General features: G+C 39.4%; 2 protein-coding genes and 1 long non-coding RNA gene across 4 annotated transcripts in view; 2 read left to right on the forward strand and 1 right to left on the reverse strand.

The window, feature by feature from the left end:
- Positions 1-30,869: 30,869 nt before the first annotated feature.
- LOC140238326 (uncharacterized) lies at positions 30,870-76,432 on the forward strand. The gene is made up of 3 exons (XM_072318291.1): positions 30,870-31,247; positions 69,263-69,525; positions 76,375-76,432. The coding sequence occupies exons 1-3, from the start codon at positions 30,885-30,887 to the stop codon at positions 76,430-76,432; spliced, it is 684 nt and encodes a 227-aa protein (XP_072174392.1). The 5' UTR covers positions 30,870-30,884.
- A 47,677-nt stretch (positions 76,433-124,109) lies between these two features.
- Positions 124,110-144,179, forward strand: part of LOC140236271 (uncharacterized) — a 51,715-nt gene continuing 31,645 nt past the window's right edge. The window contains exons 1-2 of the mRNA XM_072316231.1: positions 124,110-124,217; positions 136,958-137,162. Coding sequence (XP_072172332.1) covers positions 124,129-124,217; positions 136,958-137,162 — 294 coding nt within the window. The 5' untranslated portion in view covers positions 124,110-124,128. The remainder of the gene's footprint in view (positions 124,218-136,957; positions 137,163-144,179) is intronic.
- Positions 127,318-132,109, reverse strand: LOC140236280 (uncharacterized). 2 transcript variants are annotated; one of them, XR_011901768.1, is made up of 4 exons: positions 132,033-132,109; positions 128,907-129,174; positions 128,363-128,586; positions 127,318-127,846 (listed from the first exon to the last, which is right to left on the reverse strand). It is a non-coding gene; the product is annotated as an uncharacterized lncRNA (long non-coding RNA). The 2 variants fall into 2 exon arrangements; XR_011901769.1 differs by lacking the exon at positions 132,033-132,109 and adding an exon at positions 131,211-131,428.

Below are 144,179 nucleotides of genomic sequence, written 5' to 3' on the forward strand. Positions count from 1 at the left end.
GAGATGTTGCTTCATCTAATTTTCTCTCTTAATCTCTTTCTTGCTTTTACTTGCTCTTACTTGGTGTCCCCCACCTCCCCTCTATTTCTCCCTTTCAGATAATGGTAATCTTCCTCTCTTCGTTGTTGTTTTTTATTTTCTTTTTGTTCTACACATCCATTCTACATTGATAATCTCATTCTTCTTCAAATGAACCTTTTGTGTATAGTATCTAGTGATTGCATCTGGTTGATCATGAGGGCCATTGACATTGACAATAGCTGCAATTTCACACACTTCTTGGAAAAAAAAATTCCAAACTACAAATGAAGTTTAAAGGGATGGTACAGTATTGGTGGAGATGAAAAATTGGGCTTTAAATTTTTTGCGAGATACGAAGAAAACACTTATGAAATAGTATAGAGCATGCCATTTTAAGAGGAATTCAAGGTTTATTTGATGAAAATCGGGATTGGAATAGCTGAAACATCCAAAAACAATGTAAAAGAAAATGATCGTAATAAAATGTGGGTCCCACACTTTATTAGGATCACTCTCGTATGGATATCTCAGCCATTTCAAAATCAATTTTCATCAAATAAACGTTGAAATCCTCATGGAATTCCATGCTCTTTCATATTTCATAAGAGGTTTCTCACTATCTCACCAAAAAATGATGAAAACCTGAAGTTAAGTCTCAACCAAAACTATACGATCCCTTTAATGTGACAATTTTATGAAGAAAGCTTACCACTGAAGTAGCATGACATTTGCCCATAACCTCCATGCATACTCCCCTTGGCATGAAATGTGTAGCTACAGAGACAGGTTATTGCTACTTAATGATTCTAGTGGTATGCAGCAGACCATTGAACAAACTGTATGCACATTGCAGTTTGGAAAAAAAATTCTTTGTGAATAGATATATCAAACTTTTTTTTTTCATCTTGTGCTTCTGATGAAAGAGAGTGGGCCCCCTCACTAGACCATTTTAAGGCACTTAATTATTAACATTGAAATTTCAAGCCACTGTTTGTGTACATGCCTTGTGTCATCAAATAAGACCTCACAGGACGTCATACTCAAGTTTGTCGCATTTGTGCAGGAGGGAAAACAGTTACCAGATTTGGTTTCATGGTTACTTCCCCTGTACGTCTCTTTCTTGTCTTGCTGCTCCTACTCTGTGCTCGCTACCCCCCCCCCCCCTATCTCTCTGTCTGTCTGTCTGTCTGTCTCTTTCTCTTCTCGTCTTCCCTCTTCTAGTCTCTCTCTACATTTGTGTCCCCATCCTCAGCTCTTCCGCTTTCTCGTGCCCCATGCCCAAAATTCATGAGCACACGTTTACCGCCCTGGGCTAAAACATTGTCAAAACCAAACCAAAATAAGTGATGTTTTTCTTTCGTGCGTCCCTCCAGGAATTAATGAAAACTTAGATCTCTCTCCTTATGCTGTCTCCCTCTCTCTACCTCTCTCTCTCCCTCTCTGCCTCGCTCTCTCTGTCTCTGTCTCGCTCTTTCTCTCCCCGCCTTGCCCCGAAAGTTTTATGTCAATGACCACAACAAGCTCGTCAGCTGTTAGCCTGCAGCAAACTCTTTAATGAGGGTCCTAGCCAGACAGCTAGCTAAAGAGTTTCTGTGTGGTAGAAGGAAGAAAAGAGGTAACTAGCTAGCCTTAGTGTTTTTAGAGGCATGAAGGAGAAAGGGTAATCAAGCTAGAGAATGGGGTGACAGGAGGAAGGTGAAACTGATGTGGGTGAAACCTCGGCACAAAGAGGAAGGTTAAAGACCCTATCGGCCATTATGATGGCTCAATTTTAGAAAAATTATCAAACTTATTGCAGAGATATGATTGATGAATTTTTGTGTATGATAACTGTGTTTATGTATGTTTTACTGTATTTGCATTTTTGTGTGTTTGGAAATATGAATGAATGAATGAATGAATGAATGAATGAATGAATGAATGAATGAATGAATGAATGAATGGACGAATGAATGATGAATGAATGAATGAATGAATGAATTGATGGATGGATGGATGGATAAATGAATGAATGAATGGATGGTTGAATGAATGAATGAATGAATGCATGGATGAATGAATGAATGATTAAATGATTGAGTGAATGAATGAATGAAGGAATGGATGGAGGGATGGATGAATGAGTGAATGAATGAGTAAATGGATATATTAAGACATTCAAATGTGTTTTTTATGCCTAATGATATCAAAAACATATAGGCAACAAGCATTACACCAGTCATACAAGTATGTATATTTCAATGGTGTGCTTATAATAGCAAATTTACTGTAATATGACAATGTTTAGCTCATAACTACTGCAAGTGTGTCTTATCACCAGTTGCACTTATTGAGTATGATGAGTCCAGTCAAAATGGGTGAAGGAATACTCAAGCATATAATAACAGTTATGAAAATCATGGTGTCACTATCATGATGGAAAGGGACAACAACAACAACTTTGCTTTAGAATGTATGCACCACACCTTTTTGTTGTGTTTGTGGGGGTTTTTCGGGGGGGGGGGGGGGGGGTCAAGAGCACTCTCTACTGTATTGGGACATTAACTGTGTCAAGAGAGGTATTCAAGCAAACTTTAGACCAAATATCAACAATTCAAGTTATGAAAATACCAATACTGCATTCACTTTAGCTGTACAATGTGAAACTGAAAGTAGAGATTTGTGGATCTATCATAGTCGGCTGATTGAAGCACTCAAAAGTATGATGAAATGTGATCAGTTCGTGTTATCCTTTTCAAACATAGCCTTCTACATTTTTTGATCCACTTCCTGATGGAAGTTTTGCAGTGATGATAGACATACTGAAAGCAATAAATTCCTAATGTCATACAAATGGGAATAAAGGAGAGAGGGGGTGGAGAGAGAGATAAACAGAGGAAGAAAAGTTTTGGAGGGGATAGATCCCCTTGACTGTATGTCATATAGACTGTAGAGGGCGCTACACTATATCACCGTAACTCTCAATCAGAGTTTGACCCCACTTCAGTGTAGTAACCTGAGTAGCATCAGGGTCTCACCTCCCTGGTAGCATCCAGCTTCACTACTGATGCCTTTTGTCCTCATAAAGACAGCATAAATGAAACCTTGAGCACACTTTCCCTCCCACATTTTTCAGGAAACTATTGTCATGATTGTAATCTGTGATAGCAGATGTTTCTGACTGATCCCCAAAAGAAACACATCATATGGGGAATAAAACACATAATTACTGTCTCACTGAAATGTAAGTGACGTGATTGCCATTTCCTGTTGTATGAAGCCAATGACTGATTTTTGCAAGGATGTGATTCATGATATCATTCATTCACTTTTCTGCCTACTTCCATGTGGATTGTTGGTACACGTGTACTTGTATGAAGCAATTCATTATCAAACTCTTATGTTTTGTATGCAAATCTTGGGATATAGGAAGAGATTGTCACAATGACAGAATATATGAAGCCATGGATGAATTGTGTCAAGTTTCAGGAACTTTCCTTACAGGGGAAACATAATGAAGGGAATAAAGGAAACCAAAAAAAAAAAAAAACAAAACTTGAAACAAAATATCAAAATGATTATTTCTGTTATTAGAATTGTTATGCCATTATTCGTAGTGTGTCAGGAAAAACTTTACATGAATTTGCAGTAGTTTTATGAAGGAGATTTATGAATTGCATTTAATTTAGAATCAAAAGTACTGCCTTGTCTATTAGTTTATTATGTCATCTAAATCCTTCAGTCAGCTTTTGTAAGAAGAAAACCAAAAAGCAAAAAATGTCCAGTCATAACTGATATACAGCTATGTTTCCAGTCTTAGGCAATTATGTTTGATTATCTAAAATGTGATTTTTTTTTTGTCTTAAGAAACAACTTATATATAATGAATAGAAAGATTGCCCTATACATTGATGGGAAAGAGAAAGAAAATGAGAGAAAGATTTATGCAACATGTAACTCTAGACAAGAATCAACAATATTGGAGACTGAGCAGCACCTTAAAGCCTTTCATGATCTGGCCATGTGAGGGCGACATTCATCTTTCCAGTGTGTCTAGCACCATCTGTGTAATGAAAGCCATGCAACCCCACCAGAGATCCTTGTGTGTCTGCATTGAACGCCTTGCTGCCAGCCTGCCTGCCTGCCTGCCTGCCTCGTTGGTTTGATTAATACGCATTTGGGAGATGGGAGAAATTAATTCACCGTGTCTGTCGGGCGCTGTTTACTCATTAATCGAGAAATGACTGGCTAGAAATAATTTGACAGGACCACAAAATGATAAATCTTGAGAGCATTTGGAAGGAAAGTGGGAAGATGGTTGGGGGGGGGGAGGGATGAGGGAAGGAGGTAGTTTTTGCTGACTAAGCCTAATCAAGTGATGTATATTCTTAAGAGAGTGCCAAGAAGAAATGATGACACTAAAATGAGTGACATTGAACCTATGATAATTGCAGATTTTGAGATTTGCTTCTCAACGATGGTACATACAGTTCTTTGTTCAAGTCGTAGCAATGAATCATAAAATCTCACATGTCAGGATGTAAAAAATGAAATGAATTTGAAGCAAAAGCAAAAATCTTAAGTTGTTAAAGAGATGGTATAGTTTTGGATGAGACGGCGAATTCATATTTTATCTATTTTTTGCGAGATAATTAGAAACCACATATAAGATTATAGAGCATACAACTCAAAGATGAATTCAAAGTATATTTGATTAAAATCTGTTTTGAGATGGCTGAGATATCCAAAACAAAGTAAAACAAAGTTGTCCTAATCAGAGGTGGATCTCTCCTTTTATTATTCTTTGTGTTTGGAAATCTTAGCCATTTCAAAACCAATTTTTGTGAACTAAACTTTGAATTGCTCTTAGAATTGTATTCTCTTTCATATTTCATAAGAGGTTTCTCACTTCCTCACCAAAAGGTTAAAAACCTGAGATGAGGCCCCATCTCCACCAAAACTATACCATCCCTTTAAATCTTGTTTGAAGTGAGAGTCAGTATACCATATGTTACATGCTGTCTAAGTGTTTAATCCGCAAGTTTAGCAAGTACGTCATGGTGTCATCTAAACTGAGTGCACGTATGTTTTGAAAGTCACAACTCTTCACAAGTGTGATAAATCAACCTGTTTAGTTTGGCATATTCAGGGCAAGTCCAAGATATCGCGCACCTTACGTATGGGACATTCAGAGATTTCAAACCTCTGAAAAGTAATGAAGGAGCACTTGGATTTTATTGTTTATCATCAGGAGGACTGGTATCCCTGAGAAGAATATTGTGTTTAAGTTTGATGTCATTTGACCTTGGGTTAATGGTTTTATTAAGAAAAATATGCCAACTTACGTATGGGACCAGAGAAAAACTGGATTTTTCAAAATAAAGTTTGAACTGAAAATTCTCTGAAAGTACCTTACTGATCAAGTTCTGTTTGGAAGTGAAGAAAGGTACAATACTGAAGTATCTTTCAGCAAAGTTTCACTGCAAAAGAATAAAGCATATTTTCATGAAGTTGGTTTAATTAACGAAAGTACACCTTACGTATGGGACATGGCTCAACTTACGTATGGGACATTTGTCTTTAGTGCACAAATGCATTCATGGGAATGACTTTAAATTTCCCCATAGTGTCATATTCAGTTCCACAAATCATGCTACAACATGTAACAAATGAAATAGACTTCTAAGTGGGTACTTTCCCGGTTCAGGTACCTAGCAAAAGCTAAAATAAAACAAATAAAAGTAATTACCAATTTACAATTAAATGTCTTAGTTTGGATTCCGTCATGCATTAACACTGTCCTCATGATGTCTACACATACAGATATAGTATACTGACACTCTATTTCTAGCCCATTTGTAATTACTCTAGTCAATATTTTTTCATCAAATGAAAAAAAAAATGAGCGAATTCTAGCTTGTGACCTTGATATAGCATACATGTACATGTACAATAACTAATTTGTAGTCTTGATAATTTCAACTTTAGAATCAAATGTCATGTACAATGTAATTTGCAAATACAGTTTGAAGTGGGTACTTTCAGTAGCTCTAGGCTTACCTTGCAAGTTGTCTAAGTTTTTATAAAGCTTTATAATTGTTTGAAATGCAGCACAAAACACAACAACAACAAGAGTACTTCATTTTGCTCTGTAATCATGTTTTGCCATGTGAATTTTAGCTGAACTGCAAAATCAATCAAATTTTAATAAAAGTTTTAGATTTTAAGGAGATAGAAGAATGTATGTACCAATGCTGTTTTTTTTTTTTTTTTCAAATTGCTTGGCTTCGTGTCTATGAAACCAAAGACGACAAAATTTGTGTTACTTTGTACCTGCATACATGCTTGTGTAGTGATACAGGAAAGATTATCATTTGCACATTCAAATCTAGATTTGAAACACTTAAGTAACTCACTGATCTGCAAATTACAATTTTGAATAAATTCTAATAACCTCATTTGATCATACACTACCAGATTGCAATGTATGTTGATAATTGTGTAGATGTGGGGTACAAAGTAAGTATGAGTTGATGAAAGTGTCTCAGAGCACATCTGTCTCTTCAAACACAAAATAGAAAAGAAAATTGAATTCCCTATTTGTTTGTGTAATTTGTGTTTTTAGCACTCCAACCACAGAACCAGTATTGATATTGTGGTTTATAGCAAATGTAAACTATAGTCTTCATTTTACAGGATTTTCAGAAATCATGTTCATGACCTTGATAAGTCATGACATATTCTGACGGTGAGCAGTTGAAATAATAACAATCATATCAAAATAAAAAGTATTATCATAGGGTTTTTCCTTCGCTATCAACTCTAGTAATGACAAAGTTACCTGCTCACACCTTAAGTGATTTTCTTTTCAGTAAGACCTACAAGTATAATGTTGTCATTGATGCGCGCCATAAGCACAATTGTTTTGATTTCGCTTTTGAGGCTGTTCAACCTGTGGTACATGCTGAACAGTGTACTGCACCTAAAATGACACTCAGAGAATCCCATTCTTGGACAAAGTCATTTTGTAGAGAGGTAAAGTTGAAAATGATAACTGAATTGAGAAAATGTCCAATATCAAAATGTTAACGGGGAATGTTAATTTAAGACCAGCTGCACAGCCTGTAATGAAAATAAGAAAATACAAGTATAAATGAATATTCTTTATTTTCCTTTCTTAATCATAGAATGACTCAATAATGCTGATCTTACACTCTCCCTGAGGTCAACTGAGTAGGAGAGGCAGATATATAGACATATCCTTCAGAGTAGGTGCAAAGATAACCATTAACCAAACAAATGTAAGGACATCCATGTCAAAAGGCGGTTTTCCCATTCACTTTGCATGTAATGTCCCATACGTAAGGCATTTGTCCCATACGTAAGCAAACTTTAATTAGTTATAAGATGAAGGACTAATTAAATTTCCTCATTTAGTTTTGCTAATCTGGAGTTGAAATGAATAAATTAGAACTTCCTAAAGTATGATTGGTCAATGTTACAAATCTTCAGAAAAAACTTAAAAAAACATACTCAAATCCTTACGTATGGGACACTATGTTCTGGGAAAGTGCATAATTTGCATAATTAATGTGCTGACCTTGTCTTACCGATTGCAGATTATACTAACTCATACAGGGGTCATGTCCATAAAGGAACTAGGTCAAGGACAAATTCAACTGATTTTAGATGAATATTTATAATTTGTCCCATACGTAAGGTTTGTTTTTGATTTATGCAAATCAAGGCCATATTTCTTGCATAAATTTGCATAATTCAATATTTTCTTTGCTGGAAATATATGATTTAACTCTTTGGCTACAACATGATATCAATAACTTTTTGATAAAATCAAGATGAATTTTGAGCATCTGAGGGGACATTATCTTGGACTTGCCCTTTATCAGACTAGATACCCAGATCTATTATACCCACTGGAGACAGGTTTAAGATGTGATAACAAATGTCATCCATATGTATATACCTTAGTTTACCAAGCAGTATTGTTGCCTTGGTTGGAAACTATAACGCTGTTCCTACAAAATCCAATGAATTTGAAATAGAAATCACTGTTTAACGAAAGAAGATGTCGTTTCTTTCATACTTTGTTGAAAGTAAATCATGGCACAAATGAAATGCCTAATTTCACTATAACACCACCAGCCCAAGTAGTATGCCTCTACTATATTTCAAAATTGTCAAGGATTGACCAGAATTGCTAACATACAATAATTGTACTTACTAATCTATGTCTTTCATATATGAATTGTTCAATTTACCTGCTTCAGTTGATATAACTATTCTTCTGTCTTTCAAATCTGCTCTTATTTTTTCTTTTCGTCCTCATGAAATATTCTTATGACATGTTTCAATGACATACTTCTATCACAATCCATGCATCTATGTACTAGTACAAATATATGTATGTATTTAGATATATTTCTCTCTTGCATTTTTACATCTTTCTTTCTTTTTTCTCTGGTATTATAAATATCATTTTTTTTTTATCTCTCTCATATAAAACTCCTCAGAGGCTCCCCATATGAATTTTCACCAATCATTCCTTCCATTTTATGTACATGAAAATGTTCCCCTTTCCTATGTGTGCCACTCCAATTTCTATTTTTCATATGAATTCCTCCTTTCTTCCCCCCCCCCCCCCCCCCCCCCCGGACCTGACACGTAACTTGACGTTAATGAGGAGATAGTCCCGACAATCGACAGGACAAATACCGCCCCAATTGAATCTGTCAACTGTAACATGAGTTGTGGGGGGATGGATGCTTGTCAATATTATTTCAGCGGGATCTGTCCTGAAAAGAGCGTGTCATGTTTGCCAAGTAAACATGACCAAAAGAAAGAAAAAAAAAAACAGAAACAGGGGATTAACTGTGACTAATAATTAAGGAGTTTGAAGTTTCATCACGGCTTCATCTGATAATTTGTCCCTTCTCCAGGGGAATGGAGAGTTTCATATTTTTGGAGCTCCTATTACATTCGCTGTTAATCTTTCCTCTCCCAGAAATGCAAAAGGAAAGGCAATACAGCAATCTTGCCCAGGTTGTTGTCATAATTTACTCTGTAGAACAGATATTCTGTTTTTTTATATGTTTAAAGTGTACACTGCATCCAAGTGGCAGCAGTAGTATCACTAGAGTGAATTCAGATATTGTGTCATCTTAAAACTGACAGTCTTAACAGTGCTCTTGTCATCCTTAGAATTGATGCTGCATTGTCATTCCTTCAGATGCCATTTTTCATCATGTGCATTGATTCTGCTGCCTTATTGCATTAATCATACTTCTAGCATCTTTTCTTCCTTCAAAGATATTTGGTACTGAATCGATTTACCCCTTTATCCTCTTCTTTTCACCCCCACCTCACCTTTTCTGTGTACTTTTAACTTTCTTGCTGAACTATTTTGCCACCTTTCTCACATTCAAATAGTATCTTATTTAATACTTTTTTTTTTGGGGGGGGGTCTTTCATCTTGCTGGAAATGATGTCTAAGATGTCTGTCATTTCTGGTTTTACATTTTTTATTTGAGGAAGATGGGAACCAACAAGAAAATATTTCAGCCGGTCCTTCTTTAAGTTTTACTTAGCCCCCAATATTTACTGAATGATATCATAGAGTGCTGTAGACTACGGCAAATCAATCGGAGGGCGGGGAAGGCATGTTTACCATAGTGTTCTCTGGTGTCTGTGACTCATCAATGTGAATTATGGCTTCATGTCATCAAACAGGTATTTCTTCTGTAATATTCTGACTCTGGCCTGAGAGGTTTTATTTGCTCAAGGGGGACATCTACACTGTATCACTGACAATATATTTCAGGTCCTTTCCCCCTCCGTCGTGTCCCCTGCTGCTCCCATTTTACGAGGGAAGCTGGCTCAATCTCACAATTTTTTATCAATCGATGGACATTTCCGCGCACTTTAATCTCACTTTATTTTTCAAAGGAAGCTTGTCCTATTTGGGGGACCCGGCACACATGGGTTGTGTAAATATGATAATCGGAGAAATAAATATTGTCTATAATCTCACACCGTGAAATGAACACCAATAAGAACTGACATTCTGCAGGATTCCATTAACCGATAAATGTCAAACCTAGTCATTACCATGATAGATCTGATCCACGTCTAGCACTTGCAAATACTGAATACAAATTGAATTGCGTCTTGATTCTCTACCCATCTCCTTAAAGAACAACAGCAACAACAGTCCTGCTCATTTTGATCATTGTTGACCAGCCCATCAGCGCTAAATGCTTTTCAGAGCATACAGAGGGAATAAGAGAACAAGAAGAAGAAGAAGAAAAAAAAAAAGAAACCACATGAACTGCTGCAAGGGAATTTCTGGTACATATAAGATTGTACAAAACTCTTTTCATTCAAATTTTTAAGACTTTGTAGTATGTCAAGTCTAAGGAGAGAAGTATTGAAATCAATGTAGAAAAAAAGATGTGCAGTCAAAGCTATGCTCCCCATCTAATCTTGGATTTTTGTTTCAGTTGTAACCATACTTTTTTAAAGCTTAACACTTATGAGGGGAGTAGTACTTAGCCTAAAAAAAAATCACTTATTCATAATATGACAGTGAAATATCTATACAGATCACAGATGTTGCAACTCTCTCCTTTACTTATAACTGTACTCCTTTAGTAATAATGGCAGGGCCCTCTCATAGAACAGTGTCAGCACTGAAGAGGATACCCTGGATAAAGAAGACCATATTGTTATTTTTATTATCATTGTCATTACTATTATTATTACTGAATTTTTTCTTTTAATTCTTCATATACTTAATGGTTAGTATAATGATTATTCCTGCCAGTCCCTTTTGAGTACTCACAATGTAAACTCGTAGCTCTGATAAGTAAAAATTTTACTGACTGATGTCTGGCGGACGGGAAGTGGGCCAAAGGGATTCAATTCGTCGATTTCAAGTCCAGTATCAAGAGAGGAGGCATCCTCTCTGAGATCACGGCAATTGACGCCATTCTCGGCATTGACTAATGGCCCATTAGAAGAGCCCTCCTTCCACCCTTACAATCCAACTAATTGTGTCAATTCAAATACCCAAATTGTTTTCCGTCTTTACCTTCACCCTCCTACCCCAGTCTGACATTTGTAAACAGTTTGCGGGAGTTGCAAGCTCCAATTAGTTCGTCGTGTAAATATTTCCTGTGCACTCGGGGCATATTCACATCCATCACACAACACACACACTCAGATACGCAAGTGCTCCAATAAGTTTCTTCTGACAGGTTGGACTTCTTGTCTCATTGTCTTTAATGCGGACCAAAGTCCAGGGATATCAATTAACCCACTGACCACCACGAACCAGTGTCCACTGCTTTCAGCTAGAAAACAGTTGTTGTCTTGGTGAATATGACCAGAGTTTAAATCCTGGAATTTCTTTTTGAGGTCTGATAGCAGATGTATGTGTTGTGATATGTGCCAGTAGTCATCTAATTCTTTTGACTTTCAAATGTCTTCCTTTATTCTGGTAATGTGAATAGTAGGAGGTTACACTCAAAACTTAATGTTTCAGGAATATCATGCCATGAAGGGCCTTAGCTGTACATGGTTTGTAGTCGAATGAGTAAGGACACTCCAAACACATAGCATCAGTAAAGTATTCCTATCAACTCTTGATTCCTCCCCCCCCCTTTTTTTTTGGGGGGGGGGAGGGAGGGTCAAGTAACAAAGTAAAATGTGGCATGTCCATGTAGTTTTCATACATTTGCCTGGAAAAAAAAAAGCACTGTTTTTTGTGTGTGTGTGATGGAAAGAATCTATCATTTTCCTAACAAGTCCATCTACTATTCATGGAACACATGGCAAGCAAAAGTATTCTTGTGCTGTTACTTTCACGCTGGTTTCTGGTTGCGTGATATACTCACAAATTTTAACACCTTGAAAATGTCCACTTTTGCAGTATTTGTATCCTGCACTCACATGTGTACTATCAAAGGAATGCATTTCACTGAAATAAAATAAAAAGCAGATAATCCCCAAGTAGCCCTGCATACTTCTTCTTACAGAAAAAAAAAAAAAGTTTGCCAGTGTTTTGAGAGCTCACGAAGGCATTGCAGTTGAGAAAGGGGACGAGATGAATTTGTTTGTCTTGTTCGGAGGTAACTGTGGATGCATGTCTCTCAATGCATCAATCCAGTGTGACTGGTTGAGATGAATTGGGCATGTCAGCCCAAACAAGACATGGTTTCCTCTTGCTCGCAGTCCCCTTCTTTTCCTGTCTTCATCCCTTCTCCCCCACCTAACCTTTTACCCTCCTCCATCTCATCGTAATGTGGAACATCAAGGAGAAACTCGTGTTTTCCAGAGGAGGATAATGGGAAGAAATTTCCCCTCCCCCAAAAAAAACGCTCGCAGCCTTGCGCGATGATCGGCAGCGTTTGCGGGGAAAATGCAACACGTCTGCCAAGCGGACTCCTAATTTTTGCCGCTTTGTGGTGATTTGGCGAGAAAGTGGCGCCGAATAAAAACCAATAAGCGTCGCCGTGCCGACCGTTTGAAGTGAGCGGCAATCATCCCAGGTGGAGGAAGGAGACTGTTTGTCTTCTCGTTTGGGTTTGAGTAGATTGTCCTCTCAACCTGTTCTGTCCTGTCGACATTTGTTTCTCATTCATGCAACAGGTTCTTTTTTTTTTATTACCCCCTCCAACTTGTCCCTGCAACAACTATTTTGTCGAGAGAGTATTAAAGTTCTTATGGGATTTTTTCTTTCTTTTTAGTTGTGCAAAGTAATGGAGTGACTTTCTTTTACAAATGGTATTTGCAAACTCAATTGACATGGTGTAAGATAAACCGTATAATCATTATAACAAAATCAATGTGGATTTTACTTTTCTTTGCTGCATGTGGAGAATTCATATGTCACTCAATGTAGCCCCATGTAGATCAGTATCATCAATACAAATCATCATGTTTTTAGAATGTTTATCCAAATTGATATGACTCATACAATCATTTTTTATCTACTATTAATGCAATGTTTGCTCTCCTTTTTATTTCTTTATCTGAGGATGTATTTGCAATTGACTTATCAATTTCAATTTTCAATTTCAGTTTATTTTTGATATTTCTCAATGAAAAAGACATCAACTACAAAGTAAAATGATACATATTATCCAGTTTGGATGCACAATGAGTTATTGTAAACATGTATAAAACATGGTGGTCAGTATATGAAAATTTGAGTATGAGTATAAATGCAAGAAATGAAAGGAATCTAATTAAAATAAAATAAAGTTCATAGTGACTTTAACCAAAAAAAAAAAAATCTTCTTGGTCAAATATCACATCAGAAATTTTCCTTCATGAACATTTCTGTGATTGCTTTATAACTTTTATCAGAAGTAGTGCTGAGATTTTAGACTTCCTCTCGTCATCTGCTGATCCAACTTAACCCTTTGAGGACAAGTCCCGAGTATACTCGGGCAAGTGTCTATGGGAAATGCGTGTTGTAGCAAAATCAGCCCGTCTTCAACGGGTTAAAAAAAAAAGATTATTGAGATCATCCCCTGCGAAAGAGCTTCCCAAGTATTTAAATCAGTCTCGCAAGTGTGTCTGCTGATGTGAGAAAATAGGAAGTGTGAGTAAAGTAAGGAAAAATAGAATGAGGGCAACCACTGAAAGCTGTCATTGTAAGTATGTAAGCTGAATGGATTCAACACATTCGTGTAGCCTTCCTTCCAGGATGCTTACCACTTTTATAAACTGTAATATTTATTTCAGTGCCGTATTTTCTTGAGATGTGTCCACTTAAATATACATTACAGTGGATTTCCTGAGGAGCTAAGTATAGAAGGAGACAATAGTCACTTTTGAGACAGATTTATTCGTTTTATTGGACAAGCTAAGAAGGTGGATAAAGAAGAATGAGGCAGGAAGGTAGGCCAAAACTCTCAGGAGGCGTAATTGTTTTCTCATGAGCCTCACGAGGCAGAAAGGAGAGGGAAGCTTTGAAGTATGTGTCCACCAGGCGAACATGGTTTCCCCAATCGATGGAGAGGTACCGATGGGCATTTCAGCACTTCGAGAGAGCGCCTCAGATGTTTTTAAGATGTGAGAAAAAAGTAGAGAGGCAGTTGGTCATTGGCCCTGGGCTTTCTGGTATGTGGATTCAGGATTAAATGTAGCAGATTATCAGCGCCACATATGTCAATGATGTTTTAATGCCACGGTACCGCCTAAAGTGTGAAATGTCACCATCAACATCATTGTTATTTTATCATCGAAGTCCAACAATGTCACCAGTGTACTCAATTCGAACAGGAAGGGTAATTCCCCCCCCCCCCCCCCCCCCCGTTTTTCCCACATCTTGCATGATTGGTGGTTTAATGCAGAATTGATTTGTATAAGAAATGACAGAAACAATATAACATACACTTACTGAGTGATAGTCCATGATCGTTAAGTTTACATCTGATAATAATCAGCCCCAGCTATTGGCAGTTTGTAGTTTTCAAAGTGGTGCGGTGCTTCAAGGAATGTAATATTCAGCAGATCGGCATCGCGGTTGGCGAGTGAAAATAATCTGATTCCATCTCACGTGTGGCATGAGATTTTTCACTTTTAAAATGACAGGAGCCCCTCACTGCTGGCTGCAGTAAATCTTCTGCAATGATACAAGTGAGAATTGAGGCTGTCCATGCCATTGCCACCTTGTAACGCCCTGCGCAAAATGACTGGAGTGGGACCAAGGGTGCACCAGTGGCAATTTCTGTAATTGTCAGAACATTAGTCATCTATCATGATTCCCCTCCATAGAGGAAGGTTTTAGGTCGCAAATCCAGAGACTTTGTCGAAAATTCAATTTTTGATCGGGAATCAAGTGTCCCAACCTCATAAAGATGCATATTATACTATAAGAATAGAATTATAAGGGCATTAGTGCTATTCAAATTCATTGGAGTTGGTGCCTTCTGCTTCTCAAATGTTTTGTATTTGTCTATGTCACATCATGATCTGAATGAAATATGATAAATTCAATCCTGCAAGTTTATGAATCATGTGTTATTTCAAATAATCCACTGAATACGATGCATGCTCTCATGGTAGATAAGTCATAAGTTGTTCAAAGTTTTGATTCAAGAAACAACTAGTCTTGCTTGCAGTCTCACACTCTTTGTAAATGTATATTTACATACATACATGTATGTGTAACATGGATGTATCAAGGAGGAGAGAATCATGGAAAATTAAGAAATGGCCTGGCTATAGAGTCCTACCAAGTGAGTGGGGGTGAGTGCACAGTAGATGCCCACATGATTCCAGCAGCAGGGGTAATAAATGCTAACCTCTTAAAGACCACCATTCTAAGATGCTACTGATATTGTATAAAAACATTTTGAGAATGAGGCTGAGTGGGTTAAGGAGTGGCTTTGAACACCATCATGATATTACAACAACTAAAACCTGTGACCTAGAGCTGTGACTTGAAGACAAGGGCAAGCCCTAGAGTATGTGACATATCTCACCCTCTTCTGTTTACTAGCTACCCTTAATGAGTCTAAATACACAGCAGCATTAAGATGGTTCTTGTGGATTAGCCAAACACACAGAAGCACGCTAAGTCTCATGTCCAAATGCTAATTGCTCTGATATCAGATAATCGTCGGTAAGTCCGCTGGATAGCTCTTCAAATCCTGCGCTAGGTCTTCGCTTGGCCCAATGCCCTTTCCTTCGGCACACGCCACCTGTAAATGCACAGCAACAAAGTGTCAGAACTCATTTGCACCAGGAAACATCTCCCTCATCACTTTCAATTGTGGACACGGCAGTTCATGTAGGGCAATCACCTTTATTTGTAAAATGCTGTTGATTTTTCTTTTTATTTTAAATATATACACTGTAGGCCTACATGTATATATGTCTTAAACATGTAGCTTACTGTGTATGAAACCTTAGTGGGTCATGTGCAAAGTGTATGGAGGTTTTAGAATCTGATAGAAAATGGATCAAGTCAGATTCTTGTACCCTTTTGGATGAAAAGATGTTTTAAGCCATGACCAAAGAAAAAAAAAATGTGCAGATGAAATTCCTTTCAGGCTTTTATTATACCATATCTACTCAATCATTAGCACCCAGTGTGTTATAGCTCATGATCCCCATTTTAGTCGAATTTGTATCAGTAAAAATACGAAGTGATTTAATGGCTAAATGGTCCGTTCCTCTTGCTTAACGACATTCGTTTCAATGAACCAGCTCTGATGATCAAGGAGCTTGGCCCAGTTTATTTTCACCTTTTTTCTGCAGACTGATACTCAAAATGAATCCATTATCACAAGGTCAAATACTTATAAATGTAATTGAAAATGTACTACGCTGTTATCAGAGCACATTGTCAAACATGATGTCTGCCTCTTAAATCATGAATATTACCTTCATGGCCTACCGCCTTTTAGGATAATTGCAGGTACTTAAAGTATTAAGTGGCAGTGCCCAAGTTTATGATCATTTTGAACTATTATGTATTGTTTCAAGTAGGAGCTAAATTTTATATTCCTCCGTGCCAGAGTCAGCATTATTTTTTTTTTTTGTGATATTCTAGAATCATATCGGGGTAACTGAAGTGATATTCATGAACTTGATTTTTTTTTTTGAAATAAAGACAGAAAAACACCCCTATCATAGGTGATGTGTGTGTGTGTGTGTGTGTGTGTGTGTGTGTGTGTGTGTGTGTGTGTGTAGAAGAAGGTGAATAACCTGTCTTAAGGAATGAAAAATTATGTCAATGTTGAATATCTTGTCAGTAAAGAATACTTTTTTGTTCTGCTTATCATACTTGCCAGAATGCAGTGATACACCCTACCAATAACTATGTTCTAGTTTAATAGCTATGGATGAATGACTTATAAAGATATTTTAGAGCAATGATATTCAATGCCAAACACTGAAAGAAAAAAAATGAGTGGGATGTGGATTTTTGTTAAGCTGTCTGTCAGTGATATAGGATCTGGTATAAAGGGCATACTGAAAGGATGTATGAGTAATTAGCTCTCCATGCCCCATTAAATTCCTATTAGCTAGTTTTGCTCTGGTAAGCAGCCCAGGTAAGTGGATCCATTCAGAGCAGGAAATGCCTTCATGATGTCAACTATCTTGTCTGAATCGTAATTGCAACTGTCCTGACCAAAAGGACACGTGTACGTGGCTTTCCTGCAATTTCTTATTGTCTTGGTTGAACTGCATCCTCTATTCACAAGGCCTTTTATTTTCTTTTTTCTTCAAGGGGTTTAGAACAAATATATTTGATTATGTTACTTATGGTATCAGGGTGCATGTGAAGTCTGTTAGTAATGGTTATATTTAAAGGTAAGGTTATGAATTTTGCTTATTTACCTGTAATGAATCCTGAAAGGAGAATACAAGAAATGCTGCTTTACTTTTCTGCAAGTTGTTTCATAAATAAAAGTTTTGACTGATAAAAGTGATTAATTCATATTTGAATCAAGACACACTGCATTCTTGCTGTTCTTAAGATACTTCGCCACTGCTGTATGACGTAAACACTACCCAATGGAATTTCTCTTTCCAAGAAGAACAATGGATAAGAATGTTATCCTTTTTTCTTGTACACCTACAATAGCTTGAACAAATGCTCTTTTACTTTCTTCTCCCTGCAAACGCTTTGTTTTCTGTGTAAAGTGTCTCTCTTTCGGGGATCTTGAACCGTTGCTGTGCACTTTGTCACTGTATACCAATCAACAAACTTCACCCACTCCGCATTTCTTTTAGCAGGTGAAGAACCCCCCATTAGTCATTCAAGGTATGTTTGAACTCGGATTTTGCTGTGAATTAAGTCAAGGGGAAATGATCACGTCACCACCTCGGGAAAGGCCACGTTGTGCTGTGCATGCTGGTAGTTGGTCTCAAATCCTCTCATTTACCAATGATCTTACCTGCGAAGTATGTCGAAGAAAGGAGAGTTGTGCTGTTCAAATTTACGGAGAGTTACGCTTTGTCCGAGTTTGCACTTGGTGCCATAGCGATGCTCAGTCATTTTAGAAGATGTTGTGTAGATTAAACAAAAACCAACAATAGCACAAGAAGAATAGAAATGGTTTGTCATTCGCAGAACTCAATGTTCACTATATCCATGACACGTAAGAAACTGATGTTGACATTTTAACAGGTAGGTATACAAAGAGATTGAAATGGTCATTGCCATCTGACAGAGAGTGTAGGTAGTCTCCTCTTTGATTTCAATTCCAAATCTTACCAATGGAATGACAAGAAAATGTGTATTAAAAAAAGGAAAGCATTATGCTCATTTCTTATAAAGTATAAAAATGTCAGTGCTTTAGATGGAGGAGTCTCCATGCTAAAAATGAAAGTTGATATTTGCAGGCCTTCCAGTTGCAAATGATGTAAAACCCAAAAAAAAAACCAACAACAAACAAACAAAAAAAAACATTCACAATGATGGGGAAAAAAGACCATGACATTTAAAAGACAAAATTGCAAAATGTCAGTATTTCACTTATCAATGAAGCAGAAATTTCAGCCATAATCAGACATGTAAATTAGGTAAGATTGTGGTGTCATAGCCTTTGCAGTTATCTGTTGACTTTTATACAAGTCTTCACTAAATTTGAAAAAAAAAACAATAGAAAGTGAAATATTGTAGTCATGATTCAGCGATAGTGACTTATGTAGTAAGGGAGTACTGTTATAGTTTGTAATTCTAATGTTCGCAAAAGAAAGTTTAAATGATTTTGTTCATGTATGATTTAGTGGAAACTTTGTCAGAAGAAGATATTTTCACCTCATCTTTCATAAGTATTACATGTTATTATAAATGATGACACTGTTTTTGCTTCAACAAAACTTGAGAAAACTCTGCAAACTTCCTGTTTCTCTGCTGAGCATCAATGCAGCTTTCACCCTTCAGTTGCATTCAATATTCACTGAAGTTTTGGAATCATAAGCCCTTTTTACACCCGTGTTTCTTAACCCCGTACTTTCTCTGACCCAGGACTATCGTTAGTCGCGTACCAATTTTTTCAGCTTTTTACACTCGCCAATAAATCCCGTACTAAGCTCTTGTCCTGGGCTAAGGAGAAAACTGACCTTTTTACACTCGTATATCCTAGTCCCGTACTTTCCAAATCACATGAATATTCATGATTACGCTGTGCTCTGTACAAGTACACGCACGCACCGGCAGCACTTGATTACCTCATTTCTGATTGGTCAGTGGGGGGTTGGACTTCGTCTCCGTTGCTTAGCCCCGGATTATTTTTTCATTCTGTTTACAGTCGCTTGCTTGGCACCGCAATTGCGGTGCTAACCCTGCTATTTTGCAGGGCCAGATAGTACGGGATTATTGGTGGGGCTAGCCCATTTTGGCAAAAACAAGAGGAAACAGAAAGTGGGCTAAGGAAAGTCCGGTACCAACGGTGGGGCTAAGCCCCCCCCCCCCCCCCCTTAACCCCACCGTTGGTACGGGACTAAGCAAAAATTTGCAAGTGTAAAAAGCCCAATAGTCATCTTAAACATGTAGCGGACTGAGTTTCCCTTTAATAGTATCATCACCCATTTCTGGTCATCCCCATCATCAGCCTCCCGAGTGTTGACGGGAATGCATTGATTTCCTGTGAGTAGAAGAAGAGGAGTCCTCTTCATAATGTGGATCCCGTCTTGATGCTGACATTTTAGCATTCTTATGCAGCACTGTGGCTTTCTCTCTCTCTCTTCACCCTCATCACCCATCATCTCCCCCCCCCCCAAACCAACGGCCCATCCACCTCTCTCAAACCATCATCTTGGCTTGAGGGGTATCCATGGGAACCAAGGTGCATCAGTTGAAACTTGAAAGTGTCAAATTTGGGATGCCACTGTGGTTAAATGGTGGTGATGGACACTTGTTATGATCAAAATGTGGGTCAGATCGTACAGCATTTGTGAGGAGAGAAATATGTGTGCCACTCTGACTTTCATACCACCACAAAGCAAATGATTTATTGTGTGGCATATATCAAAGGTAGTTTATAGGTTTTTTTTCTATTTAGAAAGCACCAGCTATTCTTCCACAGAATTTCACGGTAGCAAATGTCGGACATCAAAAGCAGACTATGAAAATTGGTAAATAATTAAGGATAGTCCCTATAGTTCCAATTGTCACATTTTAGTCCTGATATGAGTAATTCAGTATGATGCATATCTTCAAAACTATGTATATTCTCTGAATATTTTTCAGTGACAAAGACACATAAAATGATTTAGCTTATATTTGTGTGTGTTATTTCTTAAGGGAATGTAGTCATCTAAAGTTAATCCAAGAATTAGCTCAATAAGCAAGAGCTCCCAGGTTTAAGTTAGACCCTTTGGAAGAGAGATAAATCCTTACAGGCCAATGATATGCAGATGTCTTGCTATCTTGTAACATACGACATTTCAGCATCGACATACTGGTTGCCCCAGGCAACGGCAGTGAGGCCAAACAGTACCCCTCTTGGTGCATTTGCATGGCAGGATGTGGCAGAGTATCAGTGCAGAAATGCGATTGTACATGAGTACATTGAGTGATTTAATGATATCTTGAAACATAAGAGTGGGAATAAGCATATTATAGATGTTTAGATGGTTGTAATTCTGCCCAGTTATCATTATATGTCAGTAGATTTTACCAAAGTATTCTATAGTGCAGGAGAGTTTGCCGATTACTCCGTTCTATCATGTATTTTAATCGATTTACCTGGAAAACATACACAAGTCTGTGTCAGCATGAGACACTAGAACATATGTAGGTAGGTCAAAAAGTTAAAAGGTTCTGTGCCATGATCTGTGTTTGCCAAGATATGATTATTGTTTGTTTTCATAATTTGCAAGACATCTGGTTCCACTAGTTCAGATAACTCAATAAGAAGCATAGTAAAGTATGGCTGTACCATCATTTTCACTCTATGAAAACTAAGACTAAAAAACTCTTTCTTCGTTGTTATCTACACCCACTATCTTTAAGGGAATAATATTGCACAAAGACATTACTATTTGAGACAGGACTGTTTAAAATCCTTAGAAATGAAACTGAATTTGGAAAAATTGAGTAGACTCTGATTCCTTGGGGTGAAGGATTCTAACCTCACTAAATCTGACATTAAGGTGGTTTCCAATCAGCAATTAATTTCAGCAAGATCTTAGCCTGTCCAAAAGGAGCCAAATGTTAAACTTTGACAGTACTCACGAGAAATGTAAGATATCTCTCAGCCACGGATGATGGCTGTGACTTTTCCATTCTGAGTAATAAAGTAGAAGTATAGATTATAATAAACCTTCCAATTCATTAGTATGGGTGCACCAGTTGTGGCTGACCCAGACTTGTGTTGTGGAACTCAGTCGCGTATTGACTCCATCCAGGGGCCCTGGAGTCAATATTTCATATCTATGCCTGATTTGCTCGTACGTCATCATTTCGACTTTACATCACCACACTTGCCTTTATCACGGCTAGCACGTTTGGGGTTTGGAGTGAGTGATGGCTTGTTTCAGTGCCCTATATGTTAGGCAATAAGTCAAAATAAGTATCGGCTTTCCAGCAAGTACTATCAGCTTTTAAGAGTTTGATTGAAAACAAAAATGAGAAAAAAAAAGAGAGGAAATGGATGGATTCCTTTTTGTAGAGAATTTTTGTTACCTGAAGCAGACTATTTCTGATCATCAACTGTGATGTGCTATAAAGTAGTCAGAAAGTATCAATACGAGAAATTAGTGGCTATGTCTTGTGTGAGGTAGAAATGGTGACTTGTGTTGCAAGCAATGTTATGAAAACTTTTTTAAAAGTACAAAAATCATTATTACACTATTTATGGAAGGAAATGAACTCTTTGTCAGAAGGTGAACACAAGCTGGGGGGGGGGGGTGGGAGTGCGGCTGGTTAGTGGATGGGTTGAGGTTCAGTATAGGTGTCATTATCAATAGCCAATTTTTTATCTATCACACCCAGTCTCCCAGTTGTAGTGAAATATGCATGTGCCCCATTTTAAATTCTTGCGTTAGTTTAGTTTATGTTTTAAATGCCAGTTGTCCACTGTTTGCGATTAAATTTGGGTGAGAAAATTGAAGAGGTTAGTGGAAGAGCCTGTACCCTTTGTGTTGCTAGGCACTGTAGTTTAGCAACCTGCTCCTTGGGAACCAGCAGATCGGGGAAAGGTATGATTTTATGAGCTTTTCGATCAGGGCATGTTTGTCAGGCCTCAGAATTGATAGCTCCATTTGGGACCTATTTTCGTTGTCCAAAAGTTTGCCAAACAGCGATAAATCAGCCAATGTATGATTTATGGCTAGGTCAAGCCAGTAAGCATGGATATATGTATATATATTTTCCCCTTTTTTATGGTTGACTTGTTTTTAGTCAGAAATGAGGTATAAAAGCTACACAAGCAGGGGAACAATGCTGTTGATACACTTTGCCAGGAAGCAGGGATAGTGGCTAACAAAGCCTACCTTGGGAGCATGGCAACATGTGTAGTAATAAAAGATGCCATGTTTGATGATATATCCTCCAGTGGATGGACATTACCTCAGCCCTGGATAGAGTTAAGCTGAGCAGTCTAGAGAGAAATATGTCTTTTTTTAATCTTCATCTGGAAATGTGTAAAATATATCCCAAGTTTGTTTGTTTGTTTGTTTGTTTGTTTTATTTCAATACAGTTTAAAAAAATGCACTGTTAGCCTCAGAGCTGTTTTTCAGTGAGTCCATATCACCATATCAATTTACAGCATAACACAATATGATAATAAACAAAAGATAACTTTCACAACAGGAAAAACAACATATTTGCAAAAAAAAAAGTTTAATCTGTGTATTCCCTTGCTATTGTCACATTTCCTTCTCTATTTCTTTGTCTGCTTGTATATATCCGTCTGTCTATCTTTCTCTCTCTCACTCTCTTTCTCGATGTCCTGACTTCTGTTGGATTTTTTCCTCATACTTATCCATATATGGCTATCTGTGACTTCAAGCTTTGAGTATTCTAGTGCCTTTTGTGGTGATTATTGTATATGAGAGGGAGTTCAGGCCTACATGTGTTTGTGAAAGTCTACCTCAATGATACAAAAAAAAAAAATAAGTAAAGCATTGTGCATATTGAATAATCAACAAGATTGCAATGAGACTTAATCCTTATTGTTAACTTTCACAACAGGAAAAACAACATATTTGCAAAAAAAAAAAGTTTAATCTGTGTATTCCCTTGCTATTGTCACATTTCCTTCTCTATTTCTTTGTCTGCTTGTATATATCCGTCTGTCTATCTTTCTCTCTCTCACTCTCTTTCTCGATGTCCTGACTTCTGTTGGATTTTTTCCTCATACTTATCCATATATGGCTATCTGTGACTTCAAGCTTTGAGTATTCTAGTGCCTTTTGTGGTGATTATTGTATATGAGAGGGAGTTCAGGCCTACATGTGTTTGTGAAAGTCTACCTCAATGATACAAAAAAAAAAATAAGTAAAGCATTGTGCATATTGAATAATCAACAAGATTGCAATGAGACTTAATCCTTATTGTTATTTGAGCCAAGAAATATTCATGACTGCCAAATATGATCCCTTCGTACATAAGTATGTGGGACTACATGTTACAAAATTATACTTTTGTGTGATATGTGTGATCCATAAGATATGTCCATGATACAATATATCTATCCATGTGCTATCCTATTATCTCATTTTATGATAAATTCTTCAGTATATTAGTGAATACAGGGAAGTTGGCAGTAATCATTTGGGGGTGTAATTGTGATGTCAGAATGAATTAAGAATTGCATAAACCACAAGCAGACACAGCCTTGTCAATCAGCTGTCATGTTGTCAGTATCAATTCAGTCATTGCATCATCTACCATCCTTTTATATGGATAGCTTTAATTTTGACAACTTCATCATGAAAAAAAATACAAGTGATTAGATTTGGAAATCTTTCGTTTTTTAAAAATCTTGTGGCATCTGTATAGAGTGCAAATACATAATATTATCAAGTGTGCTTGACACAATTTTTCTCAAAACTTGGAATGCATAACTCTATATGCAAACATTTTGATGGACAGACCCACAAAAGAGGCAATTTTGAGAGACAGAAAGTCGGAAGTGAAGTTTATGGCTGCAGTGAATGAACATCAACTGTTACCGCAAAACTGAAGTTCAGCGTCCCAAGATTATTGGGGCCAGTGCAAGAGTCTCTTTTCTTTCCCTTTTCTTTAATTTTCAGTTCTTGGTCTTAAAGGGTCAATACCATAGATGTCTTATCATTGTTTAAAAGTGTTTGACCAATGTGTTCATAAGAATAAGAGGAAAGTATGTCATTTTAGACATGAAGGGCTGATAGCTGCTTTTGCAAGCAGTTATGTATGTGTAGTCATTTAAGGCTTGAAATAAAGATAACAAGCAGGGCTGGCAAGAAGTTGGCAGAATAAATAGGTCACATGGTCCCCCCAGTCTGCGGGATGACTCACATTCGGGGGCCAGCTGATGCAGATTAGCAACAGTTATAGCAGTCTTTAGCATCTCCTGTTTAATAATATCCCCATTTTGACATCAAGATTTCCATGTAGGTCCAGAAATAAGGTCAGTGTGTACTTACAAACATCTTCATTTTGCATTTACCCTATTGTATACTAGACTTCATTAGAGATCATGTACTAGTACATTATATCAAAATTTACTTCAAATTTATATTCTGATTCAAATTCAAGTTTAAATCTAAATTCAGAGCTAGATTTCCTTATGAATTCAGAGTTTGAATTTGAATTTAAATGTAGATTTGAAATGATACTAAATCTGGACTCAAAACTTTGAAAATTGGAGTACTCCTTTGCACCCGACATAAGTCAAACACACACAAGGTTTAAAAAGACACGAACCAGAAAAGATGATGTAATCACAAAGTCAGCACAGCAGGTAGCAGGTTTTTCTGTGTAGTTTACAACTTTCGGAAATTGAGATTGGTCCTCCTAAGATTCTCAGTCCACTTCTCAGAGCAGCCCATAATAAACCATACTCGACCGTTCAGGCACGTTGAAAAAATACAGGATGTAAACTCTTGTCAGAAATGCTCATAAAATTTCCCTGATCCAGACACTCGAACAGATATATAAATTGTGTGTTTCCATATGACCAGAGGAGGAGGAGGAAGGAAAAAGAAAAGAAAAACTTGTGATAAAAGTTTAAAAGTCAACTTCAACAACAATTAGCCCCAACAACCCACAGAGGGGGCAAATATTGACGGAAACCTGCGGTCTGTTTGCCCGCGTTTTTCCCTGTTCCCCATGGAGAGGCAACCACTGCCAAAATATTGAAGCTCAATGTTTGGTGTCTTTTGGAGGGCAGATCGAGACAAGAGTTTTGTCTCCCAAACCTTTTTTTTTCTTCTCTTTCCTCCACTCTCTCTCTCTCTCTCTCTCTCTCTCTCTCTCTCTCTTTCTTTCTCACTGTTGAATAAACTTGTTTGAAGGGGGTGTTCTAGACCTGTCTCCAGCACACATAATGCATTGTGCATTTGTCACCGTGTCTGTTGACTTAAATAATTTGTTTTTTCCACTCCGGGATTATGGACGTTTTGTTACGCCATCCATGTCATTTCCCCATCACAGCGTGAACGATGAAATTCTACTCATATAAGAGCCTCTCTCCTGTAGTCACTCTGTGGAAAAAGAAAGGCTGACTTAAATTCAACTTGGCAGAGTTTTCTGGACAAGATTATTTGTAGAGTAAATGAAATTTGAGCCATGATAGTTGACCGAAAGGAATTGAAATGGAGAGCAAAATGGATGGAAGGATAGAAAGGTAAAAGAGTGTCCATTGATAAAGGAGAAGTATATGGAAGATTGAGAGATTTAGTAAAACAAGGTAGTTTTCTTTTTCTAGGAACTGTCCCACTTTTCCAAGCACACAAAGATTTTCCACCAGATATCCAAAAGGATGTCACTTTTGCTGCCTGCCAACAGCAGCCGTAGAAATCCTAGATCTAGCTGTCATGAAATTTCACCTATCAGAAATAGATGTATGCTCAGATTTTTATTTCATCTAATTTTCTGTGAATATCTTAAGCAACTTCCACATGCTGTCTTCAGGTAGAATATTCTGCTTCATCATGTTAATGTCACATGATTACTGCAAATTGCATTAGATGACATGCTTGGTAGAATGAGGTGTCATCTTTTGCTATAATACGTTATTGTATTTGAAGCTGAAATTTGAGCAAAATTATACACAGGAGCAGCGCTGGAAAAAGCAAATTCCATTGTGCTCTTTAAACACTTAAGTCACATTTTGATTCATACTGCAAACAGCTGATGCTGTGTGTAGCCTTTTCACCTCCTCACCAACCCCTGTATTCATCATCTGTAATTATTCAAGAGCAGTGACTGTCACTTTTGCTCAGTACTTACCTGAAATTAGATGAAAGATGCTCATTTCGTGTTATTCAATGTCTTATTCCATATGCAGTCACGTAGAGATATGAGCAGGATTTGTCGGTAATTGTGTAGGAATTAGCTTTGGTCACATCAACACTTGCAAATGAAACCTTCGATCTAGAGTTTCTTTTATATGAAGATTCAGAGATGTCAACTAAATGGCTTACTCATCCGACTGTGATGATTTGAAAAAGCGCAGTCTAATTGCTACATACATCTGTTTTGCCTTGCTAATTTATGACGCAGAGGATGAATGTCTACACTGATGTATGAGCTCTGAAGATTTATGGCAAAGGAACAAAGAGACATGAAGGAGATTCTGTAGGAAGTACGAGGAACACCAAAACGAATGTTAATAGCCTGCAGTGAAAATGTTATTATCATTTCGCATACAATGCTTCAAGCTTAGGTTGCCATAAAAGCTCTTGTGCCCATGGTATGTTCTTATCGTGTAACAATGAACTGTGTGAACAACAAATTAGGCATATTATTCCAAAGAATATGTGCTAATGACAGGCTTTTGCTGCCTTTTGGCCTGTAATCCCTTGCTCTATCAGCTCCAATTCATTCCATTTCCTCTTGGATTCAAGCTATTACATCTAGTCTACACCCAGACCTGTTTATTATTGGTAGGTAAAGAAAAAATTCTATGTTAGATGAGTCTGTGATGAAGTTGACTTATTTAAATACCCATGTAAAAATTCTCTTTACGTCACACATGTTTTGTGCTCTATTTACACACAAGTGTCATTCCTCCAAAATATGATTAATGCCATGAATTGATTATCATAGAGAACATATTGCTTGAAATAATTCATGTTTCAATAATATATTTTTTTTTTTTGGCTTTGGGTAGTCAAGAAAACCTTGCAGTTTCTAAGGTAATGAAAGCGTAAAGTATTAATTTATTCTGTTTCTCTTCGACAATGAACCAAGAAGTAATGAATACCCATAGTTCATCTCCTAAAATATACTTTATTAGTGGAAAAATGAGCAAAGAAAATGGGATTCCATCGGGATATGGGATGGGATCGCAAAGAAAATGGGATTCCATTGGGATCCCATCCCATATCCCGATGGAATCCCATTTTCTTTGCGAATTTTTCCACAAATAGATTATATTCTTTTCTGGTCAGTTTTCTTCTGTTTGCATTTCTAAAATATACTTAGCAGAAAATTCATATGTCAAGGCTTCTGTCAAATATACAAAGACTAATGGGTAGGGTGGATGGTGCCAAAATATGATTCTAATATTCCTTCACCTTTGGACAAGAGAGTTTGGAAGTGGGTTGGAAAGGTATTTCGTTTCCCACCTCACCTGGTATATAGACAAAGAGGTAACCTCCTTGGTAAAGACAACAGTGCAAGCATGCTTGTGCCTTGAAGAGTTCATCAAGGGGCTGGGGATCAGACTAGCACTATTGAACCTGCCTATCAGATTACTGCGCTCTTGTCACCTGGCCTGATTGACAGGTCCGCAATATCACTCCCCTGACCACAACTTGTAGCTGTGTCCAGTTAGAAATGTGGGGATCTATTGTCCAGTCCTTTGTCCACTCACCCCCTTCCCCCCCCCCCCTTCATTCATGAACTATGGTGGGAGTGTAATGAGTGAAGCCACGCTGTTAATAAATGGTGTAAACAGCCTACAATCTCATCAGCCCCCCCCCCCCTCTCTAGTTTTCTGTTCTCCCTTAGCTTTCTTACCCCTATCTTCACAGCTAGATGCATGGTTGTGTAATTATATAGATTACCCATTAGCATTTGAATCAAGGAGCCAGTTGTTTATCAGTAGGAGGAGGAGTTTAGGCTAAATGGATTTGGGGGGGAAAGTCAATAAAAAGGGCTTAGAGCAATGAGTTTGAGCCTCTGTTGATGTCTGTTTTGGCCCCAGCTTCCAGATTTCCTCATTTGTTCAGCTAATTCTTTACCCGCGGACTGCTCATTTAGCAGTGTGAGAAGACATTGCTCTGTTCTGATGAAATTTTGTGGTCCAGACTATTGGATCTTCTTGAGGAATGAATTGGATGACTAACAGGGGTGATTCTCTGGTGAGTACTGAATCCTTAGAAAAAATCTTACCATTAAATCAGTGCTAGGCACAATTGCAAAAGAAACCATAAACTTTGATTGAAGTATTCTCATAAAAAAGACTAACAGTGATGTCCTTCTTTCTGGACTTATCGTTCTCGTCCTGTTGGGTTCAGTCATACCAACAAACAGAGGAGTTTTAGAGGATCATGTGGGGCCATTTTGATCTGTTTTGGTAAAATTTTCTCTCCCTGCTCCAACATAGTTGACATGACAATCATGCTCTTTGCAAACCATCAAATGGCATGATAGTAGTAACTATAATCAGCCTATATAAAACATTAATATAAAAGTTTCATTGACATAAAAAGTTCAGTTCAAAGCCACTCCTCCAAGGCAGTAGTCCATCTGTGGAGAAAGTCGGTTTCTAGTGTTATCAAAGTACATAATTATACAGTATATGCAGTAATTTGCATATATCTAATTTTCCCCTAATTCTATCTGTTCTTGGTATACAAGATACAGGCAGCACTCATTGATTGTGTATGTCTTGGCCATGAAACAAAATTAATGCTCTATAAGATGGATTCACCTGGAAAATTACTGCATTATTGCCAGAATGGGTTTATTTTCTTGTTGTAACAAATCATGCCCATGTTTTGCCAAAGAGGTCCACGCGTCATTAGGGTGTTTTGTGTCTGTTTGCATGGCTTTTTTTTGTCTACACACACACAGTGAAAACTTGGTGTGAAGATATTGTAAGGACCAAGAAGCATGGTGTATGACAGCAAGTGTGAATAGTCAGTATCTGTTAAAAAAAAGGGGGGAGAACAGACTAAAAATGAAAAACAAAACAAAAACAGTGAAAACCCATAAGAATTTTTTCTATTACAAAATAAGAATATATATCAGAATTCTCTGTACCAAATTTCCACCATTCCCTGTTAAACCATGGTTATACCAAGGAGGTATTAGGCTAGTATGTTCTCCTTTGTACCCTGTGATGACCTGATAAATGAAGTATGGTGCTTCGTGTGCTGGACTTGGCATGTTAGTGGATCTGGAATTGCATTCTGGGAATGCGTATCATTCAGGGAGTTCTCACCAGGGATTTTAACTGAGTGACGAGAAGTGTTTTCTTCCTGCTCATCAAACCATATGCAGGAACCCAACACCACCTCCCACACACACTAAACCTTGTGAGATATGGCTGTGTCTCCGTAGATGCCATGTAGAATGAGATTTTGAATGCCTATCTCTCTCCTTACAACAGTTTGAACAAAGAGGGTTGGAGCTGCAAAGTTGTGTTTGTTACGGACTGCAGATAACTCACACGTAACACTGCTTCTTGCATTTGATTTTTGCATCATTCCTGTGGAAGAACATTTTCCTTGAACTGAGTAAGTTTGACTTCAAAACATTTACCTTTGAAAAACAGACAAGCTGCAGTCACACATGTGCTTAGCGCTTATCCCTCACTCCCTACCCACTTTCCATCTCCTGTTGGTAACATGGAGCAACCGACCTCAGCACATTTTTTTGTTTGGTAGGCTGGCACTAAGTATGGGGGCCAGGAGAAAACAGTACCCATGTTTTATTTGCCTCCACTCATTGCCAATTACTTGTTTACCAGTGCTTCCTGTTGACTCTCAGATTAGCCTAAGTTCGTGGGCACACAAGCCGTTGCAGCAGCAGCAGCGGGACTGACCAGTGGGGATGGAGAAGTGCAGCTGGTTGGGCCTGCCACCTAGGGCTTCAGTGGGTGTATGTGTACACTGGAGATGGATTTTCGTAATAGTCAGATGAACTCTCTCTCTCTCTCTGTGAATCCTTAAGAGAGAATTAGGAGCTGGAGTTATTTCCTCTGCACAGCAGAGTTGATCCACTCATGGTTTGTTGGAATATAGAGCTGGACATTTCGCTGATTTTTTTTTCTTTTGTTGAGTTCTGTGCTGTTTTTGATCATGGACTATTAATGGTCTAGCCATATTTATGCCCCATTTGGTTGACCCACATTAGAGCAGCACATCATACATCTATAGGGACTTCAAGTGAGTTGAGAAGTCTGCAGTGTTTTTATTCATTATGTTGACTTGTTTTCTGTTGCATTTGAATAAAGAGCTGGATAATCATGTGTTGAATCACAATTGCCATGGTAACATTATACTCTGTATCTTTCTCTAAATACAGGAGTGTTGATAACATGGGTTGTTATAACCAGTGTCTTGAGTGACAGAGTTGATTAGTTACTGACAGATAATCTTTTGATGCTTGTTTCAGGATTCTTCTACACTGTACGAACACCTTCACATCCCGCGGAGCCTGCAAGAAGCCTGGAATAGCGACAGGTGCGATGTGTGCGGTACCCACGCCAACCAGCTGAAGGGCGAGGCGGTGGCCATGGTCCAGTCACTGGAGGAGGCGCAGGCCCAAAGTGATGGGGCCAACATTGGCCGCCTCTCCAGCCTGGTTGGCTCCAGGGATCTGACCTCCCTGCAGAGGTACCTCTACGCCCACCACCACGCCCATGGGGTGTCGCCGGCTGCAGCCCAGCACCACCGCACTGCCCGGCAGCAGGTAAAGGCGGCACCGCACACCACTGCTGCTGCAGCACATGTGGCGGCGGCAGCAGCGGCTCGCAAGCAGGGTCTACCCCAGGGGCTCCCCCAGTCCCTTCAGGCTCAGCAGTACCTGGAAGAGAGTTTAGGAGCAAGCTGGTGGACACACCCAAAACTCAGCTCTGTGCTGTCTTCCGCACATCAGGTAAGTGTATTTCATCCAGCTTTTGTAGGAAAATTTGCCCAGCAACTCATGTTTCAGCAGGTACCCCAACATTATCCTGTTATTTCCTATTCACATTTCCATTCAGTAAGTTTCTTCACTGGTATTTATTGTCTTATCATGCAATTCTTGGTCAAGGATATATTTCTGATGTATCGTCATTTGAGAAATATAATAGTGAAATAAAATGAAATGAAGAAAGTGAGAGGAAATGGAAGAAGATAGAATCAGTGAATCATTGACTGATGTGGTTCCAGGCACTAAAACGGCTTAAAAAAAAAATAACAAAGAAAGAAAATAGGATAGGCGCACGCACACACACACACACGCACACACACACACACACACACACACACACAGAAGAAATATGTTATCAGCTCACCGGGACCCTGTTTCATAAAACTTGTTATTAATAACAAGTTACGATAGTTGTTACAAGCTGCTGAAATCCTTGCATCTGATTGGCTGAGAGTAAATTTTTCATAGAAATGTGGCAGTTGTTACTGATAACAAGTTTTATGGAACAGGATTTTTTTTTTATGAAACAGGACCTTGATCTCAATCAAGCTTGGCAGGACTCATTAATGGTTTCCAGTATTGCTAGACCCATAAGATTATGTGCTGCAGTAGTGATCCCCATTTCACCCCTCAATTTCTACTCAGAGCATCGTCTCTATCCATCTCGTCGATCAGTGCAGCCAAATCCCCTTTCGGATGATTCCATCTTCTTCCTCCCTCAGTCTTAGAAAAAAAATAGCACAATCAAAATCAATTTCTTTTGTTTTTTATTGTTTTGTTAATTCCATTTCACCTCTGGCTAACAGTGTAGATTCAATGGTATTCTAATGATCTAAGTGATAAATTACTCACAGCAGTTTAATGAGTGTATAAGCAATAGCAACAGCCTTTTTGTAAGTCATATTGCTTGAGAATAGAAGGAGGATTTACCTGCCACATGTTTTGAGGGTCACTACTCTTGACCAAAGTGGATTGCCACAAATTTGGCCAACTCCTTTGATCAGTATGTTTCAAAATATGGAACATTTGAAGATGTTTCTCCAAAGACATTGTGCTTGCTATGAATAGGAGCCATTTAACTCTTGATATTGGACGTTTTAAATGTTTCTGAAACTGTAAAAGATTGCACTTGCATTTTGAAAATGAAAGCAGAAACTTAGGGATTATGTTCTGAGTGATAGTCTCTTCATTTTTATTCTGGGAACTTAATAACAAAAAGAAAGTTCTAAAATAGAAAATATTCTTTGTGTATGAAGCAAAGAAAAGTTGTTCTTTCTTTCTGTAGAGCTGATTTTTTTTTTTTAATGCGGCATGTAACTTTTGAAATGTTGAGGTTAGCATGCACAAGGCAAGGTGTAGATTCGTGTAGGAGTACCCACGGTCTAATGACCCAGATTAAAGTGAGTCACCTCAATTAATACAGGACTCGGCAAACAATGGCCTCAGGTGTGCAAACCAAGCTCTCTTTCCCTTTGAAGAATTATAGCCAGTGTTTCTACCCACCACAATGGACGTATTTGCTGTACAGATAATGACACAACTCCAGTATGTTTACCACGTGATTTGAACAGTACCATGTGGCAGATAAGGTGCAATATTTCTTTGATGCTACCAGCCCAAAAAGATCCCCTATATCAAATGATATTGGCCGAATGATACTTTCTATTTATCTTTCCTGCTTTTCTTGAAACTTATGGGTGCAAAGAGGTAGCATGCTTTGCAAGAGATGTGACATTTCATATTTTGAAGAACTTGACTTTGCGTGTCAGAAAACAGTGGACCTAGAATGGAACTTAGGGTACAATTGCACTTTGATGCAATCCGGCTGGGGAATTAGGAGAACTTTGTCGAAAGAAAAGTGGGACACGAGGTCACATATATCATGTTTGGGACTACAATTGCTATTCATTCAGCTTAAAGTCAAATTTACCAATAGAAAATCGATATGGAAGTCCTATAAATTCATGATTTCATTTGTATTGTACAATCTGTCAGTGCATTATGAGATTCTTTGTTATTCTTTTTTTTTTCATGAAAGCACAGCCCAGCTTTAACTTAAATCTAAAGATAGAATCCACTCACTGCAAAGAGCAAAGTTTACTCAGAGGATTTTCAATTCCTTGTATGTCTGAAAGAAAAGGATGCCAGCAAAACAAACACTGTGCTGGTTTGCACGAAGTATCTATATTAGTTCCTAGTGCAGATAAAATAATGCGCACTAACCAGATTCCATCCACATCAGTTGGGAAGAAGGAATTGTCTTTCTAGGAAGCTGGAATGAATAAATCTATTGCTCTCAGAACATACCTGGATCAAATTATCAGGGAAACACTACCATGCAGGAGGGTTCAGGGACCTTACTCCAGGTCAGTGAACTTGGAAGGAGGCCTTGAGAATCAGTTTATCATGAGGCAGAAGTAATTGTTTCTGTGTGTCGCCATGGCAACAACATTTACTCCACATGATGCAGCACTGCTCTCTGGTCATGCGTTTGGCAATAGTGAAAAAAGTCCAGGTGTGTTGCGAGGAAGAGAGTAAAGGTTTATCGCTGCATTCGGCCAGTAGATCTTACGGTCTCTCCTGTGTAGGAAAAGTGATGCAGCAATCTTGATGGAATATGATGCTCCATCCTTTTTTTTCTCTCTCTCACTCTTCTTTTTTTTTTTTTTTTTTTAGCTAAAAGCTGTATGGGTTGCAACAGTGAAACAAATTCAACTGTAATAATTCTTCTGTCTTTTGACAACTTGATGCAATTTTGCCTGTTTCAAGGATTGTGTTATAGTGAGATTTTACCATACTATAATTTAAGTTTACCAAAGTGCTTCTTTTCTGTGAGCAAAAGGAAAAAAAAGATGGACATTTAGGGAAAATTAGCATAACAATCTATGCATGGTGGGATCAAGTCTGTAATATCTGCTATTGATTAAAGATAATGAGCTGTATTGTGATTGAACGCTTTCATCTAAAACTTTGGATTCCATTTAGGAAGACACCAGTGGAGAGATTACGACACACTTGCAATGATTGTAATTCTTCTGAGATTTGATAAATGTACCAGTTTCTTCTACCTTGATGGTAAATTCAAACAAGTTGTTTTATTTGTTCAGGAAACCAACTACACCCAGTCTTGGAAGTTCGAGTGAAGACATTTCTGTAAACTTCAGCAGGGTGAAATAGGAGTTTAAGACTGTATTTCTTTCCGTACAAATCGTATTGCTAAAAGCCATGACATTCAGGGGTGTGATATTGGAAATGCGAGCGTCATCAGAAAATGAGAGGAGGGCGAGACAAGCTTCTCACCTGATTTCCTCGTTTGGAGCAACGTGTGCAATACAGGGTTCATTCCGTGCCATGTGCCCCCGCTACTAATATATACAAGGCACTTCGACCAGTCCGCATCTCCGAGGGTCTTCAGTCACCGAGCAGAGCCACTGCCTCCCTCTCCAGAGAGCCCAGCCCAGGAAGCAGGCGAGGTTGAATGACACGCTGGCCTTTCTCCCCCCTCACCCTCTTTCTCTCCACCCCACCCCCTCCCATATTTCTCTCTCCTCACATTCTCCTCATCAACGTCACCACCAGCATTTTTAGCAGCCGAAGATCAGTGAGTGATGTGAATGATGGAAGTGGAATTAAAGGTGACAGCTGTAGTTTACCAAATTATTTTAAATTTAAATAATATGTTGTCTGTACCACCAAGAAAACAACAACAACAACAAAACAAAACAAAACACACTTGGCAAACAAATTTGAAGTTAGCTTCTGGAATTGGCCATTGATCACATCAGTATGTATAGCATGATGGTATTCATGGGATTAGTTCAGTAGGAATTTGGAGGCGACTTGCAAGTGATGAAAATTTCTTATTCCTTATCCAGTTTTGACGAAGCCTTTACTGTTCTGTTTGTTTCACTTTGCTCTCTTTTAGAAAGTTACATTAAACCTTGAGTTGAGTTTCACTTTCATGCTAGTAGCTATCATCGAGGAAGCCTTGTTGGTAGCTGTCAAGCAGAAATCAGCAAGTGTAACATTAGAATGATGAATCATTTGAATAAGAAGCACGTAAAAACATTCCATTTGAGCATGTAATGTAACATATGGTTGGAAACTTGTAGTATTGTGTGATGCTGACTTCATAAGCCTTTGGGAAATATTTGGAGAAAAGCAACAGAAAACTTGACAAATCTGCAGGTAGATATGACAAACTTTTCATGAATAATGACATGCACACTATCTTGCAATGCCAAATCTTCAACTACAGAGTTCAAGACTTTAAAAGAAGAAGGAGAATGAAACACATATCAAGCATTTGGCCATCTTTGCATACAGTATGATGGAAATTTCAAACATTCACAAGAGGTTATATATATATATATATATGATTGCTTTAAGTGCAGAATGAAAAGAGACAAATATTTCGCTTGCAGTTTGATTTTTATTGTAAATCATATAGACAATTTGATCTCAAAAATGAAAACATCCTGTAGGCCTACAGGGTTCATGTCATGCACCAATGAATCACACGTCATGCACCGACAAAATATCTGTCATACACCGACAAAACATTGGATCAGCACCGAATGACTACAGCTGTTCACGCCATGTTTGCCAACTCCAACTCTCATCTCCCGGATGGGCACTTTTTATTCACCCCACCCTGGTATCACACTGCTGTTCTCCATCACAGTTCAGGAGGAATTTTGTTTGAATTTAGGCCATGTTCATGCGAATTTCATAGCCAGAATCACAAACATGAATCATGATTCAAAACGGTGTTTCAAATCATGGTCTCAGTGGAAGAGCGTTCATGCGGGCTTTCGCAGCGCTGATTCTGGCTCAGCTCATCCTTTGCCATTGCGCAACGCACTGCGCAGTTTGACCTTGTCTCTGCAACTCGAGCCAGACCTCCTTATTGCAACTGTACAGGCCGTTACGTTTTTATTTCGTATTTTCGGTGAATACTTTCCGATAAGCTGTGGCATTCAGGCTCTGCCCACAGATCGAGGAATAATCCTAATTCTTCGTCTCTCCAATTGTTTCCCTTGGTAGACACAGCGCTGCAACCATTACTTTTATCAACTCAATCGGAGAGTAATTACATGTACTATTATAATAAACAGTTAAAGTTAGATACGAGCATAGAATCGGTGTATGGCGTTGATGTAAACAAGCAAGTGCAAGTATGGTATCAAAACACTACAAGCTGTGGGATACCCCATGAGACACGCATGCGCACAGCGCACAATGACGTCATAGAATCATGATTGAAATCTCGGTTGCGTTCATGCGGTTTCTGCGATCGTGATTCTGGCAGAATCATGATTCAAAAGGCCCTTTTTTCCGCGTTTCAGATCGGCGTTTTGAAACGCGTTTAAATGGAAAACTCGCATGAACGCGTTTAGCTACTAAACGTGTTTAGAAACGCAATTCTAGTTTCGCATGAACGCAGCCTTAGATGGCCAAGTAGACCATACCCTACCCCTTAAAAAAATAGTAAGCCTCCTCCACATGTCATTTTAAGTGCTACCAAAGCATCACCTTTCCAGCCTCTGGCTTTGGATGTTTGAAACACCGCTGCTTGAATGTTACCCCTGTTGGAGCACATGAGCAAAATGCCACCCTGTCATGGACTTGCTACAAATTGAGATGCAAGGTCACTTCCGTCCCTATAACCAAAGTTGATTGACTTTTATAGAAACAGGTAATGTGCTTGTTTAGGTTTGTAGAGTTACACTGATTTTATGTGCTTTTCGATAAGTGAAGAGGATATAGCCCAATCCTCAAAGATTTATTCTTTATTTTTTTTCCCCTCCTCCATGTTATTCCCATTGCGATTGTTCATTTTCATGCTCTTGCACTCGGGCGAAAGTATTTGAAACCACTGCAATTCCCACTGCGGGTCTTACGGGGGCAAAGATTTCATAATTTGTCGACGTGAGCATGTAGGGAGTGCCAGGAAATGGAGCGCTGCGAAGTTTGAGCTGGGTCGCCAACGTAAATGTTTATGTTCGATTAACGTGCCCAGTCATGATCCTGGGAGGGTCGGCAGTGGGCCAGGACACGAGACCGTGGTGAAGCTACATCACTAGCTGCAGGTAGGGTATACCCCCAGCTAGATTGGGTTGCGTCTTAACTAAAAAGTGACTCATTAGCCATTTGGGAAAAGCAGCAAGTCTCTGGTATTCTATTACTCTCTCTTTTTTTGTCCCTTTTTCTCTTTTTTAAATCTCTTTTTCTCCTTGTCCCTCTGTCTGTTTCTGTATGTCAGGAAGGCGTTTCATGATATATTTTTTAGATTAAATCTGAGGTTCACTTTTTTTTTTCTTTTCTATGATATATTTAGCAGTTTGTGGGTGTGCATAAGTTCAGATAAAGAGCAGAGCACTAAAATAGGTGTATGATTGTGTTGGTCGGGAGCCAGCCTGACATGAGAGTTAAATGCAATTCATCGTCTGATACAGAGCTCTTGGGTATTGAATGTTTCATGCTCAGAAAAGGAGAAAAATATCAGTTGCAGAAAAAGCAGTGTTAATGCTCTTATATTTAGACAAATCTCAAGAATAAAAAGGATTTCCTCCTACCATTGCTGCAAACGTGTAGGCCCTAAATTTATTTCATTCAAAGTTTTGATTTGTAGGTATGCACAAAGCATTTTTATTATAGGCCTTCTTGTGTCACTTAAACAGTGATTTTGATAATCGCTATAATGAACAAAAGGAATTATTTTGAAACAACGGGAATATTTTTACTTGAGGAGGAATCTGTGTGCCATTATCAAACATAATTTCTGCCTCCTTTAAAAACAGTCGGACCAAAAAATATTGATACTTTAAAAGCCATTTAGCCTACTTAACGTTGATGTGACAGACCAAGCGTCAAACTGCGTCTTGTTTCCCCATGACGTGACTCATCACATTAGACGGCAGTGCTGAGGATGAGGGTTTCCCCCCTCGGTCCAGCTGTGGATGACCTTGGGCTGAAGGTCAGTTTGATCTGAAATCAACTAGCTACCATACACAGTGCTCAGTAGCCATCGGTTTTCCCTCAGAAACAACGCCCAAGACTTCTTATGGGATTAAAGGAAACTTTACCTGTGAAAAGGGATGTTTCTTTTACGCAAGATCAGTGAATTCAAAGCAAGAAGGAAACGATAAGTAATGATTGAGAAGATTGTCACAAGTAGGTAACTGTAGAAGCATGCACCTGACTGTAAGCACCCATTAGGTGCATTCACACACAGGAGCTGTCGTTTTTGCATTGCGATGTAAAAAATTAATTGTTTGTGGCACCCTTCTCACACACAGCAAATGAAGCAATTTGAATCGCTAAACTGTGCATCCCTAAGCAATGACCAGAGCGTGACCGTGGGCACCAAAGTTTGGAGACCTACTGTGTTGTGTTGCATTATGGGATTAAGAAAAAAAAATTAGTGTGCTGTTCACACATACTTTACAGGACAAGCAATCACAACAGTTAAAAAAAAAATTATGCTGTAACATTTTTTTTTTTTGGGGGGGGGATTGCGATGCATACATGTATCATGAGAACTTATTTTTTCATTTTTATTTTTTACATTCATGGTTTTCGTATCATGTTGCAAAACTTGATTTTAAAAATCTGTCAATTTCAGGTTTGGGTGAATGGGACTTCCAGTAATCTTAAAATGTAAATGTTGGTCTCATGCTGATGACGTTGTTTACATATTCAGTTTGAATTACAAAACAAAACAATACACAATTCAACCTTTCCTGTAGTGGAAAATATGCAGGAGTGTAATGTGCTTGATTCTTCTGCAAGCACACTAATGAATTTACATGTCACTTGTCAAGAGAGGCTTTTTGAAGAAAACCCAACGGAGACTTTGCCAGCATCGTTATGTTACCATGTTAGATCAATATGTATATAACTTCGCTGTCGATAACTCATGTGACATGTATCGTCTGTGTCGTGTTAATGCAAATTATGTTGCCATTTTGTCAGCATTGACAGCGATCCATATTTGTTATTTTTCTCATGAGTAGGCAAAAATTCCGTCCTTCCTATCTTTTGGACAAGCATAGAATATGACAGTGCCAATATGTATTTTATACCGGTACCTCATGTGTTACATCTCTGTAATTGTAAGTCAAATATTTATAGTGTAATGTTTTAAATAAGCCAGTCATCTTTGTAGTGAATCACCACCATCGCTTCTAGTCCATCATATCCAACTCGTATTATGTTGTTTTCAGATGATGAATTTCTTGAACTTAATGTACTGAGGTGAAGTATGCCCCAGAGCACAATGAAATAAACTTGGACTACATCACTGCCAAGTGTAATGAAATGTATACTCGGATGCGCACATGGAAACATTGCCATAAATTCTCCGTAGAGACTACTCAAGCCATATCTAATCTAACAAAGCACCATTTTTTTCCCTACACCCCGATACCCTCCAGCACACAAACCAGTAATTATTAGGCAATGAGGAACGTGCATAACTCAGGCATTATCCAGTTATTATAAAGGAAATCAATTCCCGTGCCCGTAATGGCATGCTCCAGGCTTGAAATCCAAGTGGAATCTTTTATTTTCTCTTCCCACTTCTGGGGATTATTATATTGTGTTTGTCATTGCCATGGCAAAGGATAATAAAAGATAAAAAGTTTTTGGGGAAAAAATGGCCAGAATGTGCAGTGGGTACGGTACTAATGAATAATAACAAGGGGAAATCGAGGACCAAAAAATAATATTCGTCTTGCCATTACTGTATTGGTGATTGGTGTATATGATTCATGTGTTTGTGTGGTTAGGACAAGCTTCAGGCTTTGTTTATCATCTGCATGCTTTTTTTCCCCCCGTCCGTTTTGTGAGCTGCAAATCAGCTACCATAGAAATAGAGAAGACCGTCACTGCCGGCGGCTGAGTTCGCCTGGTCCCGTGCTCATGCAACAAGTGAGGCTGATTGCGGTTACAACGCGTGCAGACCTATTGTGCATATGCAACCCCTTTCATTGTTTCATCGTGATTCTTTTTTCTTTCTTTTCTTTTTCTTTTTTTTTTTTGCATCAGCAGCCAGCATATTTATTCTGAAGCATGTTTTATGCATGCATTTATGAGGAGTTCTGCCTCATTTGAGTGATATATAGATTTATTTTTAATCATCTTCGTATGACTAACTGTAATTCATCTCTACCCTCATTTTTCAGACACTGGATCTGCTTATATTGCTTCTGCTGGCCTTCATGTGGGGGTAGAGTAGTATCTCATGAAGAAAAATACTGTAAACTGCATACAAAGAATCCAGTAAATCCAGTAAATCCAGTTTGGAATCATTTAGAACTGTGCATTCTCTACTCGCAAGTCTTTTGAGGTTTCAGATCCATTATTGATAATTTGCTAACATGCACAGAACAGAATTCATTCATAGTACTTGCTAATTGTGTGTACTATAGTTGTTGATGCATGCTTGGTACAATAACATGAATAATTGTAATCAAGTGTATTCTAAAGTCTGAATTGAAATTTGCCCTTTTAGGAAAGAAAACAGCACTAAGAGATTTTTTTATTTATTTTTTTTGTTAGAGACACCTCTGCATTCTGCCCAATTTTCAGAGAAATCTTGAAAGAAGACGAGAGAGAGAGAAAGAGAGCGAGAAGAGAGGGCAGTAAAATGAGTAAAGTGGTTCTTTCTCAGACCCAGTCGCCACTTCTCTGAAGTGTTCTTTACGAGCGAGTGCTAAAAGTTTGGAATCGCGGAAAGTGTTTTTCCTCATTGCTTCCTTTCCATTCATGCCGGGGTGAACAACTCTTTGGGATGAATGGGCTGCAAAAAGGATGTCTTATTTGTACGAAGTTCTTTCCACAAGGGTGTGTTAGGCTACGACCAGTTCATTGACGCTGTTTGTATTTTGTCTGTTGAGAGGGGAAATCATGAAGGGCTCTTGTATCTGCCTACTTACGTAAGCGAGAGTGCAATGGGCGAGTTCAGTGAACTGATCGCTGCCTGAGTTTCTATACACAACACATGTCCATTGTGCTCAATTAGTGAGTGGTTGTTTATCTGTGGGGTCTTAAATCCTGAAATATATTATACATCATGTGACAGAGAATATAGTGCAACATTTTTGTAACATCCTATCATTGTGCAAAAGCTATTCTTTATAGTGCTCTCAAATCCAGTGTAGTACATTGAAGTGTAATCTCAGTTAAATGTGTGAGCAATTCATTTATTAGACAATCATGCAAAATGCCATATAGATAACTGCATTTTTGAATATTTCAGTCCTTAAGATACTGAGGTAAAATTGTGTGCAATTAATGCCAACCCTTACAGTGGCAATAATTAATGCCATGCTCGCAGAAAATGATGGATTTGTGAGACCATGTCTAAATTAGTTTTCAGGCAGTCGCGGAAGCATGCATGCAGCAAATTGATGTTAGACTCCATCGTTTTCCAGACAAGAGGAGAATTTGATTATTGCCTATGCTCTCTGTCGAAGGTTTTGTCAATGAAAAAAAAAAAAAAAATGCTATGTGAAATTAATGTAATTTGATAAACTGTCTTACTCCCAGTCAGAAAAATAAGAAAAATCTATTACTCATTACTGACTAGTCCTCAGTGCAGTCGTCAAGGTTTTTCACCATCTCCCGTGCCTGCAGTAGCTGCGATTGACCTTCAATTACCCTGCCAAATATTAGGAACCTCCACAAAAACTCAACATGATATTCCTTTTTCTCTGTTTGGAAGCAGTGGAGGACATGTGTGACTCACAGCGAACAGACATCTTGGGAAGCCCTGTGTTAGTCTGACAAAAATATTCTTAGAAATCACTCTTTGACATTTAGGATTGACTATTATCGACAAAAACTTTATGGAAGTGAAGAATTGTAACCCACTGCTAAAATCAAATAGGTCAGGAATATGATGGTGTGATTGCTATTAGTTTTTTAAAGAATATTGGGCATGTTTCTACAGGTTGGTTTGTGCTTTCTGGTAAAAAGGGTCTGGGCTATTAGACTAGGAGCAACTCTGTTATGAATGGCTTTACAGACTGCACATTCTGTGGCCAACTATTGCTTATGCATAAACATGACTAGCCACTTGGCCAATGACAGGCCTCAGATTGTGAGATAGTGAATGGCCTGTTCTATCTGTGAAGTCCATGCAGTAAAGGGGTGTTTGAAATCATATTTTTCTGAGGGAGTTTCAGGGTACAGTAAATCAAGCAAACTGTTTTCTTCTCCCCTTCTTTGTTTCCCCTTTCTTTCTTTTTCATTCTCTTGCATTTATTCTGAGATTAATTTCCCCACATGTCTATGCCCTCTTCTGAAATGTTTTCTTTTCTGGTCATCAAACTCTCAGCTGTTTCTCAGCTGTTTCTTCACGGAATAATGGTAATAACAGTCAAATAAAATATCCCATCATCTAGCTTGGGTAATCCCTTGCATTTCTAGACACTTCGTTAATAAACACAGCCATTTGTACGGATAAGCCCAGCTCATGTCTGGGAGCTACAAGGATATATGACAAGATTAGATTGCCTGAGAAAAGAGAGAGGGAGAGAGAGGGAGAGCAAGCACCAGAGAAGTGGAGTTAGCTGGCGGTGGATGGCCACAAACTATCACAATGGAGAACTTCACGCTCCGCTTGGCAGCGTCTCCGCGGCGATCATCGATGGGGGCACAGTGAAGGTGCATGGACTGGGGGTGCTTCACTTCGAGTGTTGTCAGTCGGTGGTTGCGGGCACATTTTCCCCCGCTCATGAAGAAGAAGTTTTGAGTTTGCTTCGGTTTACATCATCAGAGCAGCTTTTCTCTCAGTGCCAGCAGCATATATCTCATGCTTAGCTCTTCAATTCGAGGCACTTGACACGGGTGCCCTTTGTACAACTCTCCATCTCTCTCTCACTCTCTTTCTCTCTTGCGAGGTGTAACATCATATTTTTGGATGCAAGTTTTCATCTGTTGGCTCTTTCTCCACTTTCTTCTTCTCTTGCCTGCATCCTTCGAAAAGTCTTCTGAACTTTCCAGCCGGGCATTCATTCGCCCTTAGACACTCCCTCAACCTTGAACCCCCTGGAGACAGAGTGGGTCAAAAGGAGGATCAAAAACTTCTCTGGACAGGCATCATTAGTTTCTTGAAGATGGTTGGTTATTATTAGCCCATCAATAATACCGTGGATCTTTATATAAGCCCTCAGAGTTACCTCCAGCATGACTCGTGGCAAAGTGAAGTGCCTCCTTTTCGTCTCATCTCATACCTTGTGATGGAAGCTAAGCAGAGGACTTCTCCAATCTCCATCTTTGATCTCCAACTTTTGCTGTTGAATTTGCATGGTTTTTAAATTCGGAATCTACATTTGCTGCTACAAAGCATGGAAATCTTCATCGAGCCAATACCAGAGCATCTCAGGGTATGTATTCAGTATTTTTTTTTTCAATGAGATTCATGGAATGTCATTGTCTTCCATTCACTGAACTTCCAACTTGGTACTCATGTCAACAGGGGGTAGATTGGAAGGATTGAATTTACTCTATTTGATAAAGCCTTTCTTACAATTATTATAACAAGTACTGAAAATGTCTTTCTTGCAGGATAAGACATTGCAAAGAAGTAATTTCTATTGAATATTATTCTTGGGTGCAAAACATTTGAAGAAGAATGAGGAAGAAATTATTTGCCTTCATGAGAAGAAGGAATTTATAGAATGATATGGCTGCATTGTATATGGCCTAGCAGTGCCTATCTGTGTTCATGCTGTCATTACCAATTTCCAATGAGATTTTTATTTCAATATAAACTTTCACAAGGCCTCACCAAGTTCCCATAAGAAGAGGTGTTAACAACTCTGAAAAAAAAAAGAATAGAATGAATTGATTAATGGAGATAAACCAGATTGTTGAAATGTTCAATTTTGAATGTGGGCATCTTCAATAGCTATGCCTCACATCTCCCAAAATACTTGTTGAGTTCATCATACATTTTGTAGAAGGTAGAGTAAAGACACATACCATCAGTATTGTTGGTCACACATTTGGAAAACACCAGATCTGGTGTGGGGAATATTCTCTTGGCAGAATTCCTCTCATTTTGCATTTAATAAGTTTTTGATATCAACATTGGTTCTCCCAGGGTATCCCTTCCTTGCTCCCTTTGGAAAAAGAGAGGAATGATAGTAAACTGATGTAATCTTTCTTTTGAGCCCAGCTATGTGGTAGGAATCCTGTCTGGATTGATCAAGAAAGCATGCAGACGTACAATAGGCCCGTTCACAAACAACGAAAAACGAAATTTCAATCGCGATCCAAATTTTGATTTTTTTTTTCGACCGTTCATACACAGGGAAAAATCGCACTTCGCAGCAAGGAAAGAACGATCAGTGGCTAAACTGCGCATGCGTGAAACTTGCATGACCGAAGACTGACCCCGCCCGCAGTCCCAATAGAGTTTCGCACGCGCTACGAACGATGGGATTAAAAATACGGATTTCCGAATCTCGATCGCGCTCACACACACGACGCTTGGCAAAATAATCGCGATTATTCTGAAAAATCGCACTAATAGTGCGAGTTGGATAGCGATAAGGATCGCGGTAATTAGTGAGATTTTTCTGTCCACACTGGAAAAAATTTCGAAATTTTGATCGCGATAAGAAAATCGATTTTTAAATCGCACTTTTTCCCTTGTGTGTGAACGGGCCTATTATCAGTAAAAAGGTGTCCTATGTGGCAAGAGAGCCGTGATAGGGTCAAAAAAAAAAGTATGAGAGATAATAAGATGAAAAGCTGGGCATGGATGCTTTCTTTGTAATATTTGATAAATTTTATGATAGAAAGCATTGGCAGCCTGCTATGTTTACATGTGGCTGTTTGGATCTCAACTCTCCTCGCTGATCCCATTTTCCAACCCGCTGCATTACCAAAGCGATACCTTCTCGTCCACAATGTCGCATTCTGGACAGCTTTTGCTGACTGCACAACAATAGAGTTCTCGTTTGCAGTACATTTAACCGACAAAAGTCTGTAAAGCTAATGTTTGGAATGGGAGAAGGTAGTAAGTGTTAATAATGATATTATCCAGAGAGGTTCACTGACAGAATAGGGGAAAAAAAGGAACAAAACGGAAGTAGACAGAGTGTCTGATAACCTGAAAAGCTATCCTTCGATTCAACTGTGCTTTGTGATTGAGGGCAGCATTCCCCTACCTGCTGAACAAAGTTGAACACCCAGTGGTGTTACTCAACTTTCTTATTATTCACGTTGACGTTCCGGTGTAACTCAGCATGATACACATTGTGCGATTCCTTTGTTGATGGAAAGGGTACCAGATTTGCTTCCAGGCTCGATTGTTGTTTGTTTTTTTGTGTGTGTGCATTATGATGATGCACAGTGCGAAATGATTTTGTTTTGCGGAGACATTTACAGAGGATACAAATGTCTGGCCAAACTAACAACTTCCCACTCTGAATCAAACATAACAAGATTTAAACTCTTTGACACTATTGGACAATGTCATTTGGGAGAGAGATATTGTGATGGATTAGGGAAGTCAAGTGGAGGCTGATTTTTCTGGCACCGTGGTCTTTTGTTTGCTTTTTTCCCCTCTGTCTGCAGGCAGTCGAGTAACGTTCACTTGCCAAAATTGTATGATCATTACTTGTTGATGTCCTTTGTAGTCACCCTTTAGTTTTGCTTTGAAAATTTCTAAGACTTATTTCAGTCTCGCACGGAAATGATAAGTCAAGAGTGAGTGTTGTTCATTCTTGGAACGTACTGATATAGATTCCTCATATTGCAAAATTAATTTATTGATTGGCAGGTTTTGACAAAACAGCTTTGAAAGAAAATAAAGTGTTCTTAAATAAATAAAACAAGTATTTTTGCTTCATTTGTGTTTGATATATGCACAGACTCTAAATTAATCAGTTCAGTTCATAAGACAAGTAGGTTAAACAGTATGAAAACATAAAGGTAAGTGGCATACAAGGGAAAGAAATAGATTATGCTTGCCTGCTACAGAACCAACTTTGTTCTGTTTAAATGAATGGTATGTAGGACCTAGTTGTTCATGATGGTGCAGGTATCTTGAATAGAGCAAAAGAGTCATTCTCTCAAAAGGAAAGTGTTAGTTGTAGATATAGGTGTGAAATGTTTTGGTTATGGCAAAACCTACTCATTCCTTTTAGTAAATTTTAGTCAAAAGAATTGACCTTTTCAAATAATTGTTAGCTTTGGGAGAATTTTTCTTTTCTGTTTTCGAGGGCATTAGCCGTTTGTAGAGCTCGTGAAAAGTAAAGGACTCGTTGACACGCGAATCTCTTATCCAAACAGCATTCCAAGTCGAGTTTGGCTTGCCGATTGATTTTACCCGTGGCACTGCATTCCATGAATCCATGAATCCAATTTTCAGGGGGGCAGCTTCCAGGACGTTAACTCCCTCAGCAGAATCAGTCCACAGTCCAGGGATGAGACGTGGCCGCTATCATGAATTTTAATGGTGTGTGCGAGCGTGTGCCAGCGCGGTTGCCGGGGACGTCGTGTAGAATAGGAGCCACGACCTATTATGACCGGTGCAGTTTTTGTTTGCCTCATGAAGTTCATCACATTAGGCACATTGTGAATGGGCGAGGGAGCCATGCATGTGTGTTTATGTGCGGAGGAAAATGAGAGCTGACATGATTGTGGTAGTAAATTAAGTGTGTTTTCTTTTTCGTTTTTTTTCAAGGAGGAGGAGGATTAAATACATAGATGGGGGGAAAAGAAAAAAAAAAGGTTCATGTGAGGCCTAGATGGGGTTCCAGCTTCCATCTCTTTTGTGTAGTTAAAGGGAGAGATCAGATTGGTAGGGATGCCAGTTGCGATATCGATTAGTTTCATAACTACAGAGCAATAGCCAGTTGTCCATGACAAAAACGATCTGGACTGGCCAAAACTGGTCGTAAAAGGGGGGAAAGGACTTCATCAACTAGCACAGGGCATCTCAGAGGGATGAAATTCAATATTTGAGTGAAGATATCATATAATCTTTAGCTATAGGCCTACATATTTGATCATGTGTAAGATGTCAGGTGACGTCTGCTTTTCAAGAGAGTAGAATAGCCTGGAGAAACAATCAAGAAGAGATTTCTGAACAGAGTACTACTGTAAGCAGAGCTGTAGAAAGTGTGCATATTGCATCTGAGATTAATTTTTTTTTTTCAGGAAATTTGATAGTCATGGATTGATGTATTTTATGTGTTCACAGACCCATTTGCTCCTGTGTCAAATGATTATGTTGATGTTACATAAGAATGTCCTTGTTGCATGTGCAATTGGATATATTTGATTTGATGAAGAATCAGTTGATTTCTAGCTTGTTTTCAGCAAAACATATACAACATCTCCCTGCCCAAGCTATTGTTTTGGCCAGGGGTTTGTGAATATTCAATTCATCACACATAGGCCAAAATGCAAATGAGGAAAATTAATCAGGGACTGTTGTAAAACAGTTGTGTTAATGTCATACTCACAGTCATGAATCATAGACAATTGTAGGCCAATCTGACCTAATTTCATCTTCATTCAAATAAGATACTCTCTCTAAGAACTACATCCAAGCAAAAAATACTAACTTTAGGCAGATGCATTTACACTAATCATTCTTCCTCTCATGTACTCCCTTTAGACTTTTCACGATGTCTTTATCATTCCAAACTGCATGTTTTTATAGTTATGCCACTGCCAAGTGATAACTTTTGTTAGAACACTTTAAAATGAAAGTTTAGAGCCAATGGGAAGAGGAATTTTGAACTACCTTGACACAGGGCATATCATTGTTCATTGATTAGATGTGGTTCTTTTGACAATATCTTTTTTGCTGTTCATGGTCGCATTCCTGTCCCTTTTCACAAAATGCTTGTGGAATTTATTGAGCCGACAGTTGATGGAGAGGTCAGTTTATTGATAGCAGTTTGTAATGTTATGGCTCAACATGGTCTGCTGGTCAGCAAACAATGGCCCGACATTTAGCCACCAGTGAGGCGATGTTACCTTGCTCAATGCGTACAGTCGCACAGTATCTCATCATCCGGGATATGAAATTCAACTCCTTCTACCTATGCAACATCATTAAACAACACTTCCTTCTCGTGCTGATATCGCTGATGGAATCATTTGATGGAATCTCGTCGTAGAAGCATGATTCCACTACGCTCGCGTTTTAGTGCTAGTTGGCCTTTAAAGCTCTGAAATTACGTGAGTAGAAGGGAGCAGGTACATAAGCCTGTGGTTGGCCGCTTCAACTGGGAGCCTACCGATGTCATTGCCCTTGTTGCCATTCCAGCATGTGGTTGAGCCATCACCTCCACATTAGATGGTTTCTTACACAGGTGTGGCCATCTAAATGGTTAATTATGGCCATTGAAAGATAGAGATGGGGGGGGGGGGTAGTAGTGTGAGGGATCATTGTGTGATAACCTGATCATTTAGCTTTCTCCTCCACTTAAAAGAAAGATAAGGCACAGACACTGATACGTGCTGACAGTCAGTGGGGAGGGGGGATGGTAAAGAAAGGAGGAAAAGTACTTTATTCATGCAAAGTTGTGCGAACCAGTCATGCGAGGGAGATCGCTTTCCTTTCAAAGTAGAGGACCCTACAAGGAGAGGGAAGATTAACGGTCTAAGCAAGCTTAGCTCTTTTATGGTGGCCGATTAGCAAGACACACAAAAAAGAAAGAGCAGAGAAAAAACCTGCGAATGTTAAGGGGGCTTATTTTTTTCCTCTCCCGCTCTCCCTTTCCTTCTGCATTGTTTTCCTCGTGGATCATCTTCTGTTTTTCTTCTCTTTTTTTTTTCTTTCCCTCTAAGGTTTGGGATGGGGACGAGGGTGCTTTTTGTTGATTTCTGACTTGTCTTGACCTGTCGCGGACCCCAGTGCTGGTCGCACTCTACGGATTTCCATCGATTCCCAGGTTTGCAAGGCTGGGCTAGCCCAATTAAGGAGCTATCTTTATTAGGCGTGTCTTCATCAGCCCGAAGTTCAAACTAGCGGGACATTTTGCGGTCTTGGAAAATAGCCCGATAGAGCAAATGTGCGTCTTCATCAGCTAGAACAGCCTACTTCGGGAAATTAGTCCGAAAATTGACGCATGCGCACTTTGCATCATTACTCTGCCTAGCTCGTTGTCCGAAAGTGGATTTCCCGCTCAAAATCTCCTACAACGCCGTATGTACGATACTACAACCAGGGAGGTGAGCAGTACAGCAAATTCTCTCCAAAGGGATATTCATAACGCTACTCTTCTGTCCAGTGACACATCTCATATGAAATGGACGAATTGCAATGTTTAAACAAATCCAAAATACACACAATCTGCAAGAATCTTTAGCTAAAGTAGAGTGGACCAAAAGAAGAAGTTTACAAAAAAACAGCTATCATGCACGGAATCACCTCCCTGGTTTTAAAGATGTCAACAACAGTAGGCCTAGTACACACACGTGATCCTTGAATACGCCGTGAGTGTATGCACTATACACAATCACTAGCTTGTACATGCGCTTTCAATAGCCAGCTGGCTAACCAGAAGCGTGGAGGGATCGAGAAAATTTCGGGCTGATGGAGACGCACCCGAAATAGCGCGCTATTTCACGAATTAGCGCTCTAGCTCACGAACTAGACCAAGATTTCGGGGGAAATTTTCCCGATCAAATAGCGCGCTATTTGCGTCTTCACTACACAGATAGCGCGCTATCTTGACATCGGACTAGTTTGGTAACCGCAAGATAGCGCGCTATTTTGAAACTTCGGGCTGATGAAGACACGCCTATTGACTTTGAGTGATGCGACAAATTCTCTGATTGGTTAAGATGATGATGTTCCTTGCAGTTCAGCTACACTGTCGTCCAGGGACTCCGGATTGGAATGTTTCTCGATTCTGATGAGCTTACTGTAATCCATCAACTTGCATGCCATGTTCTTCAGCTCAACTCATTCTTTGCACCTGAATAGGAGGTGTACAAAGCTGGACGTAAAGCGAAGAATACACTCATTGGGTGTTTGTTTTGCTTGAGCCCTTAAGTGACCAAGTCAGGGACACCCTTTTATTTGCTTATCACGTAAGATGTTAACTTGCATCATCAAAGTAGATTAGATTGAAAAACATGTGATATGGCTTAGATCAAATACTTAGGAATCCCTCTAACATCCAATTTTATGTTGAGAATTGGCAGTGTACCCTTAAAGCTCCTTCTCAGATCTATATAATCTCTCCCCCTCAATCTCTCCATCTCTCCCTGTTCCCCCCTCTATCTTTCTTTTTCTTTTTAGTTTGTTCCTAAATGTATTTCTGCTTGTCAGTCAGTCTGTCGGCATCTCTCCCTCCCATTCAAATGTCACCTTTTCTTTCTCTCTCTCTCTCTCTGTCCATCTTTCCCCTTCTCTCACACACACACACTCTCTCTCTCTTTCTCTCTTCATATATATATATATATATATATATATATATAGAGATATATATATATATATATATATATATATATATATATATATATATATATATATATATATATATATATATATATATAGATATATATATATCTGTATCTCTCTACTATATCCCAATGACTATAAGAGTGCTTTCACATGTACTCAGAGTGCGTAATTCGAAGTGCGATTGTAACAACACATCACTTGAATCATGATTAAAATTACGCATTTTTGCCGTATGAATGCGACCTGGAACCGCGGAGGGTTATTTGAATTGCAGTTCCAACCGTGTTTTAAATGACTGTCCAGAGGTGTTTTCCAATCACAATTCGCCAGAATTACAGAAGGAAACAGTCAAGTGATGGATTAATCTCCAAATCGTGTTTTGGGGGCGGAGCTTACGGTGATCTTTCAACCACTTCCCCAGAAAAACCATGCTGCTCAGATGCTCGCACTGCAATCAGAGCGCGCATACTTTCTGCTAAGAGTGATCAATGGGAACTCAAAAAGAAGAAATACATCCCCTCCTCACTTTAAAATTCAAAATCACCGAATTTGCAAAGCCTTCCTAAGTCGTGTGAATGGATGATAATTATTTTAATCATAATTGCAATCATAATTGTAAGTCGGCATTACAACTGCATTTTTTCGACCAGTGTGAAAACAGTCTGAGATCCATGGCAACACTTTATGCAACATGGCAAAGATGTTACACCTGTTGGTATCACGATACGTGCAGGTGTGAGAGTCTCATAAAGAACAGTGAATGTGAGACACATGCTGAATGCTATGCCTTTTTCATTTTTCATTCGCGGCCTACTTCATGACAAAGTGCTCAGGAAGAAGTCCTGCATGGATGCTTTTGAAGAAGAAGTTGCTCTACCGCGCTTCACGGGGAGAAATGAACAAATGAGGATTCAAATGACGAGATGGTGTCATTATAGAGTGTCAAGGCAATCAATGTATCTGATTGTCCTACATTTGAAAGGCACTTGTGTTGTTATTATCAGCAGGAGTGCTCTTCCTTTGAAGTACTGAAAGCCCTCAGTCACAGTGCTTGCCTCGTGCAGGCAGAAGGCAATCGCGCACCCCTGCAGAGGCTGGTGCACCCCCCATGGAAAGGAGCTGGGGGGGGGGGGGGGAGAGAAAAAAAAATCAATTTGAGGCTATTTAATGGGACAAGTTGTTTTGATCATCGCCGGCTTACTTCTTAGGATGTTTTGAGATTGCCAGAGTGGATCAAGGTAGTAAGCTTGTTCTGAATAGTTCGCTAAATGGAGCCGCCTTCTCGTGTGCGACTTTACTCTCACCGCTCGCATCAAGACAACTTGGGTCTTTGTGGTTTTATTATCAATCTTAAGGGGGGAGATCCTTGCTGTATTCATTTTCTCTCTGACTTTTCTCTCAGACCAGCTAGTAATCCTATTTGTTTCATTCTCCTTTTATATTCTCCTCCAACCCTCGATATACTTGGTTTCTTATCTGATTTTGGTGTTTTCCTCGTGATCAATACAGTGCATGTTGATAGAACCCTATTTTTTTTTTCTACGGACCAAATCTTTATTGTTTGTCAGTGGGTTTGTAGCTCACATTGTGCCTTCCATTATCTTTTGCTGAACAGTTGATATTAGGCCCGTTCACACACAAGGGAAAAAGTGAGATTCAAAAATCGATTTTCTTATCGCGATCAAAATTTCGAAATTTTTTCCTGTGTGGACAGAAAAATTTCACTAATTTTCGCGATCCTAATCACGATCCAACTTGCACTATTAGTGTGATTTTTCAGAATAATCGCAATCATTGTGTGTGTGAGCGCGATCGAGTTTCGGAAATCGGTACTTTTAATCCCATCGTTCGTAGCGCGTGAACGTCAACATTATCGGGACCGCAGGGTCAGTCTTCGGTCATGCAAGTTTCGCGCATGCGCAATTTGGCCACTGATCGTTCTTTCCTTGCTGCGAAGTGCGATTTTTCCTTTTGTATGAACGGTCGGAAAAAAAAAAATCGAAATTTGGATCGCGATTGTAATTTCGACTTTCGTTGTGTGTGCACGGGCCTATAGTTTCATGGTGGTAAGTCCACAATATCGTAGAAGCACAGTGCATGATGGGATTTAAAACAAGAGAAGAGAAAATCTTAGCTTGGTGGGGGAAGACTGTCTTTTAAATTTTCCCAGGACCCCCAAACCAAAGTGGTTGTCCCCGTGTTAGTGCCCGTGTGGATTTGTACCATAGTGTTCTTGGAAAATCATCTCTCTGTCTTTTCAGCTCCCAAAGGGTATTTTAGTAGTAACCCTATATATGATGTATTTTAGACGTGTGATTACGAACAAGTTACTTTGCAAGTGTGAAACCTCTCAAAGCCCCCTCTTTCTTACCCTCCTCTTGTCTCATCCCCCACCACTTTGCTCTGTCATTCATATTACCTATTCATTTATATTGCACCGCATCCATAGTATGGTGTTGGAGAGTACATGGCTTGGCTGAATCTTACCGGTGTTGTGTTTTCGCCGGGCCTTCCCCCGAGATTTGACACATTGCAAAGTAAACAACACTCATTCTTTTGACAAGAAGTCGGCACTCCGACAATCGACAAACGGGGGGCCCCATCACAAAAGAGATCTAGAGACTTTCTCTCCCCCCCCCCCTCCAATCCTGCCGGCTGTGTGATCTTGCCGCAAAGAGTAAACACAATGTTGCCCCCCCCCCCCCTTTCCTTCTTTCCCTGGCCCCTTGTTCTTAGAGCCATGTGGCAGAAGAACAGCTTGGCATGGATTTTCATCCCAATATAAGAGCTGTCATCCATAGCCTCTTTGTGGTTGAGGTGATAACTATATCATCCAACTGCAGCCATATTTGGTTCTGCCTGCCATATCAATACAACGAAACCATTGAAGTGATGCAAAATATTAGATGACAACACAGTAGTGAATCAAGAGAATCCTGGCCGTAGCATGTCAGCCAGTAAGGATGGCAGATGAAATTCATTGAAAACACTATCTGATTGGATGAAAGTGGCGTCTTGAGAAGAGTCCCCACTCCAGGTAACCATTTATTAGTCTTAGTCCCACAGACCAGTGTGTGAGTACTAAGAAGTAGGAATTGTGAATCATGCAATTAGGCTAAATCTGGAAGTTTTGATGATCTTTGCAGTTGATCACTTTTCTAGTTCTGAGTCAGAGAAGAACGGTGATGCAGCCCTTACTGTAAACAATAAATATCTGAGCTATTGCACATGCTTTGTGTTCAATAGCTATTGTATATTCTACTTTCCGAACCAAGATTCACGAAATTAAAATGCATGCAAAAGTTCTTGTCTACAATATATGATGCATTGATTTGAATGCCAGTGGCAATTTACGAAAATTTCGTGCCGCGAAAAAGGCCGTCTGCTCCTACTGGCAAAAATTTCATGCCACAAAAAAAACCTTGCTTTACAGTAAGTGTGAAGCTGGAGTCTGTAAACTGTCAGTGACTTTGGTCCTCTATAAAGGCAAATTTCAATCAAAACTTTTGTGATGGCACTCGGTGATCGATTCTACCATGGGGTGAGCCCTATCATCTTATATGTCATTCGAAATTATTATTTTCTTTTTATGAATCTTTGCACGCCCTAATTTGACTTTCTTTCTGCTGCATTTTATGGGCAGAGTCTGAATGCAAACCTCAAATTTATTACACATTCTTCACATTTAAATAAGATATGATTGAGAATCACCAGTAGTAGTTCCTCAACAGTTCCTCATTTTTGCCAGGTTAACAGGAATATGTATGATTTCATTAGATACTTACAACTCCCATCCTCCAACCTTGGGGTTTCTATACATTTTTTTTTTCTATATGATGCAATATCTGAAGAAGTGTTTCTATCTCTCCCTACTTGTCTCTCTCTTTATCTCTCTCTCCCTCTCTCTCTCTCCATCTCTCTTTCTCTTTCTTGCTCCCTCATCTCTTTCTTTCAAACACCTCACAAGGCTGCCAAAATGACTCACGGCTTCATCAATATCAGGATGAGTGAAAGCCAGGATTGATGGAGGAAATGATGCGGTCCATCCATCAGCAGTGGATGCTGGTGGATTCCCTCACTCGATGGTCATCCAGTGGCCGAGGATGTAATTAGTGATGAGTGTGTGGCTTGCAATCGGTAAAATGGGTCCGACAGTATCCAGCAAGATTGACAGGATTGCAAGATTATAGTTCAGAGTCGGTATCGCCCCCCGATGTATGCAAGAGCTCTTGTAAAATATAAGAATTATGTTCGATTAAAAACTATTTCTCCAGTAATTATAGACACTCTGTCAATTTGTTGATATTTCATTGCCATGCCACACTTTTCTTCTCTGATTTTTCATTGATTTTCAGTCGCCAAATTTGTGGACATACATGTAGTATACCAGCGTGGGGCAGTGTATATTCTAATTGTACTCCAACCCTCAATTTGTGTCAGGAATTTCACTCCTCGTACTATTGTGAGACTTTAACCCATTCCGTATTGCATTCTGAAATTCCCATAGACTTAATACACAGGCCACCAGGTTCCTGTATGTAACAGGTTTAAGTAAAAGTCAGGATTAAATCTGTTGCTCCATCTACCAGCTTCTTCTGCCAGATACATATATTGAAATCATCAATATGCTACATTCAGATATCAAACTCTTTCTGTACCACTTCTTGTCTGAGCATATTATTTGAATCTCCATCATCCCATATTCGTCACGAGTAGTCCACTTAGCGGTTTGTGGACGACACTGGAATGCCAAGATCAGATATATCTGAATAATGTGTTCCTCTTAATAGCACCTGTCATTCAAACAGGCGTGAAACACTGATCAGTGTTTTATGCCCATATTTGGCCACCAGAGAAATATAGCAAGCAGACTTCTGAATTGTCTCAAGAACTTTTGTTGCAAGGCTGGTGGAATTTAGGCAGCGTAGTAGAATTCTGAGTGGCAAATACATCTCAAAGATTCCCCATATCAGGGTAAAAGTGAAGAGAGGAAAACCTTAAACCAGTCCGATAATTTAAAAATAATTCTGACCGTGTAGATGAGACTGTATTAACAACAACCAGATGAAACCCAATCAGCCTGCTCAACTGGTCTTAGTGAGGAATGTCTTTTCCCCGAACGAAAGCTGTAGAGAAAGCGAGTGGTCCGAAGATAACAAAAAGGTTATCCATCTTGATCCGGAATAACGCACCATGGAGGGTACAGTCAACAACCGCCAGTGGAAAACTTTCCAAACTTTTACCCCCCTCACCCGTCACCCCTGCATTTCCCCTTTGCCAATCAAACCATTGAAAGAGATCGCTGTGCAGATCATCTTTCAGGGAAGCAGAGGATGTGGAAGAGACAGGGTATGCAAAGGTTTTCTACTTACAGAGGTGTCACATGAGAAATTGAAACCATTGCATAATTCCATTTCATTTGGCATTGTGATTCGAATAGTAAATAAATATCAGTTTGTTTGGTTTATATTCGTTTTTCACCATTGCATCAGTACAATATCACAATATTACTTTCACATATGGCAAAGTTAGATACCCCCCTTCAAAAAAAAAAAGGGGAGCAAAGGGACAAAATTGAAAAAAAAAAAAATCAAGCATGAGCCAGGGTTCACGTGCCTGAGGGTGCATATACACTGTATTGCTTTTTTTTCCCCACCAGAGTTAGTGGAAGCCACCAGAACCTTCTGTGCATGTGTGTGTGTATGTGTGTGTTTGTGCATGCTGCACATGTGAGCATTTGTGCATGTGCATCTGTGTGGAGACGTTATCAACATCTGCTGATAAACAATCAATCTCTGATATGGAAATTCTCCAGATATTGATATAGGAAAACATCACCAGCTTGACATTACTTATTCCCAAGATGCCCCAGTGGAGGCGACGTCCACCCCAAGTTGCTTCTGCAATCCAATAAGACCAGTGAAATCTGACATGGCTACCGCAAGAAAATTCTATTAAATGCCCTAATGGAAAGAATGCCGTTTTATCGAGAAAGCGGAAATAGGATGTGTATTGATTGGTGGAGGACCCTTTCCCCTTTCAAAAGTCATTCCTCTCAATCTGACGCTGGTAAGAGTTATGAGTTTTCATCAGTGTGTGGGAGAATATTGCACTGGTGTTCTATCTAACATAGATCTGAAATAGCCCCTCTGAAAAGCAGTGTCGCAAGAGCTGCATCACAGGCTTAATGGCCCTGTCCTATTAACCCTTGCGATGCCTTGAAAGTTCCTCAACCAATGCAGACATACGATGTATAATCTGTTGCCAGTGTCTTTGAAGCAGTTAATTTGAAGAAGTTCACTAATGTGGTATATTTTTTTGGGGGTCTTTTTGAAGATGGAAAGCATTAAGTTCATCTTCCATGATTTGTAAGGAGTTAACCTTTTCTTGCTCTTGCACTGCTTTTATGTTATAGATAATGTACATGTATTTGAAAGAGAACATAGAGCATTGTCATGAGAAACGGATTTCAAATTACAGCTGCAAATCACTGTCTGGTATGTCTTTTGAACAAAAACATCCTGATTGTAACAAAGGATGTTCATTCTATTTTACATTTAAACAAGTTTATATCAGCAATATAAAACACTTCTAGAACTTTGTATAGAAAGGTTTCTCGTGTGTAACACTCTAAGAACATGTCTATAGATGTTCTCAATGAAATACATACATTACTGTGTGCATTTAACACGGTGTAGGGCTATTGGGGCTTTTATGTCCTTGTTTTACAGCTTGCAAGTTTGATCCCATTCGCCATAAGGCTGTAATTGTAAGCATTGTAACAAAGTTGCTTTCTTGTGATGGACAGAAAAACAAAAGCAAAAACAAAACAGATGTATAAACCCTTCTTTTCTCAATGTAGTCATGACGGATGCAAATTTTTTGATGACACATGGTGAAGCAAAAGAGCAAGACATCAAATGAATTCTTTTTTAGTAGAGGAGAAGGAAAGACCATGCATACTGGTATTGAGTTACCAGAAATTAGCATTCATGAGTCGTGGGGACACTGGCTGCAGTCCGAGGTGATCCATTTTCAGAGGGGGAGGTGGTAGGGGGCGTGGCCCCGGTCTCCCCCATGGGCTGGGGCGCATTAGTCAGTGGTTCCTCAACTTGGGGGATGAGGAGCCATGGCTGAAGGGGCGGAGTGGATCGGGTGACTACGGCAACCGGCCAGTGGTGAGGCTTGTCCGAGTTTTCGAGGGGTTCGGGGGCTCAGATGAGAGCACCATTTTCTGTAATTTTAACTTTCTTCCCCTTTATCTTATACACTTGGCTCATATTTTCTTTATTCATCCATTGTGTTGTTGTTTAAATTTTGTTCTCCTTTCCTTATCCTTTTTTTTTCCATTCCTTCTTTGCACTGTCTGTTATCTGTACTCATGTTTGGCCCTTTGAACACGAGAAAATCATATATAACAACATATCTGTAAACTTTGTATGGTTCTTAACTCAAGGATGAAAGTATGACTGTAAGGACTAAGCCATAGCTGTGACCGTGATAGATTTTGCTGATACGTGGAATGGCGATAGAAATGTCTATGAAATAACCACAGTTACCTGGTAATCAATCTGAAATATTGTGTTGTTTTATATCTAGGACATGAAAGGAAGTCATTGCTATTTCCATAGGCATAATATATGTAAGGATGAGGCACTAGTGTTTTGATAAGTATGAAAATGTAGTGAATTTGGAGATCTACGTACAGTAAATGAAGCTGTGATGAATGAGATGATAAATGAAATATTGAATATCTTGTTTCTGTGCCAACATACCATTACAACTAGTCTGCTCATACACAAGTGTGGGTGAAAAATATAGTCAGATTGAATGCAAGTTGAGCAAATTGGCTTTAAAAAATTGAATAGCCCCCCATTATTTACCTTAAAAGGTAAATGTGCATTCATACCACAGAATTTTAGCTCTGTAGAGAGTTTCAGTAGACCAATGACATATATGCCAAACACAAAGGAGTGGGTAAGTGATTACATTTCATTGCCAAAAGAAATAATTGTTGTTGAAGTTGATTTAGAGCAGGAAAAAAATGGAGATGTGATATGAATTGTGAAATCGGAGCTGAGGCATGGCAATTGGAGTAGTGTAAGGTATCAGGGGTTGTCGTCATTAAACACAAAAAACAACTGAACCCCGTCCATTATTTCAGTCTCATGAATATTTCATCAACACGACTCCACCAGCCGGCCAAGTCTTTTAATTGCATCAGAGACTCGGTGTGCGCAGTGCACACTCTCACATACACCCACACTCACACACACACACATACCCCAGAATCAATAGTTTGAAATTCAAGTACCTGTGTACCTCAAGGATTGATTTGAAAGTTGTCGTAGGAAATCCGCGCAAGATAACCTGACACCGGCATCACTGGTGGGTGATGCTGGAAACAAGAGGCCACATTGTCCACGGTTGCATTTTTTTTCTTTGTACCAATCGATGGCCTTGCGACCCGTAACAGTCAATGTGCCACTGTTCGATTTTCAAGACACCTTGGATAGTCAATATCAATCAATTACTTCCATGAGGTAAATCATAAACACTTGAAAGAGTATAGATGACAACTAGCATATCTTTTTCAAATTGCCACAATCATACTGTGTTGATCTAGGCTACATAATGTATCAAATGAGCACCAATTGGAAATTTGCTTTCTGTATGACTTGTCAGAGCTATGGGGATGAAGACAGCGAATCAATTCTTACAAATCAAGTCAAATCAAATCAAATACTGCACTCTTATGTTTTTTTTTTCTACAGGCAGGAAAGTTTGTAAGAGAAGAGAGAGTTTGAGAAATCCTCAGCCACCTGGTGATCAAAAATAAATAAATAGATAAATTCCCCATTGGACTATGATGCTGTTACATTTTTTGTGCTACAATGGCAGAATAATCTAATCTATTTTAATACAAAGAGAGAGAAGTCTTATAGTTCGGTTCACATGACTTTTGTAACCTTCAGTTTTAATCTTTGATGATCAGATTGTAGTTTTAAATCATGATGCACATCCACATGACACCTAATCGTTAAGATTAAACTTTTGAGAAGAGCCCCACTCAGTGATTAAACCACAGAACCAGAAGAAATAAATACATGAAGCCCTAGCGATAAACCTGAAAATGTGCGATGACACAGTAGCATACAGCAGGCATGGGAGGTTGACCAAGAAGCAAAGGTGGAATGGGATTGTGGAGAGGTTGTGCTAATTTTTTAGTTTAGTTGATTGTCCTGTGTCCACATGACACTAAACTACAAGTGGAGACCCCCCTGGCTCAAGGATAAAGCATAAACCCTAGGAAATCTTGCAGTTGTAATTGTCATCTAATCTACAAGATTGCAAACATTCAGGTGCATCTACACGGGACTAAACTTTGGGCTAATCGTCAGTTTAAAACTTCAAGCTAATTTTCAAGATTCAGAACATCACGTAAATGTAACTATTAAAAGTCTTCACATTGGTTCTTGTGATCCCAAGCTGTATATTAAAAGCATTAATTTTGTTAGCATGAAATTCACTCACAATCTTTCAAACTTTGAATTTGAGGTGATGTCAACTCATCCAGCTGGCCGTATTGCAATGCAAGCTTTGCGAGAACAGATTTATGTTGTTGTGAATCATCTCACTGAATTAACTCTCAGTGTTGGCAGCATTTAGTCACAGGAGATAATGTCACTAAAAATGTGCATACATTTCTCAAATTCCCCACTCCACTCTCCAAGAGAAATCTGGTAGCTTGCTCTGTAAATCCTTCAAACTTTTCATGATTTGTGCCTCATATACTCTCTTTCTAGATGTCTAGAGTTGGGTGAAGAAATGTATAATGCTATGGAGAAATCTTCCATCAGCTTCTTGTTCACACTTGATTTGAGATGATTGTTTGGCTAGCGTATTTTAATCTTGAAAGGAAGATCTATTGCAGAAAGAATCTTCTGGTTCTTCTTCATCCGTCTCCGTGACTCACGGAGCGAGCACCGGACCATAAGATTCTCCTCTGTTCTCCTTCCTGTTTGTCTTTTAAGAGTCTTCATTTCAGACTGGCTTTTGCAAATTAATTCGGCATGGTGACCACGATTGGTCATCGGTTTGATGGTGGTGGCCAGAGTTACGTGTTCTGGTAGAGGGAGAAGGCGATTGGCTGTAGCGTCAGGTTATGCAGTACAGTGAACCAAGCGAGGGGACGGCAACTAGGGTGGGTTGAGTTATTCAGTGGGTCAAAATTGTTAAGACGGGCTGAAATGGCGATTTAGTATGTGTGGACAAATTTGAACTGGGCAGCATTCTTCTGCATCATGACAGGTCGACTAATAACCTGCGTTTGTTGGAATTCCATTAGGAGCCCGAGTTCATGAATTGATTTCAGTTGCTCTGAATGTTGATGTGTTTTGTTTTGTCTTGTTTTGTTTTTGTCTTGGTTTGTTTTGTTAGATCTGGCAACTTGTCGGCCCACTTTGGCTGAATGATATATATATATACATATATATATATATATATATATATATATATATATATATATATATATATAAATTTTTTTTTTTTTTCTTTTGTCGCTTGCATCTGCAGGAGAAGAAGGTGCTGTATTCTACTAGGTTTTTTTTTATAGTGTTGTTGTTGTTGTTTTTTGCGGCCTGGCCGAGCTTGCACTCGCCAACTTGTGATGCTAATGAATGCATTTGGGCAGAAATTAGCCAGCAGGAGGGAGGGAAAATTAACGAATCAGGAAGAAGATGAGATCATAGGTAGCTTAGCATGAACAAATTTGTCTCCGTCCAGTCGCCATCCAGGAAAGCAAAGTAGTAAAGATCGAAAAAATGTTGGAAAGGGGAGATGGCAGACCAGTGACTGAAGTTGAGAATGATAAAAAGCAATGTAGGACTATATGCAGAGTAAATCAAGACAGATGTGTCCTCCTGTTACAGACCAGAAAACTCGGCTGAGTCACATTCGGGGACTGGCAGGTAATAAAAAATCCATTAGTTCTCCTCCTTTTAGCACTATGTGAAATTGGACTCAGAGAGATGAGTGTATTCTTTAGATGTATGAATTTTAGTTTCATCCATACATTCTTGGTAGAACTGAGCTGTTGAGTGTGAAGACATGCATAAATTCAAATCCTCTTAAATATCATCATTACACAGTTTTATATATGTATTTTGAGTTTATTTTGAACACATGAATAATTCTGTGAGAAAGAGCTTATAAATGATACAGAAATTTGTGAGAATTTAATGAGCAACAATACCAAAAAAACAAGGACTTTTCATTTCATTGATAATTCTTCATATCATAGCATAGATCTGGATTTCAGACTGCCAGAAAAACTTGTTTGTGAACATGTTTAGAAACTTGGCACATGTGAACCCAGCTGGTTTGTCCTTCAGAAATCAATCAATGTAAAATGCATTTCTCCACCACCTATTTTCTTTCAAAATGCATTTCTGAATTCCCCAAACCACAAATTCATTGAAGATGTATGTGTAATGGGCATACATATACTCTTGCATGCACTGCACGTGAAGAGGTGCGTCTTATTACAGTAAAAGCGAGAAACATTCGCAGCACGAAATTTTCATGAATCGGAGCAACGGCCTTTTTCGCGGCATGAAATTTTCATGAATTGCCACTGGTATCCAATGCATTATAGTGTAGACAAGAACTTTCATGTGCATTTTAATTTCACCGAATCCTGGCTTACACGAAATGCCTGTTAACATTTCTGGTTTTACAGTCCCCTTTTATACTGACTTGGCGACACAGCTGCAGAATGTTACTTGCAGCATGCAATACAGAGATAGATACATTTCAGGATCTGAACAGTACAGAATTCAGAATAGGATGAGAATTGAGTTTTTAGGAAATGAATTTTCAGGAATGTGATAGCAAACGAAACAGTCTGAAGGCAGCCCACACTTATTCTTGAGCTTTTTATGAGTAATGACATGTGCACTTTCTGCACATCATGGTTGATGTATGATAGAGTCCTACTTCAATATTTGATCTTGTCTGATGGGATGCAGCCCAAGATACTAACAATCACATTAAAAAGCTGCACTGCCTTAACAAAACTCATCGATGGACTCCAAAATTTTTATTGATGGCTGCAAATATGTCAAGTCAGGAGAGAGAGGAGAAAAAGATAATGAATGAGGGAAAATGACTTTCTGATCATTTCTCCTGCACAGTTTTCTTAGGCAGATGTGTAATTCTAAGCATCTCAGTATTTTTTTTCTCTCTCTTTTTTTCATGTCCCAGTCCCCACCTCCACGAGGTGATTGTTGGGAGCCAGCTCTGCCGGCAGGCCGAGTTCGTTTGCACTGGTCTCCCCTTGGTCTCATTTGGCCTAATGAAGTACGCTCGCATAGCGCTTATAGTATTTAAGGCAGCATGAAATATTTGCTCTGTTATCCATCATTCTTCCAAATTTTCTCTTCCTCTCTTTTTCTACACTGTCTCTACAGTGCATGTTTGTCTTTCCTTTCTGAATATATATTTTTCTCTCCCTCTATGTCCCATTTTCTCTCTATCTCTATCTTTCTCTCCTGTCTGTATCTCTCTGTTGTTTAAGTCTTGTCTCTCTCATCTCATATATCTGTAGAATTGATTGGACATTTCTGGCTGTCTCTTGTCTTTTGTCTTGGGGGGGGGGGGGGGGGAGAGAGGGGGGTCGGGTGAGAATGTTTTATCATCGCCAGACACTGTCTCTAACCAAGTCCAGAGCGGCAGGAAAACCCTTTCATTTATGACTAACTCGAATGTTTTCCTTTCGACATGTGTTGATCCTCTCACAGGTCTTCTGTAGATGGTTATAGTTATGTTCAGATGACAAGCCCTAACCTCGAGGTTAGTTGCCCCCAAACTACGACGACGTGCGTCCACACGACGAATCTTAACCTCGAGGTTAGGAAACCTTGAGGTTACGCTCCTGCCCCTTTGAGAACGTTGATTTTTGTGTTCACACGGTGCTTAACTATGAGTGGGAACCCCCCCCCCGGCTCGTGGTTAGAGCACTAACCATAAGATTTCTCTTGGCTCTTAACATCGAGCTAACCTCGAGGTTAGCTAACTACTTCACGGTCCCTAACTACAAGCTCTAACCTCGAGGTTAAGGCTTGTCGTCTGAACGTAACTTATGTCTCTCTACCCAAAACCTATTGCATGTTTGAAGCTGAGATGTCTTGTATCTCTAAGATTTGGCATTAAAGAGATGGTATAGTATTGGTTGAGGTGAGGATTCAGCTTTTAACTTTTTGCGAGATACTTAAAAACCACTATATGAACTGTTAAAGAGCATGTGATTCTAAGAGGTATTCAAAGTTTGTTTGATAAAAATCGGTATTGAAATGGTTGAGATATCCAAAAATAAAGTGAAACAGAGCCATCCTAAGAAAAGTTGGGTCCCACCTTTTATTAGGATTGCTTTGTTTTGGAGACCTCGGCGATTTCAAAACCAATTTTCAGTAATAAACTGTGAATTCCTCTTAGAATTATAGAATTGTATGCTCTTTCATATTTTACAAGAGGTTTCTCATTGTCTCAAAAAATCATCATAAAATATGTTGGAAACCTGAAGCCCCATCTCAATTGAGACTGTACCATCCCTTTAACTATATCCCAGAGACTGTTGGGTTAATAATAGCTCACCAAATTTCCTTCATAACAAATACAAATAAAAATATTTCAGTTTAGTCCTCAATTTTGCAGGATTTTCCAAAGATGGTCCCAGCAACTCTTTCTGTGTATCCTACACTTTTTAGATGGTTACAATTTGTATCTCGATCTAACTTTATACATGGGTGCATGTTGATTGCAATATGCACGGCTGAAACATTCAAAGAAAAGCACTGAAAAGGAAACATTGCTGGTTGTTGGTATACATGTGTGCAAATTCAAAGAAGTAAGAATGTTAGTCGGAATGTTGTCCCATCAACATCCCCTTTCCTTGGCTCGAAGGACGAATGTGCTTGTCACACTAATTCTATTAGACCTAGCTGTGGTTGCCATGACAACACTTATGTACAAGTCGAACACATCTGGTCAAAGGTTCCCCATCAGTTGCATGAAGTGTGTGCAGAGTATGATGCCTGATGCTTGCAATTAATTGCTCATGCAATTAATTTCCAGGCTGGCATCTGTGACTGTGGGGTACAGTGATGCGGGTTGCTAGGCGGAGCAGAGGAGTCATCTCTGGTTACCGTGGAGAGAGGAAGCAGGGAGATGACCAGCTAGCTTGGCCATACATGTCTTTGCGCTGCCATATTACTTTTGTTTCCATGTTTTGGTCGTCAAAAAAGTGTATTACATCAGAGGCTTATTGCCTCTTGTTCAATTTACATTAAATCCTGAATCATGTTAGCGTGGGTGCAGTGTATATGAGTGCTTGCACAGATATGTATCTCAGCTTCATAAAGAATATACACAGGATCTTTGAACACAAACTGCATAAAGTAAGCTGTGCAAAACATCAAAGGTTAAGTGGATGACATTCAAATCATTGCCAAGAACATCTGTATTTGTGTTATGAGTTTGATGATAACTGATGATAACACTAGAGTTTTGCAATCTGTAAAAATAGTGACATTTTAGAGGGACTGAATCATACATAACTTAATGTGAGAATTTGTTCCATATATCAAAATTGAGATGGCAGATATTTGCACAGCAATAAATTTTGAACTTTGAAATGTTCATTTCTTTTTACTGAATAGAAAAAGATGGGGCAAAAAAAGAGGAGAGGAGATACGATCTGTCGTTCTGTCTGTGTGCCATCAACGGAACATCAAAACAGTTTGGTGTCTATTGTGGCTGGGACTGTTCATCTGCCATGCTTCGTAACTTTGCCGCAAAAAATCAAAGCGGTCTCACAACGGCTTGGTTGTGCTGTACAAGCATTGAGAGGATCCATCCGAGGTGTGACTGGCCATTTCAGAGGATCAATATTTTTTCATTTTTTTGATGAATGCCTCTTTTTGCCTGGCTGATGATTCATTGCCTATATATAGTGTGTCACAAAGACAAAAAAAAAATGTCGAAATGAAATGAAATGAAAATGGATTATCTTGCAAGCCTGTCTGTAGTTCTTCTATTCCAGCAAAAGTAGACATGTTCAAGTAACATATGAGTTTAAGGTGAAACAAACTGCCCTCTCAGTTCACCAGCAAAAAAAAAAAACAACAACAACAACAACAAAAACAAACCCAATCAAGGCATGTATATAGTTTTGTGACATGAGGAAGACGCCACTGAACAAAATATCTGCTGTAATGGAAACCTTATCCTGAAATAAAAGCATCAACAGGATGGAGCATATATCCGTCATACGCAGCCTAAAACATTTTACATCAAATACCCCATGAAGCACTGCTAAGTTTGTGGGTAAGATTATTTCATTCAAAACATATGTATTAGCAATGAACAATTGCACAATTTTACTTACAAATACAATTAGTGCTGTAAGGTCACTGCAACTACACCTAGTTTTTCCCACTTCCCCCTCCTGCCCCCCCCCCCCAAAAAAAAAAACCCAATACACACATGCACATTCATATAGGCCCCTACTGTACAATGAATATAAATCTTGGTGTTCTTTTTTCTGTTTGTCATTATGGTAGTTTTTGTGTCTAAGCAACCAAGTTGATGATACTGTTCACTCTTTAAGCTGATGTGAGTCTAAAGACATTGCGATATATGTGACCTTTGCATATTTGTTTTTATCATGCATTTTGTGGTTTTGTTCTATGGTCTTCACTAGTTCTTAAACTTTGGAATTCTGGTACACATGAGCATGCGAGAATAAAGGAAAGCATGAAGGCCATGTTTAACAACAGAGTAATGTTGGCTGCATTTCAAGTTCTCATGCATGTTTAAATGTACAGAAAAGGGAACTTGTGGCAATACGGCGCCATACGTCAATATACTATCAATGAATTCATGTGGGGAAAACAACAAGTATTGGACTTGCCGACATCAGCAATTTGAACAGTACTCGATTATGTGTGTTTGAGTTCAATTATGTCAAATATTGCCAATCCCACTTGCTATGATTTTGCCTCAACTGCCATTTATTTGTCAAACTGACTTTACTGAATACTGAGTTGCTGGTGGGCGCCATTGGATCCCCTGTATGGTCAGGGAGTGGAGATTTGTTTCAGTTTTCAATTTCTATTCTTTTTTGGGCTCACAATAGCAAAGTGATCTCAACCGTTGCGCGAAGAGGGAGTGAGCAAGGGCTCGAAACAAGCGATTATCTTCAATGGCTTGTTCAAAGAGATACCGCCCCACGGGGTACAACAGTTTCATGTTTGAAGGGACCCAATTTGCTCTCTGATTGTTTCCAGTTTGTCAGGAGGCGAGGCCTTGACCGAATTACAGTCGAACCTTGCAGAGTTCAACAACTCCGTATTGAACTATTTGGGAAAAGGTACCAAAGAGAAATTAAACACAACAAAAAACAGCAAGAATACTTGTCTTCACTGCACGGGCATGGCAAAAGTTTGAGAAATATATATAATGACCAATTTCTGCTGCAGATGTTGTGAACATGTCTACACTTGTGATTTTGGAGAGGAAAATGTATGTCCCTGCGAGTGTGCAAGTACTGAATATTTACTGCCTCCCCCTCCCCCAACAAATCAGGTGGATTTGAAATTGCCATTCTCTAGGAATCTCCAGCCAGCATGAAATAGAAATTCAACAATTAGAACTTTCACACATGTTAGAATGCCACAATATCTGTCTTTGACTTTTTGTCATACTGTTAATAAAGTTTAATGGCAAAATTTGAACATTGTGGAAAGGAAAATAATCAGAAAACCTTTTTGTATGTGGGGGTGGGGGGGGGGCTTATTTGAGAGCAAAATGATTCTACTCATCAAAGAACAGATTTTTGTGATCAAGTGACTGCAGATTCTTAACAAGGGCCAATATGGATGGGATGAGGGATCTGTGTCCCCACCACACCCAATCCGACCCACTCCCACCCTTATCCCTCCCTCCCTCCCCCCCCCCCTCCGAAAGCATCATAGCTATTGCTGAAGTGTAATAAAGTGTAGTGGGAAAGAAATCCAAGATTTTGTAAAGCAATGCCTTATTTTCTTGAAGGCTGCTGTAGTCTATTCCCCACTTCTTCTCTCTTTTTTTTTTCCTCTCTCTTTCTTCCTTCCCTCTCTGGCCCAGTTTAAATAATTCTAGCTTGACTGACTGCTGGTTGGTAGTTATGTGAAGGAGGCCCTCTACTTGTTGCACGTCACGATGTGTTCACACAGTGCTTTGTTATTACAGGCGGAATTTGGAAGCGGAACTGATGGGCCTAGCCAGGCGATGAACCACCTTGTTGTGTGGTTTCCCTGCCATGACTACTCCTGCGTAAGGGATGATCGTCGGCCATTGTTTTCTCGCTACCAAGCAGGGCCTACCCGATCTAATTGGGTCGGTGCAGTTAATTAATATTGCCTGTCCTAGCGATCAAGAGCACCGCCTATCACCTAGCCATGACCCAATCGAAGATCTGACATGATATAAACTGTTCTGGATCTTCATATATTGTTCCCAGTATCACTGCACAACATCCTGCACATATCCTGCAACTTTAACCCAGAAACCTACATGTAGCTCAAACATTAGGAGAAACGTTGTACGCAGCAATCAATTTCTTGCAAAATGTTGTTAATGCAACACATCCTTGAAAGCTTGAATAAAGTCGTACAAAACAGATGAGAAGTTTCAGTCTTTTAAATGTGTGCTGTAAGATTATCTATGATATTAATACCGGTAATAATAATAGCGGCCTCTTCTAAAGTGCTGAAGTCCATCAAAAATGACGCTCATGGCGCTGTTACATAACCAGCATGAACAGAACATATACAACCATACAATAATCAACACAAGTGTAACACAAAATTGTAGATGACAACACAGTTGCTCAATGAATATTTAGCACATGATTCAATTAGTATCAATCTTACAAATAGTTACAACTCCGTACACTGCACAAGCTATTTCCAATAGTCATAATATGGATATAGATTTCACATATCATTTGTATACTCTCCAATCTTGAACATTTCTCGCAGCTCTCTATAGAATGTAAACAAACGTCACACTGTCCACGTAATATTTTGTTCCCACATTGTCGTATGCAAGCTGAGTCATGAAAAAGAAGCATCCTGCTATTCTGTTTGGGTTTTTTTTTTTTTTTTTTTTTTTTTTTTTTTTTTTTTTTTGGGGGGGGGGTCATAAATCTCTATTGTACTTTGATTGACATGGTTAATAATTGGAACTGAGCAATCAAATATTTTCACTGCACAAACATAATTAACATGAACTTGACACCTTTTTCATAGATTTTGTGGTGTATAACAAATAAAGTTGAGCTCTAGTGTGTGCTCATTGGCCAAGAGTATAGGGGAATTTCGGTATTTTTAGTGATGCAATTTCACCGGAGAGACACTATTGAGGGTAAAATCAAAAGAGAGCATCAATCTCAGAGTGTCAAGGAGTCTCTTCAACTTTGTTCTTTCAGGGAAACTTTGGTGGAGTCAGTGGCAGTGGGGGTATGTCCAGCATGAGCATGGGGCGAACAACCATCCCCCAGAGCCTGACCTACATACCCCAGGACCGACTTCAGGTGTCGTCCGTGCCCACCTCGTCAGGGATCGGCCCACCCGTGGGCCCAGCGGCCACCACGGGCACAGCGGCCACCCTGGGCATGCGGTCGTCGGCGCCGGCCAATACCATCTCGGCCCCTGTCACGGGATCGTCGGCAGCAGCGTCGTTCTTTGCAAGGTGAGTGCATGGTACTGTGTTTTTTTTGCAAGTATCTTTTGCAAGTATGGACTCTCCTAGCCTTGGGTGTTCAAAAGAATTGGCTGTGAATGCATTGATGTGAAACATGAGATATTGACTGAATATGATCCTAGTGAGATTATATGAGATTATGTGATATGTCACCTGTCTCTACAGAAACCAGGTAAAGTTACCAAACATCATCTTTGATACTCTTCATTTCTTAGACTTCTAAATGTCCCAAGATCTATCAGTTGTCCCACTCTATTTCTAGAGAGAAAGAGAAAACTGGCCACCGGTTTTGAGAAAACAGCTTGAAGTTCAAATGCAGTTAAGCTTGCTGAAGACTGGACTTTTAACAACAGAATAGGTCAAATAAAAGCACATTGAGGCATGCTTCATTAAATCCAAAAATTTCAAACTTAGGGACTTTTGTGATTCCGAAATTTGGACAGGATGTTGTCCCGATATCAAAATTGTAGTTCTTGATCAAGTGTGATATGTTTTTTTTCAGTTATTCTACTCTCTTTTGTTTTTGGTTTTGGTATTTTTAGTTTCTTGGCTTTAATCCTCTGAGGGCCTTTATCTTAAAATCCTACTGACATTCTATGTAAACTTGTTTGCCACAGTATTGAAAGAGTTAGTTTCTGTGACTGTATTGCGTGTACGGTGGTGACGGGTCAAATGATGGATGGAATGTGAGAAAACAACATGGTGGTGGTGATGAGAATAGTCATATTCATGAACCATTTCTGATGTTTGTGTGCAATGTAGCTTAATTCGTCAAAGAGAACAGCTCAAGAAGGACCAATTCTAGGAAGCAGGTTATGTTGCAGGTCTATGTAAAGTGGCAGATTTGGTCCCCATGGAATATATCAACCGCATTTGATGAGCTGATAGCGCAGCACTGACCATTTCTGTAGAAAGGATGCCCATTTTTTTATTTTAAATGGAGAAGTAATTATAGATGATGAGGCAGCATAACATGCTTTGTCAGTTGAGTTTGATGCTTCGTAATTCCTATGTCATTCTGTTAGTGTTAGATACCTGGTCTCTCTCCATGACAGACTGTTGCTAAATAGTCTCATTGTAAAGCTTGCGGTTCCTGGTAGAGGTTACATGACTAAACCTACTAACAGATGAATATTTTTGGTATGAAATTCATCCCGTGGCAAATCTTGAAATACAGCAAGCATCCCCAGGATAGGTCTTGTTTGTTTTATTTAGTTTTTTGTCATCATTTGCCTTACACTCTTCATACACATCACACTTTGCAGCTCTTTCTCGAACCCCGCCCCAGTCCAATGACATATCATGAGCTGTACTGTAAGAGGACTTTTTCATTCCTGCAGTGTGTTTGTTTCTTTCTCCTCTTCTTGAACGTTGCATTTGAAGGGGCTCTATCACACGCGAATTAATGAGCTGTGTAAAAACGCATTAAACCCTCCATAGATCGTTTATGAGCCGAGTACACGGGCGGGTCGCGGCAAGGTCACAAATGCTGCATGCTCTTCAGTGTCAAACCGCATCTGACTTCACAAAAGTTGATGTGATGATTACAGGGAAATTTTGTATCTTTTGTACCATTTCAATGCTTCAGAAATTACTCACTTAACCTTTGTACGCAGCGAAAAAAAAAAGAACACAAGCAATTTGTGGTAAAGCGGGACTTAATCATCACCAGTCATAATCGTAGGTTGAGCATCAGGTTACTGGTGAACCCAGTCAAAATCTGCTCGCTAATTGCCCCATGCCCTCGGGAATGGAATTCAGATCATGATTAATCGAGGTGGTTTCATTTAGTTTGATGTATTTAATTCAGAAGTGTTTTGTAGAGATTTCTTTCAGACTCTTCAGGTGAAGGGGAAAAAAAAGAAAGGAGAAAGAAAAAAATTGTATGAAAGTCCATTAACTTCACAGGGCAAGCCCAGGCTGTATATGTTCTATATGTCCCTGTGTTGAATCACCAAGAAGTGGAGCACCTGGGTGTCTGGGTTTCATTTTCAACCTAGTTTTGGGAGCCCAAGAAAAGTACAGGCCTCTCTCAGCAAGAGATGTGGTTTGGAAGAGAGTGTGTCTGCGTCTTTTGGAACTCTGAAAGTGGAATGAATTACAGATGACTACACACCCAGAGGGGTGGATAGATTTCATAACTCATTAAGGTCTATTCTGTGGTACACTCAGGCTAGGGGCTATGATGCAGATCAATCTCTCTGACATGCATTAGAGAAGAATCAAATCATCAATGAGATATATGTTTTGCCCATACTTTTTGAACCATAGCATTTTTCGTGTCAATATTTCCCACACATCCATTTTTTCCCCATTGCAGAACTAGCTTGAGGTTGAGAAAAATCCTTTTCAAAATACTCCGTTGAATGCTCTAGCCCATAATGGCAAAACACATCTTTCACATATCCGTATTTCCATTACCTTCTTTCATAACTGTCATCTTTCAATACAGTAGGACATGACAAACATGAGACAAAAGGGCTTCTTTAAGTTAAGCAAAAGCCCAAAGTGCATCTGTAAGTTAAGCAAAAGCAAAAAGTGCATCTTTATATCTCTTTTTAAGAAGAAAGAGAACCGTATTTTTTTATTTCCCTGGGCGTTTCAAAGTTACCCCAGGAGCAAAAAAGACACAAAAACATAGCATTATTCATCTGTATGTGACCTCATCACAATGATTGTGCTCATTCACTTTGCTTTTAATCAGTTATCATTTTTACTTGATAAGAATCCATATTTTTCCAAAACCCCTGGGGGGCTACTATCTTTTAACGCAGATGTTTATAAACGTCAGTCTGGAGAGGGCGTAATGGCTGGAAAGTTATTTTCGAAAGTCATGGGATACAGGAATGAGAGTGTATCCATTTTCTTTGGATTTGCTGTTAAATGTCAGAGTTGGCATGATATTTAGTTTCACATAGTAGCACAAGCTATTTCTGTATCTTGGAAATACACTCGTTTGAAAAGGTTAGAATTATTATAAATGCTATGCCTAGAACTGCTATGCAAACACACATGATTACATCACACAGCAATAACCACTATGGTTGTGCTTTTCAACTGTACAACAGTACTTCAAACTTTTGAGCTATTGCAGAATGATTTCTGATTGGGTCCTTTTTTCACCCCATTCTCTAGCACTTTGTTTTCCTTTGAATGTTGTCATCTTTGGAATCCATGGAATATGACTGATCTTCAGCACTTGTTTTTAGTATGTATGTGCATGCCTTTAAAGTCCATGTGATTTGTTCGTCAAGGAAATCAGGGTTTGATAATTGGTAAATTTATCAAGGCATTGTTCCAAACAGTGGATGTAAGAGCTGGGTGGACAGTGCTAGAGAAATCCAAAGATCAATGTTGTTGTTTTTTTAGATGAAGAAATCAATACTGCTTGCCAGCATCAAGTTTTGGCCACATGGTCAGTCAGCCCAATAAGGTTTCTCACTCACTCTCTCTTTCTCAGCTAGTTTTCGGCTCATCTGAGCCAGCTTTTAATGAAAAAAGTTTCCGCACCCATGCCAGGGTAACATTACAGGCCGCGCATCCTCTGCTTGCAAGGCAAAATCAATGTCTGCCGAGATTCTCTGGATCAGTGCTGCCTTCGTAATTCACGTCTCGTTTGTTTTGCGGCGGTACGTTCTGAGAAGGGGGGAGATGCAGAGAGGCATGCACGAAAATGGCGGGCGTTGACATAGAGAGTCGGTCGTCACCCTTAACGATCCTAGTGAGAAGGGAACCCTGTTTGCGTTGCCGTTGAGGTGTGAATGAGATTCAGGCGTGACAATTCACGGGCCTTGAAGGTTTTTTGCCAAATTGGTGAACATCTTAAAGGGATTAAAAAGCAGTACTAAACATTTTGAAGAAAAAGAACCACTTTCACTCTCTCATGTTACCTACAGAATCTGGATATTGCCGCATAAACTTAGTAGATGATGTATTAACACTACCAGCACTAACCGTGGTACTTACGTGTTGAAAAGGCACACAGTTTTGCTGTAGGTTGAGACTGAAAAGGTTGTAAAAAAGTCGTAGTTTTGCCGTGATTCTTTGTGTTCGTGCCTTGGTATTGAATGTGTTGTTGTTAAGAAGTGAAAGAGGCGTAACCAATTGAAAACTAGTCCCAAGTAATCTCAGGCAAGTGTCTGTGGGAAATGCATGTTATAACATAATCAGCTCATTCTTAACCCGTTGAGGACGAGTCCCGAGTATACTCGGGCAGGTGTCTATGGGAAATGCGTGTTGTAGCAAAATTAAACCATCCTCAACGGGTTAATGGGTTAAGTTTTATGTCCGTGTGCTGTGAAATGGCTGTAATATCTACTTACGAGGTTCTTTAAAGTGTTGATAGACAATCTCTTTTACCCCAGTTGAAATTTCAGATAGAAATATGATTGTGATGGAACAAATTTAGGAAGCCAGAGAACCTCAGTTGTTGTGTATACTATTTTGTAGCGCTTTGTCGTAACATGAAAATCGGATCGTCAAATGTGCTTGCTTCAAGTAGTAGCATTGCAATAGTTACGGTACCTCAGATGTTAATCTCAAAGTGCTAGTGCATGTGTGTATTCGAAAACTTTGTGATTAGGAGCAGCAAAAGTTGGAAGTTTTATGCAAACTTTGGAAGAATTTATTCAAGATATGCTATTTTGAACTGGTGAAAGTCAAATGCTGTGCCCGAGAGGAGCGACAGTCAATTGATTCTTCTGCCGGCAGTGCCACCGTGTCTTCTCCCTTTGTGTTTGAACTGAATCGGAAATGGATGCAGGATCAGCGGATCGGCGGCAGGTGGTAGAATCTCGGTTTCCTCGTCGTGCCCCTCTGTAGGGCAGCTCACATCGGTTATCGAAGTCTTGTGCCCGTTGATCAGATAACGACCGGCCCACTCCTGATTAGCCCTTGGTGCAAAATTACTGCATATCCTCGACACCTCTCCTCCCTCCCCCCCCCCCCCCTCCAAAAAAAAAAAAAAAAAACATGCTTGTTTCCCCTTCTGAAGCAAATAAAGTTTCTTTTTCGCTCTTATCCTGTCTTGCCATTCCTACCTCCCTCTCATCAAGTATTCATTACAGAACATGCGCATTCATCAAGGGAACAGTGTGTTGCTTCGCTCATTTAGTTTCTCTATCCTGGATGACCATGCCAAAGGTCAGGCACTGTTTTTAGAGACCCTGTCTGAAACTGCACATCATCGCACAAGCACAGCATAGCAGAATGCACTATTACATAGGATTAGCTGGACATTTTAGTATAAGGCAACATACTGAGATAAGTATGTTTCCAGTGTTATTTTCGACCTCATTTTTTTTTCAATATATCCGAAGTAGAGTATGTCATTAATGCTTTGTGCACTTTGTGCACTTCAACCAATTATGCCACAGAGTGGAATATGTGGTGCACAGATAGATCAAAAACGTGCATCGAGTAGGCACTATATCGATGATTGAGAAGTGGAAAGGCGCTGCGTGTGTATCTAGGCACCGGAGTTGGCACCCCTCTGCTTTTGCAACCGACGTCATCTCGATTCACTTTGCTTACGAGCCGCGCAGAATTCAATCAAGTGAAATTGGGTCAACATGGGGCTGGGAGTCCCTGCCCGGATTCATGAATGGGAGGAGGATGTCCCTCCGTCGTCATGGTATTGCATTATCACTCGGAATTTCCCTCCGTCTCCATGCCAGACTGTCGCTGAGCATGATTGTCACAATGTCGTTTTCCTCTCTCTGTGTGTATATATCTCTCTCAGTCTCTCGCTCACTCATTTTCTTTTCTTTCAGTCCTGCATTCTTCATTTCTTGCTCTTTCTTTTTATGTCATCACTTTGATAAGAGACTCCCGCATCTCCTTCTGTCTCTCTGTCCCCACCGGTCCTTCCCCTACCCCTACCCATCCCATCCTCTCACGTTTGTCACCATGCCGACATGCACCCGTTAATCAATGGCGTTGATGTTCTCCTCAGGGAAATGTCTGTCTCCAGTTCATTTGATTTCTTTCCACCAACTCACCGAAAAAAAAAAAGATATTAGGTGCATACTGCCAGAATTTTGTAATTAGTTCTTGGAGCAAGGAAATGTTTGTTCTTGTCGATCTTCTCATTACAAACATAGTGATGTGTTGTTTGTTCTCCATCTGTGAGTGGTCATTATTTAACTGCCAAGCGCCGCCAGACCAGCATCTTCTGATGAATCCCTGACGCTATCCCTGCCTTGTGTGGCTGTCTTCATTAAACACTGCAAACTCTGATGCCTTCGATGATGATTTGGTATGCATGTCGGCAGTCGGGACCGTGGTGGCTTGGTCACAGGTTGAATCACGTAGTTGTCACCTATATTTCTTCGCCCCATTACCCACTGTGCATAAAGTTTGCGTGTGTCTTCATTCAAACTACCCCACTGCAGTTATTATGCTGTCACTTGTGCATTTCCTTAACATATTCAAACTTCGCTCCTTCTTCATCTTCTCTCTCCATCAACTTCTCCTCTTCCCAAGGTTCTATCTTTTAATTCATAACCTTCTTCTTCCTGTGTATGTTTCTCACCTTCTGTCACTTTTCCTCCTTGTTATCTTCCAATTTTCTTACTCTTCATCCTTTCCCTCTTCTTCCTTTGTGATAACCCTTATCTCTTCTTTTCAATAATTCCTCCCCTTCCTCTTCCCCCTTCCTCCACCCCTTCCTCCTCCCCTCCCCCATCTCCCCCCCCCCCCCCAATCTTGGATCATACTCACTTTACCTCCTTGCCAACCCTCAAGTCATCCCTTCTCCACACATATCCTGTTGCTAGTGCCTGGTACAGCTAGCAAGCATCAGTGACTGCTACGTCTTACTTGATCTCCTGATGCCAGGTCTTTGCCCCCTTCCCACTCCCTGGCCGTCCATGCCAATGAAGTAATCTTGGTGTAGATTATTGCCTTGAAATAGGCAACAACAACAACAAAAAATCAATTTAGGTATCTCCTTGGACAAAACAAATGCAATATCTCACGAAGTAATCATCCCTGGGCCTTCATCCCAAACTCTGGACCAGCATCGATGTTGTAGAAGCTGTTGTGTTCTCTGTCATTTGCTTATGCAAGTTATTGTGTAGCCCTTTGAGGGATTCCCTTGAAACATTTAGTATACAGTCTTTGTAGGAGGATCGACTGTCAAAATTATGATTTTGCTTTTTTTGTGACACGTGTAAACTTCTTTTATATGAATGGCACTTGCAGGTGCAGTCCCCTATGAATATGAACATATTTCATTAAACGTTTACAGCAGTACAATTGCTGTTTAAATTGTAATTGTTTCAGATTTGTTTTTACCTCCCATTGACTACCTTGATTTACCCTCACTGTCTTCCTTGATTTACATGACTATGTATGCTCCTCCTCTCTAATTCCTCTCTCTCTCTCTCTCTCGTTCATCTCTCCTTCTCCCCCCCCCCCCCCCCATTTGTTGCCCAGATTCCAAGTCCCCTTGGATCATATATTTCACCAGTTCTCTCTTGATCTCTTTGCATGTGTTATCCTCTCTCTTTTCCAGTATATTTAACTTGTATTTTCTCTCTTGCTATCTTTTATTTCTTGTTGTCATGTCATCTCTGGATCTCTACTTCTCTCATCCCATTTTTCCTCCATATGCTGGTAGCCTTCCCATCACCAAATGTTCCTCCCCTAATCAATCAAAGTCGCAGGTTGATTTTTTTTTTCGTCGACTCTCATTAGGCGGGGAAGCGCCTCTGCAAAGTCAGTTCTGGATTGGCTATAATTCTCCCTCCCAAACGACTGCAGCCCCTGTCTGTTAGCAGCAGAAATGAATGTCAATAAATATTCTTTGATAAAGGCATCTTGTCAACAATATGAGTGTTAATGGCTGCAAGAGGTCACTGAATCAAGAATATGTTACAGCTAACTTGTATCTAGGCTGATGGAGAGAAAGCTTGTTACTTCACAATCAGCAATACAGCTATGCATTGTTTAAAGTTCCTGCTCTCGTATTTGTATCCAGAGCGTATCTTTTCTTCTTCTTTTTTTTTTGTAGTTTAAAGTGCAATTACATACTCCATGCAAATTAAACCAAAAGAATTGTAGGGGTTTCATCAAATCACACCCCCCAAAAATGTGAAAATCATGCACTTTTTAAAGTTTCCTATACATGTATTTATGCAAATTAGATGAAGTAATGATACCATGGACTCACATAGACCTACACATGACTTTTTACACAATTTCCTTTTGCTGAGATGAAATTAAAAAGAAAAGATTGTCTCTTTGCATTTATGTCACTATTAAACATATGACATCTTGTCGACAGGTGATATGTGAAGGTGATAGAAAGGGAAAAATAAGCAACTGCAAAATACCAACTGTTGTAATGCTGCTAATATTTTCCCAGAAGTGCAGACAAAAAGATGCATGCCCATGTCGAAATTGCGGGAACTATTCATGGAAACGAAATACGAGGAAACGACAGAAAGAGAACAAAAAAAAAAAAAATGCCAGGAAAAGGTACGTCTCCAGTACGAGTTCGTCTCGAGTTCGCGGAACACAAATCATCTTCAAGCAGTGAGTTTTACTCGCATTCCATCCGACACCTGATACCGGTGCACATTGTGCAATGCAGTCATTCACTGCACTGGAATCGTACCCAATGAATTAGCGCTGCGGTGGCTCAAATATCCATCCTCTCCCTCAATGGCATTGGGCCCCTCGAGAGGACCCCATCATCATCGGTAGGGTTAATCTGACTTTTGATGAACGGAAAAAACGTCCCGGGATTAGTAAGGCTACACCGCAAGACTGGGACATCAAAAGTGTTGAAAATGTTGGGCAAATATCTGATGGGTATTGTCTGAGGACATGCGAATGCTGTGGTGATTTATGTGTCCATCAAATCATATATGCATTGAGTCAGAAATTATGAGATTCATCTTCTCTCCATCTATATCTATCTATCTCTCTGTCCTCATTATTTCTTGCTTTCTTTTTTTCTTTTTTTCTTTTTCTTTCTCTGTTTGCTGAATGACTAAGAGCACATGTATCTTGATACCAGATATTGTTGAACCTTCGATTTCACATCTGTCAATGTATTTTCTTTTACAGAAAGAAAGGAAAAAGTGCACCAGAGCATAAATGACCAGTCAGATTCAAGTCTTTTGATGCTTGATTCCTATTAGCTTGGAACCCTTTCAGATTTTATCAAAAGAACTTGATGTGTCGATATTTTGAGTATGTTTCGTGCTAATTAAGAGTTATTTCTTGTACCGGTAAGTCTGAAAGCAAGCTTTTCCAAAACACAACTCTCAAGTCACATTTAGCCAATATTGTGGTCAGAAGTTGTTTTCAGCTCTTGGCTTCACTGAATTTTAGGTGTTCATCCATAATCTGTATCATTTTAGTGACATCGTCTGAAAGTCAACCAAGCTGCATGTGGTTTTCTGACTGGCCATCAAACAAATACAAAAGCACTGTAGGAAAGGGACACCAGACAAAAAAAAAAATAGCAAAAAATGCTTGTATCCAAGCATTGCTTTTTAATCAGTCCATCCATTTCATGCAGAACATGATAGTTTTGTTCAGTCAAGAATTAAGAGTTGTCTCACACATAATTTCAACTGTTAAACACTGGCTGCATAAACATATAATACTGGTTCTTCAATCCCAACTGTTCGATTTTATATTCTGCCTGAAAATGAGATAAAGTTGAATGAGAGGTTAAACTTGCATGATCAAGAGTTTATTTTAGCAGACATAACAGTGTGGAAAAAAAATTAATTTTTTTCATCAGAACTCTAAATTTGTGGTTGTGCCGAGTATGATGTGATTTGCGTAATCCTGTGGTTGAAGCCAAAATTTGGGGGTGTCAGTAATACGTCAGGCCTCCCTGACTCATTGCTACTGTGGCAATCTAAAAGGCTATCTCAAATACTGGAATCACTGATCAGAATCATCATGCAAGTTTGAGAAATCACCCTCGCTGGTTTCCGAGCATATCACAGTTAAGCGCAAGATCCCTCTGGCAACGTGACAAGTGTCATTAACGTTATCAGCGTATGACTTAGTAGCCAGAGGATGTTTCACTTTAATTCCGATAATTCGCCATGATCCGATGTCACGTACAAGCGGAGTCCCCATATTTTTGATGTATGATATTAAACTAAATATGCTGCATTAATCGCGGCAGAGGAGACAAAATATGGGAATCTTAAGCCGGCATCAGTATCGGTAATCAGGACTTGTGGAATGCAATCTATTTAGCGAAAGCGAGCAGCATGTGCTTAACTCCTTGATTGGGATCACATTTTCTCTCCTAAAAGTTACTTGAGGCTGTAAAATTATTTTTGTGACACTTTTGTTCAAGTCAAAGAATGTAGACAGAAGGTATGCTTTGAGCTTGCATATGTGTGTTTGACAATGCTATTGCTGGAGTTTGTCAATAAAAGGTTGAATTATGAGCTTTGCAAATACCAGAATGAGTTGTTCAGACAGAAGTCCAGTGCAGAACCACTTGTGTTTCATTGTCACAGACAGAGAATTTCTATTAAAGATGCTTGTTCCTTTGTTGGACTGTTTTTATTAGGGAAGGAATTAAGACAAATGCTTGCCCAATGTGCTGTTAAGCACTGGAAGTTGCTACTTTTTTCAGTTCAGGCAGAGAGGTGACTCCTTTACATGGCATTTTTGTTAAAGTGAATAACTTTCTTTTTTCAATATGAATGAGGTTGTGATTTGTCCAATATCACAATGCATGGGTGCTCATTTGGGAGAAGAGGATTTTGCTGCCATTTATTGTATCATATTTTACTGAAACTCATTCTTACTTGGAAGTTAGGAAAGGGTAATAGTGACATGACATATAATCATTGCAGGCTACAAACTGCAGAAGTAAACTAGAGTTGTCATTACTCATGCAAACTGAAGTAAACTCACCTAAAATAAGCCAAGCTGGCATAAACAGAGCTAAACCAAGCTCAACTAAGTCAAAGTAAACTACCAATACCTAACTTGTCTATACTGGCATGACAGCGTCAAAAAACACACACAAAAATACTTTAGAAAAACTTTTCAAATAACAAGAAAGGCAGAGTCTGAAATGAGTTGTATATGTTTGTGTGTGTGTGTGTGTGTGTTTTTGTCTCTCTTTCTGTCTGTCTGTCTGTGTCTATGGTGTGGGATGTGGTTTGGAGGGGGAAAGAATCTATGAAATTCATTTAATGCAGGGGCAGACTTCCTGTTATTAACTTAATGAAATGGAGTCTGTGGTAATGATGCTGTCATAGACCTCAACTTTGGAAATTCAAGGTTAGTGGTTAAGCATTGTCATAAGTGAGAAATCATCCCTGCAATATCTCCCTTGATTGGAATAAATGCTCGACATCTGCCTTTCCTTGGATGTGGTTATCGACAGGGACTTGTCCCGATGCATTGTGGGAGACGGAGTGGAAGGGGGAAGACGGGGATCGTCTCAACACCCTCTCCTCTCATATTATCTTTTCTCCATCTCTATTTCTCTCTTATGGAGCAACATCCACTGATAGCTTTGCCAGGCTGTGGCTTGGAGTCAGTGACTTCATCCGTGCCTGCGTGACAAATCTACTAGCAATTTTTTATCCGCTAAACCAAAATAGCCCCTCTTTGTCCACCAGTTGAAGAAATACTTAACTTTTTCCTTGGCCTCGATTACATTTGCAGGGCAGCTATGACAAAGTTTGTGGGGTTTTTTTTTTAATAGATATTCTTTATTTCTATCTAGAGATAGAGAGAGAAACTTTCTGAATATCTGCTCTGAATGATTGATAATGCAGTAGATTTAGATCTGCATGGAATATCATATTCAAACATTTTTAACTTGAATATTGGCAGAATTCTGAGTTACAGGAATGAATCATGCGTCATGATATTCAGTGAGATAAACTATTTTAAGCAGCAGTAATATAAAGCCTCATTTCTGGTAAAGATTACCAGTGCTTCAAATTTCTTTTGAATGCATACATCTGAGTCTGGTACTTCTTTTGAGATCAAGGCAAAAGTCTTACCCAGCAGTGGAATGTCAAAACCAGAGAATGCTGAATGGTCACTTATAAGTGATAAGACACATCACATATGGTCTTTGGGGGTAATGCAGCCATGGTTATTCAATTAGTTTGATGAGAGGTCCACGTTGAAGTTCAAATTATTTTTGTGTTTCTGGGAGGATCTTTCCAAAGGGGTCTATATTTCATACTGTAGGAGAGAGAAAGGATTTTCTTAACTAGCCATACACTGCCATATTTGGTCAAATCCTGCTGCCCATCAATTACAGAAACAGTAGAATCATGGCATCAATAGAATCAAGCATCATCCCAGGGCTTTGTCATGTGAGTGCCAAAAGGGCATAATTTCTCAGCCTGTAATGAAGTGATGCCAATCTGTGGAAAGAGCACATTTCTGGCTGTTATCCAATGACTTTCAATTTGTGACGGAAGAGTTTACCTTAATCCTTATCTTTTATACATCCTAAATAAGCAAAAAACTTGTTTTGGTTGAAGAGAAAGGAAAAGGTAATGATGCTAAAACAAACCATAGCAACATTTCAAGGATTTAAGCCCCCTCCCCCATACATAGCACATTCTTTGCATGTGAGGCATGATCAAGGGAACCCAGATGGTGGAACAGAATTTCATCACTCTGTCTTATCACATTTCAAGAACTTTTTTCCCCTAGTACATTTTGTCAAGAGTTGTTGTTCAATGAAAAACTGAGTATTAATCCTCGTGAGGATATGGTAATGAGTTTCCAGAGTTTGCAATTGTCAATTTCCTACTTTGTGGTGTCTCTACCTGAAAGAGGAAGAAAGATTTGTTTGCCCACAAAAATGGTGGTAAGGAAGGATAAGATGGGTTCTGCTTTTGCAATTCTGAAGACGATCAGGAAGACAACCGCAGATGTCTGGGGAGACAGATAAACAAGTCAGACTTAAAGTATTTGCTTTTCACCAGCAGGAAATATCTATGAGGAGAATCATATCGTGCCCTTCTAGGGATGGCATTTCTTAAGACACCAAGAGATGATTTGGACAGACAAAAGGGTTTTTTCCCCCTGTCCAACGTTAAGGATGATAGATATAATGCATTGGCATAATTTCGCATTTCCTTCCAGAGTCATCAACGAATACTTGTCTTTCAAAACCTTGTAACCACCATAGACATTCTTCCCTCACTAAAAGAGAAAATAACTGGGGGGGGGGGGGAGCAGATATCTGCTGCTCTCCGATAGATCTTTGTCTGCAGTTGTATTGAAAATGCAAACTTTGTGCTAAAAGAAGAAGACAAAAATATGCCCTTCAATCACAAACTCTATATTGAGGACTTTTTTCGAGTGTTTGCCAGTGAAGTTCTAGCTCTGTAAATACTTCTCCTGACATGTCCTAGCAACATCTGATGATGAACGCATGTGGCTTCTTCACCAAAGCACTCGCTTGCGTAGGATGGGGGGAGGGGAAAAGAAGCTTGAATGAGGGGTTAGTTCACACTCTGCAGTAACTTCGGTATCAGAAAGACTTGAACATACATGTGCATTTGACTCTATCCAAGCGAGACTTCTGAATATCTGAATGTGGTTTACTTCATGTCCATTGAAAGATTGAATTGTGTTTCAGCTCATAGAATAATGTGTACCTATGAGCGTCTGGATTGAAGCTCTATGAATGGCTGGCTTACACCAAAATTGTGACTGATGCCGTTGACTTTGCCAAGAAAGCCTGAGGTATGGCTGTTTAACATATTGATCTTGTCCCACTAGAATTCATATGTGTATATTGCTGCATGTGAATTTTGTAGACATTTGGCTCTGGGAATTCAGGCAGTTTTACATGATTCCTTCCTACATGTTGTACCTTTTCCCCTCTCAGTTGATCACTCAAGAGTTGCTTCTCACATAACTTGTCAGTAACTAACTCCCAACTCAACAGGACTGCATTTTTTCTATAGCATCACGAGAATGCAGAGAGTGTTACTGCGAGTGTGGACACAGCCCAATGTCAAGGCATGCCTCGCAGGCACCTCGCGCACCTATTTATTTACCCAGGCCGTGTATCTACTTGGATGATGTCAAAACCAATCCACGGACCCGTCAACTCGCTCGAGCACCTAGCGAGATCCCTGGCTTGCTGCCTTTGCTCCTCCTTTCCCAGCTGCTCCATTTCTCTCACAACTTCTCGGGTCTAAAAGCAAGCAGCTTCCGTTTTCTTATGCGCTGTAACAGCATTTTTAGTGCCATATTCTGAACAATTTATAGACAGTTCAGAGTTCAAGGGTGAAGGCCTCAAGGAGCACATCCATTTGTCTGTGGCATTCTTTATGCCATTTGTTTTTATGACAAGAAGCAATGTAACGAGTATTTTCAGCGGTACTCCAACAAGGATGTAGGATACAGATGTCATCTCAGAGCTTAGGAGGATAAACGGCTTTTCATCAGTTAGAGATGTTTCTTGTGAAACACATTTTCCCTCCATAGTTTTTCTTGTTGTGTGGGTTGCCCTCAACTGATTTCAACAGTTTTGTGTTTGTGGTCCGTGCCCAGCTTGAGATACAGTGATGCCTCACTTCTCTCTGTCCTCCTCCACCTCTCGCCGCCTGTCCCACCCCTTGATGCCACAGCTACCTGGTTTCCTTGACAGCGGGATGCAGTCTGGCAGAGCCCACTTGTAAGTGTGAGAAAAATGTGCGATAATGGATGATTGATGCACTTAAGATGACAGAACTCATATGTCATTTTTTTTTTCACTCCTTACTTTTTTGGTCTTTCTACGTGTATGTAAAAGATTGGTCGAAATTGTGAGTTGCCAGGGGTTACAGCTGCTGTCACTCTAGGAGAAATGTTGCGTGATGATTCCTTCATGGTGGTGGGTAACATTGGTATGCTGGAGACCAGCTGGTGACTCAACTCCCTAATGCACTCACAGAGAAACGGCAGGATCTCCCGGTGATGCCAGAATTGAAATTGATATGAATGTCAAAGTCAATTTGAAAAATAAGTTTGTATGATTTTTCCCCCCATGGCGCACTTACATTACGGTGATAAAGTTCACATTAATCCATTTTGATGCCGTAATCAACTTATTATTGGATAAGATTAGTGAGATTTTTTTTTTCTAAGTCAAGTTTGACAGTTTTATGAGTTGTCTTTCAAGATTTCATGGGAAAGAATAATGATGAAAATAAATGTTGCATGTCTTTAAGCTGACTATTCCATAGCTTAAGATTTTATGCGGTGTCATGAAGTTGTAAAGCTGCTCCATATCATCATTTGTATTTAATCTAATTATATTTCAACTATACAACCAAATAAGAAACTGGAGTTAGATTTAATGTATCACTGTGCAAAAGTGTTGATTATGAATAAGTCTCTGCTTTCAGAAATTGTAGATGACATTAAACAAATTCGTGTTACCACAAATGTTGAACTCTGTAAATTCTGTCACTTAATTTGCACATCCTCAATTTGCAGATGAAATTGTGCCTTTTTGAAACTTTTGACATCAGAAAAAAGGAAACAAGAGTCTCAACAAGTTTATTGCAAGAGAAGATCTCGACTTTCCCTGAATCTTGAAAGTAGTCTTTCCAAGGTCCTTTTTCAGTGAAGGTGTAACATCTAAGATGGTGTAGGTTGCATGCATTGCATTTAAAAAAAGGAGTTACATATTTCAACATCACTTAAAGACCATCATTGTGTCAAGACTGGTAACATTCACGTTGACAAGAAAGGGACAATGGAGAGCAGAGTGAGAAAATTGAGGAAAGATTTGTGAAAAATAAAGATGAAAAAAGCTTGCAGGCACCTGAAAGCAATTGCATCTGACGAGAGAGACAATGATCCCTAAATGTTTTGTCTGTCAGTAGGAGATATGGGAAGGAGGAGTGAAAAAGAGGAAAAACCCTAAGCGCAGCGGAATGTTGGCAAGCTGCTGCCTCAAAAGAAAAAGGAAGGGAAAGGTTTCCAGCCATTCTGAACGTGAATGAAGATGAATGAAGATTTCCTGGACGATATGCCTATGCTCCATCTTGGATTTGTTAAAAAAAAAAGGGGGGGGGTCATATCGTTATGTTAAAGGGGATGTGCTCAAGATGATGTCAGTGTTAGCAGAAGTTCCTGATGTAGTTTAGTGAGAGTCTCCTCATCATAGTCATATACATGTATGTCTTGTACATTTCGTTCTTTGGGGGAATTGCTGGTATAGAATCTGTACGGTGTTCCAAGTTTATTTTTGTGGTAATTTTGTCCTGATGTGACTTTTATTCTAAATGATCTCATGATATTAAAGTAGAGTAATAGTTGTTGCTTTGGTGTGGAAGAATAAGAGATTATCTGAAGCAATACAGGTTCAAAATTATTCTTTAGCGTGTCTCACTCTCACCTATGTGACAGTGTTGAATACACTGTTGATAGATGGGATTACTGTCACAAATTTCTTAAGATACCATGAATAGCAGCGGACCATGTGCCAAGTTTTTCAAGGATTGAGAGTGTTTGGATGACAGCGAAATGGCTCGGAAGACCGAGAGATGAGCTGTCACAAAAGTGCAAACAGATTATCAGCCTGGAGATATTGACATGTGCTATTTCCCTCAAATGATTTATTTTTGTAATCATCCCATAATCAGATGCTGTGGTTTAGATGTTGGTGATAAGTAGCATGACCTTTCTCCTTTCAGTATCAAATGTTTTGGTTGTCAGAACACCTTTGCTTGTTTATGTACATTGCATGGTGTTACATCTGAATGCAGAGTTACCAACCAGTGTGGTTATGCCAAGTTTGAGATTATCTTTGTCCTTAGCAGAAAATTGTGGCTTTGGTTTGAACATCTTTTTTCTTCTTTTTAAATTTGACTTAGCATATTTAGCACAAGCAATTTCCTCAGTTTGTGAGAAGAGTTTAATACTTTCAAGTTTGTAAAATGTAAATGGTATGCTCTTCAAGATACATGCTCTCAATGTATGAGCATTTGTCCCTAACTTCTATAATTCATCAGCATTCTTTTGGATCCTTTCCTTTGCTGTAGACTCACAGCTTTTGTATTTCATTCTTTCATCCAGTATATGTTTTCTCTTGTTTGATTTGGTTTGCATGTTGTGGTATCATATTCATTGATTATCACTCTTGGCAGCTGCGTATAGTGATCTCTGCTTTGAAATGGAGCTTTTTAACCCTACTGGTGCCAGGGACTTTGGACAGTGGTATACAGTGGTATTGGGTCTTCTGTGGCAATCTATACTCTAAGCACACAAAGGGTTAATGCAGTGAGGTAGGAAAGGGATCTGACTCCGGGGTGAAGGAGGAGGATTTAGGCCAGCCATTGATTGCAATGATGTAGCCAGGGAACATCCAGTCTCCTTACATCGTTTTGCGGGATCTGATGAAGAAAATAACCAGAAGGAGGACAAATAAGAAAAAAAAATCTTTCTGGAAGTATAGAAACTTGGAGCGTTTTCTAAAAGTGAAACATTAGAAACATGTAAACATTCGGGTGAAGATCACTGGGCAACTGTGCCAAGAGCCACTCAAAACACTTCCAAAAAGCTAGCGTCCAGACAGCAATTTGTCAGACTTTTTTTTTTTTTTTTTTTTTTTTTTTTGCTGCAACATTTTTCAATAAGAATGCTCACTGCAGAAGAAAAAAATCAAAATATTCATTACATGACTTCACTACCTCCCATTCTGGATTCCTCCCTGTGGCCACATGATAAATGTGCAGCAAACCACCCATGCCTTTTTTATATCATGGTTGCATATTGCTTACACACGGCCTGCATAGCCAATTTTACATGCCTATTCAAACAGTGGCAATTTCTTGTGTAACTTCACAATATTTTGTTGCCTGTGTGAATGAAAATCTTCAAACATGGCGATATTGTCCAGATCATTTTCCAGCGAGACCATGCCTCTTGTGACCGGCTGCTTGTGACCATAGCCCTATTGATCCTGTCTCAGGCCTCTGTGAGTGGACGCTAGTCCATAACGCAAGAATTGGAAGTCCCCCCCCCCCCCACAACCATTTCCCTAAGAAAGTCATTGCCTCCTCTTCATTATTGTCTTACGTTATTAGTTTTCTTTCTCTTTTAAGGAAAAAAAGAACAGCAGCAACAACAACAAAGGCTTCTCCCTCCCTGAAATTCCCTCGCCATTATTTTGCAGCCAAAGGGAGAGTGTGAAATTGAAACAGTCTCAAACGATTTCTGTCTGTGCTTTTTCCCCTCCATTATTGTGATGTGCGTGTATCTGTTCGTGCCTACAGGCGATTTGTGTTCTCGGGAGAAATTTTATATGACTTTGGGTATGTGTGACGGAGACACCTTTGCATTTCTTGCTTCTAACTCTCTTCCCTTCTCTTTCTCTGTCTTTCAGTTCTCTCTTTCTCTTTCAATTTCCCCTGTTTCTCTTCTTTTTTCTTCATATCAGTCCATCAATCACTTTGTTCCATTCTCTGTAGGGCAATGATATTCATCTACAAAGGCTATTATGCCATTGTGAAATAATTGATGTGTCTTTTATGACCAATATGACAACAATAAAGGAGACGACGATGGTGATGCCGCTGCTTCTCTTTCTTTTGACTGTGATGATGATGATGATGATGATGATATTGACATTGATGATGACAAGGAGGAGGGGGAAATAAAAGAAATCTTGTTGTAAATAGTTACAGATACAAGGACACTAAGATTCATAAAACTGTCTTTTAATTGCACTAAGAAACTATAAAATGTGATGCCAAAGAATAAAAATTTTAAAATTATGGATTTGCCCAATATGGCATGAAGTAAGGATACCTATTAGCCAAAAATTGATGCTATCGATACTACCCTGGTTTATAATAGTTCATAATGGCTTCTGTTATTTTTGGAGGTAGGAGGAGGGAATTATTTCCAAGATTTTCTGAAGTTTGATCAACTTCCTCAATCATGTGGCAGGCAAAAAGAAAAGGGAGGTTGTTGAGTCAGTGTTAACATTTATGGTTAGGCAGAATGCGCTATGAAAGTAGCATCTCAAGAAATGAGTTGTGTAGAGCAGCTATGAAACCTTCAATACATATGTTCTCTGATTTCTCTGGTAATATGTCATCATCATCACGCAGTCTATCTGGCAATGAGTAATCGAAGCATTATATGCCCTTGGGTGGGTCATTGAATAAAGATGCGTTCCTGGTCCACAGCTTGTCTCCTGTGGTGATACACCAGCAGGGATGTCAAGTCTGTTTGGCAGCCTCATCCATTCCATGTGAGACTCCCACTCCATTCATGCATCTATGGGTCAACTTCAGCTGGCATTCAGACACCACCCCCCCCCCCCTTTTCATCTATCCCTTGACACAAGTGCACGTTGCTAGGGCCAGATGAAACGGGGCACCATTCTGCATGTGGTATAAAGTAAATTCAGCATGGCTGCTTACCAACACTTCATAGTGTTAGGCTACGATGTTGGTGATCCATCACTTGCAACCCTGCCTGTAATAACCTGTCCATAGGACTGGTTGAGGAGTATCCATCACTTCTATTCATTTTTCCCCTACCTCTGTGATTGCATAGGGGCATAAACGGAGAAGGGTTACTTGCAGTGGCAGGGGGGAGAGTCGGGGCAGATCTCAGCTGCAATCTTGGTCACTCACTGCACTGCCTCTTCCGACCTCAGATTTTATCGGAGTTTTTTTTTTTTTCAGATTTTTAGTTTCCTCCCTTTTATGTCTGATTTGTCATCCAGCATAATCATCACCATGTTCTTCCTCTTCATCATTATTTTCTTCATATTCTTCAATATCATCACGACCACCTTCTCTATGTCTTAGTCATCTTTCTATTTATCTTCCCTTTGTTCTTCAGTTGTGACTGGATCCTCTTTTTACCCCCTTTCCATATTTCTGCCTCCTCCTCCTCCTCTTCTCTTACTTTATCTTTCTGGTTCTCCTTTGTTCTCATCTCTGGCTCTCCTTCTCTCTACCTTTTCAGCTTTTTACGCCTTAATCCTCAAAATCTTTCCATCTGGCCGCTGGTTTTTGTCTCCCAGATTTCCTGCGTCTTTCTTCCATCTCTCCTGTCTTTTCTCCCAACAGTCTTTCAATATTCTTTCTTCTGCTTTGACAGATTGTATAATGCCCCTGTCAGGGAGCTTTAGTGAGGGTGGACATTCATCATGTAAAGCTGCTAAGGAGTAGGAAGATATGAATTAGAAAGATGGGAGTCGGGGGGGGGGGGGGGGGGGATGCCGACTGGACCTGCGGAGGTCATTCACCCTCCCCTTTGCCTTCTAATCTCTACCTCCTTCAGTTCCTCACCCCCTCCTTCCATCTTTCTCCCTCACCCCTTCCCCCTTTCTCCATCTCATTCTGTCCCTTTTTCTCTTTCTATCCTTCAGTTCAAGAAACTTGATACCCCAAGACATTATCTGAATTATTCTACTTTAATATTTATTGTGTTTTCTGTTTCACATTTCTTGGTACCTTTGTTTGCCCTCCCTATTTTTTTTTCTTTTCCAACTCACTTGTCAATGTCACCCTCTCCTCCACTCTGTCAATGTCTGTCACTTGTCCAAAATCGTAAATGTTCATATAGTGAAGTTACAAGTGTGAATGTACATGTGGAGCTATTTATGAGACGTGAATGAATCCCTGCAGAGTGGCTGGTCATGGTCTTGAGGGAAATTTACATACACACACAAACACACGCACATGCACACGAACATTCACTCTTATTAGTGTCAATTTGTCATCAGTTGCAATAGATACAACTTGACAGCAAGTATTTCATCAGTATGCCATAAGGATTAGAACCAGTACTGGCTGTCTGGCAGAAACTCAGTGGTCTAGTGGATAAGACGCCTGTCTGATGGTAACCGAAGGGTCAGAGGTTCAAATCCTGCTGAAGTATGCCTGCCCGTGATTTCTTTTGTCATGGCTACTACTAAAACACTGATCAATGTAGTGCTTGTTTACATCAATGTAGCATAATTTGTCAATCAGTGGCAATAAAAACAGCTCGGTGCAAGAATTTCATCAATTTAAACATTTACTCTCTCAAACATATATATATATATATATATATATATATGGAGGAAAGGGTTAGTTTTTGTTTGCAGTGCTTCACCGCCAAAATATGATCACTGAGCTTGTAAGTATGTCATCTGAACACCATATGAAACATATCTACCGTTTGGTCTGTTTCGTGATGCATTTTCCAAGAAGAGTTGAGGGCACCAAAGACAGAGAGCATCCAGCAGGATTTTTAGATGTCTTTGCCTCATCTGGGGACGGAGCCTTCTCTCTTGATGATGCTGCCCTTGACCGCAGGGCTGACAATTTTGCTGCTGGGCATCACTGCTAATTCTTCCCCTCATCCCATATTCTGGCATCATCTTTCCCTTCACTCTTCACTCCCTCTATTTTTTTTTTTCATCTATTTCTCTCTTTTTCTCTCTATGTATCCTCCTCCTTCCCCCCCCCCCCCCTCCCCCATGCCATTTTGATGCTGGATCATCCAAAGTAGGAATTCATGGGGGTTATTTTCTTCATCGGGAGTATTGCGTCTGAACATAATATTGTCAAAGATGATCCACCAAATCAGGTGCCTTGAGCAATGTGTCACTTTATGTGTACAGAAACTTGAGAAATTATGACAAATATATATATTTTTTTTTTTCAGTGAAAACTTTGAGAAAGCCAGGCTTATTCCCCACCGATTTGCGCGATTCCGTACCCCACTCATGCCTGTGAGATGACCAACAGCAACAGTTTTTCATCTTCCTCCCCCTGGTTTGACGCAATAAAGTCAATCAAAATAAAAAATATCTATTTGATAGGCACAAGCAATCTCACTTTACGATCTCGGGGACCTGGCATAGACCATTTTTATTTCACCATTAACCTTTAGGCCAGATCTCTAGTTCTCCCTGGTGGTCACCAAATGACATTCTGCTCCAGTTTGACTCAAACTTTCTTCCCCCTTCTCTCGTTCTCCCTCCCTCTCTCTTACCCTCTCCCACTCTTCTCATATTCCTTCTTATGTTTGTGTATTAGCTAAGCTCATCATTCATGTTGTACAAGCATTGTGGATTGTGGTTCAAGAGTGATAACATTAGTGTTGGACCCCATTCACACTTATGGTGAAATACTGCAATATTTGAATACCACATTATTTCACCATGGTAATTTGTTGTACAAGCATCAGTGATTGTAGTAAAGAGTCATAACATTTAATAGCACTGGGCCCCATTCACACTTACGGTGAAATACTGCCATATTTGAATACCACGTCATTTCACCATGGTATTTCGTTGTGTCTGAACTACCAGCATTCATAGCTGGGCACTCAAGTTTAATGGGATACTGAATCATTAATGTTTATTTTCTTGCCACAGCGAAAGACGCCATGGAATACACAACAAAATACTGGAGAATTTAAGGTGGCAATTCAAGTTTGGCATGAAGTATGCATGCAAGATTTGAGTGTGAATTGTGTCTCGAAATACCACTTGCTGTACAGCAGTGCAGTTCTCGCGTGACCCGACATACTTCTTGTCTTCTCCCTGTAGGAGAGATATGCATACATGCCATGCTTACTTTGGGCCAGAAATGCCATGGTATTCTGTAAATAAAAACTGCACCAACTGAAATATAGTGCAGTATCTAGGCCCCATTACCTTGGTATTTCGCCAATTAGAAAAGTGACAACAAATTACCCAATATTTAATGCAACAATAATTCCAATGTGAATGCAACTATTGTTTCTGTCTTTAAAAAAAAAAAAAAAAAACCTGCAACGGTGCATGTGAAATCAGGAGGCTATAACCATCAGTAAAAGGGTGAAAAGACAAAAATTCAAGAGGTTATTTATTTTGCACAACCAAGAGGCAGTGTCCTGTTAGGGTGCTTTAATGATTTATGAATTAATTCAATGCCTGAACCCAGTTCAAGTAGAAATGTCATACAATGGAAGATTACCACCCTTCATTGATCTACTAAAAGCCGCAAGCAATATGCATGTATGCATAATGTTCATATTTTTCAGTGTGTGTAAATATTATTGGAAATGCCTGGACATCCAAATAAAGCATTCATTGCTGGTCACTCAAGGATAATAGGATACTAAATGATTCATGTTTATCTTCTCACCACTAGTAGCCATGTGGGCCAGAGGCCACCTCAGCGAGAAGGACTTAAATTCTAGCGAGAGCCCCCGAAGGGGTGAAGGGGAATGAAGAAGAGTGTGCATTTTACCCCTCCTAACGGCATGGCGTGCATCCCTTTGATGTTTAAAGTGGCTTAGAAATGGCGTGTTGATTATCCACATTAGTGAACGGAAGCCTTAAAATTCAGTGACGATGGATAGTCAAACAATCGGCTATAACTTTTCTATTTCTGTATTCAATTTGTTTGTTTGTTTTTCTTGAGGGTGACATTGCCTTCCATGGAAGCAAAAGTGAAAGAAATTAATGATGCAAAGTGTAGGAAGTTTCAATTCAATTTAGTCAAGTTCAGTTCAATTCAGTTCGATCACTTTATTCCATCCAACAAAAGGTGATAAAGAATACAAAATACATATTTGACAAATGACAAGTGATAAGAATTTGTAAAAAGTACCAAGTCATAAGGTATAGTATAAGATATAATATACACAAATATACTGTATGCAAATGAATATATACAACTGTAATATTAAAGAGAAACAATGCATGGACCTACTTTGCAAGATAACAATTGAGTAAATATAGCGATGGAAGCCGTGCACTAAAAGGCTTTAGTAACACAGTTGGATATATATTGGTCGCTTGTTTATTTTGTCTTTTCTTTTGTAAGAATTCCAACATTTTGGTATATCAATATTCCATGTTATTTTTCTTTTTATCGGACATTGTTGAGAGGAAAATGTTTCATTGAAAAACAGCACATGTTATGTAGTTTGCATTTCGATCCAAGTGCAAGCACAGATACCAAAGCCAAAGACCAGATTCTCTTCTCCAACATGCAAGGAAACATCGAATCTGCAGACGACCGGTGAGAGATATTGAGGATAATTTACACCTCGAGCAATATCATCTCATTTTGCATCAAACTTGAACTTTGAGTGGTGTAGTTCTTGAACTTGAAAGTCACTCCTAATTTGATCAAGATTTCTTGAAGCATGAAGTCTGACTTTCCATAATCTGTGCCGACAGATGCCGTCTTTTAAACGATTCTGTACTGCACTGGAAATCTCGTATGCCAAATATAGTGTCGCAGTGTCGTCATTCATAATGTAGAAATCAATGATCAGCGACGTCGTGGCACGTCTTCTCCTGACATACATTATCCATCAGAAGAATTAGATAGAAAGGCAAATATTTTCTAAGGGAATGATTTGTGTGTGTGTGTATGTGTGTGCATGTGTGTCTGAGTGTGATTACCGTATGTGAGGAATTTATTGTCAGCTGTTTGGGATTTTTTTTTTTTTTTACAGGTTTGCACTTGTACAGAGTACAGAGTGTGATAGAAAAAGTTGTAATGGGTTGGTAAGGAAAGGATGTCAGCCAGATAATCATGTTGGTGGAAAATTTGATAAATGGATAATGCAAGAAATCAACAAATGAATTAGTTTATTGATTAGCTCACAATATGTAAACATAAAAGTAGATGGATAGAATGATTCAGGCCTATAGACACAGAGATAACAGTATAGGCCTAGTGCAGAATGCAGATTCAGCACACTGGAATAGCCACTGGGAATTACTATCTTCCATTGATTTTCAGTACTATGATCTGCAGCCCTTATTTACATGAATTTCTTCTTTCATATTGTGACCGTGAAATAATGCACCTGCCAATAAGTAGTACCATAGCAAGGAACTGTGAGTTTCAACAGGGGACGCTTGATACTAGTAAGCAAAGCTACGACTGTTCACTCAAAGATAACATATGTATATCATGATGCACAAAATTTTGACTGCCAGATTCGCTCTGTCCCGCAAAGTCAGAGCTGATCGAGCCTTCGATGTTTATTTAGACAACCGACTTGCATTTTTCCATTTGAACTTTGCCGGAATCCCATTGCATCTATTCCGAATGTCAGAGCGGCCATTACGGTTCCGGTCGTGTTTGTTTTGGACAGGCGCCTTCCGCTGACGATGCTGCTTACGTTTGCATTCAACTCTGAGCCCAGTACGGCAGGTCATTTTGCAGTGAATGACTGCAGTCAATGATTGCCTAACTCTTTTTTTTTTCTACTCCATCTCTCCTTCTCTCTTCTACCAACTATGAAGAAGACAATATTTATATTATTCAGCGATTGTTTTCGTTGGAGCTACGTGCTTCTGTAGAACAAGTCATGTGCGACTGAAAAGTGTGTCAGCTAAGCACTGCACACAACCAGCATAAGTTGTAACCCAGTTTTTTTAAACTTATTTTACATAGCAGTGAGGGTTTGGGGATGAATGATACATGCTGTTAGGGAACACCGATCAATTCAGACTTGAGAGTGTTTTGATATTTAGAGAGGTCATATTGATATGATTTTTTGGTCTAATTCTTTGTGTTTGAACAATTGTTGATATTTATACCTCGCATTAAACCATAAGGAATTACTAAAAGAAAGAGTGCCTATTAAATAAGAATGACTTTCAATTTCCTAAAATGTTTCATTTACTCTGCTTAATGAAATACCACCACGAAGAATATCGAAAAAAAAAAAATACAAGGAGATGCTGCACCAAACCATCGAACCCAGTGGATTTACTGTAAAACATGATATATTCGCGGCATGAATTTTTCGCGAATTGGAGCCGACGGCCTTTTTTTGCTGCATGAAATTTTCGCAAACTGCCACTGGCATTCAATGTATATAGTGTAGACAAGAACTTTCGCGTGCATTTTAATTTCGTGAATCTTGTCGCTCGCGAAATTCGCGAAATTAAAATGCACGTGAACATTTCTCGTTTTACAGTATACCTTAATATATTAGAGTGATAGTTTTAGCACTATTTTCAAATTGTATTCAAATAATGTTTAATGTCTTACGGCTTTATGTCGGTGCATAATATTACTATATATGGGGCTAAGTTGCAGTGAATGCATAGACACCCTCCTCTTCTTGACAGAGTGCAAAGCTGTAGAGCTGAATGCCATATTGTGCCCAAGAGTGAGATCTTGTACATAATGATTGAGCATCCAGCTACATGATCATCTAATATCACATTTATGTTCATGATCGCTCTTGTCTGGGTTTTAATTGCACGCAGCACCTCAGCGGCAGACGTAAGTACGACAATGCGCTATGCCGCAATGAAGGGGATATGACAATAAAAGGAATGACACCACAGAACCGTCACGTTAACGAGTGATGCATCTGAATGCTCCCTTATCGGTGGAATGCATTCATCGCAAGATCTTACAAATACTCCCCATGTGTGTCTGAAAGTGTTTGGTTGATGTGTTAAAAAGAAAAAAAGACCCGAGTCAGATTTGATCTCAACAGCACAATAAATGGTCCGGAACGGTGGAATATCCCTGCAAAGAGATAGTGCTTTAACTTACAGGTGTTTGTACAAAAGCGTCATGCACATTAACAGACTTCATGATAGTGGATAGTGTTTGTACCAGTCAATAAAGCTTAGCTAGCCCCCGCCTCCCGTAAGTGAATCAAATTGACATTTAGTGGTAACAGACAAAGGTATTGAAATGTAGTGAGGAGACATGGCTTAAAAAAAAAAAAAAAAAAAAAAAAGACAGACGGAGGAAAAAAGAGATTTACAGGTGCCAGTCAAAATTGTTGTGTGTTACATTTTTCATATTTATCCCCCTAAAATAGCATAAGAGGGGTGAGATTGGAATCTGAGGGTGGTCTACCGGACGATGTGGTCAATATATGGTAGAATAAAATAATATTCCTGAAGCAGATTGGAGCCAGGGCTACAATGCCCCTCAAATTTTTATGAGTGCACTCATGTGACAGGGAGCCAGACATATCCATCAAATGCCACTAAAATGTCCCTAATTTATCGATTATCTGGGAACTTGCTGCCTGGCTAAACCAACAATAAGCCCACATTTCACGTTCAAAATGTCAACGTGTATGGTTCATAATGTCTGTGTTTTTTCTTACCATCTAATTCCCCATCTCTCCTATCTGTCTCTCCCTTTCTCCCTTTATTTGTCTTTCTCTCTCCCTTTCTCTGTCTCTGTAAGGTCCCTCTTTTGGGGGTCTGTATACAAATTCCTATCTCCTCTGCCGTAAAGTGTTAGAGTATGTAACAAATGAAAGGGTATGATAAACAGAATTTAGATAGGCCTACAAACTTATTCAGCTTTATGGAGTTAAGTTTTGATATATATCAAGAAGGAAACTGGTATCTCCTTAGCAGAAAGAGAGAGAGAAAAAAAAAATTAATAGAATTTATATTCTGTTTTGGAAATGGAACAAACGAATGAATGAATGAATGGATGGATGGATGGATGGATGGATGGATGAATGAATGAATGAATGAATGAATGAATGAATGAATGAATGGATTGATGCATGGATGGATGGATATATTACATTTTTTGTTACATTCTTCTGAGCATGCTTATCCAGCACTGGTGAACACCTTGCCACTACACTAGGTGGTATAAAACTGGAGTCCACACTTTTGCCCATGCCACTCACTCCCAGCACGAGTACACACTCGATAACATATACCCCCTTTTTTGATAAAAAAATCTTCAATCTTATCATGAAATCCTTTCATATTTCTCCCCCTCGTTCAAGTGGATTTGCAAAGAAATAGAAGTGAATCGATGGCAAAATTGACAGTTGCCCAGCCACCTAACTGAAGTAGCACTTATTCTATGTACACTTTTGTGCAAATGTCCCCTTCCATTCCTAATATTTTTTTTTTCTTTTGTGGACTCGCCCTAACTAACTAAAGAACTTTGAAATGGGGTTAAACAAAAAGTGAGAGAAGAGATAGTCTTCTTATGATTAAATAAAGAATGTTTGAAATGAGTGTGCAATGGACAGAGAGAAAATGCTTAAGCTGAGATGGCCAGCCCATGTTTATTTAGCACTCTAGATGTAAGTGGGCAGCAATTGAAACAAAATTGAGTTTTCCACTATAAATATCAGCCAATTTCACTTTGCCCAGTCAGGCTGTGGGTCCTGGCCTTAGATCAAGTCTGTAGGTTTAGGTTTTTTTTTAATCATCCCAGCACATGTGCTTCTGAATCTTATTATCCCCCTCCTTCGATTAAAGCTTTTAGCATTGATTTCTAAAATGTTTTGAGTAGCAAATACAATCATTCTCAGGACAAAAAAAAAACTGAAAGTTGATATTTCAGTTCCCAATTCTATTTACAGTTTATGTATCACATTATTAATCATTGGAGTTTTTGCTGCCGTGAATGTCTATTCCCATTGGAAGAATATATTGATGGTGCCATCTGTAGTTTTTGTTGGTGCCCTATTTACTCAAATTAAGGTTAAATCCCTTTGATTTCTATCCAGAATGGGCATACATATTTTGGGATTAATGTAGTTCTGTTTCCATAGCTAAAAATCATGCATAATTTTGAATCGGAAAAAAAAAGTAAAAAACTTTTGCAGACTTCAGCAATATTTTATCAGATGTATTCATGAAGTAATCATACTTTGTAAATTTCTTTATCATTATCTTTTTTTTTTACGAGAGCTTTGATTAGACAAAAAGCAAAACAGACAGTATGTTATTGAGGAAGGACCCTTGCGCCTCTAAAAGATGGAATATACCGTTGCAGCATAGAAATAACAAACCTGAAGCCTTGAAGCAAGGCTACAATGCACTGTATGTGAGAGGGACAAAGATCTAGGCAGAAGATGGGAAACCAGTGAGGCCTATATCTCGAAATACATGGACAGCTGGTTTCATAATGTGATGCCAATTTGCATAAATTTTAGAGGAGGTAGGGGTCAGGCAGGAAAAGTGAGAGAACCTTTTTTGCTGTGATGCAGGGCAGTTTGCGAAAATTTTGAAAAGGTCAGATCTTGAATTCAAAGAGGCATTCAGTCAAGCTCAAATTGGCAACATCAACATTCATTGAAAAAATAATGTAATGTAAAATAGGACACTTTCATGCTCATAACATTGTACACTTTGGGAACATCAGTATAATGATAATGATGTACATTGTAACAATGAATATGATAAATATGACAAAAAAATACTATTATTCTAAGGTGATTGTAGTGTCACTTTCACTATGATTTGATATGTCTTGTTATTATTTTCAAATAACTGTTAATGTAATGTTAGTGTTGAATATAAGAATAGTAATACTGATAATGATAATTTTGATATATGTCTGGTAATGATTGAATAATGTACATAAAGCCCCTGATTTTGACCAGATCTATCGGCGGTTCTTTTCTGTAGATTCTGGACAGTGAGAATAAAACTTTAAAAACATTAGGTACACTGCATAGATCATAGATTATTGGTTTTGTTTCTGCAATCCTGTCAAATTATTTGCTTCAAAGCTCTTGAGTAGGAGAGATGGAAAATGTGCTACATTGCACAAATAAAAAAAAAAAGTGAAAAAAGATCTTCAGGCGGATTGCTTTCTGCCATTTCCTACGGTGTGTACTGTATTCATTGACCGTTCTGAAATGTCATTGAGGTTAAACGGAGCGTTATCAGCCTACAGCAGTGAACAGAGTCAACATTCCCTGCATATAAAGGCCTCTCAAAAGGTCTTGATTGAAAAGTGCACGCATTTGATTGTCACTCTCCATTATTGCACCAGAAAATTCCTCCACTCTAAATTAAAGATCAGCCTTCATAAAATGTGGAAATTGACAGTAGCACTTTTTTTCAGAGTGCAAACAAAGTTGTTGTTTGTTTGTTTTTTACTTGATATAGCGGTAGGCACCCTGTACATTCAAACTTTGGCCATGCAAAGCAATATCCAGGCAGTTAAATGCCTTGATTTCTTTATTGTCAGATTTTCAGTCATAGTGACATACTTTGATGCTCTTGGAAGAAGTGAAACTTAACATTTTAGAGCTACCTGCTTTGACAAAATATGTGCAGTGTCTGATGTTATTTCTCAAACCTTGTGATATTTTCTTATTTAAATCACCTAGGAGACACTGCAGAGTCCTTTTCAAATGTTTGCCTTTTGTTTATTTGCATGAAGAAAATGAGATCATTACTTGCGTCTGAATGAAAGGACTAATCAATTGACAAGTGTCAGATTTAGAACATGTAAGATAAGAGATTTCAGTACAGTTTGCGTGACTGTATGATGATCTGACGATAATTAGCGAAGCTTGTCCAAATTTTTAGATTGTTACTTCCGTGAGCTATTATGAACGTCAGTGCTCAGTGGGTTGCTTAACTGATTAAAGTCCATTTCCTTGGTGAATAAATAAAACAAAGCTAAAAACTTCCGATACAAAAAAACAAACTATAATTGCTCGTAACATTTGAAAGCTTCCCCCCCCCCCTTACTCTGTTATTGTGTGTACTCAGTGGAGTGTATCGAATTAGATTGACAGATATCATCAAAGCAAACAAGATAATTGTGTGGTCTTTCCCTTCATCCTATAGTGATTGGCAGGTGTGCTAAAAGCACTAACCATGTGGAAACTTCCAGGGCATTTTTGCCCATTATCCTTTATTCTCTTATTGCCTCCCCTTCAAATCAGAGAAGGTTGAAAGCTTTTACATAATGCAAAGAAATTGGAGTATTACCAACCACACGCAGCCTCGGATAAAAAGAACAGAGGGAAAAATGGCAGCCGTAACCTGCTTAATTATCTAACAATACTTTTTTTTCTCATCCTTTGGATCCTGTCCATAATTACTTTGCTAAAAGTGGTAAGTAGCATTTTATTTTTCAGAAATATCAGGTGCTTCAGCATTCAGTAGTAGACATGACAGGACAATCCCCCCATGCATGTTTTGTTGTTTAAAGGGGCTGCTGCACAGTGCAGAAACAGATAGGACAGCAACCAAAAAGAATTATGGAAAGAGCTAATATAAAAAGAAAGAAGTGCCACTGCTATATATTTATGAAAGAATCAGGCAAAAGAAAAAGAACAAAATCTACAACTTTCACATTTCTGATCTAGTACAACTAATCCTCATTGTTGTGTGTGTGTGTGTGTGTGTATGTCATATCTCATGTATCTGCCTGCCAATATTTGTCAATGATATTCCAGTATAATGAGAGGGGATTCTTTCACATAAATTAGTTTGTGGAGGAAAAAAACCTCATATCTACCCCCATCTCAATCATTAAATATTTGTATACACAAACAAATAAAATTTTCTGTGTTAGGGATATCACATGAATGTCACACAGTCATATGACCAATATGAATTGCTCTCCTACATCAATAGGGGGCTCCTCTTGCATTGCTGTAATAGAGCTCTGTATCTTTTTTAAGCCATCTTGCCTCCCCTTTACAGCAACCCCCCCCCCCCCCCATCCTTACTCTTTGACATAATGGAGCCACAAAGCATGCATACAGTTTGATGAAACCACTAAGTCTTTGAGATCTTAGTGACATACCCTAGAGAAAAATTAAGCATGAAACATGTACCTTGTAGAAGAAAAATGGACTATTCATGCTGTTATTTCAGAAACCACCTGAGAAAGAAAATTTTGACGCCACACTTGACTCATCATGTTGAAGGCGTGGAATTTCTGTGGAGGAATCTGCTGTACCATGTACAAAGGGGGAAAAAAAAGAGGGGGAAGGCAAGGGATTTTGGGAGGGCTTAGTGGAGTAAATCCTGCCCTCAAGCTTCAATCCTAGTGATATAGCATGGCATGCCTTTAAGGTGAGCTGTATCGTCTGCGCGCTCTACTCCCAATCACGCTCCGCCATAGGTGCCCTCTTCATCCTGGCTCCGTCCCAGCACGTACTCATCCCCCTTTCCCCCTTCCCCATTCTCTGTTTCCATGGTGATTGAAAATGGAATGAAGGCCTCATCATTTGAGTGTTGTCTGCTATTCTCATGCACCTTTTATTACTTCTTAGTGTAAATTACGCTCCACTATTATCATTTCATGAAGATAATGCATTTTTCAGTATTCAGGATATAAATATCCAAATATGTGTTTTTGGCACCAGACTATAGGATATCATGTAGGCTTTATGATGCTGGCAGGGAACTGAGATGCATTTCAGCACGATAAATGTCATGCCTGATTCCAGGCAAAGAACATCACATATATGTTCAAACTAAATCTTTTGAAATGAAGCAAGTTTTTATGATGTGGCAGTGCTAATGGTAAGAAGTCACAAAGATGAGTTATAGCTCACCACAGACCCCCCTCTGACAGAAAGTTCCCCTTTGTGATACAGAACCAAGACGTACAGAGGGAGAGGTGCTAATCGCAGGGGTAGCTTGATACCCACCCCACCCGACAGCGACTCTGTGCTACCATCCCAGACAGCTCCTGTCCGGTGCGGTGATTCATAATTTTTAATTTCAATAATGGACTCTGACGGCTCAGGGTGGGTGATCCCCCTGTCTTCCACTGACAAAAAAAAAAGAGGATAACACCAAGAAGAGCAGAGCAAGAAAAAAAAAAGAACAACAGCAGCCCAAAACAGGGGAGCGACAACAGCGATTCTTCTAAACTTTGTTTCTCTGGTGTCAGTGATAGTCTTTCTGGTCCCAGACTCCACGTACACTAGCTCTCTGCTGTCAGTTTCTGCTCATCTTTCAGTAGCTGATACCCTGCTGGTTCTTTGTGTTCCCCTGCTATGTATAATTCTTCTTCTTCTTCTTCTTCTTCGAGTGCTGCAGTGATACAAGTTTGATATGCTGTTAATTTTCACAAGCATCTGTTTCACAGTGACACCCAGATCATGTTTGAAATTGAGATGAAATGACATGGCTTGTTAATTGGTATCCTGGAATAAGATGCTTTAGAACTTTGTGGCTCGTGACTGCAGATGAGCTGCTCACATCATATTTGTATGGGAAACCAAACACTTTTCAGGGTCTACCCTACGTTATGTTTGCTGTTATTTTTTTTTTTTTTTAATCCTTTTTGTTATCCAGGCTCTTTTTATCCAAAGATAGCATTCGGAATCAAAATGATACACATTTCAATGTCTCAGTCCAAGCTATCATTGGGATAATTAGGAATGAATAATGGTATGGAGTTGTTCTCCTTTCTTTCTTTATTGAGATATGTATGAAATGTGTACTAGAGAAGTGATGTATACATTCAGGGAAATTCAAATGTCTACAAATATGATATTTTGATATGTATCTAATATGAGTTTGTGACCTTTGACTTCCTTTTTTTTTTTTTGACTCCCAGCACTGTTTTCCAATTGAAAGGTACTATCTTTAAAGAAGAGATTAAAAGGTTATTTCAATAGATTTATAAAGATAGGAGCAAGACTATACAAATATCAAGAATGTTAAAACAGGGTTGTTGGTTTGTTTGTTTGTTATTTTTGTAGGGTTGGGGAGAGCTGGAATGCCAGTCAGCCACCTGACATGACACCAAGAAGGCAATTCAAAATAATAGGCGTGTCTTCATCAGCCCGAAGTTTCACAATAGCATGCTATTTTGTGGTTACAAAACTAGCCCAATGTCAAAATAGTGTGCTATTTGATCGGGAAAATATCCCAAGAAATCTTGGGCTAGTTTGTGAATTACCGTGCTAATCCAGGAACTGTATACACCATATATTTTGCGCGTCTAAATTTTCACGAATTTGGAATTCCCGACGATTTTGTGAGAGGTTAAATTCGCGATCATGGAATCCTATACTGAACGGAGAAGAGTACACGCGTACGTCACATTCACATCGGGATCAGAGTCAATGTTTTCACAGGTCTTTAATTTTTCAAATAGCACCTGACTCGCAAAATTCGCAAAAATAAAAGCCTCGCGAAATATTCGGCATATGTACAGTATAGGAGATTTTGTGCGGGGAAATCCACTTTCGAACTGCGAGCTAAGCAGTGGAATGATGCAAAGTACGCATGTGTCAAATTTCGGGTAATTTCCCCAAGCGGGCTGTTTGAGCTAATGAAGACGCACATTCGCAGTATCGGGCTATTTTCCAAGACTGCAAAATATCCAGCTAGTTTGAACTTCGGGCTGATGAAGACATTCCTAATTATGGTGACATCACTTGTGTCGGAGTGTATCAGTTGAACTTTAACCCACACATGTTCCATCATACAAGTTTTTCTCTTGCAACTTTGGGGGGGGGGGGTTATGGGTAGAAATATGAAAGGTTAATACATTTCATTTGCCTCCTAGAGCACCACTTTTTAAGTGAGTTTGGATTAGCATTCGTGAATCGGGGAAAATGTCTTAATACCTCTAGTAGATATCCATGACATCATCTCCTGGGGCATACAGTAACCTTCAGAATGATGCAGCACTGGCTTTAGTGAAGGATGGCAGCAAAAATCTTCATGAGATTTCTAGTGAGAATAAAACCATAGAGCCATGATCCATGCCTTGAGTGATTCACCTGTTTTAGTGCTATGCGGCAAGATTTTTTCTTTCCTACCATATCTCAACAGATGTGTGATTATGATGATGCTTGTCACATTGTCAATTTTCTAGCAATCCAGCACTCTCTCTCTTATAAGATATCATTAAGATGAGAAGTATGGTGGATAAGGGAAGGAAGTGGGATGGGGCAGTATGGGTAATGTGTGATGGTGACATATATCCCAAGTCATGTTTACCGTCCAACAAATTGGTGATTCACAAGGAAAATATGGCATCAGAGATTGAGTGGAAAGAATGCCATCCGTGTATGAGTTATTTTGTAATATGCTCCAATTTGTGCCATGTTAGTTTGCTCCAGATTCTGCGTTCAGATAAAGCTTCGGCAACCCCTGTGTTGATGGTGGCGTGTAATGAGGAATGATTTAATATACGCAAAGCTGTGATTCGGAGCGAATGCAGCGCCAAAGTCGTTTCCCGACAAGACGCCCTCCTCCTTCCTCTGCACTCTGCTCAAGTTCACGCGAGCGCCCAGAAGAGTACGTGTCCCCCCCTCCACGAAAATCGTCTTTGTCTACGCACGCCAGCAAGACAAAGTCAATTATCTGTTATGATAGAGAAATCATCATTAGGAACACTTTTTCCTTCTCACTCTCTCTCTCCCTCCCTCGCCTTTCACGTTCCCTCTCTCTCTCTCTGTGATCACTGGCCATGGTGAAGACGAAAGTCGGCTTTGAGTCAAATGTGTTAAAAGGAGCACTTCAAAGGCCTGGCTTCTCAGCTGCTAAATGGCAAAATAAATGCCTGCAATTTACCTCTGTACTTTAGTCGTAGGGTGGTACTCCCCTGGAAGACAAAAAAAAAAGAAAAAAGAAGGGCATGAATGAAAGGTTTGATGCGTGCTTCTGACTGGCGCGATAAATTTGAGAATTCCGGTTATCAGCGAGCGTAATCATTGTTGCTGTGGTGCTTAACGCCGCAGGGCAGCCATCCAAATGCAGTCTTTTGTCAATGCGCACCGACATGGAAACAAACTTATTTCCTTAAGGAAGAATTACGAAAAAAAAAAAGGTGTGAAAATAGTGGGAACGTAAATTACCAGCTAGATTGGCTCGTAGCTCTCTTTAACAGTACCGGCAAAAAACAACAAAGCACACTAAATCACCCTCATTTGTTTGTTAGATTTTGGGGGGTATTTTTTCTCCTTTTTGTTGGCAATGCCGTAAGATAGGAGGAAGCCTCTCTGATTAATTAGAGCATCAGTGGTGATTTCGACTGATCGTATGTGACAGGTTACAAGAATGAGATACTATTTTCGCTCTTTTTGTCATGTTTTCCCCCCACTGGGCAGAGCTGGTGATCGCTAAGGCCTTCATTTGGGAAGAGAGAGCAGGATAACACTTCCAATCCACTGTGACTTTTTTTTTCTTTTCTTTCTTTTTTTATGTGTCGGAGGGGAAAGGGTTGCTTTTGTTGAGTAGAGAGGGGAGGATGTTACAGCCAACTCAAAATGCTTTGATGAAAGTGGTACTACATGCAGTCTTCATCTCCCAGGATGTATACTGTGAGAGGCAACATTGAAAATGAACCCCCCAAAAAATGGCCATGTCAGTTCATGGATCCATTCAGCCATATAATCACCAGTGACAGGTGGCCCTAAGAGAAAGAGTCAGAAGATGAGGATGTTGTGGATATTTTTGTTTCATTTGAGGTTTTGTTCTATTTGTTTTGTTTTTGTAAAGGGTATGAAATCATTCACCTCCATTTGGCCTGTCATAACATTGAGGAATTGATCGGATCACATCTCAATTCATTCTTCATCTTCGTGAAAAGACTTGTCTTTTTTTAAAGTTATTCAAGGAAGAGAATCATGGGCACAAGGGTGTGCTTTATTTCTTGATAGGTACAACTCATCATGTCATCATTTCCTAGTCCATACTAAGTATAGCCTCAAAGGAAGTATGTGGTGGTGCTAATGGTGCAACATTGGCCTTTGGTCTCCTGACAAATTTGGTAATTACATTTTGATGATTAATGAAAAAAAATATGACGTTGCAAGGATGTGTTTAGTATGATCTTATTACATTCGGGCCGTAATGAGGACAAAGGAGCATAAAATGTTGTTAATAAGTGACGAGTCAACACCACATAGCTGATGTGGTAAACAAGAGATGAATCAAGCGATAAACTGTGTGAAGGGCTCTCATGGAGGGCATCCACAGAGGAAGACCGGAGCGGATGCGGGAGTATGGATGAGGATCATGTGTCAGAAGAGACATGTCACTCCCATGGAGGAGGAGAGGATGAATCGCTGGATGAAGTGCCCCCCTACTCCACCGGCCCACCTGCACACTCCACCGGTAACAACTCCACTGGAGGACCCTTACTCTGTCTGCATGACAAGACTCTGAATATAGGATGCAGGGTCCTGCTCTTAGTCTCATAACCCAGACACTTTATGAAAAAAAGTTTCCAAGAATGACAGGGGACTCACAATCAACTTCCTCCCCTTTAAAAAAAGAAAAGAAAAAAAAAAGAAAAAAGATGAACTGCAAATTATTTACATGAATCATCATTAACCCTTTGAGGACGAGTCCTAAGTATACTTAGGCAAGTGTCTATGGGAAATGCATGTTGTAGCAAAATCATCCCATCTTCAATGGGTTAAGATGCAAGAGACTTGTGAATACTTGGGCATTTAATTATCTATCTTACCATGAAATGCACAAACTATCTATCATGTTATTATTATTAATGATGGATCTTGTGCAGAACTCCTCATTTGCCTTTGATACATGATGAGCAGACCATTGTAGTTCTCCTTCACTGGAACATGATGTGCTAGATGTTTAAGTATACTTGGGCAAGTGTCTATGGGAAATGCATGTTGTAGAAAAATCATCCCATCTTCAATGGGTTAAGATGCAAGAGACTTGTGAATACTTGGGCATTTAATTATCTATCTTACCATGAATTGCACAAAATATCTATCATGTTATTATTATTAATGATGGATCTTGTGCAGAACTCCTCATTTGCCTTTGATACGTGATGAGCAGACCATTGTAGTTCTCCTTCACTGGAACATGATGTGCTAGATGTTGAGCAGAGGCATGGAGAAAGGTTGTTTTGTTATCAGTATGTTTTTATATCTGCTCCCAATTTTTAGTTATGTATCATGGTAGAATGATGAAAAGTATTAAAGACATACAATTGATTCAAGCAGGTTGCAATGTGTTAAGAAAATGTATTATCAGAATTCATCAAGTGGTATGGTAGAAGATTGGGAGAGTTACTGTTCTTTGCTGATATCATTGCTACCTCCATTATTGGTGATGTCATTTTCTCTTAATTTTTTCCCCTGAGTTAATACCACCATCAGAAAATGATGATAGTCTTATGTTTCATTTCTTAGCACTGCATAAAGCAGGTTTGGAAAAAAGTTTTTTTTTTTCCCCCATGGGGAATAAGAGAAAGGGAAAGGGAAGAGGAATATTCAGCCAACAAAGTAAAAAGGTATAGACTCGGTAGCAGCTCATCTGACCCCAACTCAGATGGATGGGGGTATCAGCATGGCGGCATCAGGCTGCATCTTGTAGACTACCAGTGCAGAGACAAATTCTTTTTCTTTTCTTTTTTTCTTCCCTGTCATGGAATCCCCTGTATTAGTCACACAGACACAGCCACAAACAGATCCACCAACTGGGAGGAGGGAATCCCCCATCCGAAGAAATTCAAGAAACGCATTAATTTTGATTAATGACAGAAGTGTTGTGGGGGGGGGGGGGAGCCATGCGGGCATCTTTAAGTTCAATGAGAAACTCTGCAGGGTGTATACAGATGATGTTGATTTAAGTCATACGAGTGGCTTTATTAGGTAGATGTTTGTGGAGAGCAAAGTACGGAAAGGAAGGGGGGGGGTGAAGGGAGAAGAGGGAAGATGATTGCTAATCGTACCGAGGCTTTCATTGCTCATGATGGATAGCTTGATCAATGTGCTTATACGAGCGGATGAGTAATTGATCAATGATGATCTTCGTAAGTAGGTTCCGCCAAGCTTGGGAGAAATACATCATGCAGTCATTGTTCGTGGGGAGTTTCATCACTGCTCTCTCTCGTCTGTTGGTGTGATACCATCAACGAATTTGGTGATTGGTGTGTGGGAAAGTTTGCCATGCAGTCAGGTGGGCCGGAGTGCACCATACCTTAGCTTGCACTTGACTGTTTATTACAAGCAGAAATATGACACAGTATGGCTGTGCCATTCACGGTCTTGTTTCATATTCATGTCTAATTGGTCAAATTGCCTTTTATCACAGTCCAATAATTTCTGAATGATAACCTGAATGATTAATGAACATTTAGGATATCCCCATATCAGGCATGTCGATCTATAAATGATCACAAATTTTGTACAAACCAAAATATATGATGTGGTAAAAATCCATGATTTGAGGGTTGATGAGAATGAAATGGTTCAATAACCAGGCATCAAACTGTTGAATGAAACTCATTTGCCTATTTCCTCTCTCTAATCAATGTTATTCGATGTTAGCACCATAGTGAAATCGTTGTGTGCCTGGAAGAACGATGCTAACGTGCAAGATTCAAGGAAGTTGTGCCCGGAAAAACAATGCGAACGCATGCGAGACGTGTGTTCTACTTATGGGCCTCGCCATCATCTCTGCGTCATTCTTCTGGACACACCTTCCTTGAATTGTGGACAATCACAGCATTGCTCTGGGCATACAATGAAAGACAGCTCATAGACCTACTTGTTGCAATCAGAATATTTGGGAGGTTAATGTTGCAGCACATCATGCAGGAGACAACATGTCATACTGGTACTGCCTGTATTGAGGTATCTCTCACCTGCAAACTCAATCCTTTAACCTTCTCAGAGCTGCTGGTAACATAAAGTGCAATGGACATTATATATAAAAAAAGCGTTGCTATTGGTAACAGCAGGTCAAAACCATCCCCCTCCAGTGATGTTGGTAGGTCATCATCTCCATGCATGGCAACCTGTCAAATTTTCTTTGGACTTCACACAAACATTAGCCTGCCCTGATGGAAGAGGAGATGTGCAGGACAAGGCTATAGTAGGGCTTCATCTGCACTGGACAATGGGCCCTTTTTGTGAGCTCTTCTCGCTCAAACTCCCGGGTCTGCATTTATACCTGGCCAAAACACACTGTACCATACATCAGTTATCCAGGCTCATCTTTATGACATATCACGTGATTTCTATCCCCCCCCCCCCTCCCCACACACACACGTGCTGTAACTCCTTACAAACGTGACAAGAAGTTTTGGACTTATTGTAGTGTTATTTTCAGATACCGGTAGTTGTATATAAGCTATTCTGATTTTCTTTCCATGCTATCCAGACTGTGTCTAATCTGATCACAAGGCCACGCCCTACACAATGGGAGTGGTAGAACTCCCCTATATAGGGCAGCAGGGTTCGCCCCAGGGACGGGGTGCTGGTAGGGGTGGGAGCTTTTGGTGTAGAGAGGGGTAGGGGATTACATAATCAATATTTCCTTTATATCATGAGTGTTCTCCTATGTCCACTTCGTGAATAGAACATAAACACTCATGCTACTGGGTTGGTAGTTGTCATGATTTATTAATGTGCCGTGGACCACGTATAATAATGCATTACCCCTCTGCCGGAGTCCTAATACGATATTGGATTACATCACAGCTCCTCCAAATCAGCTCTGGCAAGGAAAGAATAGTAGTGGGCAAGAGGGGAGATGAGATTTAGGCAGAGTTGTGAGTCAGAGGATGGTGTGTCTCTTTGGAAGTCTTACTAAATGGGAATGTGCAAGGAAGTGTCAACTGACAAACTTATCTTCCCTAAAATAGGAGACAAGTTCCACAAGTGTGTCTTGAACGCCCCAAACGTTGTTGACTCCAGAACTGATGAAGAGGGGCTAAGGTGACACAAGATACATACCAGACAGAAACCTCTGACATTCAGGTCATACTGTTCCTTGAGGACTTACAAGTTGTAGATTATCCCCTCGCTCGATAGAGAACTAGCTGAGTAAGCGTCCAAAAATGGATGATGTGGATGGCTATACCATTGTTCATCTGAGCTAGGATGTAAGGTTGGGCTCATTGAAGGCATTAGTGATTGGAGACATATATCTGCGTTACCACACACAGTGCTGAAGATAATGTTTTGGATGTAGAAACACTGCAACTGCATGCTCCCTAACCCAGAATTCACACCATCAACAAGAGGTAGAAGGGAAATCCTGACCGCAGAATTGAATGCTGAAGGAAAAGATTTTTGGCAGGGTTTTCATGATGTCCATGACTGGTCAAACTGGGGGTCAGTCGTAGCACACTGTGTAGGTCAGTCTTAGCACACTGTGTGATCGTCAGATAGTCTGTAGAGTGTACTAGTACAGATAGATTATGTGGTAACCTGTTTCACAACTCCTGAGCTCCCAATTTCTTCAGAAATGTGTTCATTCTAAAGGGTTGTTTTAAAACACATTAATGGATTGCACTGTACATGAAATATGTATCTAGTTGTTTAAGTTAATAGTCACTGAATAAAAACCTGTGGTACATTATTAATAAATTAGTACCATTAGGAGGGATGGTAGAAGGCGAGTTGACAGCTGATATTAACCCTTTAATGACCAAGAACTTTTGAACCAATTGCACACGGGCTGCTTCAAGCTGTAACATTCCAATTCGCAAAGGTTTGATAATCTTTGCTGCTCACAAGCACCATTTGTGTGTTCTGAAGCTGCAGTATCATAATGTATCAAATCCGAAAGAGGTCTGCCAAATGGCCTTGGTGGCTTTGTTGCTACACAAGAGACATCTTTACAGGGCCATCATATTCAAGGAGAAAAAGTTGACCATTCTAGGAGCAGTGTCATAGCTGACCCGAGAGACATTCGCCGTTTCAGATGATGCCTTGTATCTCTTTTTTTCTTTGTTGCCAAACAAATGTACGTGACTCAAAATCAACATCACCCATTCCCCTGAGTGATGTGTGTTTTTGTTACCAAAATGGAGTTCTGCCTCGTCCTTGGGTGGAGAAATAAGGGACATCCCTTCCATTTCTTCCAAATTAGTGCACCATGACTTTTGAAACACATTCCGTTGTCGGAGCCATTAAAAGCTATTCTAAATGAGAATCAGAGATGACTCATCCGTTGTTGAAATCTTGCCTTCAAAAGGCATGAAATCGTCATATTTCATCCAACATCAACAGACTGTGAGTTAGAGACAGACAGACAGACAAATAGACAAACAACAGAAGAGAAAGAGAATATGAAAGTTGATAGCAAAGAGAAGAAATTACAAGGCTGTTGTATCCCATGGGGTGAAGAGTAGTAATAAATGACATCATCATTGATTTTATGCGGCTATCCATTACAATGGCATCGTGGCAGAAACCAGTCTCCGGCCAGCCAAGAGAGCGGCCAAGAGAGAGGGGGAGAGCGGGAAAGAGAAAAATGGTGATGTTGCTGGACTCAAGTTGTGTCTGATGCAAACAACTGCTCATCTTTCTCCCGGAACGAGCACATTGTTCTCTCCCGCGGAAACACCGCGGCCTCCCTTTATGGGTTGTAAGCGAGGTGGAAGTGAATTCATGGTCGCGGGATGCGTGGCTTTTCACAGTGCAAGGCGTATCACCGCCAGCGACGCCAATCTCCAAGGGAGATCAATGACTCCATACAACTTCCCTTTTTTCTCCAGACCCTCCTAATGCTCTGTGTTGTGCCCATTCATTTCTTCTCTTCTCTTTTTTTTTTTTCATTTCTCTTGCTATATCATTCTCGTCCTGAGACTGACGCACCAAATCATGCTGTGTTGATGATAATGGAAGGGGGAGGGGAGGAGAAAGGGGAGAATGAACCAAATTGCAAAACAGATGTAAAAGTGCCAGTCATTTCCCAATATACTTCGGTGGGAAATATCGAACCTTTCGCCTGGCGTGGAATCCACTGAGTAGATGGAGGTTATGAAAAGTCAGGCTTTTGTGAGCAAATTCTCTTGTGGAGACACGAAAAAACAAAGCAAAACAAAAGACGAGAGTATAATCACAGCCTTCAACAAGGGCTGGGAGCCGCGTTGTAACAACCCAGTCTTCCTCTTAACCCAAATTGATCAATGTCGTATTGTGCCCAAACATTACATACAATTATTGAAAGCACTCCTGTTTATTCTTTTTTTTTTCTCCTGTGCTAATGCTGTTCTCCCCAAAACTCATCTCATCCCATCTCCATGGGCATTCCCCACATGTACTGAGGTTGTAAAAATATCGAATTCTTGCTTTGGCGCCACATGTGTACAATAAGTATGAGTCATACACGATGTACATACAACGAACAAGGGAAAATCCATCGCATATGTATCCATAAAACACGGGTGAAAAGATTGTGGTATTATTCTCCATCGTTTCTTTTTAATGCCTTTTAATTTTTATTTCATTAAAAAAAAAAAAATAATCATATTGAATGTAGATCCTACTGCTGCTGTAGAGTGTGTGGCATTGCAAATGTTCATATTGAAATTATTCACGTTTTTATATCTGCTGCATACTTACTGGTAAAAGGGATAGTAAGTTGTATTTGCCTGAACTCAAAGAAAAGATGAAAGTAGAAATAGAGAATTTAAATGTCCCATGCAGTGGAATGGAAACTCTATCTCTGTATTGTTTGACTGCATATGTGGGTCATGTCACTGTTTGCCTGAAATTATATTCAGTTCTCTCTATCCCACACTTGGAAAAAAACAAAATAATAAAAGTAGAGCAGCTTTGTATGGTTTAAACATGAATTATGATTTCATTGGACAAACCTTGAACCAGGCTACCAGAATGAGATTTTTATTTTCTTTCTAGACAAAAACAGGAAAATCCTGTTTAAGATGCATTCTTTTTATAATTGTGCCTGTTTATTTAACCTTTGTGAGGCAAAATGGATAGTTCAGTGTAGCTTTATTGTATTTTTCTTTCATTTTCTGGCAAAGATTTTCTGGCACAAGTAGAAACCTGGACCCATGCCTTTGCCACTGTGTCTGTGCTGTATGATTGGATAACTTTATACTCTTTGACTCCTCATTGAATTAGAATCGTGCCGAAAGCATGGAAAAGAAAATGCTGTGTGCCGTTACAGTTTTCAAAGGGTAACCTTTCAGAATTATTACATTCATTTATTGTATACTTTTCTTTGTGTTTATATTTCTCCCTATCTTTACACAGACCAAAAGATACAATTATGACAATTGCAATGTGTACTACAAGAATAACAGCAACCATGACCCCAACCTGTGGTGTGCCATTTTCTTTCCTTTGCGTGATCTTTCATTGTGCATTGATTGTGCATTGATCAGAACAGTGACTAGGTATATGAATTGTGGTTTTAAATGGTGTGTTTTCTGACTCATCTGTTATTCCATGGAGCACAATGAGATCCCTTTCAGTATAAGTTGTACACCAGTCTTGATTCAGATGCTCTTATATTAGCTGCATTCACACACAGGAGTTATCATATTTTTTGCAATTTTGAAAGTCAATTTTATTTGCCCCGTTAACACACGGCAAAAAAAAAAAAAAAAGAGAGAGAGAGAAGAACAAAAGTCACAAGGCTGCAAATGAAGTGTTCCGAACCTTAACAATGACCAGAGTGTGACCCCTGCTACCAAAGCCGTGTGCAGAAATAGTGTGGTATGTTGCATGATGGGAAAGAAAAATTATATAGCTTATTTATGTGTGCCTTTGCACATGTTGTACAGGGCATATTATTGTGATAGTTTCAAACAACAGGCTGGGCTGATTTTCACGTTTCAAGAGTTAACAATTTTTGCATTATGTACAAGAGTTAACTATTTTTTTTGTGTGTGTGTGTGTGTGTGTGTGTGTGCGTGTTTGTCCACACACAATGAATAGCAGTTTTCACATCATGCTGCAAAAATGTATTTTCAAAAACGTTAATTTCAGGCTGGTGTGAAAGGGACTATTTACCCCGATCACATGACGAGATGTCAAACCAATTTGCTGGGTGCTTGGGTCTGCGGGTTTGTCAGGAGATTTTCTTATTGGATTGTAGAGATAATCTAATCTTCACCCTCTCCCGTGACCTAACCCCTCACTGGTCCAAGTGGCCGGAAAGTCATCTTTCCTTCCTTTACACCACTTAAAAATGATCGCACGACTGTATTTAAAAGCAGCCTGGTTTTGTGCGAATCGCATGTCACTGAATGCAACCCAGAGAAGAAGAGGTTAGACAAGCATTCCGCGATTCATGGATTTTGCATGTCCCCTTTTGCTCCTCGTAATGCATGTAAGGTGCACGAGTAATTTGTCATCGTGCCATTCATGTCTTTAATGACAGGATGTGTGGACTAGGATTCTATGTAGTGTGGGTGCTACAAACTGTAAGAATGGTGGGTCTGCAAGTATGTATTAGACACATACATATATACATACATATATGTATATATGTGTGTGTGTGTGGGTGTGTGTTGATATTGCCAAGAGACAAGTGCGACGAGGAATAAATTCTCTAATTCCTTGCCTTAAGCGACAACCATAATGAAACTTGGGTGATTTATCAATATTCCCTGCGCAATAGGATTCGTACGCCGGTCCCAGAGGCAAAATCCTGTGTATACTGGTATTAGCTTTAACTGAATTATTTTGGGCATGTATTCACTGACACAGATATGTCTACCAGGCGTGTGCCTCGACTTAGGCATTCATATTTTGATGCCATTTACCCATCCTACTTCTCCATTGTACCCCTTTATGAATTGATATAATTTATCTCTTTCTATCTTTTCTAATTCTGATATCTATGCTGATTTTTCTTCTTTGTCCTTTCATACAAGAGTGATGGCAATGCCATTGAAAGTTCTTTAAAAGTGGTGGTGGTGGTGGTGGGGGGGGGGGGTTCCACTTTAGTCATTACGGAATGTATGCCTTTTTTTCTGGTTTATTTGATTATTTCTTCATTTCCTGTTCTACTTCAGATATACTTTGCATACTTGAATATGCAGGGAATTAGGGTAAAAAATTGCATCGCATTAAAGAGAACAAATTATGTCATTGTGTCTGTATTCTTGGGTTGCATTAATGTCCACATTATGGACTACTATGATTATTTCAGTGGTCATTTTTAAGAATATGAGAAAGAAAGAGAGGGGTCAGAGTCTGCTAGTGTGCCCACTTTCTGTATAGAGTTTGCCATTGAACTTCATTGCATGCAGTGCCTACTGAAGTAAATTTCAAATATGATGGGTACTGTAAAACACGATATTTTTGCGGCATGAAATTTTCATGAGTTGCCTCTAACATGTAATGCGTATAGTGTAGACAAGAACTTTCACATGCATTTTAATTTCGTGAATCTAGGCTCTCGTGAAATTTGCGAAATTAAAATGCACGCGAACATTCCTCGTTTTACAGTATGTACCATATGCCTTGGTCCTATAGAGTGGGATTTAGGGATTTATGTCTGAAATGGATTAAGCTTAATCCAGTTTTATTTCATTTTCCACAACCAAAAGTAAAAGAATGGAAAAATCAATTCTTTGTTATCCAATTGAAAAAAAAAGAAGATGTATATTGTTGCTGACCACATGAACCCTCTCTAAAAAAAATGAAGATAATGACAATAAAAAAAATGATAAGAACAATGATTATAATAATGATAAATAATGTGGAAAACAGTGCCAAAATTGTAATTATTGGTAAAAACAATGATTGAAGACTATAATTTGCTTTTTCCAATGAATTTAGGATCAACCCGGGCAAATATATGCATATAAGAATCACTAAAAGCCTCTAAATCACTAACATTATCCACCTAAAAAAAACAGTTTAACTACACCAATTAGAAGTTTCTTTCCCAAATTAGCATTTTTGTTTTGCAAACTTTATGTTTAACCAGTGCCATCTTTCTCTGATATGGGATATACAGTAGCATTCGGAGTTCCCAATTTCATGAGGCCATGATCGTAATTGTTGCAGCAAAAATTAATTCAAGTACTACGTTGTTTGTTGTGAGGGGTTTTGAAATCTCATCCATCTACCAGCCTAATTAGCAACAGCTGTCCTCAGTTGTTTTAAAAAAAAATAAAAAAATATTTGTCGTGAATGCAGCCCATTCATCTTAAATCTGAACTTTGAACAGAAGGCTCCATATCAGATGTAGGGATTAATGCAACATCCAGAGTAGCTGTAGGGAGATTAGAGTGATTGTTCAGAAAGGGCACGCAGACAGAGATTTGGATTAGTAGGACTAAGACAAATCAAATATCTTCAGAATACGCAGTTCATGTATGCAGGGAAGATCAAGGCAGGATGGATATAAAAGGGGAGTGATTAATACATCAGTGTGTGGTTGGGGGATTTCAGGTTTGCCTTCTATCAAGAATCTTAGAGCATTATTTGCTGAGATAGTGTAAGCTTTGACTCATTCAGTTCCTTAATGAGTATGATCACATCATAAGGCATAGGCCACTAAGCCAGAACGTTTCCCTTATTTATCTTGCAAAATTATGCCAAGATTAAGTGTAGATTGAATGTCTTCCAGATGATCATTTCAGTGAGTGACAATAGACAAAAAGAATAAACCATCAGCAAATACTGATGATTAATTTGATACCAAAGCAGATTAATTGCAATAGGATTTTGATAAGCTTAAAGCTGTCAACACACACATACACCCTGATTGATCAAATGGCATTTGGATAAGAACGTATGCATAATATTCTTAGTTATCTTAGTGAGTCATGCAGAATATTCATGTATATTAATTCAATTACTGGAGAGGAGGAGAAAGAGGAGGATAGGAAAAAAAAACCAAGATTTATGATGGAATTATGACTCAAAATTAGCACTGGGCCTTTCCTTCTCCTTCTTCGTTTTCCTCCAGAGATTGCCGGGTTTTTGTTTTTCTGTTGGCTATCAAATGAGCTCGTGAGCTGCTGGCTGTTTTTCCTGCGGCAATTTTCTTCATTTGCTTTCCCCTCTCAAGACCAGACCATTCCTGTAGGGGCTCCTGGTTACCATGGTAATTAGGGAATTAATGGGCCACTTTTCATAAGCCAATCACACGACCCCTGGGTGTCTTTCTCTTGACACTGGGCCCCGCTGGTGAGCCATCCCCCCACTCCAAACCCATTCCACTGCAACCAGGAGTGAAATTGTAATGGTACGCTCGGCTTCCTGTCCGTATCCGGACAATTTTTGTTTTGGGAGAGGAATGTGCTCCCTTTGTTCATGTATGAGACTTGACGGTGCTGGCACCACTAATGTGGTAGTGCATGGGTTGACATGATTTGAACTGTTTAAGAGTAGTCAACTCTTTGAGAGTATCCAAGAATTTAATGTGTGTGGGTTTGTTTTTGTTTTTTTCAACTCTGCATTGAGCAGATCAGAAATATACACAGAACATGTGCTCTGCCTTCTCTTACAAGCAAGGGATAATCAGTTACTTTATTATGTGCTCTGTCATGTAGTGGAAATGCAATTGAGCAGTCTTTTGCTTGTCTCCAACAGTCAAAAAACTGTTTTATTTTTAACCATGCACTGGAGTTTGAGGTACCATTTATGGTTGTACCTTGTAAAAACAAAAGGAAAAAAAAAGAAAAAAAGGAGAAATTCATCTTGAATAGATATGAAGTTCTTGAACTCACAGAATCTTAATCCTGCTAGTACTGGTATATAACCATCCTTGCCAGCCAAAAGGAATGTTTGGAGTCGTGCTCCGAAAGATGCCATGTAAACCAGCGTGATCCCCAATCTTAATGAGGTATATTAATGAATGGAAGGCAATTGCTGATCGCCCCGGGCAGGGCACCTCCCACTGATGGAGCAGAAAAATGAGCGAAAATATTGATTTCATCGTGCATCGAGCAAGATTACATGGATGGAGACGCAACAATTACCATCATTTCTGCTCAGTTTTTTGCCATTCTCTCTCTCCTGAAGATAACAGACGTAATGAGAACAGTCTTCCTTTAAGACTGTGTTCCCCCTGCCATCCATCTTTCGATCTACTGAGTGACAGGATGACAAATCGCAGTGTGAGCCATATGATTTTATTTCATGTAGGCTTCAGCATTCTTCCCTTTTACACACATACCTACACACACACACACACACACACAAACAAACATACACACAGAAATACAGATACAGACATGTGTACATGATGGAGCAAGAGTGATATTGCATTCCTATTCTAAAACATAAAGTATCATGTTGGGTTCAAATTTGAGAGAGATGCCACCAAAACCAGCAAAAATTTGACAATTGATTAGTAAATTTGAGTAGATATCTGCCATTATAGATAATGAAACACCCCACTAGTTGTGCAGTTAAAACTCAAAATGAGTAATGTTAAGACAGCCTGTTGATGTTGTACTTGCTTTCTATCCTTCTTTGTATAATGTGAGTCACTGAACTTATTTGTGGCTCATTCATGATGGAAATTTTCATTCCCTCAATTTATGTTTGTGGTCATGTGTTTTTTGATGTTGGAGATCTTTCAATTTCATTACTCCTGTTATGAATCATTAATACCATATAATCATCAAAGAACGAAAAAATGTAGTTCCCACAGGATTTTAGCCACACCCTCATTTTCTAATTTTGCTCCCCCCCCCCCCCCTCTTTTCTTTCTTTCACCATCTTTGCAACAAAAGAGCCATTGCATTTTTATTCATGCTAACTGCACAGTGGTAAACCCATTTTATTGCCTATTGGAAAAGAGAAGCTAATACTCTTTGGCTAGTGATTGCCGCCTTTCAGTAAAGTCTCCTGTGAGGTGTGGGTCTGGCCGTCAAGCTGACATCCTTTTGCTACGAATGGGTCTTTCTGTGGATGCAAATGATTGTGTGGTTTGTTTTTTTTTTTTTTTTACTTACCGCTCATTATGATTCCTTTGTATACCTGATGTGGACAATTCAATTGTGAGTCTCTAGTTCAGCTAAATCATGTGGTGCCACTAAGACTACGCAAAGGGCAACAGAGAGATGATAACTTTATATTAGTAGACCAGATATTGGACCCATTAAAATCACCCACCACAAATACGAGGCATATTATGGGGTGTATTTATTTTTTATTTCTTTATATGGACCAAGACTACTTCCAAAATGTCAATTATTTTCTCTACCATTACCAAAATTGCATTCCTTGTCTCTATAAGGATGCAAACTTTATAAAGTTAGATATATCTGTCATCCAAGGGTATAAAGATATTGACTGTAAAATTAACCAACCTAGAAATTGAATTATACTCTGACACAAAGAGATGAACAGGTTAAAAACAGACTTTTTCTTTTCTTTTCCAGATATCCATTGTGATTGCTTATTAACAGAAGTGTCTGTCTACATTACTTGCATCCAAGCCCTGCACCTAAATGTCTGTCAAAATAAGGACAAACTTAATCCTGGACTCGGTGTGCAAACTGAGCACAGAAAAATTGAAACTGGGATGAAATCTGACCTCTCTCTTACAGGTTGCGCTGCTCTGAGGATCAATGTCGCCCTGGTCGCCCCATTAGCACAGATATCATGCTTGACTCAGTATGCCAAGGTGTTGTCATGTCCCATCTCATTTAATATATCATTTGCTCTTCATGTTCGCTCTCCCCTTCTCTCATTCTCTCTCCTCCTTCTCCTCCTCCTCTCTTACCTCCTCCACCACCACCTCTTCTTCTTCTTCATCTTTCTTTTTTTTTTTCATTTTATCTCCTCATCCAATTTCCATGTGAGCATACAGGAGCACACAGACATGCACACTCAAATGTTTACACTTGAAATAACATTATCTAAATTTGCTGCCTGCTTGCACGTTTTCTGTTCTTCAACAACATCCTCCCTCTCTCCCTAACTCTCGCCTGGACTCAAGTAATTTGCATCTTAATTCCATTTCCCCCAAATATTGTACTCTTCATCTACATGCCAGAGAAGCTAAAATACACAGAGGATGTCCTCATTCAACAACAAAAAAAGTAGGGATTTCTTCAATTAGATTAGAGCAGAAGGGATTGATGAGCCCAGCTCAGTCAAGACTAAACTGAAATTTGTTTGGCTCCAGTGGCCTGGATAGATTTTGCTTTGATGGGGAGGATAAATGATGGGTTGATTTGGCATTAGTCTTGCATATCTAAGACCACTCGTGTCCAGCATTAACGCAGTGCATGGGTCCGAATGAGAATGTATTTGATCTAGACACCTTGGCGTTCACATCTGCAAAGATTTCACAGAGGACGGTCATCTCTGTTTGCCGTATTGTCAATGTGCATGTTGTTTTGAGAGGTATCAATTAAAAAAGGCTCAGAGCAAAGAGCAACAGCAGCATTTCCCACCTACAAAGACAAATTTATGATCAAATGTCATATCAAGAGATTTCAACCTTGTCATCATTTGTTTGTCCCTCATTTCAGTATAGCACTATGAATGACAATAAAGGACAAAACTTCTTTGTTGATAAGTTTGTTATGAATAATCAAAGCATACAACCCCCAGAATTCACATATGCAGTACAACTTCATGCACCTGCTAAACAAAAGTCAGTCAAGAGTAGGACATTTCTTGGAATATTTTGCTCGAATGTGGTCCAGCCATCAAAAGCATCCTCCTTCAGTGCTAATGCTCCTCTGTTTGTCGCGTTTCCTTCAGCCGTCTCTCCGCTGTCGATAACTAGAAGCGTTTAGAGGACTTTGTCCTCTCAGCTTCGTTGTGTGATGATCGTCCCTTTCAAAGAAACACATCTCATGCTAGTTGAGAAGGTGGTTCCGATTTCCTTCAGCTATACAAAGGGAGAACTCGAGCCCACTGTGTTTGAGACAGAAGAAGCATTCTTATATGATCAAGACTTCACTAACTACTCCTATTGTGCGCTTAATGTTTTTCTCGCGGTGTTTGACCATTATTCCTTTCACCATTATTCCTCTTTTCTCTCTCTCTCCCTCTCTTCCCTCTATGACCCTAATCTTTATTCACATGTATGTGTCGGCTTTCACACCCTGTTTCCTGCTTCGTGCTGTCACTCATGGCAATTTCTCTTCTTTTTTTACATCTCTCTTAGTTCCTCTTTCGTTCATATTTAGATACGTGCACAGAGACCACAGCGTCTCTGTTGTTCTCTTACTAAATCTCTCTCAGTATATGTATGTATATATTTTTTTCTCTCTCTCATTATGTATGTGTATATATTTCTCTCTCTCTCACTGTGAGTATAATGTTAATAAACAATTATCTGCTATCTCATGTGTCATTTTCTGCACCTTGTTGTTGTTCGTGACCAATTGAATGTTCCTCATTCATCTTGTAGTTTGACCATCACTTACTCATTGAATCTATTTCACTTACCTTCATGCATTAATCCCTAAACCCAATATTCTTCTATCTATCTATCCCCCTCCATCTCCCCCTCCCCCATATATCTACCTGTCTATTTGCCAATCTATTTTTCTACAATCTGCTTTCTCAAACATGCATGCACTTACTCCCCAATTCATTGGCTTCCAATCTCCACTAAATGGAAGTTAATTTTCTTTGATCTCTGACAACTCTACTTCACCCAAGCTTTACGGGGGAGAGGTAGCTAAGTTCCGAGAACAATAGTCCCAACTAGGCCGACCTCCCGACAAGTGTGTGCGTACCACCTAGAGGGGGAGCTGTCTTATTCAGGATTAGTGTTTGTAGAAGTCAATGAGCAATAATGAATGGGACTAATTGTCAGCTTGGTGCTACTTTCTATGGTTCTTCGATTTGTTGGTTTAGTTGCAGTTGTTGTTGTTATTCCTGTGTTTGTCCTTTTCCACCACACCCCCTTAGTGAGAAGTGCATGCCATTGATCGTCATTTTGTGAGTTCACCAGTGGAAAAGAGAGAAGATGGAGGAAGGATGACTGAATATCTACAGACATGATGCATTAATTGGTTGAGAAAGTTGGTTCATTTAAAAACAGAGATTGGAAATTATGTGTAGACTGACTGAGTATATGAGATATTTTGCAGTGCCTTACCCCGATATATTAAGGAATTTCATAGAGGATTTCATAGAGAATGCCACCATTTTTTCTTCACATCTGAAGCATACAATTTGATTGAGTTCCCATCGAATTTGAAGCTTCAGCAGTATACAGGGAATGTTTCTTTGTTAAGTATCTTTCAGAGGGAATATGCTATTTAAAAAGAGCAAGTTTGAAAGTAAGAAAGATAATTTTAAGTTGGCAGATTGAATTACTTCTAATGGTATTTGAGTGATGTGGGTAAGCCTATAAAAAGACACCCTGTGACATTTATACTTTACCAGGTGATGTGTGTGTCCTGTGTTTGTTTTGTTTTTGATGTTTCTGGATTATATGCCTTGAATTGGTAAATTCTGGTCATGTATTTGCATTCAAAAATGCAGAGAAGAGTGAGTGAGTGGTCAGAGGCAAACAAGAAAAGTTGGGGAGAGACATGAGGGGAAGAAATGCAATCCACAGAGGCCCACAGAAGCCCTATGAAGTCAGCACCGGTAAATTGTAAACAAAAATAGCTCATGTCTAGACACGAGATGAGATGCGCATTTCAATTACCTGCCGTAATTGCCCCATGAAGGTACGCATGTTTGTTTGGGGGAGTTATGTTTTTCTATGACTTTCTCCTTGTCATTCCTGGGTGATGATTTGATTCAGATTCTGGTGGGGATCTGCAAGCAAAACGTCATCTCATGTTCGTCCACGAGAGTAGATGGAGAGTTCAATTATCCATAGTCATTGTGCCGTGAAGGTATTTGTTTGGTTGGTGGGAAAATTGATGTTGCCGTAACCTTATCCTTGTCATTCCAGAGTTAATGATTGATTCTAGTTTTCATTCATTCTGTTCTCATTTTTTTTTTTCAATCATCACGGACAAAAAGTTTGCTCTTACTTTAGAAGAGCAATTAGCATATGAAAGAAAATGCTTTTTGACAGTCAGAGTGTGGTTGAATGTTTTGTTTCCATTCCATAGGTAGTGGTTTTGAGAGAAAACCAAAAAAAAAGAGTACTGCATGACCCTTTCTTTAGTCTGCTGCAGATTTCATAACAAACCATCCAGCTGCTACTCAATCTAAGCCTTCTTACCCACCGGCCACTTTGGCTGCTCCTGTAATGAACAACCAATTTTACGGAGAGAGTGATCCGATTATACCTGGAGTTATTGGTTGTATGTCAAGGGTGACACCCGTGAAAATACTCGGGAGAGAATTTGACGGAGAGAAGGAGATCTCAGGACCAGGAAAGAATGGTAGCTAATCCTCATTTAGTGCTATTAATAGTCTCTCGAAGAAGACTAAATGGAAGAGCCCTCAGCAGTCCGAAATTGGCATTAGATTGCTATGTCTCACACTGGGTGCGCAGTTTGCTACTCCTTCTCAAACAACACCCCCCCCCCCTTCACTAATACCACAACGCACACCCCCACACAGAGAAAAAGTTTCTCTTTTCTCCTTGTCGCGCAGTTAACCTCGTCAATTACTAATAATACTGTTCTTGGGTGGCTGAGGGTTTTAACATGACAGGACAAAAAAGAATGCAATGCATGGCTAGCTTTAAGCCCAACACCACACATAGATGGGGGAAAAAAGAAAGAAAAAAAAAAGACCAGACAGCACTCTGCCCCCCCCCCCCCCCCCCCCCACAGTTCTTTCCTTCCATTCATCAGCATTGGCTATAATGGGTTGTGGAACACCATTCAGACGTGTTGCAAGCTTGAATAGGCTTCAGTTATGAAGAGCCAGGGGAGTGGAGGGAAAAAATAAAAGGGTCTATTCTTTCACGCACTGCTGTCATTGTCTGCGTACATCTCATTGTGTGTTTTATTTTCATTAAGCCGTGCAGACTGTTGGGTTAGCAGTCATTTCAGCTCTGGAGCTAGTCGAGGACGGACCAAAGTATCTGACACTGTTGCTGTGGAATATATTTGAAAGATTTTTTTGTAGCGATGCAACTTGGCTCGGTCGTCATTCCGAGTGACCGGTGCTGAGATTTGTTTGGATCCATCACTTACCTGTTGAAGTGGTTCTCACTAGAAAGAAGCTGCCTGTTTCCTTCGTTAGCAAGATCGCACAATCTGTGAATTTTGGCAGGTTAAAGGGATTAATCACATCTTGGAGCTGATGGATGCAGCGTGTTAAGTGATGATGGTGCGGTTTGTCCAGGATTCTCACCTCCCAAATCTTGGAACTCCTAGCCCAACTCAACCGGGTAAAGCCATGTTTATCTCCAGGTATGACTTGCTGCACCAAGAAGTTATCAGTACATCTTTGTTCTTAAGTTCAACTTAATCTCATGCAACTGAGTTTGTGACATTCAAAATAAGTTGTTGTGGTATTTCTTCAGGAATGTGATTGTCCTTTACATAGAATTCAATGTATCTTAATTGTATGAGAGATAGGGTCAATCACAATTGTTTAAAGTTTTCTAATTTGAACACAGTGTCTTAAATTTGATGTATGATTGTATGATAGTGTAAGAGTCTTGAATTGCACAGGACAATGTGTTGGAATGCACAGTAACATATCAAGCTTTTTAATACGGTATAGAGCTGTCAGGATGGTGTGTATGTTTCAGGGTAGGATTTATCATTATTGTGTTGACTGCTAGCTCATTTGGATATAAATATGACTGTCATGTTCATACATATTATGAGGACATCATGATGTAACATCAACATTTGGATTGGATTTTTTTTTTTTACCTTGTTTAGCACCATGATCATGACTGAATAACTGTGTATTTTAGGGGCAGTTGCATCCCTTGTAAAAAAATACCATGGTTTGACTATGAGGCATAACCATGGTTTTACATTGGATCCATCCATGGTTTAACCATAGTGCAATATGGTTTGATTATGGTCAAACCATGGTGCACTAATGTTTAACCATAGTTTAACAATAGTTAAACAATAGTGCACTATGGTTAAACCATGGTATCTACAGTTAAACCATAGGTTTAGCATGGGTTAACCATGGTAACCATGGTTTAAAGGTGGTAAATTGGAACGCACTTACCATGACATTACTGTGGTATTACCATGGTCACTACTGTGGTTCTACAGTACCAAAACCATGGTTAAGAAAAAGTAAAACCATGGTTACGGAAGTGTGAAACCATGGTTAGGAAATGGTGAAACTATGGTTAGGAAAAGATGAAACCATGGCAAACTTATGGTTTAACCATAGTGCAATATGGTTTAATTATGGTCAAACCATGGTGCACTAGTGTTTAACCATAGTTTAACCATAGTTAAACAATGGTACACTATGGTTAAACCATGGTAGCCATGGTTAAACCATAGGTTTAGCATAAGTTAACCATGGTAACCATGGTTTAAAGGTGGTAAATTGGAACGCACTTACCATGACATTACTGTGGTATTACCATGGTCACTACTGTGTTTCTACCAAGCCAAAACCATGGTTAAGAAAAAGTGAAACCATGGTAAAGGAAGTGTAAAACCATGGTTAGGAAATGGTGAAACCACGGTTAGGAAATGGTGAAACTACGGTTAGGAAAAGATGAAACCATGATAAACTCATGGTTTAACCATAGGGCAATATGGTTTAATTATGGTCAAACCATGGTGCACTAGTGTTTAACCATAGTTTAACCATAGTTAAACAATGGTGCACTATGGTTAAACCATGGTAGCCATGGTTAAACCATAGGTTTAGCATAAGTTAACCATGGTAACCATGGTTTAAAGGTGGTAAATTGGAACGCACTTACCATGACATTACTGTGGTTTTACCATGGTCACTAACTTGTGTTTCTACCGTGCCCAAACCATGGTTACGAAGAAGTGAAACCATGGTTAAGGAAGTGTAAAACCATGTTTAGGTAAAGGTGAAAGTTTGGTTAGGAAAAGATGAAAACATGGTTTTACAGCTGCCAAACCACAGAATTACAACCCAAATAACGATACAACCATGATCCATTGTACAAAGTAAACCCACTATTTAACCACAGTGCAATATCGTAGAAAAATGTATTTTTAACTACAGTTGTATTTCACAAGTACTTTGAGAAACCATGGGGAAATTTGGTTGGAGAAATATATTTTTCCACAATTGCTTTGCTATTTGATGAATAATGATCAATAAATAGCACAGTAGAGTCTTCACATAAAGTGATGAAATAAAAATATTTTCAGTAAATTACCTGGAGCAGAATAATAATTCTTACAATTCCTATACATATGTATTGTGATACAGTACATTTGTAAACATGTATATGAACCTGGACTCTGAAACAGGAGAAAACCAATTCTCTATTACATGTATTTTCCTTCTAGCTATAGTCTAAAAAATATGTACAGCTGTATTTAAAAACTGACTTCCATGTGTGTGTTGGTGGATGGGTGCAGATTTTAAGTGTTGATTCACTGTTTAAAAGAAGCTATATGTAGCAACGAGTACATGTAGGTCGATGCTCTTACCAGCATTGACTTTCACACAGCCAAAGCTCTCCCCAAAACATACATGTATATCGAATACACTATGGCCAAATTGAGGAAACCAATAAGTCCCAATTTTTATGGCCTAGTCATGTGTATTCCTCTGAACATGCAGAAGTCAAACATTGCCCAATTTGATGTGCTTTTTCAGTCAAAACTGACTGACTGGAGTTGACTGTACTGTCATTAGCATTTAAAGGCACATAGACCCGGTGGTTTGCTTGCGTACACGGCGCACGGCACAAGCTTCCTTGAGAGACCTATGCTATCGACTCCTCTTTATCGTTAGCGTACACGGCGCACGGCACAAGCTTCCTTGAGAGACCTATGCTATCGACTCCTCTTTATCGTTAGCGCTTACGCTTTGACCCATTTCCATGAGTCCGAAGAAGTCCAATCCACTGCTGATGATGACAGCTTTAATATTTTTTTCTCTGAAGTCAAACAAAGAAGCATGCACCCTGGCATTCAAATTCTACGGACTGTCTGACACGCAGAGAAGACAATGAAGGCAACATTACCTAGCAACACCTACGCGCTTTACCGTTGAAGACAGCTCAATTTCGGCAGTCTTTGTATCAATGCTAATGGTGATCGGCACTCTCATCCAAAAGCGCTGCAGCAACTACCGGGTCTAGGCACCTTTAGAATAAGAAAGTACACAAGGGTAGAAACAGTCAATTATGATTATACATTCAAAAGTTATTTTTTCAGCAGCTGGGTGTGAGAAGTCAAAGTATCATACAAATATCACATTATTTCCAGTTGCAAAACTGTAGGTTTATGTAAACAAATCAATGAAGAAAATGTACTCTTACTGAACCTCAGACAACAAATAAGACATAAGAATGCACATTTGCTCACTTTGCTGTTACGATTGAAAAGTAGCTTTTTATTGCTTCATGAGCAGCATCTTGACTGTACGTGGGTATGGCTTATTGCCAGTCACATGATTTAAAACTATAAGAATATCACCTGCAAAGAATTAGTTGGATAATTAAATACAGTGTACATATATTAGTGCATGTTTGATGTACATGATCATTAGTAGCTTTGAATTGTATAGATAATGCAAATTTGGACTTAAGTGACACCAGGAGTACTGGACAACAGAACAAAACAGCATCAAAAAAAAAAAAGAAAATATCTAGCAACCAACAGTCCTGACATGAGAGCATACATGAACACTTCACATGCTTTGAAAACTGTCCTTGTACTTCTACTGTCCAAGACTATCCAGCAGTAAGCTTTGGTGCAACTTCTGGATGAGGCTTCGCAGGAACTAGGTCTTGATATAGCTTGGTTAGTGTGCCCTTTGTCGTTGTGGAGCCTTGAGATGTCCTTCTTTTGCAACCGTGAGCCGTGAGAATTTTCTTGGGGAAGATCACTCCTGCAACGAACTGAGAATTTATTCATTACGCTATTATTTTTTTAAAATAATAATAACATGTAGTACGTGTTAAACTCTACTTCAAATACTCAACACACAAAATTCTTGCACAGAATAGTTACCTTGCAAAAAAAACATAAGAATGGGATTAGATTGATGTGGTACACCTAGCCATCATTTCATCACTCTACTGTGCTGGAGAGATACTGTTTAAAATACAGTTTACTTTTTCAATCATTTTAACCCCTAAGTGCCACATACAGGTGAAGCCATTACGTTCCACATTCCATATCATGTATTGTGCACAAATTGCCTAGAGTAATTTGATGTTTTTCAAAAATTGATCACATTCTATTTTAAGCAGGTTGCCAATATTTTAGGATGCTGCATAGCATGCTGCTGGTATTTGAGGATGTTGCACAAGAATTTGGGTATGCTGCAGTGTAATGCTCAAATTCCTCATGAACTACACTAATAATGGGTTGAAAAAAAGAAACAAAGAAAGAAAGAAAGAGGAGTATCTTACCCTTGATGACATGGAAAAGCGGGAGAAAGTATGACATCAGTAGATGGACTTCTCTGCACCAGAATTCAGCCAGGAGGATGCCATACACGTATCAGCACTGCATATACTTGTACCCATGAAAGGAGCTAGCTAGGGGACAGCCTGATCGATGGTCATGGGTGGACTTCAAGTCTTCTATGGAGAAACCTTCTCGTGTCAGCCACTGGCACAATCAATCATTGATTCTGATGAGGAAAAAAAAAGATAACACAACATAACGATAATAGTGATGATTGAGAGAAGTGAAATAAGGTTAGGCAGAAAAATCACACAGGAAAATGATGTAACATACAAAATACAGCATTGGATGATTTAAAGTTTGGTGCTTGTGCTAGCTCCCAAATGACTGCTGGAATAAAAGACTCCCAAATATTCTACAATGTCGCATAGCATGCTGCTGGTTTTTGAGGATGTTGCACAAGAATTTGGGTATGTTACAGCGATATGCTCAAATTCCTAATGAACCATACTGGGTTGAAATAAAGAAACAAAGAAAAAGGAATACCTTCTCCTTGATGACATGGTCAAACGGGAAAAAACATGACATCAGATGATCCACTTCTTTGCACCAGAATTCAGCCAGGAGGATGCCATGTACACATATTGATGTAAATCAGCGCTGCATGTGTATCATGTACTTGTACCCATGAAAGGAGCAAGCTAGTGGACAGCACGATCAATGGTCATGGATGGACCTCAAGTCTTCTATGGACTGCAAGTCTTCTATGGAAACACCTTCTCACATCAGCCACTTGCACAGTCAATCTTTGATTCTGATGAGGAAAAAAAAAAAAACACACGACATAACAATAATACACCTATTAATGATTGAGAGAAGAAAAATAAGGTTTGCCAGAAAAATCACACAACAATCCGTTAGGTGAATGATATACTGGTATAACATACAAATTACAAAATACAGCATCCTTTGCCATTGGGGGATTTCAAGATCAGTGCTAGTGCTAGCTCCCAAATGACTGACTTAAATTGAGGTCCAACACCGACGGTCGGATTAACTAAGCGATACTTATCAAAGTTATTGATCCCCAGCAATAGGTGTTGGAATCGCAGCATCGCAAGGTCCGTGAGAATCGCACGACGAAAAGTGATGGCGCATGATTACACTCGAATATTAAAAGATGCAGGACTGCTTAGTTTTTAGACACAAAGTGAGGAAGACAGACTAAAATGCCTCAAATTTCAACCATTCTTCAAAACACAACTTAATATTTAATTTTATGCTTCCAGGCTCAGATTTATGAAGCCACATGCTCCTGTAGGGCCTACGTTTCGTGGCGTGGGTGACCATTGCATTAGCATAAAATGTACATGCTACAGGCCTAACTCTTACACTACAAAATGGCGGAGCTAGGTTCAGCAGACGACATTCTTTGATTTCAACACCAAGCCCAGCACTTGACCGAAAGATTGGTCTGTATCTCGTCGACGGGGATATGTTCCACAGAGCAGAGACTGCATCTGGCTTTACGGATCCCCTCCTATAGACATAGTCCGGAGGTAGAGAGCCATAAGTAACGTCAAAAAAAAAAAAAAAAAAAGACTCCTCCTTCGGACAGACGAATCTTTCACAAGTTTGCCCAGCACTAGCAACCAGAAATTTATGACATATTTTTGAGGTCATCCTACCAGCACCTACGGACTTCAAGTTCACTTCAGTTTTATCGCCAGTGCCAGTGGCTGCCAGTGCTTAAGTTAGTGCTGAGACACAATCAAAGAGTATAGAAGCTAAGAGGGCGTACTCTCGCGACTTGGCACGCAAACGGGTGTAGTACGGCATGGAGCGGGAGCCCAACATGGAGCCCAATGGCAGCCAATTTAGTAATAATACCGCAAGCTTCTTAAACACGTGAGCCTATGGAGCAAACCCTACCTTCCTTTCATTTTCTTCATTTTAAAAGGAAGCACACAGCGGTAGAATTGCATTTCAGACCTCAAAATATCACAAAAAGTATATTTTCTGTCGATATGTAAAAAAAAAAAAATTGAAGTAATGTAATTACTTTTTTATCAGTAGTCCCTCAGCAAGTTTGTATTTGAGCTGACAAACGCCACCTATCTCATTTCTCTCTCCCTCCCGAAACATAGTTTGGTCTACCTACTTCAGCTCAAACTTTGTGGGCCTGCAGATTGCGATTGGAAAGTAAATGACATTTTTTTCAAATACATTTCACGGTTAGACAGGAATGATATTTCTTTACGACAAAACAAGATTCTAAGTACATACATCGGTACATATCTTCCCCTGTTAAGTATGCCCCCTAAAAAGGGGAAAAATGAAAGAGAGACAGAAATACGAGGACCCAGTGATACGGCACTGATATCATGATCGCGTAATATACAGTACGCCCTCTAATCAATCTATCGGTCTGTTGCTTTCAATGGCGGAATGGCGTCAGTATTTCGCCCATGAGCGTACTAGTTCGCAGGAGTAAGCCCTTGTGTCTTAGCGTAGCTTCTACTGATTATCTTGATTCACTGGAGCAGTTACCACTAGAAGTCCTAACAGAGTTAGCAGAAAATAGTGTTGTTGATGTAGCTTGCACCGAACCTGATATCACCACCCAATATGAGGTAGGCCTATGCCTACTAACATTGTTAGGGATTACGCCTAACTGTTAGAACTACGGACTACCGTCTTGTTAGCCCGACCAGACGCTGTTAGAGTACGCTGTGCGAATAAATTATAGCCTGTCGCTACTAGTAGGGTTAAGGGTACCACGTATCGTCACCCTAAAGATCTGTAGCTTGTTTATTCTAAAAATATAACACAAATCCGCCTAATTCTTACCTCAAATATGCCATAAATACTGCAGTTTTGAATGTCGTGACCGTCTCGTTGATTATGAATCTCCGTTTTAAAATAGCGCAATTTTAGCGCGTGCGTTTCGTTTTCTTCGCGCAGCTAAAAAGGGAACCTTGCGATCGGCACCCCCTAACCTCCATAGGTATACACGTGAATTTCACAGCATAGGTAATACACGTGAATTTCACAGGCCATAGGTAACACGTTAATACACGTGAATTTCACAGCCATGCGTCGTTACTGAGCGGATGTGTAATTTTTAGCTTGGTTTGTTTGAGTTTGATTTTCGTTTCTTCGTTTTTATTGTTTTTATAGCTCATGACACTCAATCCCGTGCGTACCTTTTCGTTCTATACGCAAACAGCCATGATACGCAGGGTGCCGATGGGAAGGTGCCCTGCCGATAGGTGGTGCCCCAACCATACTAGATCTACACTGTCTACAGCGACTGGGTTGTGTATAGAATCTAGTTACCGTAGATAACTTGTAGAATTTACGTGACACAGTAACACTAACAGTTCAGTACATATACAGTAGCTGAGTTAGAACAACTCATTCCAAATTCTTGAGCTCTCATGTCATACTCTCACACTCACTGACTCAGTCACACTTTCAGATACAGAACAGTCTACTGGACTGGTTATCCCCACTTGATACGATCATGCGAAATTTGCACAGCAGGGGCAGGGCCGCTGCCGGCCCCGGGTCGGTCGGGACAATTCAATGCAAATCTCGCTGGTATCAGTGGTAATTATTTTAGCTAAGATTAGGTCTACTAATAATGTATTAAAAGTTACGTTGACCAACCTTCCTCGAAGAATCCCAAAGGAGCAGTTCCTCTTTTTCTTAGGGGCCGTTTGCTAGCCATTTCTGAAAATATCAGACGGTTCGTACGTCGAGATGTTTGACTCCGGTCAGAGATCATCACGAAAGAGCGTTTGAAATGATGAACAGCAAATCATCGTAGCCGTGTGTGTGGTTTTTGAGCGCGGTCGCGGACTAACGGTTCAGCAGTACATACACGTAAGGTTCAATCAGCGACAAACTAACAACACGCACATGACCTCTTACGTTACATTATTATCAAGAAAACTTGTAATCATTAATTTTTTGGTTTTGAATTAAAAAATATATGTTTAAAACTTTTTCTTATTGTGAATTAATTTTTTTTAATGTGTCAATATTTTTTATGCTCCATATATTTTGAAATATATTTTTGTTGTGATCTTTGGTACGAACGAGCCTCATATCAACAACCCGGATCTCCCATTCATCGTACACAATTACTACACGCCGATTGCATTCATATAGTTTTCTATTGTTGTGTGTACATGTCAAAGCTACGGGGATCGAACGGGCGGCAATGGGTTACTACCTTTTTTTATTTTTTCACGAGTATGTAATCTCATTTAAGGTTTTTTATGTGCTTTATTCCGTAGTGAATAGATGTTGCATTTTAGGAATGCTGTAAATCAAGCAAGTGAAGCAGCTTTTTGTTTGCAATGGTAAGACTACTGTTTGTTTACATAATCCTGTTGAAGCCAAACGGGTGCTGGTGGCTGCGTTAGATGAATGTCCGTCATGACTTGCATTGGCATTGCGGCCATCAAATTATGAGTTTTCATATTGATTTTTGTGATCGACATCATTCAATAATCATGGCTAGTGCACGTGGTTTAAACTTTGGTAAAACAAAAAGTTAACCATGGTTTAATAACCACTGTTCTTATGCTATCATACAAGGTTCCATGGTTAGAAATTCTAGAATATGGTTTTTCTGCACTCTATATCTGATCAGCATGAAACCACGGTTGAAACCATTGATTGTTAAAAAATAACCACTTTTTCAACCGTGGGTAAACAGAAGTTAAACCACGGTTTTATAACCACTGTTCCTATGAGCTATCATACAACCATGGTGAAAATCATATGGCTTTTTAACCGCCTCTTCACTATCATGAAACCACGGTTCGTAGAACCAATCAATGTTTCATAACCATCCTTTGCACATCACACTATGATAAAACCATGGTTCAAATCCTGGTGTAGCTATGACCATCGTTTTCCTTGTTAAAATGGAATTTGAACGATTGTTTAAAACCGTTGTTTTCACACTTTTGTTAAACCACTGTTAAAGTCATGGTTATATAGCCTAACCATCATTTTTTAACTATGATAAAACCATGGTTAATATAATCATGGTTAATAGCCATCGTTTTCAACCTTTGTAAAACGAAGTTTAACCATGGTATTATAACTAGTGTTTTTGTGCTATCATAAAACCACGGTTAAAATCATGGTTTTATAACTATTGTTTTTACACTATCATAAAACCATAATGAAATCATGGTTTTATAACGATGGTTTTCAACCTTAGTAGAACGAGAGTTACACCATGGTTTCCTAACCATTGTTTTTATACTATTGTGAAACCATGGTTACAACCATTGTTATATTATTATGTTATTTTTACCAAAGTAGAACGATAGTCTTGTTGTGGTTTTCTCACCATTTTTTTTTTTTATTTCTTAAAACTGTGGTATAACGATAATTTTTTAACCATGGTTTTAAAACACTTTCATTAAACCACTGTTAGAGCCATGGTTATATAACCATCATTTTTAACTATGATAAAACCATGGTTAATATCATGGTTATAATACCCATCATTTTTAACCTTTGTAAAACGAAAGTTTAACCATGGTATTATAACTAGTGTTTTTGTGCTATCATAATACCATGGTTGAAATCATGGTTTTATTACTATCTTTTTTACACTATCATAAAACCATGATGAAATCATGGTTTAATAACGATGGTTTTCAACCTGAGTAGAATGAGAGTTACACCATGGTTTCCTAACCATTGTTTTTATACTATTGTGAAACCATGGTTACAACCATTGTTATATTATTATGTTATTTTGACCAAAGTAGAACGATAGTCTTGTTGTGGTTTTCTCGCCATTGTTTTTTTAATTTCTTAAAACTGTGGTATAACGATAATTTTTTAACCATGGTTTTAAAACACTTTCATTAAACCACTGTTAGAGCCATGGTTATATAACCATCATTTTTTAACTATGATAAAACCATGGTTAATATCATGGTTAATACCCATCATTTTTAACCTTTGTAAAACGAAAGTTTAACCATGGTATTATAACTAGTGTTTTTGTGCTATCATAATACCATGGTTACAATCATGGTTTTATTACTATCTTTTTTACACTATCATAAAACCATGATGAAATCATGGTTTAATAACGATGGTTTTCAACCTTGGTAGAACGAGAGTTACACCATGGTTTCCTAACCATTGTTTTTATACTATTGTGAAACCATGGTTACAACCATTGTTATATTATTATGTTATTTTTACCAAAGTAGAACGATGGTTTTGTCGTGGTTTTCTCACCATTGTTTTATTAATTTCTTAAAACTGTGGTATAACAATGATTTTTTCACCATGGTTTTAAAACCGTCGTAAAATGAAAGTTTTATCATCTTATCATAACTATGGTATTTTAACAATGGTATTACCACACTTTCGCCACACATTTACCATGGATATGAATTAAAAATCATGGACTACCATCGATCCATTGTAAAACCGTCCATAACCATGGTTATACCATAGTTACGGTTGTAAAACCATGGTTTTTTTTTATAAGGGATGACACACCAAATTGGATAGACATCTTCTGAATCTACTAGGCTCAATAATTAAGAAACTTCTCATTACATTTCTTGCAAATCAAGCTCTATTCATTTATCATTGAGTGTCTAATGATTTCCTAGTTTGGCTTTCTGCATATATGTGTGGTGTGTGTGCGTGTGTTTCATAATTTCAGCAATTACTGAGACGAGACATTAAAAAAAGAAAACTAAACTTAACTGAACTGTATAATGATATGTTGCTGTGTGATTTTGAGTTACCATAAGTAAATGAGTATCTGTTCCATTTTAAAAAAGTTTGTTAGCTTGTTTGTTTGTTTGTTTGTTTGTTTGTGTTTGGAGTGTGTTTGGTTTGTTATGCTCTTTTTTTTGGGGGGGGAGGGGGTGTTGACATGCATGCTATTGTGTTGGTATTGTTGTGCGGCGCGCTGCAACCAAAACGCGGCTGTGATGGTTCGTATAAATTCAGTCGCGACGCCTCGCACAACATGGTAAATTAGATAAATATATGCTTAACTCACTTCGTGAAAGTGAGGTAAGGGAACTTACCTTGCTTTGGTAGTCCTGCGTTACAGCGCAGGGTCACCGGAGAGACAGGTAGTCGCGGATGCCAGGTCGTTCTAGTCCCTGGCTGGCATACGCTGGTATACGCTGTGTCGCTGGTCGCTGGTATACGCTGTGTCGCTAGTCGCTGTGCCGCTGGTATACGCTGTGTCGCTGGTTTCTTGTTCCTTTTCCTTGTCTTGTTCCTTGTCTCTCTCGTCTTCAGACCTTGGTCTCCCTTATATAGGGAGGCACAGGTTGAAGTAGCCCGCGCTGACAGCCGCCCTCAACGGGGGACAGGCCGCCCGCGCGGGGCCCGTGCGGGGCCTGCACGCGCCGCACGCCCCAGGCGTGTGTGTGGGCGCGCGTGCCACGCACTGGCGCACCGGTCATCGGCGCCCCGATCATCGCCCTGCATATAGCACAATTGCCGGTTTTAAGCCAGGCACACTGCGCTGCACGGGCGAGCATAATATAAACCTACTCTGTATATATCCTTATGTTGCCTTATGCAACAGTATATTGGGAATGTAATTTGTTTTCCTTACAGGTTGTGTTTGCTCATGAGCATGTTCCAGTGTGCCAATATGTTAATTACTACCAATGACGCATTGAGCTTGGAGACAGGTTTGTCTGAGGGGAGTGTGTTAGTTTTTAATTCATGAAATTGGTGTTCAAGTCAATGATGTGTGCAGGTGCATCATTCCAATGTTACAAGTAGAAAGATACATCAGGAATCAAGATGAATGTCGCTCTATATATAGTTTTGTTACAGGTAATGCACTATAAATACATACTTAAAAAGCCGTGACGATGCGGAAATGAAGCTTCAGTACTATAAGGCAGTGTAGATGTGCATTTTTGTACAGAAGCGTGCAGTGCCAGAAGCACTAGATGTAGATTGCCTGTAACAACACAGCACGGAACTGGCACGTTGCGTTAAACAATGTTACTACCTTGAGCTTATTTGCTGTCACAGTGTCGTTAAAAGCTGTGGTTCCAGTCGTTTGACGTTGGCAATCATTGAACATTGATTTGTATACTCCCACTCTGCAAACTTCTGTGCCCCTTTGTTGGTTTCACACAACTGGTGATCAGGAAACTTCTGTAGGTGCCAAGGGATTGCTAGTCCTGTGTACTCATTGTATAGGGTTCATATCCCTCTTGTTTCTTCATAAGAGTTACCCTGTGTATGACCCTCTTTTATTTGAGGATTGATTGGTCCTTCTCTTTGAGTGAGAGAAATGTAGCTCAGACAAAGTTTTCAGACATGTCATACTTGACATATTTTGTGGTACGATTAGATAAACTTCCAAAGTCACTTCCCCATTCGTTAACATTTATCCCCCCCAAAAAAACAACAACAATCAACCTTTCCAAAGAAGATTCTAGGCATTCATGATGTGAAAGATACATGTTCGTATAATTATACTCTGTAAGTGTAAGAACTGAACTTTCTCTGGCATAATATATGATTATATTGTAACCCTGCTAATTTGTTTCTTTATACAGAGCTGCACAGAAGCTCAACTTGGGCTCCAAAAAGAAGCGGAAAGGGAGCCTGCCCATCGTTCCTGACCACCCAGTGGTGATTCAGCCGGAGCCGCCCATCTTCCCTACCAACTTTAGTGACATCATCCTCAGGAACCCCCCTCCGGCTCCGCCCTCACTGCTCCGTAACGTCAACCGTGTTAAGGAGAACCCGGGCATTGGAAAGGTAGGGAATACAAACCAGGAGCTTTTGCATGAACATGGATCATAGATGCCGCGATTTTTCCAGTGTTCTTCGGTTATGTGTCACCAAACTTTCTCCCAGAATGAGGGTTGGTCAGAGGAACATTTACTGGACTCTCCATTCTTTTCAGTTGTGTTGATGAGTCATCAACATCGGATAATAAAATAGATAATCTTCCTTTCAGTTCCTCACACACTTGTCTCATTAGATTGACAACATGCCTCTGTTTCTACCAGATGAGTTAAGGAGGGTGATAACATGTGATGAGATTAGCTCCTTGTGATGGAGAAGGTTCTCCTGTTTTGTTTTTGTGCTGTTTGTCTGCTGTGTGAACAGAGATTAAGCAGAATGCTGTTTGAGTTTTATGGGCGTTTTAAAGAGAGTAATCATTGTCGTCACCGCTGTATCCGTGATCAATTTATTCTCATTAAGAGAGCGAGAGTTTATAAATCAATATGACATTGTTGACTAGTCAACGAGAACTGTGCGTCAAATCAGTGTGGTATGTACCGGATGGGTTGGTTCTTCTCTGTGTTGAAGGATGCTTCAAGCCATGACAATCCAGAGACAGGCATACAACTGAAAGGCACTTTCAGACACATCAGAGCTTAGCAGCTACAAGCCACACATTGAACTTGTCAAGGAGATCATTAGAGCAAAAGTGTAATTTTTAAAGACATCATAACACGGAAAATAATGACTGATTTAATGGATGTCAGAAGTGCAGTGTTTGATGTAATTACGTGCATTTTCATGAGATTCTGATATTGTCTGTAAAGGGTTCTAACAGCACACTCAGCAAATGCAAATTGATATTAAAGGAATAGGTTTGATCTTCTGCAAACAAAATTCATACAGGGGTGGGGATGGTGCTTGTGGCTGGGGTGATGCTTTTATGTATTTTGGGCATGCCTTCTAAGTAAGAAACTGGCTGTTTCAGCTCGAAGTGAGTGAAAAGATTAAGATTTTCATAGAGAAGAATGGAAATCTAGCAGTGCAGCGTACCACTAGTATGCCATCTCCAATGTGTTGACACATTGCCTATGCAACACCAATCGATACATCCGCCAGGCCGCAACACAGACACACCAAGGAGTGTGTGATGGTTTGTGTACCACTGTAAGGAAGAAATGCGGAAACCACTGAATGTATCTCTCTTTAAGATGTGCTGAGCTGAACAAACAAACCTGATGATTCTGAATTGGTGCAGGAAAACGGGAAAGGGGAGGGAGATAGCAAACTGGCTGTCAGCGGAAGATTTCGCTGCGAATGTGACGACTTGACTGATGAAAATTACTCGTCCTTGTGTCTCACGCAAGCGGTCAATCCATCTCGGCAGCAAGCATCACCCCCAAATGCAATCCCCCAAACCAATCACAGCCCTGCACAATCCTCTTTAATTTTCTTTAATCAACCAGGCCACGATTAGCAAGCCGTCAACGTGTCAACATGCAGACACAAGTCATTGGTGAATCATCACGGGCCGAGATCCTTTATCTTTTTCCCTTTTTTTCATTGATTCATGGCAGAAACTGGGGGGGGGGGGGTCAAGATTTGCCTTAATTGAAATGGATGGGAAAGAAAACATTGAGCATTTTCTGTGGATTATGTGAGCTTGTTGCTGTGATAGATGCCAGAGACAATGAAAGTTTGTAAACTGAAGGGGGGTAGGGGGTCTGGAGCCAATTGAGCTTGGTTTGGCTGTGGGAATTCATAAAGAGTGAACCAAGACCAATGTTGGAGCAGGGACGAGATAAGTAAACACTTGGAAGACGGAGACACTTGACAATGGTCATAGATCATGCTGGTAGGAGAGAAAGGGCCAGGATGTCACTGATCAAGCTCTTCCAAGTGCCCTCAAGTGAGGAAAGCTTCCGGCCACCTTGCCTGGCCATGAGTACATTGAGCATTGCACTCTCCTTGAGTTGGCTGGGTGCCTGGATAATAAAAAGAAATGGTGCAGGCACCTGTGGTTCATTCTCATTATTTTACTGATGTACACGTGGTGTATCATTAAACAATAAGAGTTTCTTGAGAGCATAATGTATAAAAGCTCCATCAAATGTATGTTACATTTTACTGTGACATGCCTTTCTTCAGCAAGTGCATGGAGAAGTTGCTGCAAGGCATGTGAGTGCTTCTAGGGTCTGCAGATAGACAAGGCTAGAAATATGAGGGTGTAACCACCACAATAGCAGAGAGCCTAAGGGAAAAGACAGGGGCGTTCCTCCAGACAAGACAGAAGGTGTCTTCAGGGTGGGATACCAATTCACTGAGCCCAACTTGTCGGAGGCTATACCTTTCTAATCTGTCAATCATTTCGTGGCATAATTGATCCTGTAAATAGAGCAAAGTAGTGACTCTGCCTTTGCGTTAATCAATTCAAACAATTAAGCGTGTACTTTCCTTCCGCAGGGCCGGGAAACACGAGGCCCCGCCTGCCTCCCGGCTATTTTGCCTGCTGCCTCAAAACTGGTCAGGCTGCATTCATCTCGGCATTGACTGTGAGTGCTCTATTTGCTCGGTAAATCTTTGGAAGAGGAATGAAGACAAGGGGATGGCAAGGGATGGGGGGATGGATGGGGGGTGGGGGTGTAATCGGGGTGTAGTCCAATCCGATGGATCAATACTGGCCATTGTCCGGCTGTCATTTTCACAGAGAAGCCACCGACTAATCAAGCAAGCTGGAAACCATGGTGTAAAGATGGCGTAGAGGTTACCTGTCCTTTCCCCTTCCAGCTGTTGTCGCACCTTTAGCTGCCTGTGAACCAACAGACAAGCCACATCTCACTTTGCTGCACACCGAGATCGCCATTGCATCTCAAAGAGGTAGACACTTGCAAAACAACAACATGAAAATGAGCGAGAAAAACAGACTAGAACAATGGCGCGCAGACGGGAGAGTCAGAGAGCTGGCCGTCTCAAAAGACGATGACTTACTAGGGTGTTGCATCCATAAGAGCCCAGTTCTGGCTTTGCGCAGCCATGCGGAAAACATTTCTATTAGTCATATCAAGCCAAGCGAGCAATGCAGGCATGTCTGTACACATCTCGTGCAGGGGCGCCTTTCATCCCGTGTCCACAGTTCTGTCGGACTTCTAGGAGGGAAATGTGCCAAAATCTTGTGGCATTCTAAACATGGAGCAACAACCATGGGTCTAGACCATCTGTCAGACCTTGTCCCTAAATCACAGTCCTCTCACACTATACTGGCCAGACATTTAGTCGCATGCTGAATTTGACCTCTAGCCGCTATTATTTTCTTTTCTTTTTCCCCCCTTTCTTCATCAAAAAAAAAAGTATATCTGTAATCCCAGGAGAATAAAAGTTGCCTCGCTCATGGAATCTTCTTTGATATGCCTGAATGTTTATGTGAGAAAGCGTTGCTATCACCTGCAATAAAAACCTGCAGGAGGCAATCTGCCCAACCGCAATGGCTTATTTGGTATGTGATAGGGACGCCAGCATGCCTGCTAACCGAATTGGTGTTAGAAGATTGTAGGGGGAAAGATTGTAGGGGAAAAGGTTGTAGGTTTAGGAGATAATTTGAAAGTGAATATCATTTCTTTCTTTCTTTTTCGAGGGGGGGGGGTGGAGACGGTGTTATTTAATTAGAAAATTGTCCCCGTCTAGGTAGATGTATTTCCACAAATTGAGCACAAATTGAGGTATAGTTTCCGGGAATTTTGTCCAAAGGAATCCAACCAGTTTTATGTTCAACCATTGCTGGTTGCATTGCAGAAGGTTACAAATGGCCACAAATGACACAAATGACCAAATGACACCAATGATCAACGAGTTTTGATATTGTAAAAAAAAAGGACATTTCTGGGGATGCTTATCAGTTTAGAGCATTACTGCAGAAGTCATTTCATACAAAACATATCATGATGATTTTTTTCTTCAATTTATACATTGTTGTAACTGTCAGTCAAACTTAAAGGACAAGTTCACCTTCATTAACATAAGGATTGAGAGAATGTAGCAATATTAGTAGAACACATCATTTAAAGTTTGAGGAAAATCGGACAATCCGTTCAAAAGTTATGAATTTTTGAAGTTCTTGTGCAGTCACCGCTGGATGAGAAGACTACTAAAATCTATGATGTCACATGCGTACAACAATATAAGGAAAATATAAAGAGAATTTCACAAAATTTCATCTTTTGAAGAAAGTACACATTCCCTTGACTCATTACTGACATATGTTATGGGTAATATTATTCCCATTGCCTTTAGAAAGAGGCAAGTCAAATGCTCTTTTATTATGCGAAAAAAGTGAAAATATGTTGGATTTTCTTTACATTTTCTTTATACTGTTGTACTCATATGACATCACAAGCCTTAGTAGTCTCCTCATCCAGCGGTTCCAACACAAAAATTTTAAAAATTCATAACTTTTGCATCGATTTTCCAATTTTCCTCAAACTTTCACTGATGTGTTCTACTAATATTGCTGCATTCTCTCAATCCTTATGTTTATGAAGGTGAACTTGTCCTTTAAAGAATTGCTACAGAGCTAATCACAGAGCCACTCATGTCCATCCAGATAAATTCAGAGGAATATACTGTACCAGAGGGTATATGCAGGAAATTTTTTCTGTGCTCTTTTCAGATTCTGCTGTAGTTAGATGTCATGAACGGCAACATGAAACCTTGCCATCATTTCTATTCTGCATGCAGTTGAGTGTGCTGAAAATTTAAGTAACTATTAAATTGTCATCACATGTTATGATATTTTTCCTTTGTAAATTCAGGATGGCCCAAACACTGTTGTATCATAACAAGACTTGGAGTGTGTTGTTTGCCTCTGTTTTTATTAGTCCGCTTGAAAGTTGCAGAGGATGATAGATTTGAGGCCAGTTAGCATGCTATATCAATCACAAAGGACTTATCATGACAATTACCGCCAAGAAAGAGAGTAACAATCGAGAGGAATAACAAAAGCCCGTGGCTCGTGTGAGTAGACAAACCGACACGATCAATAATTGATTTGAACAGGCTGCAGGTGTTAGTCGTGCTGAGGGGGCGTCGTCGCGGTTTCAGATTTGCTGTGTGAGAGTACTCAAAGAGTTGCCTTTTTTCCCCCTATCCAGAAACCCACAGACTGCACTAATAGACATGAGTGTGTATAGTGGCTACATGGTGTGAGGTTGATTATGAGGACAGGTATAGGGAGAGATTGTGCGATGTCCTTAATTGAGTCAGCTGGCTGCTTTTGAGCATTCAATTCACCAGCTTTGGTTTTGGGCCACTTGGCAAATCTTTACCGTTTAATTTTACCCAACAAATGTGAAATAGAATAGCTTCCAATGCTCTTAGCCCTTTCTGTTGCATCGATTGTCATAAGTATGCATGTCAAGTTGCTGTTTTCGAAAGTCATGTTTGATTTAGGTGAATTACATCCGAGCAAGATTGGGAAATTTAACGAACTTCCACATGAACCAGCCAGCTGAATTGACACAGTGATATGCTGCTATGATATGTAATAGACAATTATTGCAAGGTTATAACGCTTTCCGACACAGGCATTTAAAACCCATGATATGGACGATGCTTCCCTGTAGTGCTGGAACTGATCAGAGAGGATTAAATCAAATTGGCAATGGAATTGCTCTGCTTAAAGGGTGTACCTGTTTTTGTCAAATTGGCATATATTTGATGGTATATTCTATAGTTTGAAGTCAGAACTACATCTGATAAAATTTCATCATAACTAATTTGGTGGCTGCTTGAATATATTTACTTCTCGTACAGCCATCCTCTTGATATTAGAGCACATAGTTCTGCATCCACACACATATCCCTTCTATTTCTTCTGTAGAAATTCTACTTTCCGATGAAGACTTCGTTGGAAGATTGCCTTTTCAACAGACAGAGATTTGAATGTACGTGATTTAGTACTGCTTCCTTCCAAATCTTATTTGACTGAAGGGAGAGAGAGAGAGAGAGAGAGAGAGACGGTCAGAGGTTGTTAGAGGTCATGTGATTTCTTGCTTGTACTAAACACACCATGTTTGAATCTGCTCCAGGTATAAGTGAGTGCAATTTTAGATGTGCTGCTCCATGGTGAGAGTCCCGGCGATTTCACGACATTGACCTTTTTGGGACTGCCATTAATGATTTATCGACTCTAAAACTATGTGTCCTCCAAATCCAAGCAGGAATCGACACTGAGCAAATCCCTGTATTACATTTCATATTGGAGGATTGTCTTTCCATCGAGACGGCATCGGCTTTGAGCTGTCAGGGGCAGTTTGGGACTTGATTCATGGATTCACAAATGGCCGAGCCTCGAAAATCAAGTGTGATGTTTCTTTCTTTTCCTGCAATTTGATTCCGCAGCTTCTGCCTTTGTGAGTGCTGCTTGTGCATGTTTGGTGCAATTTGGTGCAATTTGGTTTCTTACCATCATTCACCGACGTGCAACATCTCAGAACTTGATTTTGTGGATTCACAAATGGCTGGCCTTGAAATTTCAAGTCTGATATTTCTGTTCCTGCAATTTGATTACAGATGTTCTGTGGTAGAAGCCATTGGCACATATTGTTTTGTTTGTGTTAGTTTGGTTTATTTTCTATGTGTTTCATTTTATCTAAGTGCAGTTAGCAAATCAAATGCAAAGTATACAAACACAAGGAGAAAAGTACAAATCATAGGAATAGTCAAGTTCATATATTGATGGTCATTGTTACTAAAAACATAAGCAAAGTAGATATGCATATAAAAGACAGATATACCAGAAACTGCCATATGACATGAATGCATTTTTTGTCACCTGTACTGCAAGGTTCTGCCTGGTCTTACAGTGGATTGTAAAATATTGTCTATTAATAATTTGTGAGAAATGCATAAGTGGCGGATAATCCTCATCGTTAAATCATCCCTGCCGCATTGTTTGAAATATCTCTTAAATTGACTCTAGATGAGCACATTCTGATCATTGAATTACAAAAAATAATATTGAGTAATATATCCCTGCCCCCACCCCCTCCCCAA

Source organism: Diadema setosum, chromosome 1 (genome assembly GCF_964275005.1).
Source record: "Diadema setosum chromosome 1, eeDiaSeto1, whole genome shotgun sequence".
Classification (NCBI taxonomy): Eukaryota; Metazoa; Echinodermata; class Echinoidea; order Diadematoida; family Diadematidae; genus Diadema; species Diadema setosum.

What these genes read in the sequence shown, in the direction of transcription:
- LOC140238326 (XM_072318291.1), top strand. Translation starts at nt 30,885, where the DNA reads ATGGTCCAGTCACTGGAGGAGGCGCAGGCCCAAAGTGATGGGGCCAAC. An exon ending in TGCTGTCTTCCGCACATCAG is followed by an intron (nt 31,248 to 69,262) that starts GTAAGTGTATTT and finishes TTGTTCTTTCAG; the next exon opens with GGAAACTTTGGTGGAGTCAG. An exon ending in GCAGCGTCGTTCTTTGCAAG is followed by an intron (nt 69,526 to 76,374) that starts GTGAGTGCATGG and finishes TCCTGATGCCAG; the next exon opens with GTCTTTGCCCCCTTCCCACT.